The sequence below is a fragment of the Amblyomma maculatum genome, chromosome 9 (genome assembly GCF_055883805.1).
Source record: "Amblyomma maculatum isolate TAMU_Amacu chromosome 9, ASM5588380v1, whole genome shotgun sequence".
Lineage (NCBI taxonomy): Eukaryota > Metazoa > Arthropoda > Arachnida > Ixodida > Ixodidae > Amblyomma > Amblyomma maculatum.
In genome coordinates this window covers 14065525-14209703 of record NC_139352.1, presented here as the reverse complement: position 1 = coordinate 14209703, position 144179 = coordinate 14065525, and the positions used below count along the sequence as shown (strand labels likewise).

The window sequence follows — 144179 nt, the reverse complement described above, 5'->3', positions numbered from 1 at the left end:
TGTTCCTTGAGTACAAAGGTAGCGTTTTCCTCTCTGATTTTCAACCATCCATTGTTAGCACTGCTGCCATATTGTAAATCGTGCTGTGTGCGTTCTGACATAGATATACTATAATTAGGTGTCATTTTATATTTCCAGTTGCTGTGCTATGTTTCACCGTTGCAGAATAGAGTAACCGCGGTACCACTGTTATGCAGCAAACGCTCCTTATATATATTTCCATATATTATATTAGTATATTATATTTTCATTAGAATATAATAAAATATAAGACTATAAGATTTTCTTATAATACGTGACCCTTTTCCTTGAAAACTTTTCATTATTCCAAATTTTGCACTGTAAAAAATAAGGCAGCATTAGCGTTCGTGCCTTTTACCAAACGTAAAAAAATGCCAAGTGGTGCTCAGCACCAACCCTTATCGTGACCACCGAAAGGGTAAGTTCTCGAAGAATACTAATTTTGAATTGCTTCGCTAATTTTTCTCTTGTAATACAGCATCTACCGGATTGTCCGGAGGAAGTCTTAGGGTATGTACTAATGGAAAACAGCGCTGGCAGACGAAGTACAAAATGGAGGAGGACACACAACTGCGCTGACTAACAACTTTTATTTCGAAAACAGCTGAACCGCGCCTTATATGCAGCCGGAAAAACGCGGGATTGAGGTGCATGCGCCCATCTAAAAACAAAAACAAACAAAAAAAAAACTAACCTCCGCATTCGCCTAACAAATGCCATAACTAACTTATTAACACCAACCAAGAAGTGACGCTGCCAGGAAGCGAACAGATGGATAACAGAAGCAAAAACGCATGTAAATGATGTAGATGAAAGGGCAACAATTAACCCGGCTTAAAGGATGACAAAGAAAGAACAAAACGAGAAAACATTAAAAACTGCAGCAACGCGAAGGCAGAGCAAAAAAAAAAAAAACTGTCAAGAGGCACCGCGGCTAAAATACTGGCGGGGAAATAGGCGCTAAGAGCAGTCAAAGGTAAAAAAAAAATGAAAAGCCAACAATCCACGCGGCTAAGATAATGACAAAAAGCTCGACATAATGAAGACACTAAAATTAACACCATAGTGACAGCTGTGCGGCAAGTGAACAGAACACCGCAGCTAAAACCTTGATAGGAAAAAAAAAGGACGCTAAAATTAATTGAAGGTAAATAGACATCAGTGACCATCAGGAACACACAAAGCACGGGAGCAAAGCCTGAGACCTAAGACATATGTTGGCAGAAATTAAGGCGGACGAGAGCGAGAGAGGGGAGCGCACAAGGAGGCAGCAATTCATTATGGGCAAGTAAAATGATGTGTAGGATCAATGCAAGGCGGAGAGGAATGAAATCTCTTCTTCTAGCAGGACAGCTGACAGTGTGCTAGCACATTCATCGTTTTGCTTGTTGATAGCGACAGCTTCTATGATTTCTCGGTGAGTCGATTTTTGGGTTCGGTCAGAATTTCTGTTTGCACGAAGTTCGGTGAGAGTTCGGCTGGGGCTGCAGTCTCGACAATGAATAGCGAGATTCCCAGACCTTTTTTCATTAGCATTGCCTTTGTGCTATAATAGCCTCTTGTTTAATCATCTGCCTGTCTGATCAATAAACTTTTCGCCACAATGTAATGGGATTGAATAAACGACGCCCAAGAATATGCCACAAACGAATCCCGATGCTTTGCAGCGCATTTTGGAATTGTTTACCCGGAACCATTAACCTGCTTACAAAGTCTGGAGAGGCGTATACTTCTACTCTTTCCTTTTTTCATATTCATTTAAGAGTATGTTAAACTTGGTGAATGTAAAGTATAACAGCCAGATTTTGGTTTTAAACTCAGTCATTCCTGGGGGATTGGTATTTCCTTGCATAACTGTGCATTTTTTCAGCCACTGCAAGACAGCAGTATAGGGCCGGGTACCCTGAATTTAGTAATCTTGGTTGACGAAGCTCTGCTCTAGACAATGCTCACAGAATTTGCGTAAGTCGTTGTGGAAGGTGGCCTGGATTACATTTCTTTTCACTAATTTAGAATGTGCCGACTCGAAAAGTAAGAGTGGCATGCTGGCTCTATAGGCTCGAAGGTCCAGCGGACAGGCTTCGCCGAAAAAGACAGCTTCAGATCCGGGAAACGGATGCAGCAATTTTCTAGTTTTTCACTAGTTAAAAGAAGGGGGGAAAGGGATTCTGTGAAGATATCTAGCACCTGGGCTTCGGCTGTGAACGCGGTGTCAGGGCAATCGAGATCTGAAGTTGCCTTTTTGTGTGGTCTCCTTCTTGTCCTTCGTCTGCCAGAGCTGTTTCTCATTAAAGCTCTACCAACTCGTCCAGCAACAAACATTGCTTTGGTTAAGTGTATTTGAGGAGTAGTTATTTTTTATTTTGCGTTGGAATGAAGTACTAATTTGAGTCATTCAATGTTGATCTTGACTGCTTCAACTGTTGCTCCTCCCCACTTATTTGCATCCCACTATACCTATGTCATCTTGTTGAGGACACAGACGACTACCTGACAAGTGTTCATATGAATTATTCAAACGAACATAATAGCAAAAAAATGTTTCGTTTCAAAGCAAGTGTGTCTTTTCTTTCGTAAGGCCATGTTTTCCTTACCTGTACTCGCCCGAGAATCGAGCTAGTTCTTCCGCAGTCATTTCCCGGTATTCCGGGAAGGCGTCGGCGTACATAGGTTTCGGCTGCTGGGAAACACACGTACCAAATCGGTGACTGTTCGTAAAGACTGTCTTATTACGTTTGTCAATGCGTTCCTTTTTAAAATCGGAAACTTTTGGGCTAGTTGGTGATCAGTCTTAAAAGTAATCTTATTTAGCGCAAAAGGACAGCACAAACAGTAAGAAAACACGTATAACACAAGCGCTACTCCCAACTTTCTTCCTTTTACCTTTTTTAATAGGTATTACTGGACGTTATACAAGGTAGCGTCTTCATTACACATAATGCAGAGGCGGAGTGGTCCTGGCACCTCCACTATCTAGAGTCGTCATTCCGTTTCCACGATCATCTGTAAACGTCTTAACGTCGCTGGGATAAATATAGTATAGTAGGCTCTGGGATCAAATGAGCAGTGGGGATAGCGGTCCGTGGTGATCAGCTAGGCCGAGCTCCGAACACACACGAAGCGATAGCAATGCCGCTGAAGGGAACGTTCAGATGTACTTCTTAGTCTTTGCAATATATATATTTCACTGAGATCTCTATGTAGGTTTCAAATGCATTCCTTGCATTCCTCGCCACTCTTGCATCAAAGCTGCCCGGAACTTTGTCAGCGTATCGTATTTGTGCTTTGCACGCCTGCCAGTAGCTCTGGTGTTGATTAATCTTTTTTTTTTTGTTTTTATTCAGATAATCAGCTGCAGCACAGGAGCCAAAATTTGAACGCATATGCTCAAATAATACATGGTTTAGTTAGTGACTGTCGTCTCAGATGCAAGGATCGTCACTCAGGCAATAACTTAAATCGGGATAGGAGCTGCAATCAGGCACCAGCCAAATGGCGTTGAGACCAGCACATGCTCGAAAGAAAAAAATTAGAGGTTTCCCTAGGTCATACATTGCAAAACTACTTTCCAATAATAATTAGGTTGCATCGCCAATGAGTTAATAAAAGGTACGAAGGTATAGTTACACTATATATAACCAATGGCTTTTAACGAAAAGTACTGGCCTTACCAGTGCAATTCCAGGATGTAAATAAATTCTTAAACAGTCTGTTTACATTTCTTTTTTCTTTTTTCTGCGTAAAGAGCGCCTTTTACAAGGTAATGCAAGCATCAGTAGCGTACTCAGCAACATTTACTTCAGAATGACCATTGAAATTTTTGTATAACTTTTCCGGCCCAAAACCAAAGCTTTACGGATGAGAGGGCGTTGTGCCTTGTTAATGAAAGTATACACCAGTGTAGCTAACAATTTTCTTAGATTGTTCTAGAGGCGAATTAAAGAATTGGCATTTCGTAGTATGATACGATAAGGCAGGAGTCTAACGTCTTAAAACAGCACGGGCAATGAGGGACACTATGCCGTCGAGTTCCGGAAATTTGCACCTCCTGGGGTATTTTAATGCGTCCTACATCGCACAATACACGGGTGCCTTGTGTGTCGCCTCCATTGAAAAGGGGTCACCGCAGCCGCGATGCGATCCCGCGTCCATGACTTCAGCAGCTGAGCGCATTGGCATTGAAGCACGGCGGCGAAGCCCACTTTACACTTCATCGTACTAGATTACATAACCATTTGCATTTAGTACAGACAACATGCATAACGTTACAAAATTCTATAGGTAATTAGTCTGCTGTATTTTCTTCAGTACTTAGGTATTGTCATGCGTTCACAAGATTATTATTGTGCAGAAGGTTTCTGCTCTGCGCCGATTTGTTTCGGATTGCTGCAGTGCTTGCGGAGAGCACCAGGGCACGTAGGGGCTCACAGAAAACGGAAGGGACGGAGACTGCGTTACGTTACTCTTCTTTTTGCTCTGTCAGCCCATGTATCGGTACTCAGCAAGAACTTGCAGTTATTTCATCCTATCTTTTTCTTCCCCTTCCTTTGTCGACAACTTTGTCGACACGCAGACTCACGAAGGCGTTCTCTCCAAGCTTGTACGCCGGCGTGACGACGAGTCCCAGCGCGTCACTGCAGTACATCTCCTGCAGGTTCTGGTAGAAGTCGAACGTCTCCACACACCAGGTCCTGCAGGTGCGTAAATAATAAACGAGACGACCAAACATTTGGCTAACACTGGTACGCGGAAAGAACAGGGGCTCTTTGGCACCTGCCCTGTTCTGCATTAGTTCACACACTTCTTGGCGCTTTTGATTTCGAATGCTGAACTGCCCTTAGAAATCATATTGGTAGGCGAGTGTGACGCGTATTTTTTCAAATGTCGTACAAAAGTGAGGTGTATGCGCTAAGGGACAAGGCGGGCTATGGAATCTCTAATAGGGGCAAGATAGTCAAAGTTGGCGAAGTACTATAGGACAATTATGAGATTGACAGTAGTGAAGAGCAATCATACGTCCCACCATTAACGAAGGACGAAGTTAAGAAAGCTTTAGGAGCTATGAAAAAGGGTAATAAGCAGCTGGGGAAATTCAGATAACTACATATTTGTTGAATGAAGGGGGGTATCGTGCTAGAAAACCTGGCCACACTGTATGCACAGCGCCTATGTGACATCGACGGTACATGAATCATTAACACTATCTTAATTTATAAGAAGGGGGACGTGAAGGACTTAAAAAATTACATACCATTCAGCTTACTATTCGTTACGAACAAAGTACTGACTAAGGTACTCGCTAATGGAATCAGGCAACCTTAGACTTTAATCAGCCAATGGAACAAGTAGACTTTCGAAAAGGCTACTCTAACTGTCGATCATATCCATACCATCAACCAGGTGATAGAAAAATGTTTGGAATATAATCATCCCTTATATGTAGAATTCATTGATTACGAAAGAGCATTTGACTCAGTAGAAACCTCGGCAGTCATACAGGCATTCCGAAATCAGAGTGTAGACGAGCCGAGCCGTACGTGACAGTTCTGGAAGATATATCTATAGTGGCTGCACAACCAACCATAGTTCTGCATAAAGACAATAACAAAACTTCCATAAGGAACGGTATTAAGCAAGAATGCATGATTTACCCAATACTATTCACAGTTTGCTTAGAGGAAGTATTCATGAGGCTTGGAATGGGAGCAGTTAGGGACAAGGGTTGATGGAGAACACCCGAGTAATCTGCGATTCGCTGATATTGCCTTGTTATGTAAGTCAGGGGAAGAATTGAAAGAATATGTTCAACAGCCTTAAGAAGGAACAGTAGTTCACAATATGTAGCGAAGCACTGGAAGTGGTAGGCGAATATGTTTACTTAGGGCAGGTAGTAACCGCAGATCCGGACCATAAAAGTGAAATAAGAAGGAGAATAATTCTAAGATGGAGAGAACTTGGCAAGCACTCCCAGGTTATGACTAGCAGCTTACCGGTATCGCTCAAAAGGAAAGTATATGACAGTTGTCCTTTTCCCGTATACTCACCTAATCAGACTGAAACGTGGAGGCTAACGAAAATGGTTCTACCTAAGTTTAGGACAGAGCGGAGGGCTATGGAACGGAAAATGATAGGTGTAACGTTAAGAAATTCGAATTGTTTAGAGTGGTCAGAGAAATAACTCGAGTTTATGACTTTCTAGTGGAAATCAAGAAGAAGAAATGGCCATGGGCAGGACATGTAGTGCGAAGTGAGGATAACCGATGGTCGCTTAGGGTAACAAACTGGATTCCAAGGGAAGGAAAGCGTAGCAGGGGGCGGCAGAAAGTCAGATGGGCGGTTTAGGTTAAGAAGTTTGCAGGGGTCAAGTGGATGCAGCTAGCACAGAATCGGGTATAATATAAAGAATATGGGAGAGGTTTTCGCCCTGGAGGGGGTATAGTCCGGCTGATGGTGATGATGAGATGGGCTGACAAGTTCCCCTAATCAACTATTTACGCTGATCCGACGGTACGCTATCAAACAATTCGCTGCTGTAGGGCTTTCGATGACCGTGTTTCATTTGCCGTAGGATAAAGCGAGAAAAGAGTGCGATATGATGTAGGGCCTATTTAGGTGTCAACGTTTGCGGCGTTGAAATTTAGTAGTGGCGCAAGCCACTCATGCACTGTTTCTCTGCCGTGACCGTGAGTGCTGTGGCGTAAACGAAGGCGACCGGACCACTGATCAGTCTTCGCGGTGTGGTTCACCATGCCTTTCGCAGAAACTTTCGGTCGGTGAGCGAATAAAAAAGAATAAGGATCCCAAAAATGTTTTGTTTTGCTCGTGTTCTTATTTGTTTAGTTTTTACCAGAGATAACTGCCTTTTGACAAGCCAATGATCATTCCAGTTTCTGTCTACCTCAAGCGATGCACCTTTGTCGCAGGCATTGCGCCACTGGGACGACGGCAATTCTTAGCTTTGGCTGAAATACTTGAGCAGCACTGATATTGTGTCCTTCTACGTTTTACTACGGGGCGCATAAGAAAAGAGACGAGTATCGTTGGTATGCCTCACTGCCTATTCGAGGCCTATTAAAGGGCTGTTCCAAGGCATATTCAAAGAACGTAAGGCCATTTTATTATTTTAAATGTTCTCGAGACAGCAGCGCTATTTTGTTGATCGCGTTTGAAGTCAACGAACGTATTGTTTCGATTCAGTAGTCGTTCCCAGTCGACGAAACTTCAGAACCGTGTCGAGAATACCATAAAGTATTCTGTACAGCTCTGTCGCAACGTCAGACTTTTCTGTAGTACTTTTCTGTAGTTCTGTAGTTTTGCTCCGTAGTAATTTCCCGTAGATTGTAGTTCTTTGGTGTTTATATGTTCGAAAAAACACACCATTTATATGTTACTGAAGACATTTCTGTTGCCACAACAGGTTCACTGTCAAAAGCCGCGCAGAAATTTTGCTGCGACAACAGGAAATTTCCTGTATAGCTTTATCGACTTGGTTGGGCTGTAGCAGGAGTGACAGACAACAATGTCAGGAAAATCGTTGCTTCCTCCAGCTGCTTAATACTTGCTGCGATTCAGAATTGTGTGAAAAAAGATGATAAGCTGCATAAATACATCGTCAGTTGTATCTATAGGCTATGGAAACAAAGTAACGAGAGAAGAAAATATTAAAAACTGGCGCCCATGCTTCAAAATCAGCCGCACAAATGTGTGCATGATTAATAGCAGAGTGTCAGGCCCACCATGCAACACAGATGAAATCGTTCAACGCGTAAACCAAGAACTGCCATTTTATCTACGATTGACGATTGGTGCTCTGGCTATATTTCCCCGACGCAGTTACAAGGGACTAGAAGGGGATATCTTACATCACCGCGCAAACAGCAACCAACGCAGCGGTCTCATTCAGCTTCACTAAAAAATGCAAGTAATCTCGTTACTAGGGCTGAAAATGATGGGTACCCTTTGCCCGCATGGAAAGAGACCTTTTGTTGATTTTATAAAACAATAATTTCAGCTGATGCGAACTGTGAAACGCTCGCCAAACTGAGACGGGCACTAGAAAATCGACGGCGCTGGAAACAGCCGCCTGAAATATTTCTCCTCCATGACATGACGCATCCTCAAATCACTATACCCAAACCAAGGGGTTACACTTAAGGTTTTGTTTGGGAACGCTTTGATAACCCATGCTGTGGTTACACCTTTGCACTTAACAAATAATAGTCCGAAAAAGACGAGCAACTACTGCTCGAGCCGCTGCTGTCTATGACGGAATTCCTTGCCGGCGAATTTATACGGTGAGGGATTAGGGAAGCTGGCGTAGCATTCCGAAGATAGCTTAGAAGTGAACGGTGATTCTGCAGAAACGCTAGGTATGAAAGGAAACGGAAACTATGAATGAAATCTTTGGTTTAACGAGCATACTTTTTACCATCAAATGTCCCGTACTTTTCAAACTCGCCTCGATTTAAGAAACCACTGAAATAGCAAGCAGCTGCGCTATAACCTCTTCTTAAGGTGTTTCTTTGATAATGTAAAACTATTTATTTGGAGTCACGTAAGAGCTCTTCTTCCAGTAACCCTATGGCCATAAATGGAGTGACGCAACCTATAAGAACCGTTCGTTAAGAAGTAAGGATTTGATCACTGATAGGATGCGTATGGTGCTCACGATATATGTAGTACTCACCTGAGGGTCTCCTCACTCACACCATGGATGATGTACGGCTCGAAAAATCCGCCGGCCACGTCCCCCGTCGTGTGCGGCGTGAAGTTTTCTGCGACCACGGTGACGTCGACGTCTGACATTGTCTCCGTTATTCTTATGGCCGATGTCAGCCCTATGATGCCACCCCCAACCACGGCCACCCGGACGCCCATGACGTCACACCAGCTCTACGATGCTTCAGGAACACAGAGATGCACCTACGTTTGGGGTGTCGTAATGGGCAGGATGGTCCGATGTCTGTTCAATGTAATGGGAAATAAATAGAACGACTCACGAACTGCGCACCATACGGAAGCTCGTGGGCTGGGTGCCACTGATGGTTTCAGCCTGTAGCTAAAGATTGTCTCAAGGTGAAAGCCTTTAATGGATCATACTCACGGCGTCCGGCGTACTGTCCCACTAAAGCTGCAGGTCAATCAAATGACGCCATCAACCGAAAAGCACATCATAATCCTATTTGTCTACCGTTAGGAAGATAGTTGAAAACAACTAAATCCTATCTCCACCGGGAATCGAACCCCCATCCCTTGAATCCCGAGCCGAGCGCTTTAATCAACTGCGCCACAGACACGTTTCGGAAAACGTCCTTTAAATTCAAAGCGCAAGAAAAATCTGTTTTATTTGAGTGCTGAAATTCAATATCGGAAAGAAATTCACTTGTTGCGGTATAGCGGCGTACGGAAGTTACATTTTTGAGCTTTTTGTTGCCCATAAAAGCTTGATGGCTTCAAAGAACACGCAGCGCCTCTCCAGTTGGTACGGAAACTCTTGCGCTTACTTAATTTGGCCCCTGGCTTTTGTAGCAGTCTGTTTCAACTGCATTTTATTGATGAAGCGCCATTTGAACTCTATACCAACGTTAAAACGGTTCTCAACAGAGGCTACGCAATCAGCAGAGTGTAGACAACGGCATTAAGGCATTATTTTATTTTGCTTTATTGGGATCGGACATATAGTGGTAGCCTTGAAGCCGCCAGGCCAACAGAACATAGCGAAGAGCTGAACCGCGAAAACATTCTCTTCTACGGTGTGCTGAAGGCAAACATTTTGTAGCTCTCATCATTGTTGGCTTTGGAGGTTCTCTTGAATCATTGGGGTAATATACTCTTGTATACTATTAAAATCATTTTGGAAACGAACCCATGGCAATACGTGTCTATATGTCTAGTAGTGGTCTTCGGCATCCAGCGGATTCGGTCGTACTTACACGGTCGACTTCGGCATCCAGCGGATTCGGTAATACTTACACGGTCGCCCGTTTAGCATTGTAACCGACCATCACTCTCTCGGTTGGCTTGTCAACCTTCGTGGTCCCAATGGTCGTCTCGGGTGATCGGCCCTTCGCCTCCAGGATTATACCTTCGAGGTGATGCATAAGAGTGGTCAACGCCACGCCGGCGCAGACTGTTTATCACGTCTTCCTCTAGCCACCACTGAGTGAGACGCCGACAACTTCGACGACTACATTTCGGTTGTGGTTGCAGTTTCCGGATCTTCAAGTGCTTAGATCTGAACAGCAGAAAGATCCGGGCCTCACGACCCGTCGAGGTGCCGGCCGTTTTTGTGTACGCAATGCATATACTGAGAAAAAATAACTATTCTTCAGTGGGCCCACGTTTACTACTTGTAGCTCCCCAAAACCTCTGTTTGTCTTGTTTTGCGCGTACTGCACAACGACCCCACGTCTGGTCACCTCGCATCGGCTCGGACGCTCCGTCGTGCACAAGAACGCTTTTATTGGCCGAAGATGCGATCGAACATTGACAGATACGTGGTCAGTTGCACACAGTGTCAGCGCTACAAACATCATATAGTTGCTCCCGCTGGTCTGTTGCACCCTGTGCCACCTCCTAGCGTGCCCTTTGAGCTAATCGGCATCGACCTACTGCGTCCATTTCCAAAGTCTTGCTTTGGCAACCGCTGGATTGTCGTTTGCGCTTATTATCTTACTCGGTTCTGCGAAACGGCAGCTATCCCATCAGCTACAGCCCATCAAGTATCGCTCTTTCTGCTCCGCTAAGCGATCTTACGCCATGGACCACCGCGGGTTATAATAAGTGACCGGGCCGTCAGTTCACGGCGAATGTTGTCGAGGAGCTCCTGAATCTATGTGCAACGAATTTTCGCCACTCCACAAGCTATCAATCACAAATGAACGGCTTGACGGAGCGCATAAATATGACGTTTACAAATATGACTTCAATGTACATGGCTGTGGATCACAAGAACAGGGACATCATCCTGCCTTTTGTCACATATGCTTTCAATACAGCGACTCGTGAGACTGCGGGTTATAGCCCTTCATCACTTTTCCCAGCGTTGCAACAGGAGACAGGGACAAGAAGAGACGAAAGGAAAAGCGCTTCCTTTGGTGATGAAGATGAACGAATTCTACCTCAAATTTCCGTGTTACTGCGGGTTATAGCCCTTTCTTTCTTCTGTACGCCCGGCCACTACGATACACCCTGGACACCACATTGCCGTTTTCCCTAAGCGATGAACCCTGCATCGCTGAAACCCTGTGTCTCGCAGAAGAATTAAGCTTGGCGAATGGCGCGCCTGCAGACCATTGCTTTGCAGGACCGCTTTAAGGAACGCTACGATAAACGCCATCGGCACGTTACCTATACCCTCCGGGCAATGCTGTCTGGCTTTGGCGACCGCTACGAAGGCGTGGGCTTCAGCAGAAATTGTTAGCTAACTACGGTGGACCTTGCATGATCATTGACCGCTACGACAGGTCATCGTTCGAAAACGACTGCGCTATCACACGTTGCGGGCTTGAAGCCCTGCCACCCTCCCTCGTGAAACCTCTAACTTGCCCGGCGGGCTTCGGCTGCGCAGGGGGAAATGTAACTGGCCGCAAAGATGAAGTTGCGCTAGGGAAGAAGAGGAAGTGGTGCGCGCGCAGAGAGAGAGGACTGACTGCTGACACGGTGCCTCTGACGTCACCTACGTCCAGTTTTTTACCAAAGCCTTCAGCGTAACAATGTCTACATACACGCACATCACTAACAAGAAGGGTCTTCTAAGTTCTGAATACAGTTTGAGAGAAAAAGCCTTAGTCGAGGTGCAGAGCTTGCGGTACTTCGGGGTGACAATCACGCATAATCTAGACTGGCGTAGTCGTATTGAATATATTTCCCCAAACGATTATCAGAAGCTTTGCTTTTTCTTAGGGGAAAGCTGGCACACGCTACTAAAGAAATTAAAATGGTTGCCTTTAATGCACTTATACGGCCAGTTATAATATGCAAATGCTGTGTGGAGGCCACCACCACAAGGGATTAAAAAAATTTGGAGGACGCTTAAGCTTCGCCTTCAAGAGTGGAACGCGATAGCGTTATTGCACCTCGTTCGCACCGCCCACTCATTCGCTCGGTATGCTCTTGAGTCACACAAAGACATAGTTTTCATACTCAACACTTCTAAGTGCCCTGTACAACTTTTTTGTAATTATTTGTTCAAACAAGTGCTTCTCACAATCTACATTATCGCACTGTGTTGTGCACACTACAACGTTTCTTGCTCCCGTGTTCCTTTAGCGTTCACACGCACTGAGTATGTAATTCACTTATACGGCCAGTTAAAATATGCAAATGCTGTGTGGAGGCCACCACCACAAGGGATTAAAAAAGAAATGACAATGAATACAGTGGATTTGAGCACGTTATATAGGCTCTAAGTATCGCCGCACAGATTCGGTTTACAGGGATGCTGCAGCAGTGTGAACTGGAACCGCTAGATTTGAGAAGAATGAAGCACCGTCTGAAGGTTCTTTTCCAGATTATGCAAGGGGCGTTAAAATACAGAACAACATATTAAAGCTCCTGTTAAGTATGGTTCACGAAAAACCACAACAGTGATCTTCACCCTGTATATACGCATATTAATGTGCACCGCTATTCCTTTTATCCGGGCATCATTTAAATATAGATTAAACTACCAAATGATGATGTGGAGACTACGGACGTGCGGAAATTTCAGCTAGGTGTCGATGTTTTTTATAAATGACCTGCAAAACTCTGCGTCTGTTTAAGTATGGTACTTTGTTTTGTTGTGAAATGTGCTTATATTCTGTCCCTCTCTGTAACGACCTGCGATTGAGGGTTAACAGTACGGCCAAATAAACAAACAAATAAATAAATAAAACGTAGCACGATGCCGTGCATGACTTACGAAGTCAGGCTCAAACCAACGGTCGCACAGGACAACCGCAAGCCTTCTTAGTCCGCGCTAGCCACAAACCTCAGAACGACAGCCATCCACCTCAGACAAAATTCCGCTGCATACTTACTCATTTCAAGCACTGTGCGGCAGGAAGTGACGTAGCAAAGCGCATGTGCTCTTGGATCGCAAATGCATGCAGACTGTCGGCAGCTGCCATGTCCGTTATTCGGCCTTCGAGCTGGCGGACGTCCGCCTATGATTAGGCGGCAAATCTTGTGGCGTGGACAGGCAGCAGTTTAGCGTGCATATCGGAGTTGACTGCGGTTCCGTACGGCCGGCTCTGTTTTATCCATTTCTGATTGCTAAATTACGTTCGCGAAAAACATTGCTTTATTCATTGCTGTCTACGCGGAGCACGCCAATTCTACATATGCTGCACAGTATGAACTCTCCTCACTTCAAAATTAGAGCAAAGTATGCGAAGTCTCCAAGCGAATAGTTGAGCATGGAGAGATTCGAGGATTAAGTTTTCATTATTCCTTCTGCGATCATGCGTACTGATCATTATCGGCCATGCTGCTCATATCTTTAACAACTCTTGAAATTGGGCTATATGGTGCATTGCTTGACTAAAGATAAAGCGCACAGGAAACACACACAAGAGAAGAACAGGACACGCGCTAACTTTCATCTGCTGCTCATATCGGCTCCCGGAGATATGGCGAGGTTCAGAACTTCATTTCATCGTGTCCACTTCGACGTATGTTGTTCCCCTCTGCACATTGAAAGCCGCTTGTGCTTTGTCAACTGCGTCCTGTTACTGCGTGTAGCCTAACAGAGCGTGGTTGTAATCCAGTTGGTGGAACATCGGTCTTGCTCTTTAGGATGTGTGCAGCCATTGTATCCTAGCATTCTGATCAGAGGCTGCTGACTTGATTTAGCACGACGACTGATTAAACTGCGTTGTCCCACATTACTTCAGATCCGGGAAGCCAAGGCCCTATACTGTACGCGAAAGGCGCTGCCCGTGCACGACAGCTGACCACGCACACGTTCTTGGTGAGCCAATCGTGGTGGATCTGTGTCGCAGATAATACTTATGATGATGGGCGGCAGAATTTGGGACCGCTGAAAGCACAAAAAACAAGCTCTAGTATACCGCTAAACTCAGTGCTGGTAAGGGGAGACATTACTTTCGATATCCCAGTAGAGAAATTGTAATAACTTTGGCTTTGAAACTGGCTAGCAATCTTCTAAATATAGGCAGCTTGCACTAGAGCTTTAACATAGATAAAATACGTTTGGGATTGCTTATGTTTTTTTTTTTTTTAAATTTAACCTATCCACATTCTTGTTGAAGTCTGAAATGTCTTTTGGGAGTAAAAGTGTTTATATTTCACAGTCATTACTAGCATTATACGCTTTAAGAATATATATTTATAATATTTATCTCTCTTGGCCCTCTAAAGCTGCAGCCAACGTACTCTTTTATTTATTTGTAAAAGAAATTAGGTTATAGCATTGATTCTTGTCCAGATTTGGTAAAAGGCATTGTGCTAGCCTACTCTTTAGAGCTGTTGAACAAAAGAGAACAACCGCCTCCGAAAATGTCATTATGAGAAAAATGAAGATTAAAGGGCAACTGCTTCACTTTTCCACAGTCCTGCGATTTTCGTGGATTCAAATCGTTATAAGCTGTAGGTAATGCATGCAATGTGTTTTGCGCTACAATTAAATCTGATAATGTAAGCAATGGTTAAAACTCAAGTTTCTCCTCAAAGCAGCAGAAACTGCGGTGAGACTCAGTAATGGTGCCACGGATGGTAGAATGTATAATTGTTGTTGCCTGCTCACACATCTTGCGATGCGCATTCGGATGCCTCCAAACAACGCTCCTGTAGCTTAATTTCCTTTCGGTAGGGTTGTTCTTTCGGTAGGAGTCATGGGCCTCCGTCCTGGGCGTAACCCTTCATATAGCACAGACCACCTATACTTCACCGACCCTTCATAAGCGTTTCTTGAGATTGATTGATTTATAGGAAGGGAAAGACGCGGTAGCTGTCTCACTTGTTTTCTGTGGACATCTCAATCGCGCCGTAAGGGAAGGGAGGAAAGTGGGAGTGAAAGCAGAAAAAGAGAAAGAGGAGCCGTAGTGGAGGGCTACGGAGTAATTTCGACCACCTGGGGATCTTTAACGTGCACTGACATCGCACAACACACGGACGCCTCTACGTTTCGCCTCCATCGAAACGCAGCCGTTGGCGGTTGGGGTCGACCCCGGGTACTCCGGCACAGTAGTCGGGCGTCTTACCACTGCACCACCGCGGCTAGAAAACAATAATTTTTTGTAAATCGTTTTGGCAACACTATAGTGAACTAGAATACTGGCAACACCTAGCGTGTGTGCCGGCCCTGTGCGAGTGCTTCCCGAAAGCGGGGAATTCATCTCGTTAAATCTCGTCTGATGTCAGGGTGAACTCGTTTCGGCTCCCGGATGACGCGAAATTGATGCCCGGATTTTGGCCTTCGGGTTTCTCTCAGCGTCACCTTAAGGTGCCCGAAAACGATTTCTAAAAGCATTTCATGTTCAAAACAGCAGTGCTCTGGTCATGTAGTTTATTTTTATTTTTTTTTTTCTAATTAAAAGGTGTGCGGCAATACAGTCGACCCAAATCTCCAACCCATTTAATATGAGTGTGAGTGAGTGAGTGAAAAACTTTATTAGGCTCTAGATTGGCTTGTCTTCTGCGGTTTTCAGATGGCTTCGTCCATCTTCTAAGACAAAGGTCGGTTGCCCTTAGTCCAGGGCTCCGCTGGATGCTGCTATGAGAATAGAATGGTTTGAACATTAAGGCACCGGATTTACGGGTTGTCCTAAGCAATAATTGGTCGCAAAAGCTTCAAACACAATTATTCGTGAGACCGCGAAACCATATATGTCACCAGTATCAAATAAAACGCAAGCAAGAGAAGCGAAACGGTAACCAGAAATACTATTATCAGGAAAGAAAATTCAGGTGGAATCAATTAATGTTTTTTTTTTTTTTTTTTGAAATTTGATTAGCGCTTTCGAATTTGAAAGACGCTGGCCAACATATTCAGTGTCCAACAAAAATGGTTCTTTTTTCTGATCACCGTTCCTTCACGCTGAAGGAATGGCCCTATGCATTGATCTGCGGCATTATGACGATGCCATAAGGCTGGGTGCCTTTCCTAACACCGGGTCCAACGGCTAGTCACAGCCTCGCTCGTGTATGGCCACGACCGGACGGGCCTTCACTGATAGCGTCGCGTATGAACTGCACGACGTCGCCGGCACATCCCCAAGCGATGGTGATGCCTGAGCCTCCATGGCCGTAGTTGTGGATCACTGGAACCTGCAGCGGTGGAACGCATGATTAAAACGGCTGAAAAAGAAAAAACGAAATAGATATAACCTGTCTGCATGACCTTGAAATACTGCGAAAGAAATCTGCGAACCGGAGGCGCTTCAGTTACCTGGCGAGTCTGTTGAGAGGCGCGGCGCTCTGGAAATATACGAACGTCTGGGAACGCATAGGCGCGATTCGACAGCTTCGAACCGTTCATCGCTACTGGCGTTTAGGAGACGAACATCAACGGAACCCTTTATCATGCTTTGGCTGTAGGATATTTAACCGCATATATGACCTGATGGTTATGCCATTAGGCAACAAAGTCCCGTGCCAGCGAAGGCATCTATTGCTTTTGTGCCTTCTGCTCATCAGTTGGCACTTCACCGATTAATCCCTTCATCGGCATCTTCGTTAGTCACAATACCGATGCTTCTGCACACATATGAACCTATATGCTACGATGAAAGTCCCGAATAGCTAATAAAGCACAAACAAAATATATTCGTCCCAGCTCTCCTTTGACGCTTAGTATCGAGAGAAATGGGATCGTTTTCTCGAGTGGCCACTATGTGTTGATCTGATTTAAAGGCGTGTCGATCGCTGAGTGGAAAGCACTGATATTTACTCTCGTTACGACGTAGCATGAGTCTCGAGACTTGTTCCAGTGGCTATGAGGTACAGACACGTAGTAAGAAAAAATATAGAGATGTCTCTTAAGAGGAGAATGGCGAAAGCATATCCTTCGTCTCTTGTCAGTTATCTGTTATAAGCGTTCGTTGCAGTGCTGCATATAAATATAATTGGTTTACAGGAAAGGAAAGGCGCAGTATTTGCCATACTTTGTCCGGCAAGTGTTTGGACGGTATACCATAGCTCCTGTCACGTGGCGTTCCTTGCTGGGTATTCAAGTGTGGGATTGCAGATGGCAGGACCGCTAGGTAAAAACGAATCTCGTGGAATCTCGCGGTATATGACAGTATCTCGTGCACAACTCTCGACCCCGGGATTTCGTTCCGTGACCCTAGAAAGGCTTTCGCTTAATAAGAAAAAAGGGCAGAAATAGATCCTCGTTTTTCTACCTCGAACATTCGTACACATCCCCTCGCCTTTCTGAGTTGGTTGGTTGGTTCACAGGAAGGGAAAGGCGCAGTATCTGTCACACTTGCTCTGTGGACACCTCAACGGCGCCGTAAGGGAAGGGAGGAAGGTGGGAGTGAAAGTGGAAAGAGAGAAAGGGGAGCCGTAGTGGAGGGCTACGGATTAATTTCGACCACCTGGGGATCTTTAACGTGCGCTGACATCGCACAGCACACGGACGCCACTTCGTTTCGCCTCCATCGAAACGCAGCCGCCGAGGTCGGGTTCGAACCCGGGAACTCCGGCACAGTAGTCGGGCGTCTTACCACTGCGCCACCCCGGCGGGGCTCGCCTTTCTGAGTGGAATTGGGTTTCTGCGCATAAAGCAGGCGGGAGTCACCATAACATATGCAGAATTCCATAGCTTATTTCGCCATATTCATTCATATATATTTGCACTTGCTTAAGTTATACACTAGTCTTCAGCGCATGGTGGTCACATTACTTGCAATGTATTTATGGTCTAAAATCATCGACACAAAGTTCATTTTTCTTACGTATAAGAAATGTTATCAAAATCTTGGCTCCTTATTCGCATTTTTCTGCCAAGGATACTGCAACGCTCTTTGCTAATCCCTTCTCGAAGCTGATTTCTTAAAACTTAGTTACACAGCGGGAGCACTGCATTTGAACCGCTTAAGGTATACCCGCTTTCCTGTGCAAGCACTACTAAACACAGGGTAATAAAGATGAGATATAAGTGTTTTAAATGCATCCTTGCACAGCATCATCTCTTAGTACATTGCATCAAGTTATTAAATAACTCAAGTCCTTTGTGTTTTCATGCATGCTGCATGCTGTTGTAGGCAATATGCAAATAAGTAAATACTTCCTAGTTTCACCTTTGTTACCTACAGCCTCCGCACTTCGATTCGTATGATTCAACAGTCGCGCCAATCGCAGAAACGCTTTCCGCCACCCACAGTCCCCAGAGTTTTAACAATTTAAGGGCCGTACTTGTACGGCGATATCCAAGTGCAGCAGGTTAGACCCAAACAACAAGGTGTCTTGCAGGCAGTCACTTTTCGCGATCAGTGATTGTAGCAATGGGGAAATGCGGTCCAGGCTAGGCACTCGACACGCATTGATTCGGCGTTACTGCACATGTTTTAAAGTCTCGAAAGCCGTTCTGTGCGTTTTCAGATACGCTAAGCCAGCACTGAGCGTCGTGAATTTTCTGAGGCCGAATCTCTGAACAGTTATATCTCATTCTAATTAGTTTGTCTTTCACTATCACTGGGTGCTGCCGCCTGCGCCATTAGGTTTGGTAACCAACGAGCTATATCAGTCGCTGGCTCCGGTAACAAAGGCGGGGACGGCAATTCAGTGAAGCTACCTTGTGGCGCTTACCGTTCCAGTTTTCAGGGCATGATCCACTCGTTCGAGTCTCAGTGGTTCCCTCCCGGGGCGCAGTCCAACGTAGTGACCGGTGATCTTTGCATTCTGTGTGACAATCAGCGACAGACGTGTGCGTGAGACGAAGTGCAAAGTCACCAAGCACTTATAAGCGAGAAACGTGGAGCCTGAACAGGGAAACTAAAACGATGCTATGGTACGGTATGACATGGTGTTACATAGAGTCTGGAATGGCGGGGTGTGATGATGTGAAGGGGAGACTTTCGGCCACTGAGGAGCAAGACCGTACAAATTGGACACAATCGAGGTCGTTGACAGACATTGATTGACTCCGCAATGGAAAAGTACGACTGGGGTCTGTTCCTAACTCACGCTTCTGAAAGCTCTCTTTACGATTAATTTGTTGAAACTTTCACACGGTTATTAGAGCCTTGTAAAAAAACAAAAAACTATAATCATAAAGCAAAGGAAACACTGGTTGCCCGTGGATTAGCAAATTATATGGGTTATTGCAGAAAGGGAAATGGCTTGGGCCCGTTGTAGGCGTTCGCCTACGAACACTCAATTGAGGGCACTGTATATGCCTGCCTGCAAAAGGGCAAACGCATATTACTTCGATCAAAAAGACGTGAATGTTTCTAGGCAAGGTTTGTGGCATCGAAAGGGAAGCCAGCTAGATTCAGGGATGTTGGTAATCGCTTACGTGGCTGTGCACCTACCAACGTAGCTGATTTCATTCCGGCAACTTTAGGGTGTTATCTCTGGTACTTGCTGATGAGTTCAATGCTTTTTTCCTGCTGCTGGCCTGACTGCGCAGTCAAAATTACGCAGTCTACCATCTCGCAGCATGCAATCGGTGCTTGAATCAGCATTTCTGCCACCTTGCACTCAAGACGATCTACGTTGCATTCTTTCTGGCTTTAGCAAGCGAAAGTCTCCAGAGTGGGACGGTATCTCAGTCGATACACTTATCAGATATTTTGAATGAATAAAGCGCGTTCTTCTCGCGATTATCAATGGCAAAATTTCCACCCAAATAGTACCTGAGGGCTTGAAGAAGGCGATGGCTATTTCTAACTATAAGATTGGAGTAAAAAATAAAGTTAAAAATTATCGTGGTATTTCGATCGTATACCGTGCATTGGCGCTTGTTTTAGAAAAACACATTTCGATGGTGATGATCAGTTTTCTTGAAGCTCATGACGTGTTCTCGGATAATCAGTACAGGTTTATTAAGGGTCGTGGTGCGCAGAACGCGCTTGATTAACTATATGATCTTCTAAGCAGCTGCACTGATGAAAATGAATTCGCTTGTGGATGTGTCCAAGACGTTTGACTCTGTTAATCATGACGTGTTATCAGATAAACTCCAAAATTATCGGTTTAGAGGTCCTTTTCTGTCTCTTCTTGTTAATTATCTAATCGTTCATAGCTCGTTGTATTAGGTAAATATAAAAGTGACCTGTAGCAAATGAAATACTTGGACCTATTTTGCTTAACTTATATGTCAATGATTTGATCTCTGTCTGCAAATTGTGCCGTATTTTTCAATATGCTGATGATACGCTCTTAGTTGCTAGACACAGGGACTACAAGATAGCATTCATTTTTATTCAAAACGACGGCGAGTTAGTTATGGAATGGTTTAGTAAACTCATAAATAATGTTAACAATCATCATCATCATCGTCATTAGCCTGACAATAATCCACTGCAGGGCGAAGGCCTCTTCCATATTCCTGCAATTAATCCGGTCATGTGCTGGTTACATCCACTTGACCCCTGCGAACTTCTTAACCTTATCCGCCCACCTAACTTTCTGCCGCCCCCTACTACGCCTTCTTTCCCTTGAAATCCAGCTTGTTACCCTAAGCGACCATCAGTTATTCTCTCTTCGACTACATCTCCTGCCCATGCCCATTTCGTCTTCTTGATTTCCACTAGAATTTCATTAACTCGAGTTATTTCTCTGAACCACTCTGCGCGCTTCCTATCTCTTAAAGTTACCCCTACCATTTTTCATTCCATAGCCCTCTGCGTTGTCCTTTAAGTAGAACCCTTTCTGTTAGCCTCCACGTTTCAGCCTCATAGGTGGGTACAGGTAAGATGCAACAGTTGTATACTTTCCTCTTGAGCGATACCTGTAAGCTGCTAGTCATAATCTGCGAGTGCTTGCCAAATGCGCTCCATCCCAATCTTATCCTTCTTGTTATTTCCTTTTCATGGTCAGGATCTGCGGTTACTACCTGTCCTAAGTAGACATATTCGCCTACTACTTCCAGTGCCTCGCTACCTAACGTAAACTGCTGTTCCTTCCCGAGGCTGTTGAACATTACCTTAGTCTTCTGCGTACTAATTTTCAAGCCTACTTTTCTAGGTCATCAATCATTCTTTGCAGTTCATCCCCCGAGTTACTTAGCAAGGCAATGGCATCAGCAAATCGCAGATTACTGATCTATTCTCCATCTACCATTATCCCCAGCTGCTCTCATTCCACGTCTCTAAATACTTCTTTTAAGCAAGCTGTGAATAGTACTGGGGAAATCGGGTCTCCTTGCCTAACACCTTTCTTTATAGGAATTTTGTTACTTTCTTTATGCAGAACTATGGTTGCTGTGCAGCCCCTATATATATCTACCAGCACTTTCCCGTACGGCTTGTCTAGACCCTGATTTCGCAATGCCTGCATGATTGCAGAGGTTTCTACTGAGTCAAATACTTTTTCGTAATCAATGAATGCTATGTATAAGGGATGGTTATATTCCGAGCTAGTATCTATCACCTGGTTGATGGTATGAATATGATCGATAGAAGAGTGTACCCCTTTCCGAAAACCTGCTTGATCCTGTGCTTGGTTGCAGTCTAAGGTTGTCCTGATTCTATTAGCAATTGCCTTGTTATTATTATTATTAATAATAATAATAATAATAATAATAATAATAATAATAATTATTATTATTATTATTATTATTATTATTATTATTATTATTATTATTATTATTATTATTATTATTATTATTATTATTATTATTATTATGCTGATGATATAAAAATATTCAAGGTAATACATTCTTTTCAAGATTGCGTGTTGTTGCAATCGGACATATCTGCTTTTTCTGATTGGTGTGCGATGAATCGACTTACCCTCAATTCTTCCAAAACTAGGGTTGTGTCCTTTACTCGTAAAACACATAGCTTTCTCTACCATTATTCTGTCAATTCTGTGCTGTTGGATAGGGTTGATGAAATTAATGACCTTGGTGTACTTTTTGACCGCACCCTCAGCTTCTCCTCTCACACTAAACGCATTGCTCAGCGGGCTATGCGCACACTCGGATTCGTTTGCAGACTTTCGAGAGAGTTCCATACTCCACTTCCGTTCCTAAAACTGTACCTGTCCATATGCCTCCCGGTCTCGGAGTATGCGTCGGTTGTTTGGAATGGCACTTGCAAATCGAACTTGGACAAGGTTGACAGAGTACAAAAAAAAATTTTTACGGATATTTCATTATCGCTTTCCTTTTGTAACTTCCCCCTCTCGCTCCACCAGGAGCGCCCAACTGAATCTTCCTTCCCTTCACTGCCGTCGTATCAGACTTGATATCATATTTCTGTACAAACTCCTTCATGGCCACATTATGTGCCCTCAGCTCTTAGAGTACATCCTACTGCGCGTTCCGCAAAAGAGCATGAGGGAATTCAGACCATTTCAGGTTTCTCCTCTTCATTCCCACTCCCCTCTGGACAGGATGCAGTGGTTATTTAACTCTTTTTGTCCTCACCTTGACATCTTCCAAAACTCGCTCTGTTCATTTACATTGGATGTTCGTAGCGTTGTATTCTAAATAGTACTTTATCACATATAACTCCCACTTTTTAGCCTTAAATTGTATTTACTTCACTTTTTGCTTTTTCTCCTGTTCAATGCTGTCTGTATCTTGAACTACTTTTTATCCGTTTCTTGCTTATATTTCAACTTTAAACTTTATATTCGAATCTTACTGTCCCTTGTTCAATTTTACTTCTTTATTGTATTATTCTGTATTTCTAGCCTGTGTTTTAAGTACCATGCACTTGTTGCGCCTGGAATGGTTGTTTATTTTATGTATATTTCTATATTACTATAATCAATGTCAGTCATCTGGTTTTTTTTTTTTTTTTTTTTTTTTTCCCTCTTCTACCTACCGTTCTTTTTTTTTTCTTTATTTCCTGGTGTGCTAAAAAATTCTCTCACTGTGTATATAAGTGATGATACTCATTGTTTGCTTAATTTCCGTGATACTTTTCGTCTCAGTTTCATTTCATGTATTATTTATTTCTTTTTTTGTGTTCTCTCTGTGTGTGTAAACATGTTTGTGCTTTTTCATTTTTTTTTTTGTGCTGCAGCACAAAGACCACATGGTTGTTCCTGCGCACATTAAAGATTGATTGATTGATTGATTGATTATTATTATTATTATTATTATTATTATTATTATTATTATTATTATTATAGTAGAGGCTGGCAGGGTGGAGCAAAAACAATTGAACTCATGCCTGTACGAAAAGTAGGATATAAGGGTTAATTAGGAATGTACATGCCTATCTCGATGTGCCTTCAAAAATAAAAAAATCCGGCACATTTTCAATGCACATCATGAGGCTTCCCAGGAACATTGATATGCGGGTCAGAAACTGCTGCATACGAGTGCAAGGAGGAGGCAGTGGCTGATGGAGCTTCGGCACGAACTACAGTTATAGAAGACGCTTTATGGGCATTTCCAGGTTTTCGTTAAAAAATATTTCATTATACGCATATACAAGAAAAAGATTGCTAGAGCAGAGAAATAGATTAGTAATAACAGTATTATATGTCAGCGACGCTATCGGCAAGGATGCTCCCGATGGTTAAAGATGTGTCATAAATCCGGGGACTCGCGTTCTGCGCAAGATGGCACTGCCTATGCTATAGACGACGATGGAAAGCTGACGGTATCGTCAGTGGTTTGAACGAAAACTCACCAGCATATGCCTCTGGCAGCTGGTACTTGGCGGGTGGCATGGCCAGGCGCTGCTTGATCAGCAGTTATGTGACGTCACGAGAGCATGTGACATTGCGAAATTGGCAGGACCTGCCAACTCGGGTAGGTCATTTCAAATGAGAACCCATCGGCGCAATTTGATCCCGTGCCATGCACGCTACCACGTTTGTAATGCTTTATTAAAGCAGGGCCGCGTATCAGTCATATTCTTGCACATAATTTGGTGGCTTACGACTGTACACTGCTTAATGTATTTGAGACAGTAGAGACAGAAAATAAGGAATTTGTTGTTAGCTCCATAAAAGGGCGGTGGTACATGCAAAAACTTTTATTCTGAGTCTGGAGCTATATCTCGCATCTTTTCTTGAAGAGGCAAGAGTGCACAGTCTGAGCCGGAGGTTAGAAATCTCCTCGGTACTCCATAGTACCATCGAGCTGCAGGCTTGTCTAGTAGCGTTCACGTACCTTGAGGCTTGGCGCAAGCTCCAAGCATCCATTCCAGATTTTATTGGCAATATTTCGGTCCGGAATGAGACACGTGTTGCCGACGTCTTTGGTTCCACCCAACATGACATCGTCGATGCTGCGTTATAAGCAATCGATCTCATTTCACAATTAAAACATCGGAAGTGATCGTGCAGTGTGGCCTTTCTTTCAATTGGTTCGCAGAAAGGGAATGTCACACTTGTTTTCTGTGGACACAACCACGCCGTAATGGAAGGGAGGAAGGAGGGAGGGAGTTAAATTGGAAAGAGAGGAAGAGGAGCCATAGTGGGGGGGCTTTGGAGTAATTTCGACTACCTGGGAGTCATTGAAGTGCCCTGAAATCGCACAGCACACGGATGCCTCTTCGTTCCGCCTCCATCGAAACGCAGCCGCCGGTGGTGTAGTTCTATCCAACCCAGGTATAGTGCACTATATCCCAGGTACTCCAGCACAGTAGTCATCATAAACACTGCGCCACCGCGGCGAGGCTGGCCATTATTCGCTGATGCGACTTTTTAGTGAATATACACGTCGTGTGATTAAAAAAAAAAAAAATAAGGCTCAAGAATCCAGTGGTAAACATTTAAGGAAAAAGACTTACATGGCTCACGTGTAGCGCGTGTATAGAAAGTGCGACCAGCAAGTGGCAACAAATATATAACCTGATTTCTGATCAAAAATTTCGAGAGCACTGTGGAATCTACACTGCAGAAATGCGAGAGCCTAAGCGTTGCTGGTGCACACGGTGCATCACGTTTGCCCTCATTATCATTAACAACTAAATGCACCGTCATTATCATTGCCAATGTCATAACTGTCGTTATCACTAATTCAGCTCCATTGTCATCGCTGCGATCGTCTTCAAGGTAGATAAATGAGAATTATGACGAGCGTTTCACGATCCCGGGCATTGAGGATGATCATAGCGATTACAATGGAGCTGCTTGGCGTGCATTTAAAGGTGTGTAATAAATACTATGCTGAAAACTAATTATACTCACGGTATACAATTGTGATGTGCGTTATGGTTGATAACGGTTGTGATGTGCGTTATGGTTGGATTACAGCTATTACTAATAGGACAGGGCGCCGGACGCCGTGAGTATGAGGCATTAAATGCTTTCGCTTTAAACCTTTCGTTTTGCAGGTGGTTACATGCCATTTTGCTTCCCTTTAGCCTCCATCTACTAGTGAAGTTGGATGATAGTTCACGACAGGGATTAGAACCGACGAGATATGTGCCTCATACGTTTTTAAAATTTTAGGTGCAGGTGTCCACGACGAAGTGAACAGATACAGCGCTTTTCCTTTTCCTGAAAACCAAAGCCGGTGGCTGCGTTTCAAACGAGGAGTAAAGGAGAAGCGTCCGTGTGGTGCTCAGTGCACATTAAATATCCCCGGGTGGTCGCAATTATTCCGCAGCCCTCCACTACTGGCAAACCCTTTTCTCTTTCCGCTATCATTGCCACGTTCCTGCCTTCCCTCAGGATGTGATTCAGGTGTCCACAGTTAGTGTAACAGGTGCAGCGCCTTTCTTTTCCTATAATCCAATTTAAATTCAAGACATTTAACATTTTGCCGAACTATATAAGATAGTCTTTAGATGCTGAACCACCAATCACTGATTTCGCGTTTCTTAACCGGTATAAGCAAAGTTAAATCTCTGCTCTTTTTTGTTATTAGGCGCCATATATAATAATTATTTTGTGTTAGCTACGTACATACGTGAAAATGTGAGAATTCTAAATGCAGATATTTAATGAGGTATGCAGACTTCTGTTCTGTAAATTACATCAGAAATATCTATTCAGCTATCAACAAACTTCACCTCGAGGTCGATAACTGCACTCAGTGAAAAACATACACCGATATGAACGTTACAAAAACATCGGCTGCTCACTTTGGAATGACGTGAAAGTCTTCACCAGCGACGATGACGTGTTTGATCCATGGCGCGCGGACCTAGTGGAGGAAATTAAGGATAGGAGAATGTCGCCAGCATCACATGAGAGAAACAGTGCCTCGGAGAACTAAATGTTTGTCCCAAGTTTTACTATGTAATTTGGCTCCATATCACGAGTGCCAGCACTATTAGGTTGTACAACCACTATCTGGCTCCACCAAAGCCCTCAGGCGCGCGATATGAGCTGGTATAGCACTCATCTTGTCAGCACAGAGAGGCGGTTATGAAAATCATGCTGGATCATTGCAGTGGAGACAAGAATACTTACATAAAACCAAACGCCTCGGGAATCCTGGTTAATCACGATATTAATTATTTTCTCGCCTTTTAAGCACCCCGGACTTAACGAAACAGGCTTATTCTAGCGGCCACTATTTTACGAACCAGAACAGCTTATCTAACATCACTGCTAGATGTAAGGAGCCAGGTGTTACATAATGGCTCACACCACTCGAGGTTGGGTAGGGTGCATGGGAATGTCGTTTTCGCTAAAAATTACAGACGGTTTAACTCAGTTAATCACAGAGTAGCGTGCAGCAGCAGGAAGTTTTGACAGGAGTGTGTTTGATGTGTTTCTAATATTAAATGTTATTTTGCCTTGTTAATCAGACGCCATGCTTCCAGACCGCACATTGCATGTGCTTCACAGAGAATATCTTGTAACATAGTTTGACAAATACAATTTCGTGGCCAGGGAAGCAGTTTGACGCTGTCTTAACGTCCTCAACAAGAACATCATTTTGAAATACAAGATCTCTACAACTATTATAATGCCCTTATTATCGGTTCCCTGCTGATTTTTTTTAAGGAGAAAGCCTTTAATGCCTCATCGTTGTCGACAGAAGGTAGTCAGCAGAGGTGTGACACTTTCGAGAGCGAAAGTTAAAAATAAATGTGTAAACCTTGTCTCCACCGGTAATCGAACCTCTGTCCCTTGGATCCCCGGCCAGCTTGTAGTCCTTGTACTCTTGCGCGTGGCGACTGAATGCTGCACAGTCGAGCTAGCGGAGCCAAGGCAAGACAAGGAAGCATCTCATGGAGGGCTTTTATGAGCATTTCGATGGCGTCGGCTGCGTCGGGCGAGTTCTGCCTCTGGCGAGCCCATTTATGCTGAAACGCCAGTGGATGCCGAAGTAGAAAAACTCCTTAGCTGTATTGCTGCGAGTGTGCGACGCGGTAGATGCCAATGAAGTTGGAAGAAACATCACGTGATTCTATGCGCAGCGCAGTCGTTCAGCCACCGGCCTTGGCCGGTCACGTAAACTAATTCGAACTTTGACACTTGTGGATGTAGTTCTCTGAGTTCTTGCTTTCTATATACAGGTCTGAGGGAAGCTAAAGGTGGGCATCTAATATAAAGTTGATTGGCAAAAGCAAGAAAACCAATATGTATACAAGTGAACAAAACTGCAGATAAAAACTACAATGGGTCAATTAATAATGAGCATTGCCTGATTATGATGGCAGGAGAGGAGGGGAAGGGTTCCCTGACACATATTCATGGCTGCTGTGGTTCCTTTAGGTAAAAAGTATGAGAACTACTGGCGTAGAGGCAGTGTGCCCGGCTCGCGACCGGAGGATCAAAAGTTCGGTTCTGTCACTTGACCCAGACTTGCTTCTTTTTGTGCAGACATCGCTTACTGATGTTTGGCCCACGTTAAGGGCTTGTAATGACATCATAATCGCGCAGAAGCTTTATGTTGCTATTTTTGTCATTGTTGCTTCAGATTAAAGATCTAATTCCACTAAGGTTATTGATACACACTATTGTCCCTGGCACGCGCCTGTGCACTATATTATAAAGGGCATGCACAGTAGTCTTGGCGGTATCACGGCGCATGCACACCAGCTCAAAGTCCATACGGACTGAACTTCCGTTAAGCTCATGGAGGTGCAAGGCGGCCATATTCCACACACCCAGTCCTCTTACCAACCCTACAGACAGCCAAATTCATAGAGTGTCGAAGAATCAGGAATAACAGAGACGTAACTCTAATGCTATATCATTACTATAAGAATGCTTTCATACAGCTACCGCAGATTTATAGCCGTTAACTAAATAACTTGCGTAAGTAGAAAACTTAAGCCTTACCCTTATTGTCTGACCCCGGATGGCGTGGACCTTGGGATCAGGAACCAGCGCTCCGGCTCCGAAACCCGTGCAGTTGACAATGATGTCATAGTCGACTGCAAGCTGCGAAATGGTGATTGGCGTGAATTGCTATAGTTTAGCGCTAACATCGCCAGCGAAACTATTAAATCATTAAATCTGTTTCCTTTCGCAAAGCAAAAATTCCACATGGATAGAAAGCATTTGCTTTTTAATTCGTTTTCAACTCTTTGAATACTTGACGCGAAGGTTTACTATGAAATCCTCAAAAGTTTGCCTTTTATCCTTATAAAGATATGGAAGAAAACTTTCTGGGCCCGAAACCACGAAGAAAAAAAATACACATCGTGGAAGGTTGCATGTTGCTCTCTGTAGCTCTGTTGGTTGTACAAAAATCTACGGTAGTTCAGCCTTAGTACCTCAGGGGCGCACTGAACAAGTGGCGCAAATGTTCAAAAAGCTATAAAGTATCCGAAACCGAAACCACACGTTTGAAACTTATGTATAGCACTACTTATTTTTCTTCCCCCATTCATAATGCGTTTGACGTAAATGGCAGCGCTCGAATAGGACCCGTCAGCCAACGGGAACGCGTCGTTCAATTTACTCGACACACTCGTGCGATGTCGTTATCACCCATATTAGTCATGATCAAGCACTGTCATTAAGTACATTTGACGAATCTGAACTCCGCTTTGGATAGCGGGATTCAGATTGAGCGTAACAGGCGAGCGCTAATCAAGCAAGCGCCCAAAAGAGGTTCGGACTCTGACGGGGCGTATGAATTTCCGTCTAGCCTAGATGGTCTCGGGGAGAACAGAAACTCTGTTCCTAATACACAAACTGTCCCAGATGGTCTAGAGGTGAACGAAAACGATGTTTCAAATGCACAAACAGTCCCAAGTGACCCGATGCAGACACCGCCGAATACCTCTTCGCCTGCGGTTGGGGATGAATATGTCACACGCTTTGTTTGAAAAGTAAAAAAGCCAGAACGATACGGTATTTCTGAATGCCATTCAGGCCATTTGCTTTGAAGTTGTTGTATTTGTTGTGCATTTTAAAGTGCGTCTTTGTTTTGTAAATTGCTCCTTTTCCAAAAGGGAAGGGGATGATGTGGCATTATCGCTACTTGTGTGATAGTAGCTATCTTAACAAGTGCACGTGTACGTTTGCAATGCCGGGTGCATGCGTGAGATACTCGGCGTCTGTATATATACTTGTCATGTTGCAATAAAGAGGGGGCTTGTTCCCTGAGGCCTGGTCGAGGGGCGGCCACGCAGAAACCCTCTGTGAAGTGCCGTCCATCGAACACCACAGTATGTTGACAAATGTGCGCGACGTCAGACTCGCAAGTGTGCGATACCTCCCGTGCTATCAAAACACGTCTAGAAGGACTCAATATTACGTATTCCCTACATTTCGTCATTAATTTTGCACTTTCATAATCATGATCATAACCAGTCAAATTTCTCCCACACAAGGATGAAGACCTCTCGTACCTTCCCAGTTAAAGCGGCCCTCTGCCACCAGTGGTCACCTTATTCATGCAAAATGTGTAACCCCATCCAGCCACCAGGCTCGCTGACGCCTCCACTGCCCCCTTTTAGGCTTCCCTTGGAATCCTCTTCATTACCCTCATGACGACCATTTATGTTTCCTTCTGATTATTACATATTCAGTCCTTATGGTTATTTATTCTCATTTACGAACAGTCCTCACCTTCTCTTAGCCTCTTTTCCTCCTTGCATATTTATTACATTTGAAGCAATTGGGCCTCTTCGCCTGTGCAACTACAAGGCTGCAAATAGCCAAGGTATCTTAGAGCGCACACACCAGGCTTGGAGCTATATGGAGTGTGGCTCATCATACTCACTACTCCGCAAACTCGACACATACGTAAGTAGAAAAAAAAAATCTAACGTTTCTTTCTGATACTCACATCCTCGAGACTGGTAACTTTGGCCTGCTTCAGTTGTCCGCCATGCCTCTGGAGGCTGGAAAAGTTTAGCAAAGTTTTACGAAGCACTAACCAGATGCGGCTCTCATTCTGTATTACTTCCTTCATCGTGCCTATTAGCTTTGTGCTGCTCTTCTCGCGAGTGTTGCTTCAGATCAAGGATTTAATTTCAATATTGCTATGGATAAGTACTATAGATAATGCTTGCCATCTACGAGATCTTAATGTAAGTTCAATTCGTGCGATCTCGTAACTGGCATGCATTATCTATAGTCTGTATCCATAGAAATGTTGGAGTTCAGTTCTAAAAGGCGGCTATATTTCTATGCACACCCTACCCACTCCATTATGCATTTCAAATTCGCGGCGCGTACTAACATGGCAACATTCTCCCTTTCCGATGTTATGATGCTACTAGAATCATGTTGACTGTTTTGATGAATAAGAACCCCTTTCCTGTGCTATTATAAATCAGAGAGGTCAGTACGCATGAATGCTCTTGAACTGATTTCAACACTGACTAGTGCCTGACTAGAAGATAGCTTCACTACTCCTGGGAGTTAGCAACAAGTCTCGCCTAGTATATAGCGAACTGGTGCATGACCACATAACTTACTGACCATTTGACCATGACATTTGACCTTGACAAGCAAGAGAGCCCTCTAGTTAAGGAACGAAAAGACCGAAAAATGAACGTGCCATCACTTCACCAAAAGGACGCATAATGGAAAAAAAAAAAACCGGGATGTTATGCGAAGACTCCTCTACGCTGTAAGAAATGTGGCTTTTATTTGTGTTTAATCATGAGGCAGAAACTATTCTGCTTTGTTTTTGTACCACAAGCATAACTTTCCTCAAAATTGATACATCTTTGCTTTCTTCTCATTTAAATATTTCATTAATAAAACACCAACAAGTAGATTTGTTTGCGTCAATTCGTCAAAATAAAAATGCAGTTCTGTTGGGCTTTGTCGTATTTTTATAGTTCATGTCAGAAGAACTTCAATAGAAATAATTGAACGAAAAGATCAGCGCTTCCCAGGGGGTTAGGTTAGTGACCAGAAGTGATTATAAATACGTTAGAGAGTTGGTGCTGCTGTTTTTAGTAGCGAACACTGATGGTATCACAAGTAAACGGCTGTGCGCAGCTTTGGTTTCCCCTTTGTCCTGTAATTCTATCAGTAAGGAACAACCCTAGCGTCTTTAGAAAGCGCCGTGCGCATATCATCCTGCCTTTGAGCGACAATGAACTCACCGCTCCATGAGGTAGGGCAGGAACTTCTTACACTCGATCGTCAGAGAAATCACGTACGCACCATGCCTGCAGGAGAGACACAGAGGAAACACGGTTCATAAAACGAGTCCGGTCCGGTGATAAGATCACGAGATGGCACCAAATTCTAACACGAGCTTTATATCTTCAAAGACATGGGTATAGTGCAGCGGCCCGGTTTGCTCACGAAACAAATCATTTTTATTTAAGATTTCAGAGAGGAACTGCATGGACGTTTGTGATGTCAGCTTGCGGGCAGGGCGGCCAAGGCTATCCTGGACATGAAAGAGCTTAGATAAGGAAACTTCGCCACACAAGTGTGAATTGTGGAAAAGATATAGAAAAAAAAAATGGGAAAGAAAAAGAGAATAACAATGCAATATGAGCAAAATTTTGGGGTACAATCATTTTCCTCAGCTAAGGGCACGATGCTAGAGCCTTCTAGGGCCTTAAAGGCGGTTGAGCATTGCAACACGGAAACCGACAATTCTTTGTCTTACACAATTATAATCATCACCCTAAACATCACACGACAGACATGTCACCGCGACAGTGTACCGCCTATGCGCGAGTTACTGAGTGGGCGCTTTGAACAGCGCAGATCAGATGTCACGTCTCTACATGGCCGTCTCCTGCTGCTGTCGCCTCCCCCCGCAAACTAACTCATATCCGGAACCTCTCCCATTCTATATATGCTGACGACGTTACACTGCGGACAACTACGGGGAATGTAAGAAACATTGAGGACACTCTTCAACCAGGAGCGGATGTGGTGGCAACGCATGCGGCGTCCATCGGCCTAGCGTGCTCCCCAGCCAATTCCTAACTCCTGTTGTTCCACACCACGCCTTACCAAGATAAAACACCCCTCCTACACATCATCATCTATAGATTCCCAGTGCCCGAGATTAGCAAAATTCGAGTTCTGGAAATATTCCTGCAAACCAATAGACTCAGCACGGAAACTGTCCTGAAACTTTCACTACCCATCAAGCTATTAGACTCATCAAACAAATAGCCAACAAGCACAGAGGCATGCAAGAGCCCAACCACCGGCGCCTTATACAGGTATTCGTCATGAGACGAATGGTCTACTCGTCACATCTCTATCTCACAAATTCAGAAACGGAGAAAGTGGACGCGCTCTTCCGTCAAGCGTACAAAACAGCACTTCACCTCCCGAAAAACGGAAGTCCACAACACAATCCAAGAACTAGTGAAACTCATCGTACGGCTCAGATCAACAGACTTTCCTCCACAGAGACGGGCAGGTCCATCCTCACCCCACTCAAACTCCAACCAATCGGTCTTCGATCTGATAATGGCCACCTAGTCCCACAACACATCTGCGACATCACCATAAAATCACTACCTAAGAATATGCATCCTGCTCACCACAAGGCACAGTAAGAGGCTCGAGCCAAGGCGTTGAGCAAAGCCTACGCAAATGACAACGAAGTGACCTGTGTATACTGGGCTGAATACAGTCTCCCCGTAGTTTAAAGCACACAGTTTCGGCCTCTGCCAAAGCAAAACATCGAGAGAGTCCGAAGAAGCAGCCAAAGTGCTGGCCATCTCCTTTTCCAATGCCACACTAAACTTTAGCGATTCTGGACCGGCCATCCAGATTTCGTAAAAGGGCCAATGCAGCTCAATCGCCTATACAATCCTAACCTCGCGCTCCACAGCCCTCCGAGTGACACAAATCCTCCGGGTGCAGGCCATGCAGGCAAACCTGGTTACGAGGGAACTCGCTCAACTGCTTGAACGCACGTCAACCGAGCGGGGCATAGGGTGGGAGAGCACGCGGGAAAGATTATTCACTTATCATGAATAACTCTTCACTACTCAGAAGAACGATGTTTCTATACCCCCTCACTTCGCTCTCAAAACGCCATCAAAAATTCAGACGACAGCTAGAAGCAGAAATTTTCCCCTTCCCGGCTTGATTGGCCTTGGCTCAACCGGGCCGGTAAGACCCCACATCCTCTCTATGCAGCGCACCTAGAGCCAATTTCGATCACATAATGTTTATATGCAGATTTTCATCCACTGCCCACTGAAGCCTCACGTACCAAGAGGGTTGGGAGATCGCGGTCTCAAGCTCCTACTCGACCTCGCAGTAGAGGTTAGTCGACTGGTCTGAAGCGGTTGCTGTAAGGCATAGTCTGACGGACGTCGTCCGGGATCAGCAACCGTCTTAATTCTTTAATATATCCTGGTTCCCTCAATAAATGTTTTGTTTGTTCTGCCGTGGTGGCGCAGTGGTCAAAATATACTATGCAGGAGTACCCGGGTTCGAACCCGGGCGCCGGCTGCTGCACTTCGATGGAGGTGAAACAGAAAGAGCTTAAAGACTAATTCTTGCTGTGCTGCTGTATAGAAAGACGGAACAAAAGGGAGAGAAGGGAGCTCACCTGTATCGCCTCGGGAACGACCTGAGTTCGCTCTCGGTCAGGTCTCTATAGTGGAAGAAGGCATCGGCGTAAGACGGTCGCGGCTGCGAAAACAAAGATAAATGTCGCAGATGGCTGGCTGGGCAGTAGGTAGAACACCACAAACCCAAAATGGAAGCATGTAAACGGGCCGCTTGCCATTCAGTAATGAACCCAGTGCGTAGCGTAAATATATTTTAATGCATTTCTGTGAATATGCCCGATATGTCAGATCGCGTTACCCTTCCGAAGCGCCGAGCGTTGAAATAATATTCTTACTGAGCAGGTATACTTTTTACATTGTTTGTGCTGCTAAGCCAGCATGCTAAAAGGTGGCCCCCCGTCCCCGCCACTGCTCCTCGAAAGTAACGATTTTCAATATGGCACACTGAATCTGCAGCGCAAAGCACCAAGACTTGGAAGGCGCAAGAAGTGTGCCGATTGCCATCTGAAGTTCTAAAGCTTTTTGAAGCAAACAAAGGTTAAGTAGCCAAGACAATTCATCATCAACAGCCTGACTATATCCACTGCAAGCTGAAGGCATCTTCCATATTGCTCCAGTTAACCCGGTTTTGTGCTAACTGCATCCACTTCAGCCCTGCAAACTTTTAAATCTCATCCGACCAACTAATTTTCTGCCGCGAATCCAATCTATTACTATCTATACGTACCACCTGTTATCTTGCCTTCACTTTACATGTCACACCCATGCCCATCTCTTCTTGGTTTTGGTTGGAATGTCATCAGCAACATCACGAACCACATGCTCACCGGAAGGGTTTTGTCATGACCGCTCCAAATGTGTGCGTTGATCAAGAAGGATCATCTCACTGCTTGTTAACGTGAGCGATACACACTTACACATTCGACACCTAGTCGCAACGTATATATGTCTAGCCTGTGTGATTTTGCGCTCAATCTGCAAAAAATTCACCACCAAAACTGTCGTAGCCGAAAGACATAGGTAGCCACATTTACATATTTTGCAACAACGCGCAATCAGGTTGTCCATATCGGTGTACAGTACGGTTCACTGACAAAGGGAAGAAAAGGTCGCGTTACCTAAACAATTTGCAAATCGCTGCCTCCGACCACTGGCAAGAATGGACGACACTATGCACATAAGAGTACTTTGGTATCGGCTAGCTGATTCAACACGTTTGAAACAGAAACACGGCGCGAATGAGGCAAGGACAAGAAGGCACATAAACGAACAGGACTGGCGCCAACTATCAACTGAAATTTACTGCACCACACCCTGCATTTTATGCGCAGAACTCAACCATATCACCGAAACCAACCACAAGGAAATCAGTCAGCGACTAAAATTATCAATCGCAATCAGTATACAGCTGATAGATGATAGTTGGTGCCAGTCATGTTCGTTTATGTGCCTTCTGCCGTTTTTCTATTTCAACCAAGCGCATATTCGCGAAGAGCAGTCGGCCGTGCTTACTGCGCATGCGCCGTGTCGCTGGCTCTCTCTGGAGTGTTTTCTAAAGCGCAGCAGCGACGCGGCCTCATGTTCCCGTTAACAGTGGACCGTACTGTACATATTCAGTTCGACAACATACCAACTTGCACAACTGTTCATTTTTCAACTTTGTTTTCATAAGTATCTATTCTTCTCAGAAGATTCTGCGGTACAATTGTGCAATTGTAAAGAAACTGGGGACGTAATATTGAACTGGCAGTTTGTTTTCAGTGCAAAGGTTCGAAACGGAACATAACTAAATCAAAGTAGTTCGACTTTTTTTTGCATTAGCTTCTACGCTCGCTAGTATAGGTGAGTGCCAGTGAAATGCAGCCGCTACATATACGTTCCTCGGGCGAGTTGTTCATACATTGAGTCTTCGCTTGAGGGAATCTGCCAGATGTAATTTACTCCGTAGCTTTGTCCTGGTTTATTCAATTGCAATCGATATCTGCCGTCAATAATTATCCTGTGAAAATTTACTCCATTACAGCTCTAACTGCCCGCCACCTAAAGTGAACCGGTGTTTCTTCCTTAGACCCTTGAAGAGATGCTCAGGTCCTGTAAATTATTAAGGCGAAGGCATTTTGTGTCTCATGCAACTCAGAGCATATCACCGGAAGTAGCTGTGCCGAAAGTCACATGATGTGACGCCGTGAGTGAAAAATTACTTGTGGTAATTCGGTACAAACTAATTAAGGTGTAATATGATGTAACTATAGCTAATAAAAACCGAATATCCCGTCGTGCCTCGCTCCACATTCCTGGTGGACCGCTTGCGTCAGAGATGTCATCGCAACTGTGAGACAAGGGACGTTGAACGCAATGAAACAATAGCGCCACTTACACATGGCTCTTCAGCGAGGATGTAGGCAGGTATAATTGCCAGGCCAAGTTCATTGGAGTCTGAGCTTTCAGACAGGGGGCGGTAAAAGTCGAACCCGTCCACGCACCATGCCCTGCGCGTTAAGGACACCGTCGCGAATAAGCAAGCACACGGATTGAATAGTAAGTTAACGCCGAAACAGGTTGATCTGACATTATACCAGTGTGGTCTTCCACATTTCAACAAATACAGTCCTAGGCTATTAAACTGGTTTTTGTACTGCTACCGCACCACTACGTCAGAGCTGCGAATGCTTTAATGGGCAAATGAGGGTCTTGAAAACGCTTTCTTTATTTGTTAAACATATCTTGTGGAAACTTAGCCTGAAAGTGCAAAATAAAATGCTTATTTAAAATATGCATTTACATTTCAAATATTTCGTCAGGAAGACAAGATATGGCAATGTATAAAGCCATTTCTTACGAGTCATTGCGGTAATTTCTCATTTAAAGACCTCTTCTAGGAACATGGGGACGTTTCGAAAGGTTTATTGCGCATGCTTAGGTTAAGAAAATTTCTATATTTTCATATTCTTGATCGTAAATAAGTACCAAATTATAGACGGAAAAAAAATTTGCGCCAGTAATTAGACGAAGTTTAGCCCAATTTCTAATATATCACAATTAGGGAAAAAGGGAAAGCTATGAGAAGTGCGGTGGACCTTTAGAAATAAATGTATGTTCCTAAAAGAGGTATTTCCCAACGAGATATTATCATAAAGGCCCTAAGAAATTGCCTAATTAGGACAGTTATTTTGCGAAATTGTTTCCTCGAGATGAAATATATGAAATCTAAATGCAAATTTAAAATCAATTCTGCACTTGCATACTAAGCTATAACAAGATATTTTGAAAATATATAAAAGACGTTTCAAGACCATCATGCCCCCTTCAGCAGATTCATGTTCCCTTAAGGGAAATTGATGAGAGCCCTATCCAATACTCGTGCATAAAAATTGTTTCTGCGCTTCATTCCCGTTGTGTCGATGTTTATTCGGCAGCAAAAGACACATTCACCGATGAGAAAATTTAATCCGAGAATGCCACTCCATTAAAACTTGTGGAGTCAATTTCGAAACGGACTCCATGATTCCAGACGAAAATTGCATGATCGTTTAACCTTGACATAGAGATCCACGTGCAAGACTCTCATTTGCTTTTGTAAATGGCTAGTGGCGGCGATATCGGTATTTAATTTTCCTGTCATTCAGTTGGCATAGCAAAATTTTACTGATCGAAAAGATTGGAGAAAGGCTATTGATCGAAAATATTAATGGGATGGAATTAGTGACCTCCTAACGGAGGCCGCCCTCCCTCTCCCAGCTTGCCTTGTGCGTACTTGTCTGGCTATCTCGGGAGTGAGGCCCCCTATGAGGGCGCAGGTAGGAGGTCTTTTGAGCCATACTCTAAATAGGTAAGACATCCCTTTTTGGTCAAATTCGGACCCACTCAAATTTCGAGGGTCTTGGGAGGCCAAATTTTGGAGTGGCCCATCTAAATTTGTAAGCCATCACTGGGCTGACCGTACTCTATTTTTGTTAGACGCTGGTTGTGGTTAAATTCTGAGATCGCATTTGAGGAATCCGGGGGCAAAATTTTTGGGGTGACCCATCGAAATTTGGAGGCCGCCATCCAGTTGGTCAGGCTCAAATTAGATTTTTGTCAAATCACCTAGTTATCTCTCGCTATCACCGCTGTCTCATGTACACCTCTCATGGTCACACATCGAAGTCACGTCACCCATGAGCAAAGAAATGCTTCCGCATTGAAGTAAATTTGTCCTCAACGCATGAGTTTTATGTTTTCATCTCGCGCACCTGGCACCAAAAATTCAGGGGGCACTTAGACGATCTAAAGTGCGCAGAAGCGAAAGCCCATTACGCAATTGTGACGTCATTGCGCGTGCACAGTTATGGTGGCTACTAGGTATCGATTGATGTTTGCGCGCGAGGGCACAGCGCACGCACAGTGCGTGCGTTTAAGACGTCTCAATGTTTACTACTAAATAACTTGTTATCATTAATTATTAGCTAATTATACTTGACTTATTAACTAATTATCATTGACTAATTAGCTAATTATCGTTAAATAATGTTCATACACCTACTACTACATCATTGGTTAACTACCAGTACTGAAACCATCCTAATCCTTCTGAAGGTGATTGTTAGCTGCCACGGACGCACGGAAGCATGCGCGGACATGCCTGCGAGTCATGGGACATAAAAGGATTTCGCCTTAACAGAGCGATATTCTCGCGCAGGCAGGACGTACGCGCCTGGACGTACCTGAGCTTCTCTTCGGAGACCCCGTGTACGATGTACGGGTTGAAGAAGCCAGCCGCCACGTCACCAGTCGTGTATGGGCTGAAGTGTTCGGCCAGTACGGTCACGTGCACACCGCCAGGAGGCAGTTCCTCAGCGATGCGCACGGCGGCGCTCAGCCCCACGATGCCGCCGCCTACCACCGCTACTCGCCAGGGGGCAGCCATGACTCTGCAAATCTCATCGAGGAGATAATGTTTGTGTGTTCTGAGAGAAGAGTGCCACAATCAGCAGCATCATCACCATATCCGCTACCATAACTGAGTCAACTACAGAGCAAGGACCCCATCCATGTTTGTATTCTTAACCCTTTAGCTGTGACAGATGGGGCCACCCAATACTCGCACACTTCTTCGCCCATCTAGCTCTCATGGGCTGCGAATGCCCGTTACTTCTGCTTTATTTCAACTAGAGTATATCGCAAATGCAAGTAACCTTAAAAATGTTCCGATATAGTGCAAGTACGTTCATATTAGAAGGACACAGTCAGTCTTCGTGGGTGGTCTGGGTTGTAGGGACAATGTGTACAAAATGAACACATCAGCAACAAGAGCTAGTAGTGAAGGGAAAGTGAACACATCCGCAGAAAAGACGAGTAGAAGGCTAGTTATAGGGTACTAGTGGTGCGAAAGCGCAACACAGAAGTTGCACGAATCGTGACAAAAATCAACTTCATTTATTGTCCAAAATATAGCTTTGGTTACCAACGAAGAAGAAATGGACGAAAATATAGATATGGTAGGTTTTAAAGCGCGCAGCATTAATCTTTATTAGGTGGATTGCAGTACGAAGTCAGTGGCGTTCACTTGATGATCAAATTATAGGCATATAAAATTACCTTTTTGCTATTGATAACGGAAAAGAATAAACCATAGCAAAATAAAAAATAAAAAATCAGTAGCTAATTATGGACAGTGTTATGCGACGCGTGTATTACTCCGCCAAACAATAAACAACATCAGTTTTTAATATTTGACTTCCTTTTTTCCCTCTTCTTTTTAATTTCTTCTCTATCTTCTGTCCGCACGTGGCAGCGGAGGTGGCTGAGCTACTTAACCAGTAGCAGGCCCGTGCATCTACAGCCACAACAACAACATCAGAGCTGTTACGGTTACCACTGGCTAACGGTAGTTGGGTTCGGAAAAGTCCTTGTTCGTAGGCGCCTTGATATGCTTTCTTGGCTCTTATTTATTGTCCTATTTACCGGTGGGTATTCTGCCCTGTTTAGCCGATAGTGCTCAGTCATCTCTTTATAGCTTGCTAGCCTTTCCCTGCTCAGAGTGTGCTAGTGGTCAGGTAGAGAAATAACAAATACTGACCAACAGGTAAATTAAACCTAGCCTTCTTACGTCTAACTCGGTTTAACCTTGGTTGAAAGCCTGCTCATTTTTTCACACCCACCCACCTTCCTTTCTTCCTTCCTTTCTTCCCTTCAAGGTCCGCATTTTGGTTTTGTGTCTTTATATAAAGTGTCGCTATATCCGTCTCCTCTAATCATCTGATTGGTGGAAGCGCCGGAACCATATATAGTAGCCGCTTCTGGTTCCGGAATTTTCACCAATCATGACTCGAGGTCAGGGAGATGCGAAACTTTCGATAATGCAGACTCGGAACACGGAGGATGGCAGCTGTCCATCGAGGCGCGTGACAAATACAGCGCCCTTCCTTTCTTATAAGCCAATTTACAAGCAAAACAATAAATAATAGCGGAATGAAAAACCAGTGATAAAGGCACTGTCACTACTCTGCATAAAGATAGAGGAGGAACTACTCTAACCCTTAGCATGATATTCTAGAGCATTTGCATGACCTGATGAGGCGTCCACCGAGCGAGATGCACGGCTTTCTTTTCCTGACAACTGTTTTAAGAAAACCAAATATATCATGACATTTCTTGCTTTATGGTTAATATATATGTGCACAGTAAGAACTGCTATGAACTGCCGCAATTCCGTAATTTTGTCATTGTTGCTAAATAGCAATAAATGAACAAGTACCACACCCTATGCTATCGCCATGACGTCGTTTTCACATAGCAGGAAAGGGAAATGCGTATAGGGAGTGCTCGAAAGTTCGGGCGCTTCAAAGCGGCTATATTGTGATTAGAAAGTGACGGTGCTCTACAAGCACTATAACGGTGGTAACGAATGTTAAGCCGAAAGCCTCTAATGGCGCATATCGTTCGCAGGTGTCACACTTTCGCACGTATTTCAAATATGGGCATACGGAGCCTTAATGGTATACCTAACACGAAAAGAAAGGAGCTGTACCTGCCACAATTGTTCCGTGTACACCTAAACCGTGCCGTAGAGGGAGAAAGGAAGGTGCGAGGGAATGTGGAAAGAGAAAAAAAGAATCGTATGAACGAATTTGAAACTCATTGTGTGTTAAACCAAAACAGAATGTCAGCGTGGGACTGCTGCTGTGCGGTTCGGTTCAGGTGTCCACAGAAAATGCGGTTGCTATAGGCAACGGCGTAAGCTGTGCGACCATGGCCACGGCGACTTTGCGGCCAATGTAGCTCTTGTTGTTGTGGCTGTAGAAAGAAGGAAAAGAAACTGCACGCGTCCGTGGTCAGCGACAACACGGCGACTATCCAGACTTCGTGCAAACTCCCTCTAGGGCGCACTATAGCCGAGTCGACGAGGCATCAGCATGTCATGAGCGCGGCGACGACAATCTACCGGAAATGGAGAGAGCCGCTGAAAAAATAAGTAACACAAACTTCCGGCCGGCTCCGGCGCTTTCGGCGGCGCAGTCTTGACAGCTCCACGGAGCAACCTTGGCTCGGCGATTGCTACCGATCTGCGTTTCGAAGATACGGTCCGTGTTCCGGATCTGCGTTTGGAATACAGTTGCTCCGAAAAGAGCTGAAAACGTTGCTTTGGAAGTGCCCCAGTTCTGCGCTTGGAATTCTTCACCAATCGTGTGACATACATACTCCAACTGCGTGATGACCTTACATATTATAAGTGAGGTGGTCACGTGGCTACAACGGCAGTACTCCCCCTTCCCCTGATAAGCTTTCCTTCCCTTGGAATCCAGTTTGTTAAGACTAAAATGCCGCGGTAATTTGATCACGGGATGTATCGGACATACCGACGGATGCGAAATGTGACAACGAAAGAAGTAAGAGCTTACGCTCTTAAAAAAGAATTAGGTTGGATAGTGAAGGGCTTGGGAATACTTTCGATCACCTTGGGATATTTAACGTGCACTGACATCGCACAGCATACGTACACACTTGTGTTTCGCATCCATCTAAGCGGAACGCAAATGTGTATGTGTGCTGTGCGATGTCAGTGCATGCTAAAGATCCATCCTGACTCGAAATTATTCCGAAGCACCCCACTGCGGTGCCTATTTCTCTCCTTCGTTCAATCCCAGCTTCCTCACTTCCCTTACAGCTACGTCAGGTGTGCGCGGTGATGTGTGATTTTTTATTAACGCGATAGCTTTTAATGTTTCATCGTTGTCTACAGAATGTTGTCTACAGAATGTACCAGCAGAAGATTGTCAGCAGAGGTGTCATGCTTACCTTGTCTCCACCGGGAATCAAACCTCCATCCCTTGGATCCCCAGCCCAGCTCTTTACCAACTGCGCCAAGCCCCGGAGATTTTTTTCCAAGAACAAAACACCTTTATTTACATATGTATGTAAAGACTGCAACTCAGCCAATAGCCCAGATCATTACAATAGAGAATTATATAGAGGGGTCTGGTAAAGAAGGGGACAAAGTTAGACCTGTTAGTTAGATGTTAGACGGTTAGAAGCTAGACGGTCCACCAAGCAAACACAAGGCTACTCGGGCACTGCCTACGTGCGTGCGAGATGTCGGCAGATTCCTGAGCAATGTATGTGTCGACACTGTTCCCGAATGATCGGACGCACAATGAAGAAAAGGCAAGCAGTGCCGCATGGACCTGTTCAAGCTACGCGTGGACGTCAGCACTATGAGTCGCCCATCGATAACGCTGGTGTTCGCGATTTCTAGTTCTGGCCACGATAGTTTGCTACTTGCCAAGATTGGTGTAGATCTCGCGTCTGTTGGTCCGTGCGAGCCATTCATGTCGTGGTCACTCTGAGAACTCATTTGCCTTCTCGTACTCGTGTAGGCGCATTACTGAATCGTGAAGAGCTCCCAGTCGGCCTGCCCGATCGCGCCATCATCGTCTGCGCGCCTTTCACGCGACCATGTAAACATTGATGTGCTCTAGTGCAGTGCCGCGTTGTGGATGTTGCATTACAGGGAATAGCTGCGTCGTCTGCTGACACGACAACAGCATGGCGGAATACCCAGCATGCGTCGCTTCATGCAAGCTCCCTGATGCATGATGGGCAATCCGCCATGTTGTTTTCGTTGGCAGCAGACGACGCAGCACGCCACTGTCACATTAGCCTCGTCTGCATAGTCGCGTATTGAGCGCAGACGATGCTGGCAAGACCGGACAAGCCGACTGCATGTTCTTCACAATTCCAAAAATACGTCTACATGAGTGCGGTGGTGCAGTGATAAGACGCCCGACTACTGTGCCGGAGTACCCGGGGCCGATCCCGACCGCCCGTGGCTGCGTTTCGATGGAGGCGAAACGGAGGCTCCTCTTGCGTCCGTGTGCTGTGCGATGTTAGCGTAAGTTAAAGAACCTCAGGTGGTCGAAATTTCCGGAGTCCTCCACTACGGCGTCTCTGATACAGACTGAGTCGCTTTGGGGCGTTAAACCCCACAAATCAAACAAAACAGAACAATAACTTTGTTCAGTGAGCAAGCACCACCGGCTGAGGCAGGAGGGTCTCGTGAATGGATTGTATAAACCCGAAGAAAAATTATTTTAGTGGTCATGTATTTAACCCTGTTGTGTTATATTAGCTCAGCCCTTTCGGCCTGTAGTGTTCCTGTATCATGCGCGGTTTCCCGTGACTCATTTGCCAAAACAAAAACGTAACCTTGCTCATTTGCGCAATGATTCCTAATAGACAACTGGAACCAATTCGACATTTCAGTTGATGTCACCCGTACACAGCTAAAACCAGTTATAGCAAGATCATACACTTTTAGCAAATTGGAAAGTCAAATACTTTCAACTGTGTATTTGGAGCAGCTGGAACGTTCAGATTGATGGCAAGTCCAATTGAAACATTCGATTGTAATGCTCTTCGTATTCCTATTGGTTCCATTTGGAGCTTCCATTTGGTTCCAAAAATCTACATTTGACAATTTCTCATTATTTTTCATCCAAGACCAACTGTGTCTGAAAGAATACCTCAATTAAATAAATAAACGCCAGTTGGACTCAATATTCTTTTCGCCTGGGGCCTGCTTCCACGCGTATGCTCGTCCCATCCTTCGCATTGTTTTTATTACCTTTTTAACGTGATGCACTTTCGTGCTAATTGCTTGCGCACTGAGATTAAAATCAGGGCAGATTACATGCAGACCAGACACAGCTGTCCAAACATGGCTTTACCATCATACGATATGGAGAGAAAAAGAAAACTTTTCGGCGATTACGATCTGCCTGAGCTTTCAGTGACTGTGTTTTTATAATATAACCAAGTGTGGGAAGCAATAGCGAGGGCTAAACAGCATATTCATCAAAACACCTCGATGAATGCCGGCATCACGTACGCGCTATGGATAACGCAGCACGGGCTGCAGTTAAAAGAATGTCCGTTTCTGCGCAGTTTCAGGGTGCAAATCGTAACCACGTACCTGACTCGAAAGAGCTGTAAATGCACTCCTCGTTTTCCGGGTCGGTCTCCGGGAAAGCGCGGCTTCGCCGCGCGCGTATGCAAACGAGAAACAGAAATTGGCGCGAAGCCAGTGTTATGTCTCACCCTCCAGCGCGGACCGAGACAGGCTTCGGAGCTGCCTTGTTCCCACAGGCTTGATACTCGGGAGAGGGTAAGAAGAGGGCGTAGAGGCGATGAAGAGAGGTGAGAAAGAAGGATTCGAGAGAGAGAGGGCCCATCACCTCTTCAGAGGCTCCTCTTGGCAGAAAGAGCGATACGATGAAGGCAGTAAACAAGACCCTCCCCGTTATCAACTTGATGCTTGTCTTTCTTCTCTATCTTCTCGCCTTCCTTCTAAGCGCTCTTCACCAGCTTTGGCTTGGCCCGTTCCTCTTTTCACTATCTCCCGCGCCATTATTTTTGCTCCTGTCATCTCTTACGTCTCTCTCGCACGTACTTGGCAGATATCACGTTCGCCTATCGTACACTTCGGATACTCCTGCACTGTTGTCGGGCTCATGGGCTTATGGTTGTAGCTTTCGTCGAAAAATAAAAGGCAAACCAATAGAAAAACGATCGACCAGGTTGCTGGATGTATACTGAGGAATCCCAAACAGAGCGACTGAAATAAAACAAAAATGGTTAAAATTAAAACGACAGCATCCTCAGCGCAGAAACAGCTGCGTCGTGTCAAACAGTTGTCATAGTACAATGGACATTGCGTTTGTTTGTCGCGACAGTAATAAAATAAGTAGTAAAGATGACTGCTTTAGTTAACAGGAGGGGGAAACAATTCGGTAGAATGAAAAAAAAAAATAAAGAAGAGAAATAGTAAATGCACGAGCACAGAACATTTTATTTGACGGTTTGGCTTCGCAATTGAGAAATCATGAGTCTCTGTTTCGCACAGGATTTTAGTTGGGTTTGTTTTCTATGTGGCAAAAACTAGTTACTTTTGCCGAAGTTGTCAGATTTAATCACATAGGTAGTTCACATAAAAACAGTTCTTTTTCTTGGGTTTGGTAATTAAGACTTTTTATTATGGATAATGACATGAAACATGAGGAGGGGCAACCCGTCGCAAAGAATTACCTTTGAACTTCGGGCTCTTCAATAATCATACATTGTGTGGTGCCTGCGGAGTGGTGTATCGAGAAATAATAATTTATAAATTATTCGGGAAAAAAAAACGGGGAAGTCGGCCGGCGGTAATGTCACCTTTCCTGCTACTTAACACAGGGGAAAGGGGTAGAAACTATATTATCCTACGTACTATAGTCGAATGCAACTCAAGTGTGCAGATAACCGCCACACAAAATTCCTCCGTCGCCGAAATTAGACTGCCCTTAAGGCTTTCCTTGCTACCTGGATAAAAACCCCATGAGACTAAATTAAAAGCTCAAGACTCTCGATGCTTCTGGCTTCTTTGGCAGAGTCATATATATATAAAGCTGATTTCGTTTACATCTCGGTGGAGGAACACATGTGTGCTGTGCAGAATGTCGGGGACATGCAAGACCTGCGCGAGTTTCGAATTACCACACGAAAGCTTGAAAGCACACATTCTCCGTGGAATGACAGCTCCTTCTTCCTTGCTACGAAAGAGAGAAAATCCTCTGGTACATTCTTTAAAACTCCAGGATGAACTAGTGAGAAAATGGGGTCAGTCCGTGTCAAAGCTGCTGCCTTGATTGAATCGAGTGAAACTTCTGGCGCTGCTTCGATTAGCAAGATATCTTCCAGTGGTGGCTCGCACTTCTTGGCAGGAAGCGGTAGACGACTGAAAACGTCGGTATGTGACATCATGGAGCCAGGTACAAGTTTGTAGTTGTAATCCGAGAGCAAACTTCAGCGCAGCATTCGAGGCAGCAACACTGCATGCAGGCAGCGGTTTGGCACGGTGCAAACTTTTCAGTAGAGATTTATGATCCGTTATGAGTTGAAACTTCCAACCAAAACCATACTGATCAAACTTCTTGGCGCAAAATAGTAAGGCTAGAGCTTCGCGGTCTATCTGTTCATAGTTGCATTCTGCCCGAAATAAACGTTAGAGATGCCTTTGCCGCTTTCCCCCACTTGGCTCAGCACATTTCTAACCCATACGGAGAGGAATAACAGGAAAGTGTATGGGACGTGACACATTATATTGTGCTAAAATGGCGCACGATTCCAGAAGGCATTAGCAGTTGGTATGGCTCTGTTTCCACATTCGTAAAGGCCGACTTTTCGCCCTCATCCAAGACACGACCAAGTGACTCTAATATATGGGCAGCTTCTTTCAGAAATTAGCCATAAAAGTTTAAAGCACCTAAAAACGACTACACCTCTTTCTTGTTCGTCGGTTCCGCGCAGCTTGCTTGGCACGTGGCTTCTACCTTTTCTGCTGGAGGAAGCTTACTCCATCCTTGTTGATGTGGTACCCCCCAGGTACATCACTTCGTCGACTCTGAACACACTCTTGTCAGTATTCGGGCGAACTCCATTCTTTTTTATGCGTTGAAGCACGTTCTGGGGCCTTTCATCGTGATCTGTGACTGTCTTGCTTTACAATGCACCCTGGCTAATCCCCCGCCGTAGGTATGTGCCATTTTGTCTGAGGTCATCATCATTATCATCATTTAACATCCGTCGTCCGCCACCGAAGCTATACCGAAGCGGTGGCGGGTGCAATGATGGCTTACAGCAGCCTCAGGTACAACCGCCGATGGCAGGCGAGCCTCGGCCGCAAACAGCGGAGGCCTACCACTCCCAGCCCCGTAGGGTCAGGAGCAGCCATCCCTCCTTCGCCCCATCTCTGCGACTGTCTTCCCGTCGATGAGAATATATCGCCCAGAAAACATCGGATTTTCTCTAGGCAGTACAAAAGTGCTTCCATGTAACGTTGATACAGCCGGCCACAGCCACACAAAACTGCAATCAGGTCACATTGGAAAGTTCCTTACGCGTATTATGGTCAACATCATGACGGGGCCTTCATCCATATATAGCCCGCTGCTGATAGGTCGGCTCCAAATCAAGGCGAGAAAATACTGCGCAACCGGCTATTCTTGATAGCAGTCGCTCGGGTGTAGCCAACGGGTAAGTCTCCAACTTGGCAAATGGGTTGAGGCTTGTAATATGTGATCTCCACAAATTCTTATATTTCCATTCTTCTTTCTAATTGGAACAATGAGCGTCGACATTGTTATCGACGATGACTTCCTCGCCGCGATGTGAAGAGGCCGGCAACCTGCAATGAAGAGTGCTGTGTCGATCGGCGCGCCGTAACACATATCCTATCGAGAAGAGCAAACACTTCTGAGGCGTCTTTTTAGGGCGTTTTCAAGTCCACATGTATATGAGCTTGCAGGGATAAGATTGCACGCTCTGTTGAAGCTTTGCATGGCATGTGTCAGATAACTGGCTTACATCGAGAGCGCCTGCTGAAGGACGTTATCTGTCACACGCGTATCTATAATGATGCTGAATGTGCTCCGTCGTTTATCGCGAACCAAGCGGCTATACAGCAGCATTTTGGAGTCACGCTGCGGGACGATTGCAGCGCCACCTATGCAGTGCAGGTTCCCCTAGGTGATAGATGAATTTATTGAAAGGAAAACGCAGAGAGGTTGGCCGTAATAATTCAAGGTGTAAGGTTTTTCCTTCCTCCATGAAGGTGAGATTGCCTTACGGATTCTCATTTTGTAATCGTTATCAGATTCACAATGAAGCACACCAATTTGACTGGGGTTACTTTGAAGAGAAAGGGGGAAAAATGCATCCTTGCGGTAAAATCCCTAGAAGCAATATTTCTAGGGACCCTACTTGCGGCGTGCTCCTGTCTATCCCAACTCAAAATGTCGGATTTGATCCTGTCTCCTAACTTAAAACGAAGTGTCTAAAGGTACGTCCGACGGATCCATTCGATTCTCGTAAAGATACGGCGGACGTCGATATACAGGCTCATGGCTATATGCACGTCTAACGCGGCCCTATTCCGCTTGCTACGCGTGAATGGATCTCATCCTCTATGATATCAGCTAGCCGCGACTCTCGATGAGGTGCTACGAAGAGTGCATCCGTTCTAACATAGATCACGGTCTTCACTTAGGGTTGACTACGGCAAACATCGCTGTCAAGCACATAGCTGCAGGCGATATGCTACGTACTGCACCAGCTCCACCAGCTGGCATCGAGATACGCACATTCACGAGCAGCTTTCGCTTCGCACTAAACTATCACCTCGATCTGCCCGTAATGCGAGCGAGCTATTCCTAGCATTTACGCTGTCTTAGGTCCTGCATGGACCTCTGAAGATCTAGCGCCGGCACAACACACATACACCTCGTCGTGCAGCTGAACATTCGGCAGTCCAAAGTATGTATGTGAAATGGCATTATGCTCGTTCCTCACATGCAGACCGAGGAAACAGGATGTTTTTAGCTAAATTCTTCGTTTAAATTCTACCTCAGAGCCGTGGCAGAAGACATGCCGAATCTACTAGAGGCCTGCACATCGACTCGTCGAGGCGAAGACCTACTGCACCGCACCGCAAGAGTGCACAACCGGAAAGCCGGAAGCGTGAATGATCCGAATTCCCTGTGAACAGCAATGTTCTTTGGTATATAGGGGATTACTAGACTAAAGTGCTTAGGCTGCATCTTTTTCTTGTCGTTGAAGTTTGCGTACATGTAGCTTAAACCCCCGCATGCTCGAGGTTAGCGTGACCCGACTGAACGGCCGCGCAGCTTTGAAACGATCGGGATCGATATGCATGCATCGCCGGGCTTAGGTACGCGGTAGAAAATGTGCGCTGCACATTTCGTTGAAGAAGCTGACTCTTGGAATTTTGCAGAGTGTGCCATGCAAGCGATCGTTGCTACAACCACGCATCCATGTTCCCACGGCTGGCCTACCCCGAGGCGCATAAATGTTCAACCGTGGACGTATCAATGATCGAAGAGAGGACAGATTTTCACAATATTGGGCGCGAAATCGATAGCTACCAGTGCTCAGTGTTAGAGAAATTCTGCCTTGATCATGCGCAATTCAGTGTTTCAGGTGTGGTCAGTAGCTATATAAGTTTGAACAGTTCGCCTTTCAAGTCAGCGGCGCCAGCGATGGATCGGCGGAGCGATTTTCCACGCTACACCGCTGTCATGCTAGAAAGCCTATCTAGGCGGCGTTTGACATTCACCTGCTTTTTGTTGGCCCCGTAATTGAAAGCAACGCCTTCAGAAACGCGTTAAATGTTCAAAAATGTATTCTCTTCAACAGTTTCACTCCAGGCTGTCAAAGCAGGCGGACGTTGATAAAACAGTTGAGCACTCCAGTCTTTAGAAATCTGTACAATCACCTTCAGTTTGTAAAATTATTGGAATAGGTCACTTTCCGATCGCTGGGACATAGACCCTCATGACAGCGCTGTCACGTGAATAAGGACCACACCAGGCCGAAAGCTTGTCTCATATAACATAGCTAACCAAGGTATACCTTACAGCATTGTGTTGATTTTTATGGTGCCTAAGCGACTAATGCTGCCATGCACCAAGAACAAGGTTTAATGTATTTATTTTGTGTGTAATGACTAAAATGTTCTTTAGGATGTAGCTTGTTTAGGAACATTTTAGGAAAACAAAAATGCAGGAAATTTGCACGTCTCTCCTAGGATCATGCTGGGATGGAAATGGATCTGTTGGAAATTGTACAGAATGTTTCCTCTTTTCTCGACTCTGGCGCATGTGTAAGATATGGTTTATTGTTAGTTCATCTCCACACTCCTTGCATATTGGTTTGTCCTCTTTCATAAGTATGAAGCTGTGTGTGAGGTTTGGGTATGTGTTTTGTGAAGATGACCTAAAATGTCCTCCATGTTGTGTTTTTGATTACTGCATGATTTCCATTCCTTAATGACAGGTTTGACAAGTATAGTTTGTAGTTTATTTCAATGTTTCAAAAATCCTGCCATTTCACTCTCACTTTTCTTTGTACAAGCTTCTTGGTATCTTCATGCAGCATATTCACCCTCTGTAATTTAGCATTGCGTCAAGGTAACCTGGTTATTTCTTTTCATCACCTTTCAAGACTACTGTCCCGATTTCATAAAGTTTCTGACGACAGGAACTCCTTGGAAGTCATAGAAATAAATGAGATCCACAATCATGAGCTATCTAGGGTATGCATATACATGTCCATCGCTCAGTGGAATGGCGTCAGTACGCTGTTAGAACAGGTCTTGAGATAACAACAACCATTGTCTGAGGTGGTCCTTTAATGGGCATTGAAATGCTATGTAACTACAGGTACTGATAGAACTCTTGATCATGTTATGTGATGATGCAATCCTTGCATGAATATAGGTATACATTTCAGAATCTGCAGTGCACCACTTGACCATTTGCCACCAGTTTGTGTGAAAATGTATTTTTCATGCATGTTAACCAGTGTTTAACAGATGACCCCTGTGCACAAGCCAAAAGTGCCACGAGCCAAATGTCACGAGGCCACACGACATGGCAGGAGCTGTTAAGCCAAGCTTACAAAGTTATATTTGAAATATTTCAGCTTCAACGTTTCAGCTCCAATTAAGAAAGGTTGAGGCTTACAGAGGTCTATGCCAGGTTGTCTATCACCTAACAGGGCAGCCTACGACCGTATGCTAATGAGTATATCTGAGATAACAGAGACATGAATTAAGGAATTAGTAGTAATGTTTGTAGCAAAGGGCATGTAAATTAACGAGAATCCACAGTGGGATCTGCAGACAAGAACCATTAACGCTGGCACACCATACCCTTACAGGTGGAGATTAGGAGTCTCCCTAATTTTTTGTCTGCTCAAAGCTTGTCATTTCCTTCGTTCTTCCAGATGAGGAAGATGTGAAAATGATAGCATCTAAAATGCCAGAGACCATCGTTAACAAGGATGCTGATCCCAACAGCGTAAAAAGGAATTTCAGAAAAGATGGGTGACTAGTAATGCTGGCAACAGTTGAAACTAAGTGGAAAGGCATGAAATTGAAATGCAACATATGCAGAGATATGTTGCGAGACGACCAGTCTGTGGTGTGCGACATCTGTCTCCGTTAGTTCCATCAAGTGATTGGCCAAAGCAGATGGGGCTTGTGGTTTTGTGATAAGCGCAGTGTAGTAGCATAGATGCAACCTTGCCCATTAATAATTCGAGTGGAGTAAGTGCATTGTTTTGTTTTGTTCATGGTTTCCATGAAAACATTATGAGAAATTTTTTCCTAGAGAATGTTTGCTGAAATGTGAATATAATGTGCAATAAAACTAGTGTTTTCTTGCTGTTTACTTTTCCTTGTATACATTAGTTCTGTGAAGAAAACCACAGGCTAGAAACAAATGTAATGGCATGCATTTTGATACTTGGCCCTGTTGTGCTGGCTCAGTAGTTAGAGTGCTTGGCTGCTGAACCCAAAGATGCAGATTTGGTTCCAGCCACAGCAGGGACATTTTAATAGAGGCGAAACAATAGGCCGTCATGCACCGTGCGGTGTCAGTGCATGTAAAAGAACCCCAGATGGTCGAAATTATGTTAGTTATTTTGGGATGCTAAACCAGATATATATCACATCATACTCTGAGTAAGATGCTATTCATGGTCAGTTAAACATACACTAAATGATCAATTTTTTTTCTGCATGGTACAGCAGCTGTTGTACAATTTTACTTTAGCCTTCATGAAGAATATCACACTGGCTCCACATGGCCTTCTGTTGACCCTTGATATGCGTCACAATCACACACCCGAGTATGTATTTGTCTAAAGGCACCTATGCATGCAAGGAGGGGACCGTTACTTTCCACTTGTCAGAACTGAAATGCATGATCCACATCATTTCTGTAATTCAACTGCCTGCTATTTGAACTGTCCAGCATTGATGCAAGTTTCAAAGAACTGCAATTAGCAAATTAATCTAAGCAGCAAACCATGCCAAGAACTGCTTCGGTTTCATCTTTAGCAACTGTTTGGGAACTAAAATTAGCCAAATGTTGCAAAACATAGATGAGAGGTTACAAAATCTAAAAAACAATGCAGCCTACCTGTGGCATGTAGGGTTTCACATCCTAAAGTGACATATGTAGCTATGAAGAATACCGTAGTGGAGAGCTCCAGACTAATTTGACTGCCTGGGCTTTGTACTTTGAATTGACATCTTGCAGAAAACAGAAGCATTTGCATTTCACCTGAACCAAAGTGCGACTGCCATCACTGGTATTAAACATCACGACCTTGGGTCAAGTAGCCTAACGTGCCACTAAGATGTCGCAGCGTGTACGTACATGCTATACATGTCAACCTTTCTAGCATTAAAGCTGTCACATGCATGGCAGATATTCATGTTCAGCTTTGGACTGACAAGTTTAAAAGTGTACTATTTGTGTTTGTCTAGCATGAAAAACAAAGGAAACTAAGGAAAAACGAAAAAAAAAAATGAACATAATATGTTGAAAAAGCATTAGTCATTAACACATAAAGCATATTCGTTCCTTTATTAATGATAAAGTGGCCTTCAACAATAGTACAAAGCCTGAACATTTAGAAAGGTGCTGTGCCAGGCAGCTATTTTTACAGAAACCTGAACCATTTCACCTGTAGTAATACGCATCCCGGCGGTGTGGGCTGGGCACTTATTTTTCGGTCCACTCCAACATGCGAAAACTGCATCGTGCATTCCCATTTTCCGAGTTTTGAGCTCTGTAGTACAGGCTAACAAATTGTCGATGACTTATTTTCGTCTGATTGTTGCACAGCGCGTGTAAATAAATTACCACTGCACCTAATAAACACTGACATGCACGTGCAACATCGCCGATCATAAACGGACACACTGATGTCCGTCCGGACATCGGCGCACTCAGCACTCTAGTAGGACGTAATCCGTAATCACAGCATCTCACGGTAAGCACAAACCACACCTCCAGTTGTACAACAAACACGAATGACGCGATGCTTGGGCTAGAGACACGCCGGCGGTGCCCAGCTTTTTCAGCGCCGCTTGTACTACGTAGAACTTGCAGCACCAAACCTCAATGCGAGCAGAAAGCGATGCGTTACGTGACGCATCTCATCACAGATGGAAGTGAGGAAACTTTGAAGAATCAAAACTACATAATTACATAACGACCGTCGTAGACGTTAATCCACATAACAACGAGGACCAAATGAGCGGGCGTGCGGGCCGCGGGCTGGCCATCAACACCGCGATTACATGCGCTTGCGCTCTGGTCGTGCTTGCCACCCTGCCGCGGTCCAACTCACGTAAACCTATCATCATGCCATCACGTAGTATATCACCCATTCTAGGCACTATTCTTGCCACTGTACTATTCTTTGTAATTTCACATTTCACGCATGCAGTATGTAGTACATACTTCTTACACCTCGCACGTACACCTCATACCAACTTCGATTTGGCTACATATGGCTACCATGTTGTTGCTACAACCACATCTGAATCCGGCTTTCCCGACGGATCCCAAGGCCCATATCGGAGAAAAATGCGTTGGGTCCGTCGGAAGAACCCTACCGATCGGGTCCGTCCGCCGTACCTCTGAAAAATATTTCCGGGATCCGTCGGACGGATCCCGAAGAAAAACGCACCGGGTCCGTCGGACGTACCTTTAAGACCATTGATCGGGTCCGTCCGACGTACCTTTAGCCACAGCCAACTTAAAATGTCGGATTTGATTGAGCCAATTTGAATTTTTGCCATTTAGTTCGAGAGGATTGCTTTGATATAGCCGTGCATTCTTTGTATTATGGGGCTCACGTTCAAATCAGACAGTGCTGCACAGTGCGTCTGGAAGCGGTGGAAGCGGCCACTGCACCGGAGACAGAATCTGCAAGGAGAGATTTCAGCGTCCAACACAGAAGAAAGCAACGGATTTCGAATCGACACCAATTCAAAGACATCGCTCAAGGTCAAAGTCGAGGAACAAAAACGAACAGGATCCAAGAAGCGGCAATTCATGTTCGTCCCAATCTTATACGACACAGCGAAGACGCAATGGTTTCAAAAACGGCGCCAAAGACGTCGGAGACGTCAAAATAACATTGTGCCCTCCGTCACAATAGTTCCCCCGAACCTTTTGTTTACATGCCGTTATCGCGGTAGACGCTCGTCTCCGCTAGCACCTGTTCAGGCAAGTTATCGATTCGTTATCCAGTTAGTGAAGATGCAGTGCCGTATGCGAAAATGTGCGCGCTGTTGCTCCGTCTCTGATAGACGCCCTGTCATTTTTACAGCAGAACAGCCCTTTATGTTGGAGTAGGTTCGCCGGGAGGGAGCCATGGCGAAACATCGGCAGCCCGAGCCGAGTAAGCATTCGACGTCATTTGCTCCTGAGCTATTGCACATTGGCATGAATGAAGAAACGAGAAAGGGAGCATGAATGATGCCGTTGTTAAATGATAAGTCCACAGCGCAGGCCGCCGAACTCTCCTGAACGGCGAGTGCCTAACTTGTTGGACGTTGACAGCTGACTACACTTACAGAAACCACGAAACTTCCGAAGTCACGCAGCTGACCTAGACAGTTCTTGTAAGAGCGGCTTCGTAGCCACCTGCATTTTCGGAGCTTGTCGCTTCACTGCGAAATTTTTCTGCACAAGTTTTGCACCTGCAAACTTGCTACCATATGAATTATTTGACGCACGGATACAGCAGAAATCGTAGCTAGTATTTTAGGCATATGACCACATACATATCCGACAGGGCGAAAGTTGATTTGGCAAATACTTAGGCGTGTTGCGATTTCCACCAGCAATCATTTGCCTTGTCAGTTCAATTTTTCAAGAGATCGGTGCGAGTTTGACCTTGTAGCTTCAAGCTCAACTCGACGGAATTGTTTTTCTTTTTTTTTTTTCTTTTTTTTTGCGTGCATTGACTTTTCTTTTATTCATGGAGCACGATAGCTCTGCGTCTGAATCATTCCGGTCGCTTCCACTAATTTTTCGTGGGCGACATTGATAGAACAGCCTGACTGACTCAACAGCTTCTAGCATCTTCAGCTGGGGCTTATGGTAGTGGTGTTTTTGTATTTTGCAGCTAAGTGGCTAGTAAAACCAAGAAACTTTTGTTGACAGTTGAAGGCACAGCTTGTCTGTGTCTTCTAAAACGACAAGTTAGCCAGTTGAGCTAGTAGATGCATCAGTTCAAGATTTATACGCCTCTAAAATGTGTTTTATGCTTCAGTTCGAAGAAGGCTTGCAGACACTGAGGGAAGTTCTGCCATCATTTGAGGCAAATCTACCTTGTGGTTTGCTATTTTCTAATAGCTATTTCATGGCATGTGAAAAAAAGGGGAAATAAATTTTTTTTTGTTTTCTCTCTCTTTTGCAGGACAATTAACCAGAACATCAGAATATTATTTGAGCATCACATACACAATGCTGCAAGTGCAGGCAGTAAGCCTTCTAAAGGCTTTACGTTACCTGCTTCCTACTGAGATACATTTGGCAGAACCAGCAGTGATCACAGTGTTAGGGAAGAGCTCAAAACATTGAGAAAACTTGAGGAAAAAAATAAAAAGAAACCGTGAATAAATTACACAATATGCTTTTGCAATAAGGAAGTACATTCTAAGTTGAGAGTGAGGTATGCCTTGGGTTGAGAGTAGTTGGTAAACAGTATTTTAACATTTGTTGTGCATAATTTGTTTGAGTGTGAGGTACAACCAGTTACAGCTACGTGTTGTATACTTTTGTTCGTAATTTTAATGAGGCAAGGTCTTTGAGATATGTCATTTCTTTCTATATGCTATAGCAGTGGCATGAAGAAAAGAATTGTGCAAGGTGCTAACTGGTATTAATACATTAATACAAGCGCCTTTGTCCCATCTTCTTTCTTGTGGTGTGTTTATTTCGGCGCAGTTTTTCGCAGTACTAACTGGTAGAAGCTTTAATTGATCGAAGAGTGGTTTTGTGTGGGTGTCAAATTTATCATTGGTGGTGAAACATGTTGCTTTTCTTTTTTTTCTTGGTCATTTGAAAACAATTAGTTTGAGTGCTGTACCCCAAGTAAGGAAACAATAATGAAGAAAAGAAGGATAAATGTTAGAGTAGTAGTAGTAAGTGGTTATTTATTATAAATAAAAAAAATGTGAAGGAAAAGATGTTTGCTAGCCCTGGTATCTGCTATCTAATATCTTAATGGCAGAAATGCAGGGATAGTGAGAACCTGTAGAGGAAATCAGAGGTCAGCAAAAGGAAGAAAGACCAGAGTAGGTTGAATAAGATGAAGTGAGATATGTACGCCACAGTACAATAATTGTAGAGTAGCATTTTAAGATTTTGAATCAAAGCAAACCTTACCAAAACTAACTACTTCAACTGTTTGCACTCTACAGAGATGCTCAGCTTTGATCGTAAGGTTGATTGCTTCTTTTTGTTTTAGCAGGGATGAATTACTTTATGTTCAAGCTTAGCCTGTACCAAAGGGAAGGCAATCAGTGCGATCATATTTTAGGATCGTCTAGTTCTCGCCATTTTGTCTCAAGTGTATATTACGGCATTATAGACTACCTTCGCTGGCTTTTAGCATAAAAATTTTTATGCTGCCCTGATGAAGTCTGTACATAAAAGCAGAAAATCTGAGCCTAAGCAAGTGTTGTATTAGAGCAAATTATTTTCACTTCAAAGGCACGAAGATGTCATTTAAAAATGCTAATTGACCTCGCATGTATTTCCTCTCTAGATGCTAATATATTTACATTTCTGTGTGTTTACTTCACCTTTCTTTTTTATGTTTAATATGTTCCTGATATTTCATTTCAATGAATTGTCATTTTATCTTGTTCAGTTTGCACTTACTTCTCCCTCTTTAGCCAACACTGCTTAACAGTTGAGGTGATATGTTTTTGTGATATGTGAAGCAGATTCTTCCTTTCAGTAGAGGTACATTCGCATACACACTAAAATTTCATCAAGGAGGTACGTATAGGGGCTTATGTTTGGCCTTGCATAGGCACTTTCTACAGAGTAATTACAGTGAACATGGTTTTCAGTTCAAAAGCTGTGCTGGCAGATCATGCTGCAGTGGGTATCGAATGAAGGAATAGTTTCCGAGTTCTGTGTGTAAAAATGTGTCTACACAGCATGCATATTCACTACCTTAAGTTTAATAAGAGGAAGCTGGACTGGTCAATCATTAAACCTAACTGTACCTCACCACCAATGTCATCACCAGGCTGCCTTGGTTCCCGAGGAGCTGATAAAATTTATTTCAATATTGAAACTAGGCACAGTACGTGCTGATGCATTCACTTTTCAAGCTTCAGTGCAGCGGTTTGAAAGTTCTTCCATCCTTAATGGGTAAATAACTGCTCATTAGAACAAAGCCAGTTCTCAGAATTTTCGAGTCACTGCTTTTTTTGTAATGCCTGCAGTCCTGACATACCGTGCCAAGAATTCATGCGCACTTGTTGGGGAGACTTCAGTGTGCGTTGTGTGTTGTTGCCGTCGACCTGATTTTTCGAACTTCTCTTCAGCGGCGCCACCCTCGCCGGCGACAGCTGAGAAGGAGAAGGAGGCCCAGCGGAAGCGAGCTCGGCCCCTGCCTGTCTTTTTTTGGGAGACTGTACATGTCATGAAGTGGATGAAGCGGTGTTGCATTAATCACTACACTTCATACTCAACGCTCTTCCTTGACCATGAGATAACAGGTGCGTCTCACATCACTGCCGTTGAAGGCAAAATTGAAGGAATCAAGACCCCAGACCCTGTTACAATGTCAGCAAGGCCACTGTCCAGGCATGCATTTGCCAGACGCATCTCACTGCCATCTTAGTTGTAGTCCTTTGTGAAATCGCCTGCACAGCAGCCTGCTTTACCTTTCACGTTGACTGGCATTGGATTTCCATGCAATAGGTTTCTGCCGTGGGTCATGCAGCAGCAAAAGGAATCAGAAGTGCAACTGTTAAATTTCTGGGAGTGGCAGCGGAAACTGTGCTCTATGGAGTGTTAAGAGAGAGTTGCAGTGCCTGTTTGGAGGCATGGCCGCAGTGCTTGTTCATCAAACTTTGTATTTTGAATATTGGAAAGAAAGATGAAAGCACACCTGAGCACCAATTTTGTCCATTTGTCCTCTCCTTTGACGAACTCACTGTTTTATCGTTTTTCCAGTAGTAGCCTGAATGTATTGAATGATGGTTAGCTAACACTTTTTGTGCCTGTTTCTTTTTGTTGTGCGAACTAGGGCTGACAAACTCATGTCATATATTCCAGTGTAAATAAGACATTGCTAAAATGTTTGTGTCACATATGGTCAAGAACGAGAGTGCAACAAAACATTCAGTATTCTCCCATATTTCCACGCCTTCGTCAAGACACCTACCTTCCATGCAGTAGTGAAAGCTCGTTCGCCACTGTGGCAGCATGGGGTATGAAGACAGAATGTGTGCACCATGAACTCATGCACTGTGGACACATCAGCGTAACAAACATCACATACTTCTTCACCTAAAACCTTACATTGGGTATGAATAGCTGTGAAGAGCCTCTGTATGAAATGGCATGAAGGTGAATTCTGCTGCATTATTGGAAGCAATTTAAAATCCTTCCGCACTGCCTAATGGTGCATAAAAGGCACTAGGGAGCCTTGGAAATCTGCAATTTGCAAGTGTACACTGATCAGCAAGGCCAACAGGGCTAAATACTTTGAATAGAACTTGTTGATGTGCCTCTCTGACCAGCTCACTACTCTCTTTTTTAGGGAATGCTTGGTACTATAGCTGTCAGAGTCCGTAGCACCAGTGAGATGAAGCCATCTGACCTATATAGCCAGCTTCATGTGAGGAGCGAAACACTCAATGGGGGATGCAAAGAGAGCTGTCTCTCGTGCTCATGCATCATGCTGTTGGGCGCATTGATTGAAGTACCACAACTCTCGAAGCACATCTTAATGGTTGTGGTGTAGTGCTTCAGTGATAGGCCAGTTATCTGCTTTGGAAGGTGCAATTGACGCAAATGACCGTAGGCATGGTGACTGTGCCTGTGCAGGGGCAGTGCTAGTAGGGTTATTGCCTCCCATATGTGTCGAGGTGCTCCTAACAGCTATACTTCAACAAATGCTGAAAAGACAGTGTTTTGTGCATGGGTTTCTTGCTATACTGTCATAGCCCTTTTGCGGTGTAAAAAAAAAATGTTGCATATTAATCATTTCGAGACCTCGTGTATTGGAGGGATGGGATGTGAAAGGAGGAAAGGGGAGGTGGAAACGAAGGATCTGCTAATGTGCAGGCAGTCTAAGCTGTCAATCAAGGCAAGACCAATATAACAGCTGAAGCTGTCAGATGTCTGGGATTTTTCCACACGATAGTGCTAAAGGCCGTGTTCTGCAGAAATTCGCGGCCATGGCTCTGGCAGGTGTCAGTTAGCAGGTGACATGGCTGGGTACGGATTGGTCAGCTCATTGTGTGACATCACGAGACCACGACTCGGGTTTTTTATTTGAGATGGGAGGATGAGATAGGAAATGAACCTTCCTGAACCCTTGTGCGAGGAGTAAGACGCGCTACTTCAAGACCACGCAGGCCCATTCATACTGGTTGGCTAAAGTGAGGCTTTGTATGTGTTGCTGTGCCAGGATGTTGGACCCATGGCTCTCGTCGCCCGTTTCGTGATCGAGAGCTGCCTGCTCCCTTGGCAGTAGCGATGAATCTCAGTCAGCATCAAAGGGATGATCAAAAGGCGTCTTTATACGGTATTTAGAGGGTAATATTTACAGTACAAGATTGGGGCAGGGGCCGAAGACTACCAGCCGTATACAACTGTATTCACGTAGTGGCGGCCGGGGAGACTCTGACGTGTCCCTTCCTTGCGAGCGGCATTCTGATGGATGCTCGGGAAGGTTTGGTCTCCAGTGGTAGCGTTCCCGTTTTATAACCTAGGAAGACGTTGATGCTCAAATTGTCCAATCCAGAGGCAGCACTTGACAATGGCTCAAGAGGTTCAATCAGCAAGTGCGCTGATTGCCACTTTAAATCTGCCGCAGCACGAAGGTGTTCTGTCGCCAGGGGACCTCCGCCATGCTGTCTGGGAATTCGCGGGCATGTTTCAACACAAAACTTGCCAATGCTCCCTTGCAATATGCTGCTGCCTTGCGGCACAACACTGGGACATGCAAAGGGGCATTAGCAGGAGAAGGTTCATGTTCAGCTCAACTGGAATCTGGGTAGCTTGCCTGGGTGCAACGGTGTCTATGTCAGGTGGTCTTTCACTTAATTGGGTAGCTTACGACTGTCTGTTAATGTTTATGTGCGATATCACAGAGGTGTAAAAGTAAGGAATTAGTGTTTGAGTCGCAAGGGGCATTTTATAGTCATTTTTTGAGCCCCCTTTCTGTGACCCATTGAAGAGTAGCTGTTCGAGGAGGTTGCGGGATGTTATAGGGCAGATTAGAGAGGAAAGCAGTGTTATTGACTGCCAAAGAAGTAATTTTAAGAAAAGATATGAAAACTTGTTGTAGCTAGTGGTGGGGTTTGCGGGAGCTGAGAGCCGTCAAATAACATGACAGCTTTCTTGCCTGGCTATTTGTGGTCAGATTTACTAGTTTTCTGAGCTTAACAGTGTTGTTTACTTGCTTTCCTTTAATGCCATTGCATGTAGTGGTTTTTACTTTGCATGATATATTCTTGATGTTTAACTTTTTGAATTTTTTTAATGGTGGTTGTCAAGCATTTGCACTGTTATGGCTATGGCCTCAACTGCAGTTATTTTTCTCGCATGTCATGTGGAGTGCAAAAAGAACACGAGAGCTGCGAAGTCGCATTGCATTAGAACCTCCGTCATACGAACCCGAGAAATACTCCTGTCTGTCAAAATGCTTGTGGCCAAAAAAGATGAGCAAAGTCCGTATGCTGAAGCCTGGGAATCGCATTGATGGTATAATATTTACGAATAATGGGATTTGTTTACATACTGTGCGATTGATGAAGCATGGCGATGCTGGCAGATGCTGGCAGTTTATGGGCTGCACTTAGTGCATGCGAACGCATTCACAGGTCTTATATTTGTGTCACCTGTATTGGCATTTTCAAAAGGGTGTTCATAACAGGCAAAGCCCTGTACATAGTACACATTGCACTTCACCTGGGGGAATTGGATGAGTCTGTCTTGTAATGAAAGTGGTGTAGCCATGAGCAAATCATCAAGATTTTACTGTACTATGCCGGCATCTGCAGCTTGAACCAAAAGAATGGTGGAAGTGGTAAGAGTTTGTCGCTCGGTAGTAGGGATTTGCAAGCAGGAAGTTATCACACTCTGTCTGAGTGACCTGTGGTTGTATGATGTGTCGCAGGATTTAAATATTCTTCACTTTTCCAGGTCGATCACTGGTAAGGCTAAATGATGTCAGTCTGGAAAAGATGGGAATCAAGGATCCCATTCACCGGCGAGTATTTTTCTCTTGCATTCTTGTACTCAACAAGAAACGCATGCTTATTATTTTTTCTGTATCTTATGTTTGTTGCACATATTGTTCCACATTGTGCAGAGAAGTTCTGGCAGTGTTGGTAATCTCCAGATCTCAGCTGCATGCAGAAGCAGTAACACATTTCATTGCTTTTTGGCGGAGAACGAAATTTTTCATTTTGGCCGTTGAACTTGAAATGTGCAACTTGGAACAGGGAGAATTGCCAGTGTTTACCTTACAATTTGTGCTGATGACACTGAAAGAAAAGCAGCCAGTTTAGCCTTTTTGTGGTATCTGTGCTGAGGCATGCTGTACAACTTAGACTTAACACACAGCCACTCGGGTCCCATACGTGTTGGTAGGAAAAGAGAACAGACAGGGCTCACTGTTAAGATGGATTCTGGGGACATTCAGCCCTCTTTTTTTTGGGAGGGGGGCCCCTTACTCTGGTCATATGTGTTAAACAGGGGCCATATGTTATAAGCTTCCATTTTTCATTTCATTTGGCCGGTCCTCACCATGACAGTAGCATCAGACAAAAGCAGCAGGCAGCCAGTCAAAGAAATCCCAAGGTAGCAAGTCCCACCATCGGGGATAGTCTGGCTAACCACTGGCTGCATCATAGATTCAGTACTGAGATGTGGTTGCTAATGAGCCAGTAGCCCAGTCACTTTTCACAAACGGATAAAATCATTGCCAAAGGAGACAGGGCCAAATGGATCCGAAGTAAAAACTTATGGAATTTAGTTTTCATGCATTACCGAGTTAACCCCCTTACTTTCTTTTCTTCTCTCTTTCTTTCTCTCTCTAGCTTTCAAATTTCTTCCCCTTTTCATATCTCTGCCTCTAGGCACTTGCTTCCAATACTCTTCTTAACTGAGCACATTAAAGTCGTGCTGCATGATAGCAGCCACAAACATACATGGAAAAAATTTATGCCAAGGGGTCACTATGCAATTGGTAAACAGCACAAAGCACTTCTGCAACAGAATTATATTTGGTGTACAGTCCGCTAGGGTAACTCACTGGTTATGAAGGTCTGCCAAAGGTTGCTTGATCGAATTTAAACTATGGCAGCCACATCGGGGTGCAGACAAAATGCAAAAGCTGTCCTCATGCTGTGTGATGTTATTGCACGTTATAGCATTCCAGGAAGTTGAAATTATTCCAGGGCTCTCTACTGCACTGCCTCTCCCAGCCCACATTCATTTTCGGAATGTTAACGTCACACACCTTCTCAAGTGAACTGTCAGTTACACTGTGCAGCATCATTTTAATCATGCAAAGCTAAGTTTTTGTGAAATTGCCACGAAATGGCCTTTCCATATGAAAATTGATTGGGACTGCTTTGGTACTTTGTTTGTCATAGTGCATTAGAATTTTTCAGTGCTATGGGCCCTGGTCATTCATGCATATTCTTGTATGCAGACAGTTTTATGGCTTTGGCTGTCTTGATTGACTATTCTGAGGTGTCATACAGGGCTCCACAACCTTTGCGAATCTGAACAAGTTTCGAAAGGCGCTAGAGAAGTGTGTGTTATTACTTCCTTTCATCTCTAGCTGGCATGCATGCACAAAATAGCATGCAGGCACACATTTCCTCAAAGGGCAGGAAGAAACTTGTTCATTTGACTCTTGTTATTTTGGAAACTCATCTGATTCGAAAAGCAGGCACAGTCCTGGCAAGCATCCATGTAAGTTTGTGGCGCCTGACGCCTGCTGATTAGGACTCTATGGGTCTTGCAGTGGTTAATTATAATGGGCTATCGAAGCAAGCCGATGTACAGGTATGACTGGCAAGGAAGGAGTTTGTCAAAAAATCTGCACTCTGTCATGAATCCACCTCTGACGTGAACGACAGCAGGCAAAACAGATTTCCTCATCTCTGAGAAACTCAAGGCATCTGGTTTTGCATTTGCTTTTGTAAGCCGCATGATAGCCCAGGGTGGCAGCACTTGATGTCTGCACGCCTGCTAAGAAGCTGACCGTAGCAGTGCGCTGTTTCATATTGCTGAGTGTTGCTACTGTGTGTTTCCCTCACTTTTATCCATGTAGTTCTTCCATTTCACCGAAGCAGCGCAGCTACCTCTTCATAGTGAGGGGCTGACTCCATTGCTGTTCAGTGTCACTATGAATGTGCCATGTAGACATTTAAACTTAAAATCCTCAGTGCCCATTTGAAGAGCAAGAGTTTCCGCTTTTTCTTTCAAGATGCAGCCTGAGACAGGCAACCACTTTGCAGTCATAGAATTAAGCCACACAATGAGGGCTTTCTCAAGCTTTGAATGAACACCTTGGCTTGCATTATTTGTTTTGGCACCAGATGGTTTGTTGGCTGCTTCCAAGATGTGCCCTTGTTCTTGAGGAAATCTGAAACTGCTTGCTTAGAAATGCCGAACTCCTTGCCCACGTCAGCCTGCGATCGGCCGCTCATGACTTGCTTAAAAATGGCAGCTTTGTTCTTCATTATTAGCCACTGATACTGTTTTCCGTGCTTCGATGCTATCAGCGAGGGCGACGAGGACGGAGTGGATTCCATCGCAAGAAAGCGAAATCCTCGCGTTGCGAACAGTGGAGCTTGCTGATGAGCGTCGAAAAGTTGGACCTAGCCAAGGCCTAGCGTCGCAGAGCAAAACCATGCACTAGGCTTTGGCGGGTTTGCGCAACAAAATGACGAAATGGCACCGCGGTGCCGACGGCATTTCCTGAAACTCCGGAGGAGGCGCTGATAAACATAGCCAATGTGGCCAGACCAGATCGGTGTGTGACGGCTAGATACAGCTAGTTGTGGTTCAAAGTGGTGATATGCAAACTGGGAGATAGCCAAATTGGCGGCTTCATATGGTGCAGTTGTGGTTTGTGACCTTCCATCACATCAAAAAGTCCAGAAAATTGGACAGTGGAGGGTACGATCGTCCGAAATTTCAGATGTCCTTATACATTATTTCTATGGGGCTCATGGCACTACCGTGAAGGCGTCCGGAATATCGGGCATGTCTGAAATTTGGGCATCCGGAAATTCACTCGTTGACTGTGTATAGGGGACCCGAGCATTGTAGGGTGGTGCCATGGGTGCCAGTGAACAGCGCCCTCTTCGAGCAACGCCACATACTTGGCCACACAAAGCGAATATTTAGTAAACAAATCATTTAAGACTGATGTTTTTCGGCATTAATTTTTTCTTTGGAATTCGCCAGTGGGATGAGTTATCGCATGAAATTGTTTCACTCTCATTGAGCGAAGCATTTTACCGCACGCTGAGTGCCTTAGTTTGCTATGTCTCTATGTATGTTTTTTGGTGTATCATGTTCATTGTACTTTCAAATGTTTTAGTGTTTATCCCCCTGCTGTGATGCCACAAAGATGATGCAGGTATTCAATAAACAGGAATGACTGCAAACTTACACTTATCTGTGAAATCTTTTGCGTAAGTTAGAAGGGTTACAATTGCATGGTTAGTTTAGTTAGTGCAGCTGTTTGTTATGAAAGCTTATGCAATGCATAATGCTAACCTCACTTTATCCAGCTGTGGTCAGTGTGGAAATGCTATAGTACTGAAGTGGTGTCTTTTTCAGCAAATAATGACATTTTGTGGCTGTATTCTTGACTGCAGGGATGAACTGTACCGGGAAATTCTCAAGCTCAAGCTGAAAAGCAACATTCTGGAAATGAGGGATCTCGAAAGCAAGGGTGAGCAAGAATATCTTTTTTGACTGCTGGTCCTTCACTGTCTTTCTTTGGGGTAGATTCATTTTACATTTCTGAGCTTGGGTTACAGTGATGAGGGTGGGAGTGGAAAGTTGAATCACATGTTTGAATGTATTGGAGTGGAAATAGGTGCTGCTAGGAATCGCATTTTACAGCAGTCAACCTCAGCAGTTTTTGTGTACGTGGGAGGGGGGGGGGGGGAGGCGGCAATGAAGGCATTTCTAAATTGATAAACTTTTTTATACAGACATCTCATAGGCACACATCTCAGCATGGCGGCTTCTTTCTTGTTGAGGTATTGTAGCTGTACTGAAGAAGATGAAGAAGATAGCAGAAGAAAAAGAGAAAGAAGTTGGGAAAGGCTCTCGTGCCAGACACGCTGCCATTGACTAGCTGAGCTCCCTGCCTTCTTGACCTGTTCAGTGCTCCGTTGTCAAACCCCCGTCGTAACAGTATTGTGCTTCAACTGGAGCGGTGAATAGTAATTATTACATTTACTATCATATGAGTCAATATTTGGTATTTGCCTGCATCATAATTTTGCGAACGGTCAAACAGAAATAAAAGTACAGTTGAACCCACGATATCGGTTTTAACAATATATCGGTTACAACAATGAAAAGCTGCTGCACCGTTCACTTTTGTACGTTTTCTATGGTAAAATAATCCACTTATTACAATGCCCCCATGCCGCATTATCGGTTATGACAATGAAGTCTGGCTCCTGAGTGCTCATGCCAAAAGGTAATGGTATGCGAAATCCTTGAAAAGAAAACAAAAAAGAAAGAAGTTGCAGCCGCTGCACGCTCATACAATAGAACCTGTTTTCTGGCCTTCTCTGCATCGCCACCCTCGTGCGCCTGTCTCCCGCCACCCTTCCACCCCTCCGAACACAAACAGGCTGCGCCCATAGCTCTACGCCGTGCCAGCCTCTGAAACACAAATGGACCTTGCCAACACACCGACAGTGCTGATCTGCTCGCTCGCCCCTCATTCTGCGCAGTTCTGCCAATGGATTTGGTTGTTGTTAGTTGAGTGCGTTGAAGTCGTTCCTGGCCATGTGGTTTCTCCATCTCGTTTGAACCGCCGCCGAAACAGAAGATGGCTGATCAGCCCGTTGATTACCGGACGACGTTGGTGGTGAAAAGAAAAGCTGGTGAAAATAAAATTAAGCCAAATTCAGTTTTCATATTCAGTTTTGCATAGTTACTTGACTGTTTAGTGCCTGTTAACGCTCGGTGAAAGTTGACAGTTCACAAAAGAAGCCCAATCAAGTACGTTTATCAGCTAAGCCACAGACATGAAATTGTGGATGGGCGTCGCAGAAAACATGTCCTGACTATCGTGATGATTGACAAGTTCCATAGCTGCTATAAAAAAGCAAACCACGCAATGCCCATCCTCTGGCTCAATACAGCGTGGAAATCAACAAAACCGAATCTAATGACGCCAGAAATTTCTTCTGGAAGCACAGCTTTACAATCTGTCATGTGCACCTTAATTACAGGTATATGTGAGCAGCTTGCGCTAAAAATGCCAAGATAACCATTGAATCACAGAGGACTGCCACATTCATCCGCCAAAAAAAGCCAGTCACACATTCATCGAAAATATTTATTCGCTGAAAAAAAAACACATTGAAAATCTAACCCTTGTTAGCCCGGTTAGTCCATGAAGGTTTGGCAGAAAGCATTTCCTCCAAACCTTTTTGGTACCAATAATTTATGTCAAGGGTTCTGAAGGGTTCTGTCTGGTGGGCGTTTTTAGCGGGCGTTTGATGAAGTATATTCACCCCGCCGCATAAGGAATACATTACATTAAATCTGGACTGCTAAGGTCAGCATCGAAGCAGTTGTGAAAACCAATTAGCAGTTTACCCTAACAAAAGCATAAATCAGTAAACGCCGCGAAGGACTTCCTGCCCAAAGCCCTTCCTTCAAAGCATTCGCAGGAACCCGCGTTGGCTATTAAATAAAATCATGACTACAAAGGCCGACCTTCCCTCTTAGCTTCCAAAGAAATAACTGCTTCGGTCGTCAGATTTGACTGCCAGGCTATAAATCTCATCCTCGCTGCCGTCAGCACACACAGAAAAAACTCTAAAACATGCTGGCACAAATTAAAACATTCCTGACGATTTTTACTGACTCTGCGGGCACATCATTACGGCTCCTTTTCCTCTATTTGTCTCCTTTCCTTGTAATCGAACGGAAGGGTGGGACTTTACTGCAGCTTAAAATAAGTCATTTTGTATGTCGAAAAAGCATTCCTAATTTCTAGTGGAGAGGTCAAGGAATCGCCAAGTTATTCGCTGCTTTCGTTGCTCGAACAACTGTTCAGAAGGGACAGAGTTTTCTGGAAGATGAGCTATGAAGCATTATATACTTTAATATAACTAACTCCAATTCATTTCGGCCATATTCTATGGCATCATCCTGTCTTGGTAGACCACAAGCTTGACGGAATCGTCCACAACAGCGGCAGTTTAATCATCAAAACCATCCGCCACTGCGTTGCGCTCAATGCAGCCGAACAGGGGAGTGGAACTCAACATGCTGCCGTGGAGAGCAGCGTCTCCACCCTGAAAGCGGCGCTGGCCATCGAGGCACCTTAGCCACGTGTGCCTGCGTGTGATCGCCTCACCAACTGCTTCACTTGGAAGACTGTGTGCTTCATTTATTTATTTTTATTATAGAGATGGCTGCTGTGAAACGGCAGAATGATTTTCTGATCAATGTCAAAGTAAATATATGCTAATTTGCCATCACTGATGTCAGTTTTGTTTTCTCATTTTGCGTTTCGCAGGCACAGAGTTTTCAACTGTTGGGATGAGCTGAAGAAAACACTGGATGTGCCATCTATAGACCTTGACAAACTTACTCAGGTTCTTTATAAACATTTGCTCACATTCCTGGGTTTGTTCATTGTGCGCCCATGACCTTGCTTGTTTGCAAGTAGGCCATGACCAGTGGTTCACACAGTTGTACTGAAGTAATTCTGGCATACCATGTTTATAGTATTAAAATTGCTGGTGTTTGTGTTGGCCACTTTCAGGCTTTACAAAATACTTTTTGTTAGAATGCATGAAAGTGTTAATTTCATGACAGCAGACGCTGAATGCAGGGCCATTGAGTACGGGTGTCTGAGCAGTGATAGGCAATATTCATAGATTGGTAAAATACAAGCATATGCAGGGTTTAATTAATATGCAACCATTTCATATTTGTACTCAGTGCCCTTTGCTGCTTATACAAAGATCATGGCTTCAATGCACTCATGGCGACCATACTTCATTGAAGGCAAGATGCAAAAACTTCCGTGCTCTCTGCGATGCCAGTATGTATTGAAGGATCCTGACTGGTCCACATTGATCTGGAAACCTCCACTGGGGAATCTCATGTACCTGTGACTTCGCTTTATTTTTGGAGCCCATTCTATGTCCTGACTTTACTTAGTCACAATGCATTTATTATAACTTGCATTGCCACATGGTGTAAATTTTGAGTGAAACACAACTGGGCTGGGTTTATGGTAACATTGTAACCTGTTTTAATATTACAGTTTTTGGATGGGAGGCGCCTAAGGTGTACACATACTTCGTGCGCATACCTTCTGTGCACACATTTGGAAAAAGATACACAAAAAACTTTGACCCAGCTTTTGGCATGGCAGTGCACTGGCAGTGATGTATTTATTGAACTATAACTGCGGGAAACGTGTACAGTGCATAGAATGGCCAGTAACCGGAGCGTAAACAATGCAGTCACTATAAAACACCACTTATCAACACAGGCTAGTGAACAGTAATGTTTGTGACAACTTGCAAATGAATGAAGAGGTGATGACAAAGAAAAAAAAAATGTGCCTTTCAAGGCTTGAATCTTAGCATCACGGGGAAGCAACCGTTGTCCTCTATACATCTTTAATTACACACAGTATATAGGCACACACATTCTACTTTTTCTAATTTAGCAATGCTTTGTACTGACGACGTGAACATATGTAAATGTTAGGAGTCGAAAGTGAACGTTAAGTCAAACGTTGAGAATAGGGAATAACAAAATGCAAGTATAATGGCACAGTTACACATCTTGATTTTACAGTACATTGCTCTGTATGTGCTATTATGAGGTGTATTGCATGAAATGCTAACTGGATTAGACAGGTAAGTAATTTCACGTGTGCTTGTCACAGCGGAACGCTAGTATGATGGCACAAGCTTTTGAGTCAACAGAGTCAGACAAGCTTAAGTTATTCTGTATTGTGGAACACATCTTTCCGTTCCTGGGAAAAAATTATTATTATTAAAAAAAAGAAAAGAAATATGCAAAGCAAGATGCTAATATTTATGGTGCAAAACATTGCCGTAGTTAGGTAAGGCTATTGAGGATGAATCACAGTTAGCAGGAGTTAGATCACTGTTAAGCTGTGCTATAATGTAGTATGGCACAGGCTGTAGCAAAAACTACTTTCATCTTTTAACATTATTACACCCTTGGAGTTATTTGTTTTTTGTATGGCAGCAGCTGTTTGCATTGGCTGTTTTTATTCTCTTCAGAAATGCATGCCTTGCAAGGCCACCCAAGCTAGCGCTTGCTCAGTATCATTAAGAAAAGCATTATAGTCCATTCATTTCATTTATTAATACTGTCAGCCACCATAAGGGACTGTAACAGGAGTGGAAAATACAAACCATAGAAACCTGAGGGATGTAATGCAGTCTCAAACAGTCTGCACTGAGCAGCTTGTCTGCTTGTGGATTTCAATTGGCTTTTGTTTTGCTCTCAAAATGCCCTGGAGCAAAAAAGTATGTACATCTAAATTTTAATAGTCCCTTACAAGACAGGGCCGCACAGAAGTTATAGTCCTGTACAAGACGGGATCACTCAGAAGGCTGTAATGTCATGTCATACTCGTTCATCGCAAAGAAAGGTGCAGGCTAGAACTGTGACAAAAAAAACAAAACATGAAGGTTTTCGCTAGTAGGTTTGATGAAATATTAATGCACGCTGTGTCCTTTGCAGGACCTCCTTGGAGAGACTGAACGAGTGTGCCGTCACTTCAGGAACACATGTTTAGCTGAGCTCATTGTAGCCAGGGTAGCCCTCATATTCACGTTCTCCGTACTCTGGCTGGGGCGCATGCTGGCGGTAGTAGGAAGCGTAGCTGCGGCCCCAGACGGCTAGCACGAAGGACTCTATCTTGCTCTCGTCTTCGCCCCGAACGATACGGAAGTAGCCGTTCTCACCCCAGCCGTGGCCCCATGAGTTGGCACACAGCTGCACAGGAAGAAAATAAGCAGCTGTTTTAGTCTGCATGCCTCTTGCTTTCTGTGCTTGGACTCTGCAGGGCGCCAGCAGAAAGCCCGATGAGGAGCAATATGGAGGTGACCTGCCTGGATGAAAGGCTCAACGCAGTTCATGTTTGTAAAAAGACTGAATGAAATATGCATGGGAACAGCTGACTAGAATAGCTGACTAGAATAGCAGTCATCATGGCTTCTTGCGTGGAGCAGAGCCCGAGTTTCTGTCCTGAATGTTGGGGAACTTTCTATCATCGTCATGCCTATCATAGTGCACACGAAGTGCGCGAGCTTCACTGTTTCATGCAGTTCAGGTTCAGGAAGGTCTATTTCAGTGATCGCTGGCTGCACGTGTCGTACTTCGACACGATAGCCCGTCCGAATCAACCGGTGCAAGGCTACCCGTGTTCAAATCATTGAGTGTCCGATGCCATAGACTTACTTGAGAGTTGGCAGGGGTAGTTCAAATTTCCAAATTTAACGGGGCTGAATTAGCAAGATCTCAGTACTGCAGCACGAGACACGTTGCTGAACTTGTTTTAAAAATTCCAGCAGCCACGTAGAGTAAAGATTGTTATTTGCATTCCTTATGTTGAAGCAAGGGCTGTGCACATGTGATCGCTTCGCTTTCGGAGTGGCAGATCTACTCACCCAGTATTTGACCGGCTGGTACTGTGACCTGTCGACGCCCCATCTGAAACGTGGAAGTAAATGCATGGCGTGATTCCTAATAATGCATTCCATCGATTTTTGCTGCCAAGACCACTTGAATAACTGCTGACAACACCACAGTAGTACCAAAGGTGTGCAATCAAAAAGGAGTCTGCGAACAAAGAATAAAGCAGTTGGTACGATGCTGCCGGCTGCATTCTTTACTATCTCTGCTCTTCGCGCGAGTGCCACCACTCGTTCAAGTCAATCACCAGCCGTGTCCTTTGGCACCATGATTGATAATGTAGTGTAAGTTTGGTTTACTTTGCATAGGACACATCGCAGTGTAACAATGAACCATCAGTGACTCCATTAGGAAAATATGCAATTTTTGCCATGCTTTTACTCCACCAACTTAATAGCCATCGTAACTTTGGTTCAAGAGAGCATAGAATGTTTGAGTATGTCTTTATTTTAATTTTTTGCACAAAATATCTTGCCAGAAAAACATAAGTCATGCTACATGATGGTAAATAACTCTTTTGCTGTAGAATTTCAATGCAAATCTAGAGCACTGCTCTTAGAAGCTACTTTCTGCCATAGTGTAAATGCGGCACCGTCAGTCGTATTTTTAAATAATTCTCTTATGAGGCCAGGACTGGCATTGACATGTTGCTTCCAAGTGTCACTGCTGTGGAATTTAACAACAATGTTTCAGTGGCCATTTTTTATTCATTGTACTTGCTGCCATGTCGTAATGGGATGCAGATCAGCAGCCTGTCCTGTGTACATGGCATTCGTGTATACCTATTCATAAATAGTAGTCATTGCAGCACTATATGTGTGTTCATGCATACGTACCCAAGTATGCGGACCGAGTGCCATCCACTCTTGCGGAACTCTGGGGGCAGGGATTCCGAGATGCGGGTGTGCCTGTAGACACCGGAGCGGTACAGGAACAAGTCCTCCTTCACGAGGATCAGAGCTGCAAGCAGGCATGCACAACAGTTTGTTATTCATTACGCTTTTGCTGGAAGAATCCTTGTGAGGCATGGTCTTGAACAGGTTTTATAAGCCGTCTCTAGGGGAGGAAAACCAAACAGTGCACTAAGTTAAGACAGCGTCATTTCTTCTCAAATGCCTGGTTTGCAGAAAACGCAGTTTACAGCGGCTTGTACTAATGGGACGATATGAGGTGAGGGCATGAAGTTAGTGCCCTCCCAAGCAAGGCTTTTTTGTTTTTGTGTTTGTTGTTGTTGTTGTAGCCACAGTCTATTTGTTGTCATCTGTAGGCACTAAAAGAGAGATTTCATGTTACTGCAGACTTTCTGCTTGAACCTTCTAGTTGATTGTTTTTGTACTATCCGATATACTTGCAATGGTGGAAACTATTCCCTCCTTTCATCGGATATTGTTTGTGCTTAGTTCACTTAGACATCTCACCAACTAGACCATCAGACTCTTACCCATCGCATCTGTTATTTTACTTGGTGGGTATTTGTAGTTGCTTTGCCTGAATACATGTTACTTTTTTTTTTTTCAATACAAAGCATGGGCTGGCACAACAGTCGTGGGACAGGTCCCTTGCTAGCTACTCACCTTGAACGGGGCCATTGGCGTAGATCTCCTGCATGATGTCTTCCTCCTGGAAACGTTAAAGGCGCAGAGGGGAGCATTGATTGCAAAAAACGAAAACTTTGCAAGTTTGCTGAAATGTACTGACATGCATTTGCTGAGCTTTCTTCTTTTTTTTTTCTCTCAATATTAGTCACTGATTTTGTTTGCCCGTGATCTACAAGATTAGCCCTTTCTAAAGACTTGGTGGCCTGATGATCTCAGAAAATATTCTGGGCTGTTAATTTGGCACAAAGATTCTTACATACTGACCAGTATTTTTTGAGAAAAAATAAACGCCAGCCATTCTGGTCTATGGCACACATAGTGGGAACTGTTGACCACGCTATCTTGCCATGTCGGTTGACAGCAGTATAGATCCAGCTCATGACTACATCCATGAACCAACAGCGTCTCAACCAGCAAGTGCAGTGACACCAGATAAACCAGAATGTGATGCGTGGTTGAGTGCAGTGAAGAGAATGGAGGCGAATCCTCAATATGTAAACTGTAGCAGGAAGAATAAGTGGCAGTCACCCCTTGATGGCGCTCGACTGATGTGTCAACCTACTACTACGTCACAGTTTACCACTGTGCAGCCGCTAGTGTGACATGGCAGGATGCTAATGGATGCAAGGCGATTAACTGCAATGCCATCATAGCAGTAGGTCAATGCCATTGTCTAGAGGGCCTCCTTTGAGCAGCATCTGTCACATCATTCTTGAGCAGTATTTGGCTGTATATGTGATGCCATTCGAGTCATTTGGCTGGATATTGTCCAGAGTGTGCACTTTGCACAAGCATAACTGCAGAGGCAAATGAAAGCTGATCTCGTAGAGTGCAGAAGACGTAGCCGTGTTCACTCACATTGGCGGGCACCCTATATGGGGGCGTCGAGAAGTACTTCTGGTCGGTCCTCCCATTGGGGCACAGTGGGTCCTCGGTCGGCACGCGGCGGCGGGGGATGCGGCAGCTGGCGCTAGCATTGTTGTACGCACCTTCGTACGGGTAGCAGTCCTCGGAAACGCCGCTGTGACAAGTAGATGGTGGTAGCAGTTACGCGAGTGGCACATATATACATTATGTCCGCTCTGCCCGGTATGCGACAGTTTTAAAGTTTTGAAATGAACGTGAATACGCTCTGAATGGCCACCCGCTGAGAGGACGAGAAGTGTGCGAGATCGTATAATGTAGATAAACCTCTCTGTAACGGGCCTCCATGTAGCGAATTCCTCGATAATACGAAGTTTTAAATATCTCCAACGCCGTCCCCATTGAACTGCTTTTATATAAAACTCTGTAACGAACATGCTGCGGTGGTTGATTTTGATATAATGAACTCGCAGCGCAGACTACCTCTTAGCTAGTGCTAAAATACAGGAAGAACCCCGCAAGTTTCTTGGTGATAAAAGACAAAGTTACGAGAGAATATTGACGTCTACGATCGAAACGAGCGGCAACGGTCATTACAGCGCGGCGTGTTTCAGAGCCGACAGCGCATCTACATGGCAAGCGCATTTACAGTACCTACATAGTTTCTGCTCAAAAACAGAAAACGGCAAAGAAAAAGTACACTGGGCGAGCAGCATATGCCCATGACCGCCATGCGGTTGGTGGGGAGATTCCGGCGCCAGTAGCTCGAGAAGCGAAGAGCGCTGGCGAGGCCAAGATTTGGTTTCCTGGGAGGCAATGGTGGCGACCGAGTGGGAACATATGCGTGAAGACGCTGGCACCTCATCGTCCGGCGGTGGCGGTGGCGTGATCGCGCGCGCTCTCCCCAAGCCTGTGCATGGTGCCTCCGGCAAACTGTCCCCGCCACCTTCCTTTCCTTGTCCGTCGTAGGTGCGTGCGAACACCGAATGAGGAGGATTTACTATAAACCCTTCCAAAGTGGTTTCCCTTACATTCCATTCTTAATCTGGCTTCCGTTCTGCACTGTCCTTTAGACAGTCTTCACACGAAAACTGCATATAACAAAAACGTCGATGTAACAAATTATCGCGGACATTCCACAATTTCGTTGTAACCAGGTTTAATATATAAGAGAAATGCGCAACAACTTAGACAGGACACAGGAAGAATCACATACAACAGTTCACGAGTTGCGCTCGTGATTTGTTGTATGTGTTTCTTCCTCTGTCCTGTCTAAGTTGTTGCGCATTTCTCTTATATACTATGCAGAACCAACTAGCCCGACAACACGCTCTTCTGAACCAGGTTTAACTATGCCAGAATTTCTTAGCGAATCTGTAGTGTACGTTTCTCATATTTTAATTGCAGCACATTTTTAGCGCAAAGAAATATGAAAAAACGGCGTCAGCGTGCTCTTCTGCAGCACGTTCATCTCCGCTTTTAGAAAAATTTTCACTTGGACAGTGTCCTGTTAACAAGACCCGCTGCTAGGAATTGTTTCCTATAATGCCAATAACACGTGCAAAGTAGCCAACAGTGGTGCAGAGCTTCGTCACGTTTTTGGCGTGGCTGTCAGGTGTGCAAGGGGAGGATACTGGGTTGTTATATAACATGACTTTAATCAAATATTCATTCCGGGCAGGGGCCACCAGCCACTTTCTGTCTGCCCTTTTTGCTGGGACAGCTTCAGAAATTATCATAGAAAAAATAATGCTCGCGCATTTGGCGCCGCTTTTGCATACACACTAAAGCTCAGTGGTTGCTGCTATAGACTGGGGTTATTGCGTTCTACGCTATCCTCCACGCAGTGCTCCACGATAGAGCGTTTATCAACAGCGAATAACCTTAATGTCTCAACCGCTTCCTCGCCATGGAACGAATGGTTCGCCTGTCGAAACACCCGACCACGGCATTCCCCAGTGTTCCACTTCGCCCACATCTTGGAGATGTCCTAGTCGCGTGTTCTGCCACACACTGTGACGCCATGTGCTTCATGCTCAATGCCTGTTGCATGGTATACGCCTTTCCTCTATACGTACCCATAGTTGACGAGGAACCTCCAGCCGCGGTCCACGTGTCCCCCTTGGCAGACGACACGGCGTCCCCCGTTTAGGCAGGACATAAGGTCCTGCGGGGACACCTCCACCTTGTCCACGCCCCGGGACTGGATCGACAGCCGGTCAGAGGCCACCGCTGCGGACATTGTGTGCACACCTGATTGCAAGACCACCTGCCGAGACTACGTTTCACGAATCATGTGATGGTGTTTTCTGATGAAACTGCACTACTCTGTTTTTAAAGGGCAACTCCGCCGTTTTGTTTCGACCTCCTCAAATTTTACCGAGACTTTGGCAGTACGCCTCAGTTTGCAATTCATTTAGACCATATGTCGCATCGATTCGATGTTTTGTTGCAGCGAAAATTAGTTTAAAATTTCCAATTCGTGTCCTCCGTCGGGGAGATTTCTACCGGCAAAGTAGTGTGAGTGCCGTCACTGGATGCAGGGCCATATATATTCGCTCTGCATTTGCTGCAGCACAGATCCCCTGAGCTTGCTTTGATCATTTCGCACAGTGATTCCAGCTGTTGCTTACATTCGCCAGTATAGGCTTTGTGTCCGCATCCGGCACGTTATAGGTTGGTCAGTCATGACGTGATCGAAACCTACTTTGTTTCGGTTGCCTGGTTTTTGCTTTTTGCTTCTACTTGTAATTTTGAAAAACAGTATTTTGTACCGAAAAGAGGGGACTCTAACGAATGCGATGCGATTGTAAATTCAAAATGCATAAGAAACCTCCGGCCCTTCCGAGGCTTTTAGAAAAACGCTGGAGAAGCTGCACGGCAGTCATTTAACACACCTGAATACCTCTTCAGGGCGTTCCTTCAATGTGACTGTGCTAAGAAAACACACTGAAACAGATAATGGGGATACCTGCGGTGGAGAATGCCCAGGAGGCGGCGCAGTCTCCTTGGTCTCGCACCCCGTGCACCAGTCCCACCCAGCGGATGCGCGCGTCGAACTCGTCGGGAAGCTGCTCGCGCTTCTTCAGGTGCAACTCGCTCATCTCCACCGTCTGCACGCGGAGAGGGGGGTGGAAAGATTAATTGAAAAGAACAGACGAGACGGAAAATGTGGACTACCTCTTTTCCGTCAAACCTACAAGACAGCATTAAGACTAGGAACACCTCCACCGATAGGCTCTTATGGGCTCGGAATGCACAACACGATGAACTCACCTGGCAGCGCTCAAGTATAGCGCGCATCAAAGCCTGGAGGTTTAAGGCTCGGCATCAATGCCGAACCCATGGCGGACGGTCTGAGACAAATACGCAAAGCAGACAGGAATGACTTCGTCGCCAAGCTCCGCCCTTAGAATATGTACCCCATCAATTATAAAGTCAGGCGACAAGCACGCGCGCCAGCACTACACCCCAACTACAAGAGAAACCTGTCAGTCGAATATATACGTAGATAGGTCGAACACGAAGAGACGGACCGAGGCTTCGCAATCTTTGTGGCGACGGGCCCGTGAATCCATGCTTAAGACCCATTCTGACCTGTGACTCGCTAAGATTGGGCGACTGTCGCGCATTAGAAGTTACATCCAACTTCTCTTTGCTGGTGAGCAGTCAATATCGAGAACGCTCGGTCCTAACGAAAGCGATTCGGGAAAGCGACCCGTTGGTCGCCGAGCCGAGCAGCTCGATGCCTGGTCGCATGCTACTGACGGTCGCGCGCCCTTCGCGACTCGCAAGTGACATTGGGTCCTTAGCTGCTGCTGTTAATTGCACGCACCAGAACCTCCGAGACACCGAGGAGACACCACGGTGGTGCAAGGGTTAAGGCGTGCTCAACGCTTATGCCCAAGGATGCGGGATCGAATCCCGAACCGCGGCTGCTGCTTTTCGATGGAGGCGAAAAGCCAAGCGTCCGTGTTCTGTGTGATGTCAGATCACGTTAAAAACCCCATGTGGTCTAAATTTCCGGATCCCTCCACTACGACGTCTCGCCTGATCCGCTTTGGTACGTTAAAACCAATCATTATATGGCCGCAGACATTGCGGGTGAAGCACTGATTTTTGAAGAGTGCCTTACAAGGACATATTTGGGTAATGGCTGTTGTTACTACTCTCACCCGCCAGCACCGTGCGCAGCTGCGCATTATGATCATGTTCACTGTGACCATCGCTTGTGGTACTCACTGGCCTCTCGGGTTGGTGGGTGCCTAGTCTGTACCGGATGCCTTCGTCCAGAAGCTTCCCTTGGAAGAAGGAGTAGTTAGTTGCTTTCCACCTGCACCATAACAGTAACGTGTGCGACACTTGACGCAGTCCGAAAGCATATGCACTGTAGTATCCGTAGAGCGACACGCTGTTGATGCGGAGCTTGACAATCTGATGCTGGAATATCCCAGCCGCCTGGATAATGGTTTTAAAGTACCTCCTGTCGTGAAACATGCATGACATTGCACTCATGGCCGAAAGGCGCTCATTCATTCGCGTGACTTCGCGGGCAGCAGCTGTAAACCTCATCAACATCTCTATGACTAAAATACGGATCAACTGACCCTGACGTAGAACTAACCATATGAGCGGTCATCGTCGACGCGGTTAGCTAAAACCGTATACGACCGCCCGCTTAGTGCGGAATACAGCGCATGCCTTTTGTAGGCTTGCAATGGTTGGTAAAGATGCGGGCATAAGTACTGGAGCTCGGTCACTGCTGCAGAAACACTCTCCACATGTTGCTCTTAATATATGGTAATTCGAATTTCAGTTATAGAGCTACGCAGGTCAAATTCTGAAGCCTGGACGATGCCGAGCAAGCTGCGTCGTTGCCGGCCTCGATGCTGACAGCAGGTACTCTTGGATCTTATGATGTAAAAACTTAATCTTATCGCACAGTGTGTTTACGGACAGTGTGTCGAGCGTGTTTATTCTGCATTTTACTCATCCTAAGTTCCCTGGCACAGGCACATGTAGCGTCAACACACAACAGGACGCTCCCACTACCATCCACTGGTTTCCTTCGCTGCGACCTGTGACCATCACGCTGGCGGTTCTGGTAACGTGATTTTGCCGAACGTGCCGGCTGTATATGGCACAAATGGCCTCTGTATGAGAGAACGCAGCAGCGATCACTATCACGTCTTTCTAATTAGGAGCGCGGTAGTCGGGTTAGAAGCCCGTAGCGTGCTGTCTTGTTTCTGTTTGCGTCCCTATATGAATCTCAGCAGAGCTGGATACCGTTCTTGTGGCCTTTTATTTGTTTATAATCACTTTTCTTGAAGTCATTTTCTTTAGCTTTTTTTTTAACCTTTACAGCTGAAGAAGGCTTGGCGCTACAAAGCGATGGAGTCCATATTACTCGCACCTAACTTAAATTACCACGCAGCTACACTGCTTTGTCCTTATGGCAGTTAACTGCTGCCCTAAGCGTGTCGCCTTAAGCAGCTGCAGTAATCATGTGTGCTTCTAGGTAGGAAATTATCTTTAAAGGCTGGAAAACAAGGAAATAACGAAGGGTAACTTGACTCTCTTAGCAGGCGTGTAATTTTAAGGAGTCGGAACCTCTTGTAGTATTCCTGCTAATAGATAATGCGACTATACAATACGCAGGGTACCCCGCGTAACTCGAACACAATTATTTAAAATTTTTGTGGAATATTGCAGGCCTTGCCCACACTGGAAAGCCGTACATAACAAAGTAAAAAAGAAAGTGGAGAGCTCATGAAGCGTAAGGTAGCCAAAAGTCGTCTGCAAACAATGCAGCTATGAATGAGTAATTTCCTCCTGTCAGCTTGACACCCCATTTAGGTTTCGACTGAATTCACATGTTGGCACACAGCGAAACATGTTATTGCTGGCGGGGTGCAAGTGGCAGAGCAACGGGAGGGACTCACCCGAAGTTGCCGTCATTGATCTGCCGGATCAGCTCTGGCCTGTTGATGCACACTCGGTCCTCGCACTGTAGCTGGGCGTAGTTGTCCGTTACCTTGCGGCAGGTGCTGGTGAAAACAAAGGGGCATCGGCACAGATTTACATAATCGTTAAGGGAACTAGCATAGAAGTACAGCAAAATGAATGCATGCCCGGGGCACTACTCGGCGTCGTTGGATGTCCATCAGAACGTTACAGGCATTCCTTTAAGCTCCTATCTCCTGCTGTCGTCTGCGACGATGGGACATTAACGTAAGCAAGTCATATAGATTAATTTATTTATTTACTTTCAAGGACAGTGCTGAGTTAAAGAAGCAAAGGCAATGGTGGAAAACACAATATACAATTCAAATAATAGCGATGATCGCCGTGAAGAGGTTAGTAAGCGACACAGACAGATAGATGATTTTCCTCCTGAGCAGACGGCAAAGGAAGGGAATAAGGGGCTGTGAGTGTGTAAAGGTCAAAAGGCTTTCCGGCGCTTAGCGTACCACAACAAAAAATCCAAAGCAACGCTGCGATGAGCGAAATGAACTAGATTGGTCTTATCTTGATTGCTTAAACAGAGCGCGCCAGCTTCGGCAAAAGCAACGGAGTCATCACTTACCAACGATTACAGTCGACGTTAATTGTCGCGCCTTCGGGGTACCGCCTTCCATCGACGTTGCACTCTGTGCAGTAATACGACACAACCGTTGGAAAGGGCGAGACATACAATGACCCCGCAACTGACAAAGACACATTGAGAGAGGTTAAGATGTATTTATCGGTATCTGGCCTCCTGTAGGCAGCCTCTAGACCAAGAACAGATGGGATAATATCCTCTGACAAAAGGCGAAGTACAGGTCAATAGGGGGAAAAAGTGGTATCAAGTTTCCCCGCACTCTTATGTGGAGTGAGAAACGGTGATGAGTGTCGTCCGAGCAGTCTCAAACGGGTAGATGAGGTGAGATAGCGAAACAAAACGTACGGAGGGATGGATAGTTTAATCGTCATTGTATTGGCTTAGTGGTAATTGTAATCATCATCGGACTAACTAACTACGTCACCTGCAAGAAAAAACTTTCTGTTGGCCCTTGTCCTACGGCGGCTACCATATTCCAAGTTCAACTTAACCCGCAAGTTTCCAAATTTCGCCCGCCCACCTGACTCGGTCGCTGCACCCTGCTTGGCTTATAGCTATACACTTTGAATTCAGTCCATCACTTGCCTCGCCTTAGTATTACAAGCCCCACACATGCCGATTTCTTCTTGGTTTCGACAAGGATGTCATTAACTTGTGCTTTTTTCCTTCACCTACTCTTCTCTCTGCTTCTCTATTGATGTTGCACCTATCAGTCTATTTTATTGCAAAAGCAATACTACGCCAGGTTTCGGCCCGTCGCGTAGTTCGTGGCCGCAGTCACGAATGACCTTTAACAGCCGCGAAGAAGACGAAGAAGAAGAAAAAGGAAAAGAAAAAGAAGGATAAGAAGAAGAAGAAGACAGAGAAGAAGGAGGGAAAGAAGAAGAAGCAGAGAATAAGAAGCAGAAAAAGAAGAAGCAGCAGGAGAATAAGAAGCAGAAAAAGAAGAAAAAGCAGAATGAAAAGAAGAAGAAAAAGAAAAAGAGTGCTCGGTCGCCCGCAGCTAATGCTTTCGCTCCATATTCAGTTCAGCAGCGTTGAACCATTCTCATTTTTTTTTCATCAGTTCAGTTCAGTTCACTCGTTCAGTCGTGTCCGACTCTTCGTGACCCTATTGACCATGTCACGCCACGCTTTCCGGTCTCTCACTATCTTCCTAACATCACATAACTTCATCTGCAGTGCCTCGAGGATGCCATCTAACCATCGCGTTCGCTGCCTACCCCTTCTCCGGCGACCCTCAACCTTTCCCAACATCAAATCTTTCTCCAGCGACTCCTCTCTTCTCATCAGATGACCAAAGTAGCTGAGCTTTAACTTCAGAATTTGACCCTCCAATGGGCAGTCAGGGTTTATGGTCGACAATATTGACTGATTTGATCTTCTGGCAGTCCAAGGAACTCTCAAGAGTCTTCGCCAGCACCACAATTCAAACGCGTCAATTCTTCGGCGGTCAGCCTTTTTCACAGTCCAACTCTCGCATCCATACATCACAACTGGAAAGACCATAGCACGAGTTATACGGATCATGGTTGGCAGACTAATGTCTCTGCTCTTTACTAGGCGGTCAAGGCCAACCATTGCTCTCTTTCCCAGAAGCAGGCGTCTCCTAATTTCACGGCTGCAGTCTCCTTCCGAGGTAATCTTGGAGCCCAAGAAGAGAAAATTTGTCACAGCTTCCACTTCTTGTCCCTTGATGCTCCAGGACTTGATAGGGCAAGACGCCATGATCTTTGTCTTTTTAATGTTCAGTTTAAGCCCAAACTTCTCACTCTCTTCTTGTACGCGCATCAGAAGTCTCTTGAGTTCCGCTTCACTTTCTGCCTTTAAAGTGGTATCATCCGCATATCTAAGGTTGTTGATACGTTTTCCAGCAATCTTCACTCCAGCTGAAGACTCGTCCAGACCGGCCTTCCTCATGATGCACTCTGCATATAGGTTAAATAGGCAGGGCGACAGTATGCAGCCTTGCCTCACTCCTTTCTCAATCGGAAACCAATCAGTAAGACCATGCCCAGTTCTGACTGTGGCCTCATGTCCTTCATACAGGTTCCTGAGGAGACAGATGAGGTGAATTGGAACTCCCATCTCTTGGAGAGCTTGCCACAATCTGCTGTGATCTACGCAGTCAAACGCTTTCGCATAATCAATAAAGCAGAAGTAGATGGGTTTCTGGAACTCCCTTGCTTTTTCCAAGATCCAGCGAAGGTTGGCAACTTGGTCTCTAGTTCCTCTGCCCTTGCGAAACCCAGCTTGCACGTCCGGAAGCTCCCGATCCACATACTGCTGCAGCCTACCTTGGAGGATTTTCAACATCACCTTGCTAGCATGCGAAATAAGCGCGATCGTGCGGTAGTTGGAACAATCTTTGGCACTGCCTTTCTTTGGAATGGGGATGTAAACTGACCTCCTCCAATCCTGTGGCCACTTTTTCACCACATAGCTGGCTGCATTCCCCTCACTTCAAGTTCAACGCTTTTCGTTCGTCTTCACGCTTCTGTCCCATGGTGCACGCTGGCAAGATTCTGCTTTATCTGTTTATATCCTGTCATGAGTTTAGATTATTTCTGTTTTTTTTTAATAGAATATGTTATAGCTATAACCGAAGATTGATAAAGTATTCTGCACTTATGTTTTGTGAGCTTCTCCCCATAAAACCCTCCCAACACCTGTTTTAAACTAATAGCAGACGAATTGTACCAGTTTGCGCGGAAGCTTTCTTAGTTTCCATTCGACCTTTCTAACGAAGAACTGGGGACGCAGTTCAGTTGGTATATATAAATTCAACAGTCAATTATACCTGCGTTTAATGGCATGTGAACATATTTCGTTTTCTCGTGTTAAACACGCGTTTATACGCCACAGTGCTATGCCGATCAACTTGTGGCTAGCGCGAAATTATATGCCCTTATTATGTCACACTTTGGATGAAATAAGCAGAAATTGATACTTTACTAAATGTCTTTCATCTGACAGATGAAAAAGCTAGTGCAGTTAATGTATTATGCTGCGTCTTATCCAGTCAGGCTACTTCTGAAAGGAGTGATCGATTTTTGCTGAACCGCCTTTTGAACCTGGATGTTGCCATGAAATGAAATCATAAAAAGACAGCTCCGCCATTTTAATTTCACCATACACTAGTAGACATAACTTATCATTTAGCATTGCGTGTAATTTTTTAGTGAGCAAGCAGTAAACTCATCCTAGGCTGCATTTATCGGTCTCCATGCTTCCGAGTCTAATATTGTTGATTCACTGCATGTAATTCTTCGCAAGATATCCGTCCATAATAAACAGGTCTCAGTTCTTGGGAGTCATAACTGTCAGTTTTCTCGATACTAGCACTTCGATGTACAAATCATATACCGACTTTCCTTTTCTTTTTCTGTGGGGCTACGGTCGCACATAGTCTCGATTATGCCCTTTCATATAAGGAGCTTGCATGAAGTGATGCATGCCGGGTAATCCGCCATGATGTTGTCGCTGGCAGCAGACGCGGGCAGCGCCGCCAGGGTGAATTGAGCAAGTGCCTTGTATTTTCGATGGTCGACACCGAACAAATACGCGGCTTTTCATGCGCTGCCCTTTCGTGCGTGCAATTGTCAGCAGATTTCTGAGGAACGTACACGTCGAGCTGTGCCCGGAAAATCGGGCGCACTATGAAGAAATGCAATTTCAGTGCGACGCGTTCCTGTTCAAGCTACGCGACGACTGACTGCCCTATGCGTCTGGACCTGGCCGCCCGTCGACATCGCCGGCATTCATGATTTCTAGTTCTAGCAAGTAGTTATTTACTTTGCCCGGATTGGTGTCGTTCTCGCTTACGTGTGTTGACCCGGCCGTGCGAGCCAAGCCATTCGCGTCGGCGTCCTAGAGGAATCACTTGTATTCTCTCCCTCATGCAGACGTATTGTTAGAATCGTGAAGAACCCGAAGTCGGCCTGTCCGACGCGCCAGCATCGTCTGCGCGCACTACGTGACCATGCAGTGGTAGAGCCGCGCTTTATCGTCTGCTGCCAACGACATCATCATGGCGAATTACCCAGCATGCATCGCTTCATGCAAGCTCCCTATATTTCGCTTCCTCTCACATTTGAGTCGTAAACGCCAATATCGCTGACCATTTTGCTATTTTAGCACCCATTAGCCTGTCGCAACAAATTACACTTCACATATGCATTTAACGAGAAAAGTTTATCGATTTTTCTGCTGCTGCAGACTGGTCAGCGATTCATAACTTTCGCGACCAGGCGCCCACTTCTGTGCTTTCGCACATCGTTCCTAAAGGAAGCTTCCTCTGCAGCATTTAATCCTTAATTATATTCTGAAAATTTCGCTTTTCGTTATGTGGTTTGACGGTTGTACCCTTGCGTTCTTCCGTCAGTTGTTATTCTCTTTATGTGCCTTTGAATAAATGCTTAGACTGTTCTCAATGCGCCGTAATTTTTATTTGTTTTGTAAATTGTGCAGTGCCATTTATAACTATTTGTATTTTATTCTGCGTATTTGTGTATTTCTTTTTTTTTCTCTCTGATAATCTCTCACTTTATTCAGAATATAACGCTTCTGTATGCCTTGATTATTATAGTTCGTATATTTTTCTTTGTTGCGGTTTGTTCGTTATTTAACTGAGTTTGAAACTACCGAGCATGTCGTGAGAGTCGCTTGCAAAGCATCGTGGTACCCCACGGTGCTTTGGGACCCTCGCCTTTATACCGACGTCTGTGTTTTACCCAATATGCACTCAATAACTTCATATCTCAGAAGTGCAATTGGATTAAAGCTGACAAGTCGGGCCTTTGCTTTGACTATGCAAAACCAATATGAAAAATCGTCTCCACACCAACACGCCACCTGGAAGTTTTCAATGAACAGGTGATCGACGTATGTGCACTGAATAATGCCACGACCAGGAAGATCTTCAGGCATCGAGGTCACAAACAAGCACGCTTCTTTTTTGGCGTAGCCGTTCCTTACAACGTTTCATACTTCCCGTGACGGCGACCGGCGCCCTATTTCGAATTTTTATTCCTCATTGCCAGTGCACTCGCGATATGATAACTCAATGTCCACCATTTCCGTGGGCGTCGGAAGCAGACTCCATTTGTAGTTCCTTCGTCTGCTAATTGTCGTCTGCTATATCGCGATAAAAGAGCGCCCGACTGCGTGCCACTAGCCTTTTGGCGACAAAAGCGATTCGGCGCGCGAAGAGGCACGCCAGGAAAGCGATAAGGTCCGGGGCGAACACCCACGCGAAGTTTTCATTCATTACAGGCTTCCGTTCTCTCCTCCTTCCTGAAGACAGTTACGAAACTGCGGCTGTAGACACGGAGCTGGTCGAACGTAGGAACAGCTTTGTGGGGCTTCATGCAGCGGCTCCAAACGTGTATCCACTTCTCTAGACAGTGAAGAACTTGAAAAGACAGTTGTACTTCGCTCATGAGCCGAATTCGCGAAAAGAGTGGACAAGTTGCGTTACGCGAGCACCCAGTACAAAATCTGTCGATTAAAGTCATGATCATAATAATTGCCATCATAATTTTAACCCATCTGCTTCCACGGCCAGACGGGGGCCTCTCCCTCTTCCATTTAACTTGATCAGCTGCGACCGTCTTATCCCCGCAAGCTTCCTAGTACCACCCGCTCACCTCACTTTGTTGCTTTAGAAGACGCTTTGTGTTGTATGCCCTGCCCATGACCTATCTTCATTTCAGCTAGAATATGCGAGCCTTTGTTGCCTGAAATTTCGCGCGCTCTCCGTGTTTCTTTATGTTACATCGATAACATTTTCCTTTCTCGCTGGGCAGCCTGGACTTCAAGCCGTTTCATTAGCCTCCGACTGTCTGCCTCGTACATGTGAGCACTGGTGAAATGCAACATTTATGCCCTTTCGGTTTGAGGCATCGTGGTGAGCTGCCATATATTGCCTGGCGAATGCTCTCCATTTCATTGTACAAATTCCGTTTCGTGGTCCGGTCAACGTTCATTACTGGCACTACATGGACAGGCTCCCGTACGACTTCGATTACCTCTCTACCTGTCGTAACTTAGTTCCTTCTGAGAAAACAGCATATTTAGTCTCACAGTCCTATTTTTAGTGTTTAGGCCAGCTCTCAATCTTTAGCGCATGGTTCCTCCTCATGAAGTACTTATAAAGTCGGGCACTGCCACATGCAATTGCTGGTTAGCAACGTATTCTTCAATCATTTATATATCTGGCAGATTCAGCTCTTGTAAGCTTGCACTGGAAAACAACGTCGAGATTTTATGTTATGTGAAGCTTAATATCCCGAGGGTGCATTACTGTCTATGAGAGATGCAGCTAATTTCTTCATCTAAATGGCCTTCTTTATAGTTCAGTGGCCCTATGCAGCACACTGGCAGGTTTTTCATTTCGTTTACATCGAAAGTTGGCCGCAACGGCTGTTATCCAACACCCCATCCATTTGTACAGCATCATAAACTGACAGGTTAAATGGACGTCTCTCTTCTCCTTCGGTATGTTTTGCATTGAATCTTAGAGCGCAATGAGAACTCTCGCAAACATCTATTGCCATTTTGAACACTGTCGCATATCATACGTATTGCGTCAATGCGTGGGCAACGGCTAGCTGGAGGTTATTTGCAAGACACAATTTGTTGTGAGTGAGCTATGTATCGCGTCACATGCACGAAGTGGCTGACTGAATCAGATATACGGCTACATGTTCCTAATACAGCTTTTTCACTCAGCTAGCAGTATGCTGAATAATCTTTATCAGCGAGAAAGCCGGCAGCTCCCGTACTGTCATAACAAACGTCCACATTCGACGCGAAGTTTAACAACACATCGTGACCTGTGAGGCATCGCCATTGCTGATGTTGAAAGTAATCGAACACAGGCTTGGCCGCTGCAACGCGCTCTCATGCGCCACGACTTCCCGACGCCTAGCGACATTGCTGCCATCCAAACGATGCTGTCTCAATGTCATCGTTTGTATTGTCTGCAGTTCCATGGCCCCTCCACCCGCACAAAGGGCATCGCGTTACGCTCTCATATAGTTTCGTCCAGCAGTTTGCATTTAGTGCTGGCGAACACGAAACCTAAACGTCCTTTTGACCGCTCTCCCTTTGTTGCGACCACGTTCCCTCTATCTGCGGATGTGTGCTTGTGAACACGGAACAAAGTCAAGTGGAAATGAATGGCAATGTGGATTCGACTTTGTGATTATAACTGAAAAAAGAAAATACATTTGTGCACAAATTCATGTGTATGCATGGTGCAGCTTCTTGTATGGGTTCACCGGCGAAGGGACCGAAAATATTACCCAACCAGCTAAAAACAAGTCTGCCGTTATCAAGCCCTCGTGGAATATACTTAGGCTGTATGGGCATTTACAGTGAACCTTGTTACCTGCATTATGGCCAGTAGCTATGTTACCCAAAGCTCGAGCCTAAATCGCCCTGCCTGTTCCTGGAAATCGGACTTAGGACGACTTATAAAGCTTTCCCTCTTTTTTTTCCCCCTGAACATTTGCCCAGCCTTGCAGTGCGCACAGCCTGGTTAAAACTTCCATTCGTATTGCAATCGAGGCCAGCGTTGAAATCCTTTTGTCTGTAATAATTGAAAAAAGGCCGCAGATTTCTGTTCCCTTAAATTATCTATGTTCTTCACCTGACATACATATGTCGGATGAAGAGGAAAAGAGCGGTAAAGTGTTCGGTTTCTATATAGCAGCTGCCGCCTTCCTTTCAGCTACAACCACGCACGAGGACCCTTCAAGGGTTGTTGACCTCCGCTTTCTGGTGTCTTTTTGCGCATTCTTCTATCATCCCTAGTCCTATAGGCGACAGATATATCGGCCACTGGCTTCTTATTCTTCTTCTTGCTCAGCGGCATTACTCAATCTTTCTTTTATACGCCCTGAAATACGACAACCGACCTACTTTATCGAACCGTTTATAGGCACTTTACCGAATCGTTAGTGTTCTTGCAAGAACGAAGGAAAATTGATATATTTTTGCAGCTATTCGTACCCTACTTCTCTTTGTACAGCTTTCATTTCCTCAGCGCGTGCGCCTTATTCCTCTACAATCACCACCGCCTTTATGCGTACGAATTTGTTACAGTTGAAGCCCTGACTCCCAGGGCAGTCTTGTGGTTATCTTTTTTATATTCTCCAAGGGCTCCCCCGTCGCGCCGCTCTCGGCCTGACACAATGAACGAATATCTGCGGTCCCCACACAGAGGACGTCGCGGGGCGAATGTTTTCTTTTTTCCGCATGTACGGGAAGCCTCGGGAGCTTCAGCTGACGAATTATGGTATCCTGTTTTATTGCGAAAGGCTCGCAGTTTGAGCCTTCAGCGTGGAACGGCGGTGACCACCATTGACATTTGACCTTTAGACGACCCCCGTAGACGACCCCCGTAGACGACCCCAAGCTGGCAGGAGCTGCCAACTTGGGTCTCTCGTTTCACATGGGACGGTTATGTCAGAATCAGCCTGCCAGGACCCTGGCATTCACGTTACTCCTAGAGCCCAATAAGGCACGTTCATACGGCTTGGTTAAAGAGGGGCTTTATATGTGGGCTGGCAGAAGCTGCCAACTTGGGTCTCTCGTTTTACATGGGACGCTTATGCTAGAATCAGCCTGCCAGGGCCTTGGCATTTCGTTAACACTCTAGGCCACTAAGGCACATTAATACGGCTTGGTTAAAGCGGGGCTTTATGTGTGGGCTGGGGAAGAAGAATTAGAAGAATGCTCGGTCACCCGCAGCTATTGCTTTCGCTCAATATTCGGTTCAGCAGCGTTGAACTCTTCTAGTTTGTTTAGGCGGCGGATACGTAGGCAAGATGGATCATGCTGTGCCGGCAGCAAATCATGTGAACCAGGGCTCCGGACATGTGAATTGGTGATGTCCGCTTTGATGCATTTTGTACACTGCACACACCTGAAGTTCGTGTGAGCACTCAATAGTATAGATTTGGTTGGCTCGCTGGTTAAATGAGCAGAATAGTGAATCAATTCCAACGATGAATTTGCCCTGCACGTGGTCTCGCACAGATTTTGAGGTGTGAATACCCCAACGTTTGACTCCAGGAAACATTACGTTATGCCAGCCACGGCTAAATATTGGCAATCAAGAATACACAGTTTGTACCAGATAGTTGAACTTTGCTTATGACAAACAATGTACTCGAATAATGGCCACGGATTTAGCCTAGGAAGAAGTTTACATTGTCATTGCATTGATTTACGTGTCACATCGAGTCTGCACTACACACGTATTCTCAGCTATGTGACTGCGTGAAATGTGGTGACGCTTTTACTCACAATGATCGTCTTTTGTGTGAGCTGTGAATGTCTCTGAAAGTAACCTAATGCCCGTGGCTCTACCTCTCGAAGCCTTGTCAAGAACAGAGAGAGATAGTTATTTAAAAAGAGAGGCAGAGGGGTCGCTCCATATGGCAAGATAGCGAACAAAGTGTTGCACGCCTTTAATGAATACTTTTTAAAGAACGCCTTAAAGAAAATTTGATGTCAAGTATAAATTATCTGGTAAGTCTTACATCAGCCGATGAGAAAAACAAAGTATCTCGGCACATAATCTCAGAGACCCACTACAAATCAAAACCTTCGCTTTGTATTAAAACGGTAAGACATCTGGGTATTTACAAATAGGAGCTGTCTTGAGATGGTCCGGTGTTGATTGATTGATTGATTGATTGATTGATTGATTGATTTATAGGAAGGGAAAGGCGCGGTAACTGTCTCACTTGGTTTCTGTGGACACCTCAACCGCGCCGTAAGGGAAGAAAGGAAGGTGGGAGTGAAAGTGGAAAGAGAAAAAAGAGGAGCCGTAGTGGAGAGCTGCGGAGTAATTTCGACCACGATCTTTTAACATGCGCTGACATCGCACAGCACGTCCGGTGTTCACCGACCGATAAAGGGAGGGGAATGACAACTGGCGCTACGTACTCGAGCACGTGCACCCGCCGAGATGCGCATCGAGCTCTTGAAACCTTTATTTTGTTGAGTCTTATCCAAGCCGATGGCGCAAGCTCGGCGCAGTGTTGAGCGCGTTCGTCACCCTCGTAGTGCGCGTTCGTTTTCGGCCTCTTTGATCTGGAGCCTACGGGTTCTCCGTGCTTCTGCTGAGAGTTCGATAAACATCAAGTGTTTTGGCATACTGACCCAGTAGAGCTGATATTGCTCTCAAGCTGAATATAGGAAGGGGAAGTCTGTCTTGTTCCTGTCGGGGGGTACGTCACTATTCTCGAGTGAAGGTTGGCGCCCCGAGAACTGTGTATCGCAGGCGTGCAGTATTGTGGTTATCATCTTTTCACGGCGCAAACGTATAGGGACAATAAATTGATAAAATGGCGAGAATTGGGCCTAGTTGGTTATTCATATTGGTTTCACCGCGCTAACACATTGAACGACAGAAAAGACATCGCGCTCCGTGGTGTTTGTCTTTTCTGTCGTTCAATGTGTTAGGGCGGTGAAACCAATATGAAAAATAAATTGATATAGCGATGTTTGGGTAGTTGCCACGAACATATAAGGTAGTCGTTTCACCGGACGACGGTCTCCTATCGAACACTTTGAGTACGTTTTAAACCTGCCAAAAAGACAAGACAAAGAGAATACACAAGGAAGCAGTGAGCTTTCTTTCGCGCTAGAACACAGCGAGAACAGTTATATCAATATTGTGTAAACCTTCATTTCTTGCACAGTATTACCCGCGATGCTTACAAACCTGTCTTAGAGCTGGTAAGTTTAAGATGGTCTACAGTGGCTGGTGTTGTGTTTGTAAGGGGCCCTATTTGCGGTTCCTGCGCGGTGTATTACTTTAGATATTACGAACATTTGGTGACACCTTCGGTCGATTATATCTAAAATCATCAGTGATATCTAAAATCATCAGTGAGTATGTGTTTCAAGCCGCGAAAGCTATGGGAATTGTGTTCTTTTTCTTTTCCTTTGGACGCGCACGGGTCACAAATACAGAATAAGAGCGTTTTGCGAAGCAATTCAAGATCCTGTTATGATTCTCCTCCCTGCGAAGAGAGTCGCTCGAACTAACACGAAAGTAATAACGCAAATGTCCTTACGCCACGGGCACACAGACCATTTTTACTGGCTTCTTGTCGACATCCGCTATGCTTTCAATCGCATTCGGGCTGTTCCTCAAACATTTCCCGCTGTGAGTAATTTGGACCTGGAGCTAGACAACTATTGCCAGCTTATGGTTCAGAAGTTTACCGGGATTGTCTCTAAACGGGCAAGCTCTCGGCCAGGTCTGCCAAACTCCCGTGTGCCATTTCAATGCATGATATCGTCCCCGGTTGTTCTTGACAAACACGGCTATCGCGTCCTGATGCCTGCCAAGTGCTATCGTGATCTGCTGGTTCTTCACCGCTTTCTTCGGCAAGCTCTTGTCAGACGTCTTCCGCGTCGGCAAAGTGCTTGCTTACGTCGCTCTCGAGGGCTGGTAGCAACCTATGCGTACTGTCGAAGAACTCTTGGACCGCGAATGAGAGTTTATGGTTTGCTCTGCTTGTGCCAATTTGGCTCGCTGTTCCATTTGTTGATCTGTTGGCAAAGCGACCTCCCGAAGCGAGTGCTTGTTCTGAGTTTGAACCCGGAACCAAAGAAATATACTTACATTTAACCGCAAAGTTTTCAGCTGCAGACCTATAGCTTTTTTTCTGCAGTCATACGGCCAATAATAATTCTAGAGGGCACTTTGGACCACCAAAGTGCCATCAGGCGAAAGCCATTATAACGCGGTTGATCGTAGCCCTCCACTACCGCACCTCTATCTCCCTCTCTTCTTTCACTCCCGCCTTCCTCCCTTCCTTTATGGCGTGGTACATGTGTCTGTAGAGAATCGTGACAGATACTGCGCCTTTTCTATCCTGTAAATCAATTTCAAATGCCGCTGATGCCTGCTGTACTAACTCCTCCTAGACATCTGGGTCTGCTTCTGTCTGCTCTGTGGTGCGGCGTTCGAGAAAGAGGCAAATGAAAGGCGCCGCACGGACGCCTGGATCGGACTCCCGGTTGGGTCAGCTTCGTCTGTGCATGAATCGTCTGATGACGTCATGACCAGTCGTGAAGGTACATGGCGCGCCCCTTGTCGAACACAACCAGCATTCCATTGAACGCATCAAAGTTCACCGGCGTTCTATAATTCGTTAACAGGAAATAAAAGGCGCAGTATCTGTCACTCGCGGAATACTGCTATCCTCACGGTATAGACAAGGGGAAGAATGATGAACGTTTCACGATCTAGGGCGTGGCGCAGTTGGTGAAGCACTCGGCTGGAGATCCAAGTGATGGAGGTTCGATTCTCGGTGGGTTTATTTATTTATTTATTTATTTATTTATTTATTTATTTATTTATTTATTTATTTATTTATTTTAACTATTTTCCTCGAAAGCGTGACACTTTCTGCCGACAGCCTCTGCCGACTGCTTCTGCTGACAACGATTAGGCATTAAAGGCTTCAGCCTTAAAATGGACTGGCGCATACATTCTCTGATTTCCGCGTGTTTATTCCACCAGACACGCCATTTGTCCTCGATGTTTAAGCCCTATAGTGAATACGATAGGCATATAAATGGAAAATTACTGAAATCGGTCTACTACTAGAATACTACTGCTAGAGAGAGAGAGAGAATGTGGAGAAGCGACAGGCGACCGACAAGACATCTGTTCTGCTGTCTAAACTAACAAAAAACACCTCGTTGTAGAATGCTGGTCACCGCAGTGTAGGCTAAAGCGGTGTCTGAGGGTCGCTGTTGTCCAGATGTCAGGTACTCAACAACCATCATTCTGTAGAAAATAATGGCTTGTTTTCAACTAACCGCAGCTCTACGGAAGACAGCACTTTGACTTCAGATTACTATTTCTACTTAAAAGGCAAGGACTCGTCATCCGAGGACAGGTGCTTTGTAGAAGGAAGGGGTTCGTTGTTGCCTCCTGTCTGTACATCTGTATACTTTGCTAAAGCAGCTGCACTTTGATGACAATGGACCACTAGAGTGCGCTTCTTTCAGTTATGGCGGGGTCACTCACCGAGTTGAGTTAGCGCCGGCGGAGGCTCAACGATGCCCTTGCAGACCCTCGGGTAGTCGGGACAACAATCTCCGTTGCCCGGTCTCTCGCAGAAACGGTCGCAGTAGCACAGAGTTCCTAGGATGGGCACCGAACAGTCGTCCATGCGGCCTTGGCAGCAGGGGTCCCTCCTTGCGGCGCAGTAGTCGCCGACCAAGTCTGGGTCTATAGCCAGCGCAGCGGCCACGAAGCCAACCATAAAGGCCCACGAACTGAGCGGAGGCATCCACGTCGACCGTCTCGAAGACATGTCTAGGATCTGCCCGGAAAATGGTACGGTGTGTTTGCGGAGGAAGATGGCCGCACAGTACGCTCAGACACAAGCGCTGGGATCATGCAGATAGGACGCGTGTCTAGCCAAAAGGGTTCACGATTATGCGCTGGGCTTGTCCTGGATCGCCGTGTGCTACCCAAACCTGAACCTAGAGATAATCAGTTCATTGGCAGCAGCACTGCGCATGGCGCTCAAGGATGACTTTCGGTTAAAACACACTGCCATGACGAACGATGGCAATCGCTTAACCCTTTCCTCGGAGTGAATGCAGTTGATACAAAGCATCCTGGACCACATGACGAAAGGATGAGCACATTTCCGAGAGTGCCAACTATCCGACCCACTTACCCCGAAGGGATAAAGTACACCTTGGTAAAGTATCCTCATTAGTGAACTGGTGAGCACAGCAGCTGTTGGTAACGACGCCTTATGACGTTAATACTGTTTAGTTCGGAGATCGATCGGCACATTAAACAAGAAGGGGCGGACAATTTTCCTGGTATGTCTATCGCTGTGAAATGAAACTGCCACATGGACAAAACGGTAATGTATGGCGCCTCCGAATCTTTTGCTGCAGCTGTGGCAATGCTGTTTGCCTCACTGCTGCACTTAGAAGAACTCAGCATCGTAGTTTTGTCGAAGCTGTTGATTATTTATCACCGGTAAGACGGTGAAAATGGCGCTTTTGTTAAGGTGAAGACCAAAAATTGTTAGCAAGAAGTAAGGAGAAATATGCTGTTAGAACGACGAAGGTCCTGCTTCACGCACTACGGAATGTTTTTGAGTGGGTAGTGGCTTGAGATTGGGCAGCTGTCACCAATGAACTGTTTCGACTGCCGCACGTATGCGGGATCGTAAGCCTTTCAAGCACAGCTCTGCTGTGTAGTGCCCTTTTTTGTTGGTTTTAAACAATTGGTCATTATGTATAAAGACAAGCGAGAAGGTCTATCGCAGCATTACTTATCCGTATTTCTTCTCCTCATACACTGATGGCGTCATCTTATCCCTGTAGCAGATAATTCCGCGCAAAATTAGCAGTTATTAACCCATAAAACCTTCTGGTTAAATCGTCATTTTGTGAAGTACTAGCACACCTGATAGTTGCTAGTTTCCTGATAAAACCTTTTAAACCAGAGTTTCCCTCATCTGAGCTAGTTTGAAGAGTTGCTGCCCTTTAGCATATGCAGATGTCGGACATGTCTTATGGTAGTATGCCCTAAGGATGCAGTTGTTAAACGCCCTAAAGGTAACCAAAGGTAAATACTTTGATAATGTTATCTTGACAAGCAATTTTTTATCTGCCCCACTCACACACGATTCGCTTCGATTAATAAGTTGGTGCGAGCTAGTCGGTGATTCACCGTAGAAAGGAGTACCGGGGAGGAAACGGAGACACAAGAGAAGACCATCGACAGCAGGACGACAGGATAAGCGCTGATCGCACTTATCCTGTCGTCGATGTGTTTTCTCTTGCGTCCCCGTTTCTTTTTCGGTGGCCACTTTTATGAAGATTCGCTTCGTTTTTGGCCATGATCCGGTGGCTGACCTTATGCACTTGGGGAAGGTATTTCGAGCGGTGTTAATTTAACTAAGGAAACAGTTTAGTATACGTTTCGATGTCAGCCTCTGTTTTAAAGCCGAGCTGTACATATCGAACAGCGCCAGTTCTGACCTAGGGAGCCAAGACCCCACTCCTTATTTTGTTATGGTGCGAGTCCCTGATGTCTCCACAAGGCATGCTAACCTGAGAATGCGGTACAAACATCAGAGTTCGTCAAGGTTAACTCAGCAACAGCAGCGTCGAAATGGCCCCCACCTGTTCCTTTATATTTCACTTCAAGAACCTATTGGAGTGTGAAAGTAGTTTCATTACAGTACAGACTAGAGGCATTGTTTGGTGTGTATACTTAGAGGATGTGAATGTTGGGTTGTCCTCTTAAGCGGCACATCCACGGTTTCTGTGGAGGTTGGATCCTGAAACACTTCGATCTGAAGCCCGATGCTTACCTAGTCAGTAAGGTTTCCTCCTCAGTTTGATAAACTAAACGACAAAAGCCAGCACTTGACGCAGGCCATCAGCATAAGAGCAACACAAGGGCGCAGATCCAGAAAGTGGCGTAACTTAATCACAGGTTCCTACATAAGAGTCATCTTAACCACTCCTTTAAGAATCGTCGCATCTAAGCCGGCCTACTATATACCACAAAAAGCATTCCCTGTACTCTGGAGGACCGAACTGCATTTTAAATAATTTCGCACTAACTGATATTTATTTTGATACGCCTCGTGACGCAAGACGATTTACGACGCATCAATTGGTTTTTAAAGTAGTGAGCTCATGGCTGTCAGGAAAAAAAAAAGCTAAAGAAAAGAGATTGAACTAATGCAGTCCTTAGGCAAACTAAGAAGTTCGAGCAAATCAATATTAGCGTTGTAGAGGAGACACTTGCCTAGGGTGATATCTCTGGTCCAGAAGTGCTGCTCCTTTGCTTGCGTGCTCCTTTCCCGTGTGCGTCTTGCGCGAACAGCAGCAGCCTTTGCTTCCCCCGAAGGGCTCGGCTCTCTTGTGGGCTGCTCCGCTCGACGCGCAAGGTGTCCGTTTGCCGAGAGTCGCGCTGATTCGCGCTGACGGGACACGCGCGCGAGAAAAGGGAGAGAGAGAAAGAAGAAAAGAAACGATGCGAAAAGAATGGGAGAGAGACAGAGAGAGCAACGCGAACAGCGAGGAGGAAATACGTTTTGACGGCATTGTTGTTTTCGGCTCTTCGGCGCTTTGCACGAGTGGGGGATGCCGCATCTCTCCGAGTTGAACGCTCCCCTGCGGCATCGTTTTGTTCTGTCTTATTATTATTTTTTTTTTATTGGATTAACCCCTCCGCCGTTTTTCGAAGTCTATCATTCCGTTATTTCTCTCTCATGCCATGCTTCCTCTTTGTTCATTCTTCAGGCGGGAAATTTCTCCTCCTCCTCTGTTTCCTTCTCACTCGAAGAAGTTGGGAACACATAGCTCGCTGCGTGCAGCTTTGAAAAGAGCCAATGGTCGCTTCCGCTGGCTCGCGACTTCTCGGCGTCGCGCCGCAACCGCGACAGTGCACGCTCAGTACTTGACCCGCTGAGAGCTTTTTATTTTTTACTTGAAAACTTTTTTGGATAACTATAAGTACTACTGACCGCGTTCGATCTCTGAAAATGAATGGGGCGATGGCACGTACTCAAGGAAAGAAAAATGTACCAGTTGCAATCATGCTCTTGAAGCTCGCTTGTGGAAAGGCTGTCGCTGGAGCAAACAAATGGAGAGAGGTCTCCGTTAGCTAGCTGCGAAGCTTCGCCTTTGCTATCAGGAACTTAGTGTCTGTTTTGCAGTGAAGTTACCGGCCACCATCATTATTCATCGTTATCGCCTTAGTTTGGCTCATTATAGTGAGAGTTACTGCTGCGTCATAAAATACCGAACTACTACTACTACTACTACTACTACTACTACTACTACTACTACTACTACTACTACTACTACTACTACTACTACTACTACTACTACTACTGCTACTGCTACTACCACCACCTTTGCGGCCTCTACTTGATTTCTCCGACTGCTCCTTTAACCAGTACAAGGACCCTGTTAGTTCTATAATATTTTATACTGCTACTACACGTTTATCCTATTAATAGTACTGTTACTGATACTTATGTTACCACTGCTACTGATAATATTGCTGCTATAGCTACTGCAAGTACTGCTGCTAATACTACTGCTGCTGCCCCTACTTCGTCACTATTGCTATTACAAGCTTCCACTATTTCTACCTATACTATTTACTTAATTCCACGTGTGCATTTATAACCAACTACCAATTATACTCTTATTCCACCATGTGCGGTACCCTCCCCCGCGGTCTCACCTGAGCAGAGGAGGTTGCAGTTCGGAGGATCTGGGTCGGGGTTGCCCTCCTCTCCTGCTATCACTCGGACGTGGCCTTATCTCCGGCATTTATATTCCCGTCTATGATGTTCGATACGCAAATTCGAAAACATTGAAGCCGACATTCACCACTTGCAGAAGAAGAAGAAGAAGACTCGGTCACCATCAGCTAATGCTGTAGTTATACATCTCAAAATCTAATCTCTGCACCCTAATTCTTGGCCGATCCCCCTGTGTGGGTATGTGCCATCACATTAGAGGAGAACAACAACAATAATGCTGTCGCTCCGTATTCGGTTCAGCAGCGTTGAACCCCGTGAGCTTCTGAGAAACGCAGAAGAGATAGTTGTCACGCTCCAAAGAGAACCTGGCTTAGTGTACGTGACCGAGGTATTCAGCGCGCGCCTCGCTATATGCAAGAAAAATGGCTGGTAAAGTGTCAAATGAATATTTGAAATGGGGCTAGAGTCCAGTACACCTCTCACCTCAAGAAAGGTCGTATTGTTATCCACATCTACCCATACCGCTGCGTCGATGAAGGATTTGCAAAGAACCAACAAACCTGACCCACATTCTATGTCCACAAGTGTCAACCCAAACGCTTTGTTATCCACACCATGGAGGAGGCACTGATGCTCAGCTGTAGCCCTACCGTTTAAGCTGCGCTAGTGGCAGCGGAGGCCACCGAGGTCCAGTCCCCCGTCTCATTCCCCATCCTCCCTACTTCAATTAATGAAAATAGTCATCATCGTCATCATCTTCATGCTCACGGAATTCCGGCGATGAACAACCGACCACAGCTTTTATTCAGCCCCCTTGGCTAATTTTCACAAAATTCAAGCAAGGTAACCAGTTATCATCCGCCTTCCCCCCCCCCCCCTTTTTTTTATATATATATATGAAATTAGACAACTTCGGGTTCCGCTTAGACCTTAGGCGACACCTATAGTTTACAATATTGAGCATGGGAGAACCAGGAGCTTTGTACGTGTGCACTTCCGAAAGGAAAGCCTAGGCAACATCGAAGGAGCATCATTTAGTTGTTGTTTTTTTGGAGAAAGAGAGAGAGAGAGGGGGGGGGGGGGGGAGTGAAGCGCAGCAAAGAGCCGACGCTGTCCATATAAAAGTAAATATTTTTCTTTTCACAATTTTTGACCGTGAATAGCCGCGCTGTGCGAAGGTACTAGTGCGTTGTGCGCCGGCAAATTTTACACGAATTAAAGGAACAAAAGAGAAGGAACTGGAGAAGGAGGAGGCGTAGAAAAGATATTAGGGAAATGAGGGTAATAACAACGGCAAAAAAAAACTGAGCTTCTGATGAAGGGAACGCGCTAGAACTGTCACCGAATGCAATGATTTTCTTCTCTTTATATTTTCTATCGTCAATTTGCAGAATAGCAAACAGCGGTGTGCCAATGAGCCAAGCAAGTGTGCTTTACATGTATATATTGCTCCACGAAGTGAGCAGCGCTCCGCGGGTTCTCTGAATGTTGGAATTCCTTGCCCCGCATTCCATGCCCGCGCTTGGCCGAAGAGACTTCTGGAGGAATTCTAAACGCAACCGCAGGGATGGAAAATAACGGAGGGAGAAGCATTCAGAACAGAAAAAAAAGCAGCTGTTGCGGGCGAGGAACTTTTGGATGCGCGCATACCCGAGAGCAGGGAGTGAATTCCTTGCCCGTGGGACGCGTTATCGCGCAGGAGGCAGGATGTAACGCGCAATATGGTGATGTCTACGACAACCCCGCGTGATTTTCGAAGGCAGTTTTTCATTCTAGTAGCAGTAGAGAATATTTATTCAACCTTTTTCAACTCCGTGCCAATTCTCAAAGAAGCCCTTTTTTGTAGCTGTTTAGCTCTAACCGAAGTATATGTTCATAGCCTTTTATTTTGTTCAATGTGATCGCTGTATTAAAAACGTCTAATTTGAAATATTGGTCGCAGCAAATGGGGTTAACTTTTAGCGTATGCCTATTTAAATTGTCTATTAGACGCTTTCGAAGAGGATATGGTCTTACCATTTGCCCACAAATAGTGTCAACGAGTTATGTCTTCTGTGCAATTGGTCGATACTGCACGCGTGCAGCCGGTGCCAGTTATACCAGTGTGAGTCTGTGGTAAGTGTGTCTCCGCTATTTTTAAAACCTCTAATGCTTTTTACCATTGTCTCTACTGCCATTCTACTGCTGCGCAGGAGAACGCTATAGCCAGTGAGACCACATTATACGGCGCGTCTTTCAAATACTTCAGCATCATTTTAAAGGTTTTATGAAGAGCTATATACTTGTCAAAACTAGAAAACGCGAACGATCATTAGCTATCCCATCAGTCCACACCGCAATGCAAAAAAAAAACATAATTAAGCTAGCTTCATTAGCAATGAACATATGGGCGATCGAAAATGATAATCCTCCACTACCGCCCCAACTCAGCGCCCGTCGGCGCGCAAGAAAAAAACAATTTGAGGGGCACTTTAACAATCTAAAGTGAGCAAAGGACTTCAACCACCACTGTCGCTGCTCTCTTTTTAACCACAGCTTGGTTTCGTTTGATGACTCTTGCGGCTGACTGTCAGTTGTGAGGTCACAGCGCGTGTGCATTGAAGTGCATGCGCAGTTGTGCTGGCTACTAGATGTCAATTGAGGTTTCCGCACAAGAACACTCCCCATTCGCAGTGCGGGTGTTTAATATGTCTCAAAGCTTAATAATTGACAAGTTATTATAATTAATTAGCTAATTATAATTGACTACTTAACTAATTAGTCTTTACTAATGAGCTAATAATGATTGACTAAGATTCGTACACCTATTACTACATCACTGATTAACTATCAGTACTGAAGCTATCCTAACCCTTCTACAAGTGATTGACAGCTGCTGCGGACGCACGCACGGACACGCCGGTGAGTCAGAGCCTTAAAAGGCTTTCTCCTTAAAAATGGAGAAAAGTCGCTCCCCACCATGCACCGTCCGCGCCACTTGTTGGGAGCTTCCATTGAGTGGGCGCGCCCATGTAAGCCCCGATGACGTCAACGGGGATGGAGCGCGCAGGGATGTGCCGCCGTAATTAGTGGCAAGTGGCTACCGAGAGGGCTTTTTAAATATTGTTTGTAAATTATAGGTTCCATGCAAAGCTTGTACACTTGACTCGCATAGTCACAAAGACCGCCTCTGTGGGTTTATTGGACTACTAATATTACCGCAAGCACCGTTTCAGGGGCCCCTTAAGTCTGTTGTGTCTAGGGGTTTCAAACGTTAACTAAACTGGATAGTTAAGCGGGCGAGTTGGTGATACATCATCCAAAAAACAGCGCGAACAAACGGGGACGACAGGAAGAAACAACAGGAACAAGCGCTTGTTCCTGTTGTTTCTTGTTCGCGCTGTTTTTTGGATGAGTTAACTAAACCTTTCACACGATTTTGTCACAAGTAGTTCTTTTTGCCCAAACGTGCAAAAACTAGAGCAATTGAGTAAGAAAAAGTCTTTTTCATCATAATTCGTCATTATCAGCGTGACTGTACCCACTGCAGGACTAGCGCCTCCCCTATATCTCCCTGTTAATCATGTCCCGTGCCAGCTGTATCATACCATCCCTGCAAAGTTCTTGGTCTCATTCGCCCACTTAACTTTCTGCTGCCCCTTATGCTTGTCTTGGAATCCAGTTTTTCGCCCATAGCGAACATCGGTCATCCAAGCATTTGCATTAAGTGCCCTAATTTCTTCTTGATTTTGACCATAGACGTCAGTAACTATCCTTTTTTCTCTGGCTCAGTCTGCACGCTTCCTGTATCTTACGTTCCACCTGCCAGATTCGTTCTATAGCTATTTGCGGCGTCCTCAATTTAAAATGCTACCGTATTCGTTAGCCTGCACGTTTCAGTCCCATATGTGAGTGCAGGTAAGATATTGCTGTTACATGCTTTCCTCTTTAGGGGTATTGGAAAGCTCCCAGTCATGACCTAATATACTTACCAAAATCGCTCCACCCCAATCTGATTCTTCTATTTATTTCCCTTTTGTGAACCGTATCTGCGGCTACTGCCTGTCCGAAGTATAGACATGTATATTGGCCGACCATTTCCAGTGCCTGTTCCTTTCCGAGGCTGCTGAACATAATACTTAAGTCTTCCACATATTAATCTTTAGACTTGCCGCTCTGCTTTGCCTGTCTATATCATAAATCATATTTTGCAATTCGTCGCCAGATTACTGAAATATTTTCGGTCGAACCTTATCCCCAACTTTTTCCAATTCAGATCTGTGGAGTCCTCGAAGCAAGCTGTGATAGTACTCGAGAAATCTTGGTATGATTGCCTGACACCCTCAGTTATGGTGATGTTATGACTTTCTTAATGGAGTACAATGGTTCCTATGCAGCCATTGTAAATATCGTCCAGTACTTTCACATATTACACATGAATAGGTGTTGCTTATACTTCAGGCACTTTTCTGTCGCCTGATTGATAGTGTGAATAGAGTACGAATTACGAATTTCGCCTGATTCTGCTGAGCATAATTAATTTTATACAATCTTGAAGGTTATTGAAAACCGTATTTACGCATGTAATACCCGCATCGTATGGCACACACTGGAGCGCAGAATTTGGGGGAAACAAAGAGAAGTAAAACTGTTTCGACCAAGCCCCTTAATGTGCTACTGGGTGGAGCCACCTTCGTTCATACTCTCCTCAGAACTAGACACACAATTGAGTATGCTGCAGCTGCTCGACGTGCGTATGCCCGGAACCGAGCAAAATTGCAAAAAAAAAAAAAAAAAAAAAAAAAAAAAGAAGTGCGGGTATTACACGAACATATATGCAATGTCAGGACAACACAACCTGTTGCAAATATGTCGACGCGTGTAGCAACTCTTGTAACGTTAACTTCTCGTTATCAGTCGCACTGCCGCAAATGCTGCATTACGACCGCTGAAGCCTTGAGATGTATTCGCACCTAGATAGCTTTCGCGTCAATATATTATTCATCTGGCCTCCCGCACTTGTGCCAGCTGACAAATTCTGACCTTGCTGTGGTAATGTGCTGATAAAAACTGTTTCATTTTTTTTCCCCAACTGTATTAGGAGTCCGTGCAGTCTAGAAAGCAATTATGAAAGATGCACATTTTACACCCGGCAACACGGGAGATGCAATGGGTATTTAACAAGGTTAGCGAGAGAAAAATGCTAAGGACGTAAATGTCGCCCACCTAAACTTAAAGGCTCCGAAGCGAAAAATAATTTTGTTTTGCTATCTCTCTCTCTCCGCCATTCACGCCGTTCCGTCTAAAGGACGGTACACAACACTGAAGACGGGCGTACACACTACGTTGTATCTCTCACAGCTTCTCCCATGCCTTATCCCACATCGTCACCCATCACGATCTTCTTTCTTCCCTCCTTCCCCTTTCCCAGTGCAGAGTAGCAGGCCAGATTTGAATTATTCCGGCCAACCTCTCTGCCTTTTCTTTTCAATAAATCCATCTATCTATCTATCTCACGGCTTCTTGCGACCACCGTGGCACTGAAGCGGACCTTTCTGAAATGAACGCCGCTGATCGCTTTTTGGCAGTGAGATGAAGCTCTCTTTCTCGCACTGCGGGAAGCTGTGCAGCGGAGTAGAGCGATTCACTCACTCCCTTTGGCGCCTTGGATCCGTTCCCTCACGGCCACCTACGCTCACATGACGTGAGAAAAGAACGAAGTCTGGGTTTTAGACACAGCTGTCCGCGTTCACAGTCGTTTCTGAGTTGCATAACAACGAGCCTCTCCTGTGCTTCTATGCTTTGTATGCCACTAACATTAAGGTGCCGCAAAGCAGTTCAGGGTGCCGCAGTTCAAGTCGGCCCGGTATCGTAATCTCAATTAGAGGAAACGTGAGGCTATACCGTTACTAAGCGGCTGCTTGGAGTTTGTCCCTAACTATCCTCATTTGAGAGACCTTCGGGGCAGGAAACAATAAAATTGGAGAAGGCTTAGCAATATGAGGAAACCAGTGCGGAGATAAAGCACTTAGATTTGACGGCGCGGAAGCAGAAATAATGGTGAAGGCATAAACGTGAGGAATGGCTAATAAAAGATAGCAAGCTTTTGATTCAGCTGGAAATTCGTGGACGGTAAATATTATACTCTTGCTACCGTAAATTTTTTGTTATATTGTGACGCCACTGTGCCCGACTGCACAATTCCCCAACTCTGTCTAACGTAAAAGGGAGAATAGCCTTTGGCGGACTATTATCAGTGCCACCAAGGATTATCTATACATGAGGCTTATGTTCAGCATAGTGTCCCTCTTTGAACGCTCACTCCACTATGACTCTCAACAAAGAGATGTCACGACAACACCAGTGTACACGCACGGATCTTGAGCGTTGTCGGAGTCTCTGATCCGGTTACCCTTGAGGACACCAACAATTTGACCTTCAGCATCAGCAGTACGAAGTCTACTCCCATATTCCCACAGGTAACGCTGTCCTGTGTCAAGTGTGGTAACCATATGCTCAGAAACTTGACAAGCATACCTGCCCACCTGACTTTGTGGCGCTTCCTTCGACGCTTGCCTTATCTGTAAATCCATTCCGCTACCACAGAGGGGCCATCCGTTCTCTATTTTCCTCGTTACATTACCTGTTCATATCCACGTATTCTTTGGGTTTACGATAAGACATAAGTATTTCTTTCCCCGTCCACCTCGTGTTATTATGAGTCATATAACGTTACCCATGCAGTTTTCATTCCTCGCTTTTTCGATAGCCCCTATGTTCCGGCCCACCAGTGAGTGCTTCTAGAGAGCATCTGTTTACAAGGTGTTTCGCATGACTAACTGTAAATAAAAAATAGTTGTGGTTTAACTGTGGTTAACCCTAGTTGAATTGCGATAACAACTGCGGAGGCTTCTTTTACCTGCTACATTAATCCCCTATCACGCCCTATCAGTGTAAGGTGCTACATTATTGGGGACACTTTTAATATTATGACGCAAGAGCGTAAGCTACCAGCCCACTTATTAAATGAGAAGGGTTCAATGCTGCTGAACCGAATGCGGAGCGAAAGCATTACCTGCCGGTGACCGAGCGTTGTTGTTGTTGTTCTTCTCTTAGGAGCCATCCTTTTCTTTTTTCTTTTTTGAAATTGCGCGGCAGCTTGTGGAGCTTCTTTTGTTTTGGCGGCATCTAAAGTGTGAAAGGAGCGCCGGGAATTATGAGTCAGGTGCTTGGTGCTCTCATTTGACCTCTGCATCAGACGTGAAAGTGAAGGCACTGCGTTTAATTTTCAAGGCGAAAGCCTTTATTGCCTCATCGTTTTCGTCAGCAAAAAGTGTCACGCTTTTGCACCGGCTCTGATTGGTCGAGGCGGAATGACGCCATGGAGGTCTTGACCAATCACAGAGCACCACCACAGTATGCGCGAATGAGTGCCTTATATGGCCATATTCCAATCAATGAGCAATTACTAATCAATTATTAATTAATTAATATCAAAATAAGTAGTAACGAATGACTAAATATGTAATCAGCAATTGCTAACTGCCGCTAGTTGCGTAATTAATTATTACTGATTACTTTTGCGCACCCGGTAAAATGAACAACTGCGAAGATACAAGCGCATAAATGCACTCGCAGAATGTGAAAGAGAAGTCGCTCGCTTTGATCGTAGCAGCATTCATTGCTACATGCGCAACAGTCGCGTAACAGAATGCAGCGCTCAGTCTTTCGCCTTTCATCACTTTAGTCGGCAAAGTGTCCTCGAATTTTTTCTTTGTTGTCCGTCTTCGACACAATACACACAACACAAGATAGCATTTACAATGATCTTTTTGCTCGTGGGCATCATTGCATTTACATGCAAGTTTCGCGATGCCTCGTTTGAAAGGGGAGCTCGTCCTTTACGATGCGATGTCGTTGCTCTGCCGTAGGTGGCGCCCGTTTTGGCTCGTTAACAAGAACTTGCTCCAGAAACTAACAATGCGTTTGTCTGGGTGAGAGGAAGAAACGTCGGACGTTCAGTCGCAAGCTGCCCTTGATGTTCTTGTTCTGTTCGGCTTTACTTTTCCTTTTGTCGCAGCTGCTTTTTGGCCAGCCGTCATTTTTCTGTGGGTTTTCGGCCTCGTTAAGTTTAGTTTCGTGAACTTGTTATCCTCGGGCAAAAAGTCTACGTTCCAAATACCGGAAAAAAGAAATTCATCCTCAGTCAACACATAACTCTTTTGAAGTAAGAAAAGTGCTCCCCTTCTGGCTTTCATGATGTCGTTTTCAACCTTTTGCGCTCTCAACATCAGCCAACGTTTCTTTTAATTTGGGTGAGTTCTAATTCATGTCATGACGCAGCTGTAGACCCGAGCATTACATCGCTCACTAGTCGGAGCGTCCAGCAAGCCAAAAGCCATAAAAAGTGAAAAAATAATAAAAACAATCATTAAAAGAATCTTTAACAGTGTCAATGGTCGTGTGGAAGAAGGGCCCGCTTTGCCCAGATTGTCTTTGCCTCCATCTTTGCAGATTGACTTTGCCTCCGTGGATAACCTGTGAAATGTGAAAAATATTTCCGAACGTTTTGCTTACATCTGTTATGTGGGTCGTGATTCTGCCTCGTGCCCCCCAAACGCACGTTTCGTGGTACTTTAATGTACAACGCCTTTAGAAAAGACGTATTGTGTCTTCAAAATTTAATCTATAGGATGTACTACGATGCTAACTCTTTACGAAGGGGCGGCATCATAGGCGCACTGTGAGATCAGGAAACTGCTTTCAGATATTTTGTGACTTGTTTGCCAGTGGCGCTAAGCCTACGTACAACCCCTAGTTGGCCCAACCGGCTACAGCAGCGCCATCGTGTTGTTGCACCGGGTGCACAGGGCGCAGGGGACCCTAGTGAGGCCACTTATTTAATGCATAGTCTATTTCCCATCAACCAAGATGCTACCCAGTCATTCATACGCTGCTAAAGATGTTTATGATCCTCCTTGGGCAGTGGTGATCATGCGTGGCGTAATAACTGTGTTAATCATTTCACACTCCATCTAGCATTCAGTTGCCCTACACAGGGTAATAGCGGTCGGAATTCCTTTACATCGCAAACCTCTTGCGCTATTTTCAGTATCGACAAGCTGGATCATTGCCGCGCCTGCCCAGTTAGTTTTTTTTCTTGGTCCTGCATTATCGTACACCTGACAAGAAAGGTCTGTGCGCTGTAAAGTGGGTCACGTAGTCTCCAGACGGTCTATGCCTAGAAAGACAGCCCGCCACAAATTCCGTATCTCAAGATGAAGGAGGCTGTATCGTTGCCCCAGGTCAATTGCACAGCCTTCGCTCGGTCAAAATACGATATGCGAGCATGTATTTCATGTCTCCCCATATTTGTGTGCAACGAACGCTCTGCAGGCTTGACCCTGCGGTGGCCTGACCGAAATGTGGTACCAAGTTCAGAAAGTATTTTAAAGCAAGGAAAATAACCTGAGGTGAATACCACATGCTGGCTGATGCCAACTGAAATACGTTAATTGTATTGTCAGAAAGTTAGGCGAACACTTTAGCATTGCCGTTAATGGCGTGACGCCATAACGTTTTCACGCTTTTTATTTTTTATTTTTAAAGCAAATTTTTATACTCATTGACAAACATTGGTTTTTCATTCTGAGCATTTTGACACTTTTTAACCCGTTTCCCCTTATTTCCCATATTTTTTCAATTGACAATTGATCAATGAAACGCACTATATTTTCTTAATTAGCATCATCAAGCAGCGTCTTTTTATTCTATTCTCAGCGTTTTAATACCTTTGATCTGAATTTTACAATTTCTTATCTATTTTTTTTTTCATTTCTTTATGTCATCAAATTTTCAATCAATTACAGTTATTTCATTAAAACGTCATCGCATGTCACACACCAATCAGTCACTAGAACGACGAATTACCATTGTACGATTTTTTACGTGGTCCCCGATTATTACCGACACGCGGTACCGACAAGTACTACTACGACGCCGTCGGCTTTTCGTCCAAACAACTCAAAATATTTAGAGGAAGGAGGGGGGCGGGGGGGGAGGGGGGGGTTGACACGACTGCGTTATTAATTGGCTCCCACCTGCGACTAATCTTACGAATACTCTTTCTCGTAAATGTACCTTACCGCTCATATGATAATTAATCCCTTAATTTTGTGGCTGTATTATTTCACAAATACTCTATGCCGATGCCCGGTTAAAAAAGAAACTTTCTGGTGATAAGATACCATTTAAAGCTATCTCACGAAACCTAAGTAAATAACAATGACAGACCTCGCATTTTAGTCCAGTGTTCCCTTGAATGCTTTTCTGGTTGGCTTGCAGAGTATTCCGATCGGAGTGAGTTGGTGGGGACCGCAGCGGTGCTCCAGAACAGCGAAGCTAAGAACAAGGAAAGCTTAAGAACGGGGCTGCTAGCTTCGTGTGCGCGCATACAACACGCGCAGTCCAACTTTATTCTTCTTTTGTTTCAGCCCGCAATAAGGCGCCACCTATGAGTGTCGAGGAGGAGGAAGAGGGGGAAATAACTTTTATTGTCCAACCGAAATGGTAACCCTCCTCTCCTTCGACACTGGCCCGGGGAGGCAATGCTTTAGATGCTGAGGTCTTGTGTCCAGGCGGGCCAGTCGGACGAGGCAGAGAGTCCGAACTACGTAGCAGGATTCTTTAGAATCGTTAGTTTGCGCCCTGCCAGGACAATGTGGCCATTCTCAGATTGTATGGTCGAGGGATCCTCTCAACCTGCAGTGGGTAAACTCATCTGACCTTGCAACTTTATTCTTCTTTTATTTCAGCCCGCAATAAGGCGCCACCTATGACGGGAACATATGGTTCGCTAGGATAGGGGGCGGGTACGTGTATGTTCCACACGACTGCCTCCGTATTTCTTAACTACGTGTCTGGCGGGGGTACCAGATATGTTACAATATGTAATGTTGAATGACTTCCCCATCATCCAACGCTCACTTTCCCGAAGGGGTCATCAGCCCGGTAGCATAGACCTCGAACTAGCTCGTGAGCCGCCTCGTTGGACGGCGGCATGCGGTGGTGCCCAGATCAACGTAATCTTCCACGCAATCTGTCGCTGGTCCAGAATTTTCGCCACCGCGGCGTTATTCCAGTACAAACATTTTGGATGGTAGTTTTAATGTTACTTATGATGAAATTTGCTTCCGTGCCGGCACTAGCCAATCCTACCGCAACCTCCTCCGCCACTGCAGCAGAGCACGTCTTTGGAGGTAGCTAGGATTTCCGCAGCCATGCTGCCGCGACTACCACTCGTCCGTCGTTGCCAACCGTGGCGTCCACATACACTACCTGCTCCAAGGGCGTCTTACTATATAACTCGTTCTTAAAACGTGCGACACCCTCAGACTTACGTGACTGTTTTATGTTGGCTGTTAGGTGACTGGGCCAGGTTTCGAGCCGTCGCGTATCCCCGGCGGACGCCGTGTTTGACCTTGAACAGCAACCGCTTCGGCTCCGCCAGATGGCGGCACAGTCGGCGCGCCGCGCGCTGCTGCCGCGCCGCTGCCGCGCCGAACAGATGGTTCGCCACTGCTTCGGCCTCGCTGTGTTTGCTTTGCTATGCAGACTGCTAAAGAGAGGTGTCAGCGACAAGCCGCGGCAAGGAAGCGACAACGTGCACAAGAGACAGTGTACAGTGCACAAGAGACAAGAGACACAAGAGAAGAACGTCGTGCTAAGCGTCGTGCATAAGATGAAGCTCGGCGACTGCGTTCTAGCTCTCCGAGTGCTTCCACCTCGTCGGCCACTGATGAACACATGACTGCTCAGGAACGCCGCAATGCCGCCAAGCGAAGGCAGCGCGCTGAAGAATCGCCGGAGGAACAGTCGCAACCATTGTGTGTCATGTGTTACTCTATAGCCAAATTATCGAACCACACAAGCTACGCCACAAGCGAACACACAAGCGTAGCCATGCGGCCATTGCTGACGCAGACTTAACCAAAGCTAAGTCACTGCAATTGTTTTTGGTGTTCCGTAGTTTAAGCAAAATTCCATCAATTCCGCATCCGCTTTTTCACGGACGCAGAGACAAAATAAAGGCGAGGCTGTGCGTATACCTATTTAGGAAAGCCATTCACAGTTGCAACTCTCAGACGTGCAACCGTTTTGATTTTAAGGTACCTGCCTCTAATGGCCGCGTTGATGGAAAAATAACAGTCGTGGGCCATCTTGCTACATATACTGCCTTTGTGACTGCTGGTTGTAAACAGGTATTCAATCAGCGGAACAACTGCAGGGAAGGAAGTTTCTGGCTTTTGGACAGCAGTGAAGATTGACGAATCCAGTTTTGAATGAGACCGATTCGGGAAAACGTCGCCCTTACAAGTGCGGACATCGGTCGAGCTAAGAGTCTCCCTGGTCGCAGGTCAGCTTCACGCCCTTCGTGATTCCCAAATTTGAGTGGGCTTTTAGTCGCCACCGAACCCCAAATATTTGCTCCTTCAGACGCGGTCAAGGACGATGTCCCATATTGGTGTCTTCGCTGTTCCTTCCTTGACACGAATGCATGCGTAGTCTACATGCAGTGAAGCTGGGAACTAAAAATCGCAGTTCGTAAGACTGATGCGCTGGTGTTTTATTGTTCCGTCTATTCTTACGTTGTGATAAGTGCATGTACGGTCTTTGCCAAAAGTAACCAGGCTGCATGGTTTGCTTTTCTCTTGTCTTCTAAAGCCAACTTGGATTCCCAGGAGATCACAACTTGTTAAGAAGTGAGGACAGGAGCTCGCCTTTACTTTGCAAAGATGCTTCAGAAGTGGTACGAATGCTCTGCTACTCGACTGAGAATCGGAACATGCAGCCTGGTTACTTTTGGCAAAGATGGTACGTTTCGTTATCACTTTTCGATTTCGTGCACGTGTGATTTTTCCCAATGGTGTTAGAGTATGTACTCGGACCGATGAGTCGTGGGAATGAAGAATGAACAGACATACTTAGAAAAACCAGAACTTCTAAATGTTATTCTTGCGTAGGAAGCTGAAGATGACAAGCTTTCGGAATGCCTTGAGATGGTTAAAGAGAGGGAGATGGCAAAAAGACAAGCGGAACTTGAACTTAAACAAAGAAGAACGGGAACATAGATGGTTTGGTTTGTGGGGTTTAACGTCCCAAAATGACTTGGGCTATGAAGGACGCCGTAATGGAGGATTCCGGAAATTCCGACCACCTGGGGTTCTTTAACGTGCACTCATCACACAGCACACGGGTGCCTTGCTTTTCGCCTCCATAGAAAAGCGGCCGCCGTGACCGGGATTCGAACCCGCATCCTTAAGAACAGTAGTTGAGCGCCGTAACCACTGCGCCACCCCAGCACGGGGAACGTAAAGAGGAATCCTATGATCGTGAATGACAGGTTATTATTTTCTTTAGCCTTGGGCACCAGCTACCTGCCGTCTAGCTGTCCTGGGACGCCGCCGGCCAATAACATCTGCCAGCCTGTGTCTGAGGCGAGGCCCCCCGCCATACGTCCCAAGTGACGGCGGGCCGAGCTCGTTTATCTATTGGTGTAAATAAAAAGTTCTACTCTCTCTCTCTCATGAAAAGGAAATAAGAAGATTGGGATGGAGCGCATTTGGCAAGCACTGGCAGATTGTGACCTAGCAGCTTACCGGTATCGCTCAAGAGGAAAGTATACAACAGTTGCACCCTACCTGTACTCACCTATGAAGCTGAAACGTGGCGGCTAACCAAGAGGGTCCTACTTAAGGTGAGGACAACCCAGAGGGCTATGGAACGAAAAATGGTAGGGGTAACATTAAGAGATAGGAAGCGTGCAGAGTGGGTCAGATAAAATAACTGAAGTTACTGACGTTCTAGTGGAAATCAAGAAGAAAAAATGGGCATGGGCAGAACATGTAGTGCGAAGAGAGAATGACCGATGGTCGCTGAGGGTAACAAACTGGATTCCAAGGGAAGGAAATCGTAGCAGGGGGCGGCAGAAAATTAGGTGAGCGGATAAGGTTAAGAAGTTCGCAAAGATCGAGTGGATGCAGTTAGCACAGAACCCGGTTAATTAGAGAAATATGGGAGAAGCCTTCGCCCTGCAGTGGGTATAGTCAGACTGATGGTGACTCTCTTTCTCTCCACCCCCCGGTATAACAGTGTATCTCTATGGCGCAAGATGGGTAAAATGCCTTTTGTGACGATGCTGACGAGCAGGTACGGTTTGCCTTGACCTTGCTATTCTTAGCGTACTTCTCTGTTCGTAAAGCTTCACTGCGCATAGAGAGAGAGAGAGAGAGAGAGAGAGAGAGAGAGAGAGAGAGAGAGAGAGAGAGAGAGAGAGAGAGAGAGAGAGACTATATTGTCGCAAGAAGAGCTGCTGGGTTTTCTTAGTGAAATGGGCAAGCGGCCGTCAGTTTGTGGCTTGCGGTTACATTTTCAGCGTGGCGTACAATACTGCTCTCCAGTGAGAGAGATCAGTGCGGAATTTTCTGCATATATGCTCTGGACGCCCTGTGTCAAAGAAAGTTCTCAAAGCAAGACCGCATTTTCAGTTCATGCCACTGGCGGGAAAATGCCTGGCTTCAAGGCATGCAAGCAAAACTACCATTCCCAGCGTTGTAAATTTAGTACTACAGAGAAACCTGAGAGCTTCTCGTACAAATTCAAAGTTTGCCGAATCACAGCACGAAGCCTCGCTTTTTGCTCAACGTGAAATTTATCGTATCATATGAGAACCAAATAAGAGCCAATCCGATTAATATCATTGCTTAATAAAAGCTTTAACGAGAAGCTCGCAGCCGCTAAGAAAATCAGCTGTTTACACATACAAATCATTGGACGTCTAATAAAGCAAAATAATAGCTGGAAGGGCATTAATAATATAACAACCATTGAATAGCATAAAGCCACCTTTACGTCATCGTAGTGCTCGTCACGCAGTAATTAACATTTATTTTCGCGTCAAGCACGCTAAAAGGCAGAATCTGGTTACCAGTGCCGTAAGGCGGCAACGGTAACCATGGTAACAAACAAAACGCGTAGACTTCAAGAAGAGTTAGTAACAGATGGTTACCGTTGCCGTAAGGCGGCAACGGTAACCATGGTAACAAACAAAACGCGTAGACTTCAAGAAGAGCTTGTAACAGATTTTTTGAGCAACATCTCAAAAAAACAAGAAAACGGCGCGTCAGCTGTTCCTGCTAACTGGTCAACCTGCTTCATTTTGAAATGGCATAAAACGAAATCAAACCTTCGCACAACACGGTGCTCCACATTTAACTAATACATCTGAGATGTCTTGAAACAAACAACAAAAAAACTCCTGGAACAATAATGACCTTTAAACTGTCGCTGCTGACTTGTAAACCATATAATTTGTCAAAACTTATAAAGCGATATGAAAACTATCACAGGGAGCCGTGTATGTCCTTTTCTTCCGTAAGAACACGAACGTCTTCGGCGCACAAACTGCCTAGGTGCCCCAGAGCGTCATTTTGACGCACAGCCGGTGGTCGCGCACGTCCGCCCATCCGCCGCTGACCTTGGGCAAGTTGACAACGCGCGGTTTAATCATGCGCAGTGCGCTGATCTTCTCGGAACCGAAGCCGTCCTTGGGGATCACCTGCCGAGCCTTGCGCAGCAGCATTTCCCGGCACTCTTTGCGACGCCGGTGTACGCCACTGCGATAGAAATTGAGATAGGATTTGAGAGAGTATTCTACCGAAACGATCGGAAACGACCGTCATCATTTCCACTCTCCATATATTCAAGCCTGCCAAGCCGCCGAAAATACACGCTCGAGCATTGAAAACAGCTGTTCAGCGAAGACATAGGTGCACTATAACACAGTACATTTTCTTTGTGGAGATTTACTTGCAAGTAAATCCAGATGCAGCACTTTTCACGAAGACAAAGTGGCGTAAATCAATACGTGCAGGGTTGCTCACGAGTTCGAAAATCAGGAATTCTCGTTTCGAGTGACACAGGACTTCGCAATTTAGAAATTCTGCCTAAGAGCGGCGTGAGTGGGGGAAAGGGGGGGGGGGGGGTACACTACTCAGGTCTTCAGGATCAAGTACTGAACTTAAGAGAGTTAACTGCTGAGCTAGTTGGTCAGTTCAGTTCAGTCGTTCAGTCGTGTCCGACTCTTCGTGACCCTATTGACCATGTCACGCCACGCTTTCCGGTCTCTCACTATCTTCCTAACATCACATAACTTCATCTGCAGTGCCTCGAGGATGCCATCTAACCATCGCGTTCGCTGCCTACCCCTTCTTCGGCGACCCTCAACCTTTCCCAACATCAAATCTTTCTCCAGCGACTCCTCTCTTCTCATCAGATGACCAAAGTAGCTGAGCTTTAACTTTAGAATTTGACCCTCCAATGAGCATTCAGGGTTTATGGTCGACAATATAAGACTGATTTGATCTTCTGGCAGTCCAAGGAACTCTCAAGAGTCTTCGCCAGCACCACAATTCAAACGCGTCAATTCTTCGGCGGTCAGCCTTTTTCACAGTCCAACTCTCGCATCCATACATCACAACTGGAAAGACCATAGCACGAGTTATACGGATCTTGGTTGGCAGACTAATGTCTCTGCTCTTTACTAGGCGGTCAAGGCTAACCATTGCTCTCTTTCCCAGAAGCAGGCGTCTCCTAATTTCATGGCTGCAGTCTCCTTCCGAGGTAATCTTGGAGCCCAAGAAGAGAAAATCTGTCACAGCTTCCACTTCTTGTCCCTTGATGCTCCAGGACTTGATAGGGCAAGACGCCATGATCTTTCTCTTTTTAATGTTCAGTTTAAGCCCAAACTTCTCACTCTCTTCTTGTACGCGCATCAGAAGTCTCTTGTGTTCCGCTTCACTTTCTGCCATTAAAGTGATATCATCCGCATATCTAAGGTTGTTGATACGTTATCCAGCAATCTTCACTCCAGCTGAAGACTCGTCCAGACCGGCCTTCCTCATGATGCACTCTGCATATAGGTTAAATAGGCAGGGCGACAGTATGCAGCCTTGCCTCACGCCTTTCTCAATCGGAAACCAATCAGTAAGACCATGCCCAGTTCTGACTGTGGCCTCTTGCCCTTCATACAGGTTCCTGAAGAGACAGATGAGGTGAATTGGAACTTCCATCTCTTGGAGAGCTTGCCACAATCTGCTGTGATCTACGCAGTCAAACGCTTTCGCATAGTCAATAAAGCAGAAGTAGATGGGTTTCTGGAACTCTCTTGCTTTTTCCATGATCCAGCGAAGGTTGGCAACTTGGTCTCTAGTTCCTCTGCCCTTGCGAAACCCAGCTTGCACGTCCGGAAGCTCCCGATCCACATACTGCTGCAGCCTACCTTGGAGGATTTTCAACATCACCTTGCTAGCATGCGAAATAAGCGCGATCGTGCGGTAGTTGGAACAATCTTTGGCACTGCCTTTCTTTGGAATGGGGATGTAAACTGACCTCCTCCAATCCTGTGGCCACTGCAGGGTTGTCCAAATCTTCTGACATAATGTATGCAGAATGTTAACAGCGTCATGGTTGAGGTTTTGGAGCAACTCAGCTGGAATGCTATCAATTCCGCTAGCTTTGTTCTTAGCAAGGCTGGCTAAGGCCCATTCAACCTCACTCTTCAGGATGCCCGGCTCGAGATCAGTGATCACAACCGTCTTATGTTGGATTTGCGCATTCGGGTCCTTCTTGTACAGTTCTTCTGTGTATTCCTGCCACCTCTTCTTTATCTCTGCGGCTTCAGTGAGGTCCTTGCCTCGTTTGTCCTTTATCACGCCCATCTTAGCACAGAAGCTTCCTTTGATATCTTTGATTGTCTTATACAGAGCTCTTGTGTTCCTTAATTGGCTGTTGTCCTCAACTGCTTGGCACTGTATGTTCAGGAAGGCATTCTTATCTCTCCTTGCTATTTTCTGAAAATCCGCATTGAGAACCTTGTATCTTTCTCTTTCCCCCATAACTTTTGCCATCCTCCTTTCCTCAGCTATTTGCAAAGCCTCTTCAGATAACCATTTTGCTTTCTTGCATTTCTTTTGCTTTGGAACTACCTTAGTAGCAACTTCTTGTATTATATCACGAACATCAGTCCACATCTCTTCGGGCTCTTTGTCTTCTAGATCTAATTCTTGAAATCGATTCCTCACTTCCACAGCATATTCTAATGGAACTTGATCCAGATTATACCTGAAAGGCCTTCTAGTTTTCTGCGTTTTCCTCAATCGAAGCTTAATCTTGGCAACAAGAAGCTGATGATCGGTGCCACAATCGGCCCCAGGCCTTGTTTTTACTGCTTGTATAGCGCTTCTCCATCTCTGTCGGCAAATAATATAATCGATCTGATTCCTGTACAGACCGTCCGGCGAAGTCCATGTGTATAGGCGCCTCTTGTGCTGTTGAAAATGAGTATTCGCTATGGTCAGGTTGTTTTCTTGACAAAACTCTACTAGCCTCTGCCCAGCTTCATTTGGCTCACCAAGACCGAACTTGCCTGTAATTCCGGATATTTCTTCACTCCCTACCTTAGCATTCCAGTCTCCTATGAGAAAAACGACGTCTGATGATGGGGTGCGGTCTAAAAGGCATTGTAGGTCCGCATAAAATATCTCAACGTCAGCTTCTTCAGCAGTAGTGGTCGGTGCATAGACTTGGATAACTGTTATGTTGAAAGGGTGACCTTGGATCCGAAGTGAAATCATTCGGTCGTTTTTGGGGTTGTACCCTAGCACTGCTTTGCCCATTCTTCTGTTTACTATGAGAGCGACCCCATTCCTTCTCTTGGATTCGTGCCCACAATAAAAGACATAATGGTCGCCGGAGTTAAATTCTCCCATTCCGGTCCACTTGAGCTCGCTGATACTCAAGATATCAATGTTCAATCTGTCCATTTCTCGCTTGACGATATCCAGTTTACCTTGCGTCATAGATCTTACATTCCATGTTGCTATGTGATACATCTCCTTGCAACATCGGACTTTCCGGTCGCTTCCCGACACATCCACAACTGAGCGTCCTTTGGTTGTCACACATAATTAGAGGAAATTCGGCGCAACGCAAACACACACAAGAAAGGGGACACCACGGACGCTTGGTGGTGTCCGCCGTGGGGTCCCCTTTCTTGTGGGTGTTTCTGTTGCGCTGAATTCCCTGTAATTAAGTACTGATCTCCTCTGCAATGTCGTGAATTATCCGCAGCACACGAGGTTTTGTTTTCTTTTTTAATGTGGGTTCATTAGGTGGAAACCTTTTCACCAACACTGTGTTGTCGAAAAAAAAATTTTTGAATGGTGGAACAACTTGCGAAGCCAACGGCGCATGTTGTCTGGACTTTCAACAGGAGTTGAAGATATAACTAGAAATACTAGTCAAAGAGGCTTTTCAACGGAAATTGTTTATGAACGCATGTTTTTGCATATTGAAGCTTGCATCATAACAATAAATATACCCGCAGATAATCCTTAGGATGCTTTCAGTTTTATATTATTTATGGTAAAAAATGCACCCTATTCATTTTTTGCGCAGTACAAAAATTTGAAAGCAAGATTTTCCGACGCATAGAAAGGATAGACCATTCCCATTAGAGTGGTCTTAAGTGTGTTCTGCAGTATGCCAAAGTGATCCTAACAAATAAAAGTGATTCAAGAACGCTGGTCTCGAAGTTTCTTAGCATGTTTGACGCAGTAGCCAGCTCTCGATTCAGGATAGTCGCAAGCGCAGCGTCACGTGTCGCATAAGCTTATTTTCCTCGAGTAATAAATAGACTATGCTATTTATTTGCGCTTACTCGTGCTCAAGCATACACTGATTCAACTCGATGAGCAAGCAACAGCAAAACTAGCCCACATGCCGTGAGTGTACGTTGAAGAGTTTATACTTCGCCATTAAGCGAGCCATGGGTTGGTAACACTGTTGTATCGCACAGCAAGTGCTTTCGAAAGGAGAGGCCGCCTAGCTCACCACTCTCCGATGTGAAAGATTCTGCTGACGCGCATGCTGACGGTGAGGCTGCCGGCAGGGAAGCACTTCTTGGCCACGGCTGTCAGCGTCAGGTCCCAGTTGTAGTCGTCGTGTATGCAGAACTCCTGAGAACATCAAGCAACACCGCACATAGTTTAAGATCCTGCGCCAGTGGAGTGTATAGTCGAAAGGAAAAGAAAACCAACTTAGTATGGGCGGAGGGGTGAGGACGCTAGACACCGTCTCCTTCAAGTGGTCGACAGTTCGCATTCAAAGATCACACGGGCCATGTATTCCAGAACCATGTACAGGACATACACAGAGCTCATTCTCAAGGACGCCCCACTCCACCCGTCGGGATAATTTCAATGCTCCATACGTGGTCGAAATGGTTGAAAGGTCAAAGTACCCAGCCCTCTTCTGTCTATGAACTGTGTACAGAAATTGTTGCGATGATCGACTCGCCCATTGTCGCTCAATGTCGATTTGGATGGTATTCCCGTCGGTCTGTGCGTGGGAATCTCTGTTTAGAGGAAAAATAATAAGGCCTGTAGCATAATGGGACTCCGATTCCGACATGCAGGCTGGTCTCGGAATAAAGCATCGACTCGCTCTTACAAATAGTCGCTGTCACAATAACAAATATTTTCTTGGGGCAAGTAATCAGCTCCATCGCAAATATTATGGTTCTCAAGGCTGACGTATCGTATACCTCCCACTGTCACATACCGCTACTTGGTACTACCGCCTACTATCTATATTTCTGCCTGTTGCAGACACCCGAATCTAAAATCTTGAGCACTGTCTCTACACATGGCTATCCAACCCATCATATTCCACTCGATTCTAAAGACGACTTCGTCCGTGCAACGCTGATAGCCTAAGAGCCTAGAACTTCACTTTCCGCCAGCGCTTGTATACGTAGTGTAGTCAATGATATTGCATGTTTTATAGCACACCATGGTGATTCCTGTCAATAACTTACTTGCTTTCTTTCTCTACCGTTGTCTTTTATAAGGCGCTGTATCAGTGTGTTCACCTGTTTGGCCTTGTATCCCGTTCCTTTAATGTGCTGGGACAAGATTCGAGCTCCTTTAAAGTTTTCGCAGTATATTGCTCTGGATTGAAATTGTATGAACGCTGTTGTGGCTGGGAAACCGCTGGACAGCAAACAGGTCTTCTTCAGTGTCTGTAACGTATTTCCCTCCCCTACCCTTTAAAAGCAATAATCCGTAAAATAGTTCAGATCATTCATGTGCGCCAAGAATTCAATATGTCGCCCTACGAAGACTACTGACGTGATCGAGAGCCGGAGTATGAATTGTTTAAACGGCCCGCCGACTCTTAAACCGCTAGAAGATCTTGTTTCGCTTCTGCGTTAAATACTCTACAAGTGGCTTCAAAATGACTCTATAGTCCTCGCGCCTTACGACAGTTTAAAAGTGCTAAAGATATCATGCTTCCTGACCTGAACGCAGCTTCTCGTGCAGTATATCAGTGTACAACATTCAGCATCGGCTTTGCCTGTTTTATACACCTATCAAAGCCCAATGCGTTTTACGCGGCAGCTGCGAGCTAGCTTTTTCGAAACAAGTCGTTGGGGGAAGCATATAGCAATGAATCTTATGGGTTAGCACGACTAAAGTCGTAGACTAAGTGGCAGGACGGCCGCCTTCGGAATACCGAATACACATCAAGGCCCCGGCAGCAAACTGAAATCAAATTCGCCAAAGAATGAACCTTTACTCCAAGGTAAAATCGACGGTGACAGCTTACTCAAGCGCACGGAAGGCAGTACTTTTCCTCCATGTGGCTATATTCAGAGGAAAGTCGGAATGATGACGCTTATGCCTGTGGTTTCATCACTAAATGTTCAGCAAGTGACGTGTACGATTATGAACTGTCTTCCATTTTGCACGTCTAAGAAAACAGTCCGTGTCATGCCCATATGTAGCCTTGTTTCTCCAGTATACGACAAGTTTCGATAGCTTGGTAATTTATACACAGCACCGATATATTTGTAGATTTCCTTCAAATAATGGTTTATATGGACACCCGTTTCATTCTTTGGCGAAATTTTTATTTGACGATAAATGATCTGGCCGCTGCGTAGCATGATTACGAGTATGGATCGGAAGCTATACGTATACAGTCGACAAAAGACGGAAAAGACTAAACACTGACGCTGAAGCATCCCCGGATGGCCTTCCACACATCCCGGGTCATGATGATGCCCATGTTGTTGGTGCTCTTGGCCCAGGGGCGAACTTCGACCTGCACACGGGCAACAATCTTCTGTATACCGATTTGATTTCCCGATTGGTTATCACAACGTCGCGTGATTTGATTCGAGGCTATGTTCGGCAGTGCGCCAGTGATTCAACGAAGCCACCGGAAGTTCATTTATTTATTGTACCCTCAGGGTACAGAGTGCGTTACAGATTAAAAGGACATTTCACAAAAATAATAAAGAACATAAACCATAATTTACACAAGAATGCAAAACATTAGAGGAAAAAAATATTGTAGTTAACCATTTTCTTACAACATAAAAGCATGCATGAACAATAATATGAAGTTATGCACCAAAATAACATAATAAACCAGGCAGTAAGCACAAACACAGTATTTAGCCTAATGGGGGTCACTGATACTAATGATGCGACTAAGAAATTTCAAAGTTGTACCGCTGTTCCCTGAAATCGAGTGTCAGTACTTAATGTCATCATGGATATATAAAAGGAACAAGCAAACTAAACCCGAGAAATGTCAGCGTCATTTAGAAAACCGAGTAATTAGGGCGATACCGAGTAATATGGGCACCCAGGTTCATCCAGATACTGTAGAGCAGTACATAAAATATTACACTAATTTCTCGTCTCGTTCTTTGCATGCATAAAATACCCCATTGAAATTGCAAAGAGGCTAAGCTCATCTTAACATCGAATTCATGCGTATCAAACGAACGACGAGCAAAGGCGGAAATCCTTCGAACGGCCCCAGCGGTTTCAGGCAGCCGATGTCTCGCCAGTGGTTGGTGGCGATGCTTAATGTTTTATTACATCCTTTACCAGCCAGACTCGCTTTTAGCCCAAGTCTGTTCGCACAGTCATGTTCGTGCAGTTCCTACAGAAGCGTGCAAAATTGTCATCTCAGGAGCGTGAGACTAGCATCAAAAAACCTTAGGAGAGCCCTGCACAAACTGCATTTAGCGTTGTGCGACGTTAGTGGCTCCTGTAGTCGATTATTTGTACAACACGGATACTACTGGCCGAGACTGCCGGCGACAGTGGAGCACACTATGTACGAACGTGCGTCGACTGCCAGCGCCGTAAATCACCCCCTGGGAAACCAGCCGGACTACTCCACCCTTTTCAAGTGCCAACGACACCTTTCAAGCAAACTGGCATGGACCTCTTGGGACCATTTCCGACACCTACAGCCAGGAATAAATGAATAATTGTCGCCTCCGATTATCTAACCCGATACGCGAAGACAAAGGCCCTGCCCAGGGGTACCTCCGCCGAAGCAGCTCGGTTATTCGTTGAGAACGTTGTCCCCAGGCGTGGCACTTCGATACTCATTATAACTGACAGAGGAACTGCATTTACGGTCGAACTTTTGGAGACCGTTCTCCGCCTCAGTGGTACCAGTCACCGTAAAACAATGGCCTATCACACTGAACTAATTGATTGACGGAATAGCTCAATAAGACCATCGCAGACATGATTTGCATGTACGTCGACGTGGACCAAAAAAATTAGGACGAGATTCTTTCCTACGTCACATTCGCACCACTCGCATGACACCATTCAGCCTCCTTCATGGGCGACCCATGACAACTATGCTGAATGCAATGTTGCTCCCGAATGCCGCCGCCGATGATGTCGACCAGGGCGCCGAGGAATTCGCTCACCGCTCAGACTAATGTCGACAACTAGCGCGTGTGTGGATCAAAAATCAGCAGCAACATGATGCACGATGCTACAATCTTCGACACAGACATGCAATTTGCGAACCTGGCGACAAAGTGTGGGTGTGGACGCCTATTCGCCGCCGTGGACTCCTTGAAAAACTACTGCGGCGATACTTCGGGCCCTATGTTGTTCTGCGACGTTTAACCGACGTAACGCATGGACATCCAAGCGGAGCCAGCAACAAGCCGTAGTCGTCCATGTTTTACGAATGAAGCCGTATCACTCAGACTTATCTTGACCTCCTACTTCCTTTTGTTCTCATCTGGACGATGCTTCCTGAGGAGGAGGGCAAATGCCGCATAGAAGAAGACGTCTGGGGCTACGAGCGCAAGGCTGGAAGAGAAGGAAGCTTGAACACCAGACTCGTTCCAGTTGACCATTCAGCCGTCTTATCTCTAGGTCATCCTTGGGATTCTATCAAGGCACGACAATATTATATGAAATACCTCCTGAAATATGAGTTCACACTTAAACGAGCCTTACGAATGGGCCTGCGTGGTATAAGGGCACTGTGTATCTCGGGGTAAGGGTCCTGGAAAGCTGGATTCCGACCTCAACAATCTGCCGCAAAGGCGAAGCCTCAGCTGGAAGTGGCAGCCACATCGGGCATGTAACGCGGTCTCGCAACGTCCCACAATCTGACCACCATCAACGCCTGCCGACTACAACCTGCCAGAGCCATGCCTATAATTTCGTCGTTTTTTTTTTTAAGTTGTATCCTATACAATCCTCTCATTTCAACATAGATAAGAATGCGGGTGAGAAAGAACAACGTTAGGTTGCACACATCTCTTTCCCGGGAAACGGCAGCGCACAAGAGACTGCACAAGAAAGGCGACAACACATGAATACAGCTTCCACACGGGCTCTTCAACTATGCGCTTTACTGTTCTCATCCCGCGAACAAGGCACGGAAAAACAAAAGAAGACACTCACGGCATCGAATAGAAGCCTATTGAGGGAGTAATCATTCTTCACGTTCCCGACCATGCTAAGGCATATGTTGGTACCGCAAAACCTGTGGATGAAACCAACGCCACTCAGTCGGTATGTGCGGACATCTCTATCGCCGGGCTACTCTCCACCCCCCCCCCCCACCGCACGCACACACACACACGCACACACCAAGCAATTAATGAAATCATTGATGACGTAATCACACTGTATTTGCTTTCTAATTTTATCTTTTCTCGGTGTCGATTTGCAAGCCAAGGCCACATTAACGCCGGCCAACCTACCCACGTTTCCTCTTAAAATTTCTCTCCCTTTCTCTTTACCTCTGAATAAGGAGTAAATACGAAATTAATACGAATGGCGAAAGTCATGGTGTCCTGGACTGGGGGCGCCAACCGCTCATCAGCCTCGGCTGAAGAGGCGAAGAAAAAGATCCCCGAGCAGTTAATAAAGTTCACTCACTCACTCACTTAGCTTCTTACTGGTTTTTAGTTGAAACCACTTCAGGATTTTGTGCGGATTATGAAGAATATTTTGTTTAGCGTGTACTATAGACTTAAAGCGAAACCATGCACTGAAGACGGCACTCTCTTCTCATCACGATGTCTACACTAGTGGTCAAAATTTATTGAATAATTTTCTTTATTCCATTCAGGATGTCTATGTAACCTAGTCGTTGGGAGAGCTGCATTAGGGCAAAAAAGGTCACATGCGGCGGTCAAAATATTCGCCGTATTTCATGATTAACTAGAGCATTTTCCTAAGTTCTGTAAGTATATAGCATTATTTGTATTGTAAAAACCGAGATAGCGTGATAATCCCGGATGAACTATATGTTTTATATATCTCGGAATTCCGGAATAGCTGCAGCGGTCTATCAGCGAAGCCAAAAAAGCGCAGCGTGTGCTTAAACTGAAAAAAAAAAAAAAATGTGCAAAGCCCTGTACATACAACATTTAAACGCCACCTTCAGTTGTGTATGGATGGGACATCTATAGCATCTTCTCTCTATAGGTGAGGATTGTTACTGACGTTCGTGCATTCAAACATACATGTTTGGCAAGAAGAGTAAGCGAAATCTACGCGACTACGCACAACGAATAAGGCGGAAAGCTTGATAAGAAATCGATTTCTGCCGGCGGCCATACGGGTTTCTCGCCACTAGTCAGTATGAACGCAAGCAACAGGTAGTGCACTCTCGCACTAGCTTGTGCCCATGCAGGCAGAGGAGCACAAAGTGTGAACGCCGAAGAATTTCGACAACGAGAGGCCAATTTTGTTCACAGTTGACGCCAGAGTGTTGACATCGTCCGACTCACTTGGGTTTGCTAGCGAGGAGTAGCCGAACGGCTGCGAGGTAGTCGGGGGCCACGTAATAATCCTCCTCGAGCAGCAGGATGGGGCCTTCGTGTTTACAGGTGGCGTTCAGCTTCTCCATCACGACGTTCAGCTGGGTGTACGTATCACGAGTATTAGATCCGATCCAACTCCTAGGGTAATAGTAAAACTTTTGTGGCGCGAAAAGTAAGTTGTGAAATGATGAAGTAAAATGTGCTTTTATGAGGGCGTCCCAAGACTAGCTGTACTGGAAGAGGCAGTATACTTTCGGTTACTGAGAGCTGAATTCCTGGAGTTGTTTTTGTTTCTAGCTACAATATAAGCAAGTAGTGGCTATCAGAACAGGGGACCTGTAAAAGAAGAGCATGATACACCACGTGCCCGCTATTCTGTTCCAACGCTGAGAAAACGCCTGTATCTCCCCTCCCCCTGAAAAGAAAAAAACAAACTGAACGCAGACCAAACGCGTCATATAAAATAAAAGTGGAAATGAAAAGATATAAATTAGTATAGTAAAAAAATAATTAAGCACTTCAGTATCCTTGAAACGACGAGTTATCATTTTATTTGGCTCATAAAATCGCGTGCATGCATGCATGGACGGACGGATGGATGATCCACCATCTATAATTGCTAATCTCTCCACAACTGATTTATTTCTAACTGCGGTTAACCTTCTTCCCTCAAGCAGATAACCGCGTTCCCGAAATTAAGCCCTGGCACGAGTATTGCTTTCCGATACATTTAGTACTTCATACCTGTTGTACCCCCTCAATGCTCTGTGGTTCATTATCACGGCATATCTTTGTCCCTTCGCCCTGGTGGTTCATTCGCATGCTTTTCAAGTATACGTGCCCTTCGCTTATGCACACTGCTAGATAGTTATAGTCCGCCAGTCTTGGTATGTGACTCCCTTGCATGGTAAGCACTTAATCAGTGGAACTGTTGGTTACAATCAGACCCGTCTTATTGCGCTCATTGCCACCAGCGTGCCCGCAGGTATTGACCATTGTTTGTAAATCTTCCTGGATGCCAGATAATAGAAAAATGTCGTTCGCTTAAAATTCTATTTGATTTTACGCAAAGTTTACTGGGCACGTTGTGCCGTTGTCATACCCGAGATTCAGGGGTGCTTTCAAGGACAAGTCAAAATCCTGCCGGCGAAAACATTCGGGTGGCGCCGACACCTCCATAGCGGCGGCCACCGGATCTCACCCGATAGTAAATAAGCAAGTAGGCGGGAGGTCCTGATCTCTTTTGACTCAGGTCAGGCGTTTGTCAACGCCACAGAAAAAAAAATGGATAGTTAAGGGGAAAAGAGAAATAAATCACAACACTGCACTGTGTCAGTCTTTTGTGGCACCGTCGGTCGAGCGGCCTGTTGAAGCCGCATGAATCGAATCCGGTAGCCACGTTTAGGCCAAGAACCAAGTCACAGTAGTGACAGTAGTCGCAGTGTCTTTCACTGTCAGTCGCCAAATCATCCAGCCCCAGCCGTTGTTAGCATGTTGGCTTTTGCAGCATGGTTGCAGGGGTCGTTGTCCCCTGCGTTGTCCGTGGTGGCACAAAACCTTGGCACTGCACTGTAACCGCTGTTACCGCTATTGCCACGCTGTTCCCACGTGGTTCAGAGCTGCTCTGGCTGTGCGGGACCCGTTTCAGGTTCTCTACTGGTATTGTGGAGCAGCTGCAGTTATTCCCATTGCTGAAGCCGTGAATTGGTGGCCTCGGCGTGTGCCGCACGGTCCTCTTCGGTCTCACCTGTCAGCGCTCGGCTTTCGACCAGGGTGCATGATTGTGGGTCCGCAGGAAGAGCCGGACACTGCTGTAGGACGTGTAGGAGGGTCTCTTGCGATTCACCCCACAGTATACACCTCGGGTCCACGTCAAACAGCTCGTGACGGCGTTGGTTTCTGAGGAGAGCGCCCATGCGGGCCTCGAACAGAAGGGCGCAGCCTCTACATCTCCTCGGTATTATGGTGGTGGGGAAGGTTCCAGTTTATGTTGGCAGTATAGTGGCAAGCTTTCTTTTTTTTTTTTTTTTGCTGCTTCCGTGCGCCATACAGTTGTTTCAGCGTTATTAATTTCGTTCGACCACCTTGCACCATTTTGCCTCTGACTTGGTATCGTGCTTTGAGTTCCGGTTATATTTCGTGTTTAGGGACGCGTATTTTCGAATCCAATCTGTCTTGATGTTTTTGTATCTTAGATGTAGGTACATTCTGCGAAGTTTGAGATGAATTCGAGTCGACCGGCGTACTGTAATTTGGACCTCGCCTCCCTTGCCTCGTATGAGGACCAGTTCATGTCCCCGCTCACTGTAGCGTTTGCAGTTGCCCTGTTGCCCCCAAGCAGTCAGCGACCGAGTTCATTTTGATGACGCTCCAGGTATTTTGTGGTTTACCTGGAGTAGGGCAGCACAACGTCTGCGTATGTTGTAGCTGGCACTGCGATTGCCTTCTACAGCTTGCGTTCAACGGTGTGTGGATTGTATGAGTGTCTGGACAGATGTGGTCTTTGAGGCGACTGGATTTTTTTACTAGATCGTTTTGGTGTTGGTCTAGGAAGTTTGGTCGGCCGCTGAGGGTGATGCCGAGGTATTTGTATCCGATGTTTTTTTGATAGGGTTCCCTTGGAGGGCGAATTCGTTACTGGTATCGTCCTTGTTTTCAGTGTTGAACCTGAACTGGTCGCAGATGTCTAGTAGTTAAGATCCGCCGCTGATTCTGCTAGTAGCACGATATCATCGGCGAAAGCTAGACAAGAAATTTTGGTATACTGTACTCGCTTTTCCGTCGTTATCGTGCGGATTCGCAGTATGGTCCTTCGTTGTCCAGTGTTTGGAGAAGCTGTGTTTAAACAGTGTTGGAGACAGTGGGCACCCTTGTTTTAATCTTATCTTTTGCTGGACCCCGTTTGATCTGAGCTCCAGGAGTGTGTACACCGCACTGTGCACCGTGAGTATAGGTTCTTGAGCAGGTCGATGCTTTTATCTTTTTTTCCTATATCCCGCAGTTTCTGCCAGAGGTTCGAGTGAAGGACGACGTCATATGCTTTTTCCGAATCGAGGAAGGCTAGATGTGATGAATATTTTGCTTTGTTTTTAATTTCTAGAGCCTGGGTGAGCGTGAATATATGATCGCTCGTCCTACGGTTTCGTCTGAATCCGTTTTGAGATTCTGTGAATATATGTTATATGTTTCACAGAAGTTTTGTAGCCGATAGTTGAGGATTGAGCTGAACAGTTTCTGGACATCGCTCAACACCGATATCGGCCGGTAGGCATCTATCTTCTCGACAGGTTTTTCTTTACCTTTGTGTATAAGGGTTACTTTTGCCTCTTTCCAGGCAGGCTGAATTTGATTCGATTCTAGGATGTTATTGAAGGGGTATTGTAGTCCTTCTCTTGCGTTTGCCTTTAGTGCGTTTAGGAATTCGTTGGGGATGCCATCGATACCTGCTGCCTTTTGGTTTTTAAGGTTGCTGATGCATTTTTCAGCTCTCTTGTGGATATTGGGCTCAGTAGAGTATGTTCCCTTTGTGTCGTCTTCGTAACGTACCGTCTTTCACAGTATATATGGCGCTAGTACAAACTGCGTCTATTTCAAGTGCACCCTCCTTAAAGGGGCCGCAAAATGATGGACGCTCGGTGTGGAATGCATATATGTCTAGTGTTGGTTCATTGATTGGACGGTGGTTGATAGCATGATTGGTTGACTGATTGATTAGTGATTGGTGTTGATCGAATATTTAGGGGAATCCCTCGAAGTGGAGTGATTTGTAACAAGGAAGTAATTACTCATAGACATCCATCGAAGCGCAGCCCTGCGGCTACAAATGAATGTTACTCCACCATGGGGGATTCCCCTAAATATTCGATCAACACCGTTCCCACTTCAAATTATACACAAATTCGCTTTCGCCGTACCATCTGATCTACGTTGGTAGAAGGACTGCCCCGGAAAGGCCGTGGTCCCGGATTCGAACGCCGGACCAGGACGAAATTTTCTTTAACTGAGGAGTTTCTGAGAAAGCTGTTTTCTTTGTAGCCGTACGGCTGCGCATGGGTGGATGTCAAGGAGTAATTAATCACTTATGACTGGTGATTAGTAAATGAAGCCAGCGTGGCGTCGACAAACCATTTTGTGCTAGTGTCGCTGAGTTTGAACACGCGTGATGGAACCTGTGAGTGCATGTACTAGCGCGGAATGGTGGTCATACATCGTAACAGAGGCGTGTAAGAGTGTGGGGTTTGTTTGAGGGTGCGCCTTGTCGTGATGATGCTCGACTACCAGTAAGACTTCGTAAGACGGATTCCGAGAATTGTGCCGTAGAAGAACACTTGGTGTGAGGCAGCTAGACCCGGTTGAAGCGAAGGCGGGATGCCGAGGTACGAGCATTAGAAGTGGGGCACTGAGTGCGCTTGCTATCGCGTCTATTTTTAAGGCGAAACTTAAGTGCTCTCCGAACTTAGTTTCTTTCTGAGAAAATTCAGTAAGCCGCTGTTCTACGTTTGTTTCGCCTACAGTTGGTACAAGATATTAAAACCAAGATCGCTTTCTTCAAGCCTTCTGAATTAACAACTATAGGGGAGAAGCCCCGTCATTATCGGTGCGGCCCACCACGGGACCATATCTCGGCAAAATATAGGTAATTTTCTAAAATATGTTGTATTGCGTTTTATTTTAGCAGAAAAGAAGCAACGCAAGGTAGATGTACTGAAGAATATTGAGGCATTGTGACAAAACTTAGAGGTCTACTTGTGGCATTCTGGGCAGCTCCAGGAGCGCTAGATTTTCATTCGTTTTTGCCAGTTCTATAGCTGTCCTCACATGTCAATCTGGAGTCAGGTCGTGCGCATAGAGTTCTTTGGCAGCGCGGCACTTATGGTGCTGCTGTTTCAAAGCCGTGCTCATTGCGTGCGTCATTTTGTGTGAGAGGGCGCTGCAATAAACGTTCAAAGTTTAGAGGATATGCCCACCTTCCACCACCAGTGATGCTTGATCTGGGTGAACTTGCTTTCCCTATAGTGGCCATATTGGTCGGGATAATCAGCGTTGTTACATTTGATCTTACGGGCCCTGCACAATAAAAGAAAGAAAAGAACGAAAGGCGGGCATATTTCTCGCCTTTCAAACGTCTCACTGTCAGGCAGATTACTGCCTTGAATACAGCACAGTTATGCCTTTTGCTGTGTTCGCACACGTCACGAGGGATATTAGGCAGCCCTTAGTGGACGCTCAGGATTTAGTTTTCTTTTTCTCTTCCACCTTAAATTTTTAAAAAGACATTTAGCATAGAGTGCGCTACAACTGTTACCGAGCACCGTGCATTGACAATACGCGTGCGCAGACTTAAGTAGACTAGAGTCACGAGTGACTCTGAAGTAGAAAAGGGGCTTTAAAGTAGACCGCCCTGAGGCGCCACCTTTCGACAGATGGCGTCAACGCACGGAACCGCGCACTAGCACCATTGCGGCTAGGACTTGTCCTGGTGGTGTGTAGTGTATGGTAAGCGGCGGCTATATACACGCCTTGCTTTTAACGCCTGTGATACATTTAAGGATATAGAAATAAGGAAACTACACTTATCAATAATACTTGGAGAAGTGACGTTGTCTGAGTGGTAATATGTGCTCGCTTTAATGCTTCTCGGACTTATGCGCAGTTATTCACGTCTGGGCTGCATGTAGCCAACAGGGCTCCAAATCGTGTAAGTCCTAATCACCATCACGTACAGATGTGACTTTTACAGATGTGTACACCTAGTGGTTCATGCACGTTAAAGCAGACATCTTACTGTTCGTAGTGGATATTCCTCGGGCAGTCGTTCGGGTCGACGCCAGGAAATTCTCGGGGGTATAGCTGAGTGGAATAGGTGAAGAATATCTGCATCACCTGCAATGACGAAATGAATATGGCTTCTGCACCATGACTTATCCAGTACAAAGCATCGAATTGTACACTGCATATAATGTGCGCCAACTAGCCGCCAGTGCAAAAAAAAAAATGGCAGTGGCTTAGCTAAGCTATGCCAGGATATACGTAGCGAGAGGTCCAGGTGTAACTTGGTTACACCGTGTCGTTTAGTTTTGGTTTCTCCCCCCCCCCCTCCCTGTTACGTCTAATTGTAGCTACATTAAAGATGAGACATTTTGTTATGCAGCAAAGTGTGAAGCATTGATTATTTACAGCTGCTCTTGTTGCTCATCTTGCTCCTCAATTGCCACAAAGATTGCCCGATGATCGGTGCAGTAGCAGGCAGGCGCATCGATGGCTCCAACGCAGTACTTTTATTGGAAGTTTTGTCTCTCGTAGACCAGGTCGATCGTGCAAGGGTCTCTGGCCAGGTCCAGATTGAACTTTTCTTTCAGGGGAACGCTAGGTGAGTCTGGAGTCCGGTTAAAATCCCCTGCCAGGACGCGCAGTTCCTCTGCCATTTCCCGTCTGGGAATGCAGGTGTCTCCGCCTCCCGCTTGGCCTTGCGGCGTTCGTTCTTCCTGTTCTCGGCGGCCAGCCGCCAGACCCCAACCAATGCCACCGCATTTTTATCTGTTGTAGGCCGTCATTGCACCCGCCACCGTTTCGGTGGTGGACGACGGCTGTTGCGATGCGCGTCTTTATCTCCCTCTTTTTTATTTATTCTCTATTTTCTCTTTGTAGGCCGTCATTGCACCTGCCACCGTTTCGGTGGTGGACGACGGCTGTTGCGACGTGCGTCTTTCTCTCCCTCTTCTTTTTATTTATTCTCTATCTTCTCTTCTGTCCGCGCGAGGCAGCAGAGGTGGCTGGAAGGGTGGCTGTTCCTGGCCCTAAGGGGCTGGCACAGGTCACCGCCGCTTGCGGCGGGGGCTTGCCTGCCACCGCATTTAGGCCGTCATTGCACCCGCCACCGCTTAGGTGGTGGGCAACGGCTGTTGCGGCGCGCGTTTTTCTCTCCCTCTTCTTTTTCTTTCTTCTGTACTTTCTCTCTCCTGTCCGCACGAGGCAGCGGAGGTGGTTGATTGCCCCGCCGGGGTGGTGCAGTGGTAAGACGCCCGACTACTGTGCCGGAGTACCCGGGTTCGAACCCGACATCGGCGGCTGCGTTTCGATGGAGGCGAAACGAAGAGGCGTCGTGTGCTGTGCGATGTCAGCGCACGTTAAATATTCCCCAGGTGGTCGAAATTATTCCATTGCCCTCCACTACGGCTCCTCTTTCTCTCTTACCACTTTCACTCCCATCTTCCTCCTTTCCCTTAGGGCGCGGTTGCGGTGTCCACAGAAATCAAGTGAGACAGTTACCGTGCCTTTCCCTTCCTATAAATAAATCAGTTTAAATCAGTGGTTGATTGATTGATTTATAGGAAGGGAAAGGCCCGGTAAGTGTCTCACTTGTTGTCTGTGGACACCTCAACCGCACCGTAAGGGAAGGGAGGAAGGTGGAAGTGAAAGGGTAAAGAGAGAAAGAGGAGCCGTAGTGGAGGGCTACGGAGTAATTTCGACAGTGGCTCAGCTACAGAGCCCGTAGCAGGCCCGTGCATTTTCTTTTCCTATAGTCGCGACAACTACCGCGCGCTGACACAGCACTGTAGATGGGTTCATTCGAGGCGCGAAAAGACGAACACGGCAGAAAAGACAACACGGCATCAAGCGTCAGTCATGCATGCGTCTCGGCGCCAGCGAAAGGCGGCCGCCACGGCTGAGATCCAGCCCGGGTACCCCTGATCAGTAGTGGAGGGCTCTGACCGCAGAACCAGAAATAATTGAGTGGTGGTTAAGCGTGCATAGGTCGGAAGTTGTATGGATGGCTGCTGTCGGCCATATGGGGCTGGGAATAAGTGGCCCCAGTCGTTTGCAGCAGGGGCTAGCTTGATGACGATGATGAAAACATTTTCTTGTTTACAGGATTGGTACGGCAGCGGTCCTCAAGGCTCCTTACAATTACTAGGTGGGCTCCCTTTTACGGGAGCCCATTGGCGTCCGCCGCGGTCCGGGCCCGCTCGACCAAGGCTCTCTGCGCCGCCAGGTCAGAGCTGCCGACCAGGGCCACCTCTCAGTCCTCTCGGGAAAGGTGGGGGGTATATTGTTTCTCTTTTTTTACATGAGAGGACTTTTTCTCGCAGTGCGGGCATTTCCCCGTGCAAGCGGGGTCAAATTATTCTACCACTTCCGGGCACAGCAAAGTTTTGGTGTAAAGGCGAAGGAATGCGCTCTTCCGCCTTTGTGAGGCTATTGCAGGGCTTAGGATAGATTGAATGGCGAATTGATAGAATTGAACTATTTCTTTGAAAGTATAGGCGGGATTGGGTTCGGAGTCCGGATCTGTGGGAGATGAGGTTGGTGTCCGGAGAGTGAGCGCGCGGGCGGCGGCATTGGCCGTTTAGTTCCCTCGAGGCCAGTGTGAGCCGTAGTCCAGATAATCGTTCGATGCGCGGGGGTACATAAATATTCGCTGTTTTGCAAAATTTTGCTGGCGAAGTGCGATATGTACCCCTGCTTGGTATTGTGGCAGGCACCCCTCGAGCTCGAGCCGGTCATGATGACCCGAGAGTCTTGATCTGCGGTGGCTAGCGTGATATGGCAACCTCTTCCGCTTGTGTTATGTCATACGCCCCGAAAAAGAGTCCGTTTATTAGTCATTTTAGTGGATGACTGCGGCCGTGTACCAATCCCCATGGTGCGGGCCGCAGGCCTCCCCATAGAAGACTCCATATTTGGGTCCGTAGTGGCGAGCCAAGGCTTCCACTCGCGCGAGACGTCTGCCGCTATGATCCTCTCATGCCATGTTGGCCGGAAGGGGGCGTAGGTGCAACGCATATCTCCCCTGTGTTGGGATAAATATGCGCTCTTCCGAATGTATTGAGTGGTGGATATGTAGTCGGGCAAGGCGGCAGCGACCCGACAGCGGTTCAGAGTCTTGTGTATTGGTTCATCAAGTGTGCCTCTAGCAGTTCATTAAAGGTGTTCACCATCCTGAGGCCAAGTACGCGCTGGTTGGAGGTATTGATCGGGAATTCAGGGGTACGCTTGTATATTTTACGGAGAATGACCTCTAGTACATTCTCGTCAAATTTGCGCAGGTGGAGGTATGTAGCCGAGTATAGAACCCGACTGATTACAAATGCATGCGCCAGCCGCAAGGCGCCTTTGCAGTGCAACCCGCCGCGCTTGTTCGAAACGCGGCCCACCTGGTCCCCGTCCTCACGCAATTTGGCCTGTGTTGTGTCAGCTCTGCGATTTACCTGCGACGTGACCTCGCGTAGTTAACTTAAACTAAATTAGGAATAGCAGCTCCAGCGCGCGGGTCTCCCTGACCAGCCTTTCAAATTCGCCAGCCAATATGGTGGAGCCAATTACTGACCATGACTTCTTGAAATACTTTTACACTAAAACAAAATCGCAGCGAATTCGAGCCAGTCGGTTCCGAACCCAGGTACTTGCATTCAGTGTCTTAACCGCTGAGTCACCGCGGCGGACGCTTTCACTCGTTATAATAGAGAGATTTAGCTTACCATGATCCGCGATCCACCACCGTGACCCGCTACCGTGCGTGGGCGGGGCGCACGAGCTGATTGGTCCCGACGCGTCAGGTCTATGTACCGACATCCAGTATGTGGCGCCATCTATCGGCGTCAAGGGATCTGGGCATGCGCTGTGGCGGATCATGGTAGCGGATCGCGGATCACGGTAAGCTAAAACTCTCTTATATGGTTGAAGTAGGGTTAAAGCTCCTCCACTTGACGATGCAGCTCCCACACGGCGCCACAACCTGGCCTCCATTGTCAAGTTTGCCGTTGCATCGGTGCTATTTGTGGAGGCCACGGTTATATCCGTGCCATTTGACGTGGCAGCTCAAAGATGGCGCAATATTTCTAGCTGAGACTGCAGTGCACCATGTCAACAGCCACAGAAGTATTGTATTGGTTAAGCATTGTGCAAACGACAACAGCGACGCCGAGTTACAAGACGAAAAAAGTCTGTGCTTTAGCACTATAAACGGCTTAACAAAGAAAAACACCAAACATTTAAGGAACTCCAAAAGCTAGCTGTCGTAGCATGGTGCAAAGGAAAACTAGTAGCTGACCTTAATCGACCATTACGTGGTCCTTTGTGTCGTCTTTTGCATTTACTCGTCCGTGTTCCTTCACTTACATCAAGCAGCGCAAGTTAACGAATCTCGAACTGCTTGGTTTTCGGCTGTTGAGTAATGCCTTAAATAAAAAGTACAAAAACCATACAAATATTCAGCGATACTCCCGAAAGGGCAACTCGCAGTGTACCTTTTTTAATAGCCCTTCTTCCTCTTCACAGCCTAAAGTTTGGTTGCTAGCGGATTATCCCGGCACCCCATGGATTTTGAGACATTGAAAACGTAGAACAGCAATGAAAGAAAAGTTGCAGAGCACCTCGAATAGATGACTACTAAGTTCCCAGCCTGCACTATCTTTTAACCTCCAGAAACTTAGCCACAATTCGCAGTTGCAATTTGATAGCAGTATCGTAAGTGGTAGGATTTAACGATAATGAGGACTGCTAAATGAGATTAACGGGGCAGGTGGCGCGCATGTACCTTGCAGAATGTGACGACCCTGGGCAGTTGCAGGATGTGCGCCTCGTAGTGGTCGTGGCTAAACACGAGCAGAGAGCGTTCGATGCCGCGCACCTGAGACAAGCTGTGCAGCAGGTAGGTCAGGTATTGCCACCTGTCATGCACCTGCACCACTATCACCGGGTCAGAAGGAGCCAGGGCACCAAACTTGTCCTCGTGGTGAACCTCCTACATGTTGCAGCAGGGCACCCATCGATTAGTTTTCTGACCCAAATTCCTCGAAACAGAAGGTTATTGATAGGGACGAAAGCCCTTTGTGAACTATGCTGTCGGTGACACTGCCATAGTCAAAAGCAAGGGACAGAAACATCGCCTGAATAATCCTTCATAATAATAGCCTTTTCCGCCATTCCAATATATAGCATGAACAAACTAGCCCTGCAGCAAGTACTTCTAAAGGCAATGGGTTCAAAGTGCTTTCTTCTAAGCCAAACTGGGTGGCTCATTACGCACTTCCGACGTTCCGAGTAACTCCAAGGTGAAAGGAACCCTTTTTATCCCCTCTCACAACATTGCGACTTCCGTGAACGAAAAAAGAACCTCACTAAAAAGCAACAAGGCAAGACCTTTGAAAGGTCATTACTTTTGACAAAGGTGGTACCTCTATGTACAGCTATAGACCGGTTTCACTGGTGTCAAAGTGGCCGCCATGTTGGAGCCCATGAACACGACGAGAAGCTGAATATATCTGGTACCCGATTATTGCGCACGAGCAGTGCAGAAGATATGCGTGGACCTGAAGTATCGGGCTCGTGACGACATGCACGTACAATGCATCTGTTGAGTGACTAACAGATTGATATATTGAGCGATTATTTTGTAGAACAATCGACCGACAAATCAAATAAATCAACCATCATTCAGTCCGTCAGTCGATACCAGTTTATCGTGTAGAAGAGATAAAGAATTTCGCCTAGCTTAATGCACCTATCGAAAAAGTTCAGACTTCTAGAAACTCTGGGCAAAAAAGTACAAACATGTCTACAAATTTAACCTTCTGGCCATGCTGAATCGGTCAAAGTGCTAGTATTGCTTCATAACTGAAGCAAGAAATTGCCTTCCATCTCCTTAAGCTGACGTTTTTGTACTACTAGAGCCAGTTTAGTCCCTACTACTGTTTGCGCTAGCACCTTATTCATCTGCAAGCAGTACTAGCACAAAGGCCCCATACAAAATATTAAAGCCAAAGGTTCATACCCACAATGTGCGGAGCAACTCGCTACTTTCGTCTCAGCTTATCGGGTTCATATTCATGAAAACTTGCCTGCTTCTTGTTGAGGGTGTACGCAAACATCCTCAAGTCTTCGACGCTCATACGAGTGGTTGACAGTGTACCAGGTGGTTGAGACGAAACCTGAGTAGAAAGATGGAGAATGACTTCCAAAACACCGGAAAACATCTATATGTGGTAGAGCTTTTCATCATACAAGATGCTTTTTTTTGTTGTTTTTTTGCATTTACAGCGATGAGAATACCATGCAGCGTTAGTGCGATTGCTATTGTTTCAAGCAATGAGGTCAGCACAGAGTGTGTGGAAAAATACTGTGAATCGCTACTCCAACCAGAGCCGTTTCCCCCTGCACAAGTCATAGGAAAATGAAGACCAACATTCTGCTTTGCGATATCAGTGCATGTTAAAGAACCCCAGGTGGTCGAAGTTTCCGGAGTCCTCCACTACGGCGTCTCTCTTAGCCTGAGCCGCTTTGGGACGTTAAACCTCACAAACCAAACCAAACCAAACCATTCTGCATTTACGGAGTATCATCGTAATCATCATCAGTCAGGCTGGGCGAATAGCAGAAGAGATTGTGACTGTCCATATTTCCTTCATTGTCCCTATTCAGCGCCAGCCAGGGCACCGTTATCACGACAAATATCTTAACTCGGCCTCTCCGTCTGATTCTGCGCCTGCAGAAATCCCGCAGCATGCACTACCACCTACAAAATAGGTGGAGTCATAAGGGAATGAAGAAAGTAAATCCGCCTTAAGTGAAATAAAGACGTGCCTAGCATAAATGAAGCAATGCTTGTTCTAAAGATTCCATGGTAGTGATCACCGCCTAAACGCAGGTTCCATGCCTGTAATAATTTCAACTGCACTGAAGGGGTAAAATTAGCAGAAAACTTCCTGCTTTTGTGCGCGCCTGTATGTTTCCTGCTGCTTTATTTCCGCTAAAATGCAACAGTAGCAGATGCGGTGCGTACGGCTTAGCTTGGTCTGCAGAACAGCGCAAGTGTTATTTCAGCATCTGCGTCGTCCGGCTAATCAGTGTGTGGTCTAACAGTTATGTAAACGAGGTGAGAACTTCGCAGCCATGGCCTATAGAAACCGATACCCATACGCCCGCTACCCACCGACCTTCTCCCTCAACTCATGGCAACCTCTAAACCTTAAAGCAACTCATCTTAAACTTTCAGGAGCTTCGACTACCTCCAGCCTCCAGAACTTCACACCCAATACCCCTCCCCCCCCCCCCCCCTACCCCTTTTCATTCATCGTTCAAAAGCCACCTTCTACCAACAGCCGATCCGTCTAAACCCTACAGAGGACCCTACGTATCTGTCATTAATCTTCACTATTCGCTCAAACCTGCAATAAATGTGGCCATAGTAGCCACCTTCACGACAGGCCCCGCATTTATTAGTATTCATACAGAACTACTACTGCGAATACACGGATGTAGGTCCGCCTTTACCTCTGCAGCCAGCACTGGTCTGCGGCGTGAACACCAGCTGTCGGACGCAAAGAGCAGCATCAGCCCAAAGCAGAGAAAGCTGATGACCAAGAAAGGGCGCTGGTGCAGGGTGGCCCGCGGCAGGATGTTCCTGAACCACCACATCCCTTTTTCCGCCAATGCTAGGACGTCGTGCGAATTCGTGGTGCGCGCAGCGTTCTTCACCTTCTTCTTCTTGGCCTCTTGATGTTATTTTTGTGCCCTCAGATAATGGTACATACCCACGAAAAGAATTGGCCACACATGAATCCAGTAGAAATGTGTATTGTGCTATTTGATGTGAGATTAAAAAAAAAAAAGCACTAATACACATAATAATTCAATACGATAGCAAAAAAAGCCCTACTGACCAGAAAACAAAAATAATTAATTTTAACTCAATAAGAAGCTGAAGAGGAGAAACAGCGGAATCGGCACACCTAGCAGGGAATCCCATCGTTTATAGATCCTTGGGAATTCTACCAGAGACGCTAACAAATTTGTGTACCGCGGAGCGAACTGCCCTGCTGCTGAAACCCAGCTGAGTAGCGCCAAACTAAAGTAAATTTTGAATAGATAAATTTTGAAAGGACAAGGAATAGTTTTTGGAGGTAGGCGAAACGGCGACAGGACAGGAAAAAAATGATCCAACGTCTCAGGTTCATTGCAGTATGAACACATGGCAGAAGGAGGACAACCAAATCTATGAAGATAGATCCTACACCTACACCTACATTTACACCTACACATGAAATTTGTCAGACACACCTCGTACTGACGGAAAAGGCACTGAACAGGATTCCATTTATACTTCAAATGGCGGAAGTCGTCAAAAGATAGTGTAGCGCACAGCGACGCTGTAAAGCGGGGGCGCCAAGATCGGCCTTCCCAGTTGGCGAAAGAAGACAATAAAGTTGAACGGCGCGTACTCGGTGCTAAAGCATGGCACGGGCTGTTCGGTGGAGAAGTCTGCCACGCTGGTCCTCTTGTTCTGGTGCTCCGCTGTGACGCCGTAAATTCCCTACAATAGAAAGGCCGAATAACAGCTTGTGGGGCGAGTTGGTGCATAATACCGAGAACTTCGGCGCAACGTAGACAAACACGTAGAGAGAAACACAACACAGGCGCACACTACCATCTGTAATACAAAACGGAACCAGAACCTCCTCTTTCACACGCAGCCAAAACTTCCTCCTTTACCATCCGCACACCTCCTTTCATAAGCAGATATATCTAGCCAACAATAAATCTTAGCAACCCCCATATCCAAGGTCCAAGTAACGAATGCAAGACCAAGTATTGGGAGTGAACGTGAAGGTGATTCGCGGCAGCTCAGATGTGTGTGGTGGTTTTTCTAGCTTGTCTATGTGGCGGACGTTGTGACTGTCTTGTTGGACGATGTGAGTGATGGACTTGATCTTGTATTCGTTGCTTGGATGCTAATTTGGATGCTTGGATGTGAGGGTCGCTAACATTTATTATTGTCCACGTATATCTGCTTGGGAAAGAAGAGTCGTGCGAGTGTGATGTATACTTGGGAGTAGAGGAGGAAGTTGGGGCAGAGTGTGAAAGAGAGAGAGAGAAAACTTTTAATGTGCATAATAATGAGCATAATAATTCGCAGGAGCTGGGTGGTCGGTGCCCCTAGTCCAGGGCTCCGCTGGCAGCAGCTGACTTGCGGACTAGCTGGATAATCCAGGCTTGCTGGTCCAGGTTGTCGCTGGTCAGGGCCGCCTCCCACTGCTCGTGTGTCGGGCATGGCACTATTAACGTTGGGTCAGGTTTGTCCTGGCATTCCCAAGAGATGTGATAGAGTGTGGGGCTTGCACCGCACCAAGGACAGTAACTCGTGTATTTTGTTGGGCTTATCTTATTTAAAATGTGAAGATTAAGGAATGTGTTTGTTCGCATTTTTCTCCAGTCTATAGCGTCCGAGGAAGGAAGTTGTTTGTGTGGTGGTGAGAAAATTCTTTCTAACCGTATAGGTGTTCCAGCCTGTCGCCGTAGGGTCCTAGGAGAGGGGTGGGGTAGGGATGGGGATCCGCCCGGTTTGTGAGAGCTCGGGCTAGATCATTCGCTACCTCATTTCCTTCTAGGCCTTCGTGTCAAGGTGTTCATGTAATTGTGTGCGTCTGGGAGATGGAACGTAATATTGCACACGCTCTTCTTTCGTGTTCGTTGTGTGTATTACAGTTAGTAGCGTGCGCCTGTGTTGTGTTTCTTTCTACGTGTTTGTCTACGCTGCGCAGCAGTTCTGGAAAAGGCCGAATTTGAGGACTTGATCCGAAGAAATTGTTTTAATCACGCCGCCACCCATAAAGAGAAGTTGAAATTGATGAAAGGATAGGCCATCTAAGGAAGCTGATGCAAAAAAGTCCGCGGATTCGCTCATTGAAATTCCACAATGGCCGGGAACCCACACAAGTCTAATTTTACGGATATGAGACGGCGCGAGGTCATAAAACTGCCTGTCCTGTCCTCCTCTTTGCTGTGTCTCGTCTTTTGGCTGGTTAAGTATGAACCCATACCAACGTGCCCAGTCGTCAACCTTGCCGACGCAGAGAAGATGGCGTAGAAGAAGCCAAGGCAGTACAAACTGAAAGAACGTCCGTCACTGCAATAACGTTGCAGTGATTTAAACAAACACTGTGAGTGCCTGAAATAATAGCAAGAAATCCCGCAACAAATACGGGGATGTAATCAGGAAGGCGGAGTGAAAAAGCCCAATCAAGTTGAGAATAAAAAAACCCAACCCCCCTTTTTCCTCACGCTGGGCAGCATCAGTGGCAATTACAACATATGGATGAAAATTTTGCAAGTGGGAGAATAAAAAAACCCAACCCCCCTTTTTCCTCACGCTGGGCAGCATCAGTGGCAATTACAACATATGGATGAAAATTTTGCAAGTGGTTATTGAAGCCATGGTAGACCCTGGCAAAGAAGTGACATGATTGGGATAAATATCATCATAGATCAAATTAACCTGAGAAAGACGAGAACTGGCTTGTGAGGAAAGCACACATCTACTGGAGGAATAAGAATCAACATTTATTAGGCCCGAAATAATTCGGTGGTGCATGCAGGCACCAGACGGGGTGGTTCCCAAGTTACGGGACCCATGTGTTCCCAGCAACTTCTGGCCCCTGCCCGTCAGTGCGAGCTGAATCGATAGGGCGGGGCTGGATAACAAGATCTCCTATCGCTCAGGGGTTTGGGGATGGGGGGTATTTGCGGGAAGGGGAGGAGGGGGGGGGCGGGGTCTTGAGTTTTGTGCATTCTACCAAAACGTGCGACAGGGTGCCCTTTTCTTTTTTGCAAAAAGGACAGAGCATATCGTGTTCCGCAGGGTACATGTGGTTCATCAGTACAGGATGCTCTTCCTTAACGAAGATAGAAGCGACTGTACATATACGACGTGCGGCCATTGATAACAAGTCCCATGAGTACGAAAAAATAAATTGAGTGAAGTAATGAAAATTGTTTGTGAACACGATAGAGAAGAATCATACAATCTTAAAATGGACTGTACCCTAAGTTGCCGGAAACGGGAATCCAAAGGAAGTACTCGAGTCTCAGAGTACAAGACATTTATTGCCACAAAAGTAGGAAGACCCAGGCAAAGCCGCAATGCTTGCCGTTCAGTCAAGAGAAGCGGTCGAAGCTTGTAAGCAACGCAGCCTGTAACAAGACTTCATTATAAGCCAATTAGGATCTTGGTCTGGGCTAGTTGGTTCATAGCTTTAAAAAAATAAACACAGCGCGAAGAAACCGGACACAGGAAGGAGACAACACACAAGACGGGATGGGCGCTGACTACCAACTTTATTGCAAGTACAGCCGAAGCACGTTTTGTAGCTACTACAATGGACCACGTGGGTACAATCACGTAGACATAAACACGATGACGGGTACACTCAAATCGTGGAAGATACAATCAAAACATCAATCTGAAAAAAAAAACCTTTTGCAAGAGAAGCTGCAATCATACGTACTCACCGAGGGAGTGCGCTGTGTCCGTGTGTTGTTGTTATTGCGACAGAAGGAAGAAGGAAAAGAAAATACACGGGCCTGCTACTGGCTCTGTAGCTGAGCCACCTCCGCTGCCTTAACTGATTCGTGCGGACAGAAAGTAGAGAAGAAAGAAAAAGAAGAGGGAGAGAAAGACGCGCGCCGCAACAGCCATCGTCCATCACCTAAGCGGTGACGGGTGCAATGACGGCCTACAACAGATAATTCGGTGGCAGACTAGCCCCCGCCGCAAGAAGGGCCTACCAATCCCAGCCCCATAGGGCCAGCTAGAACATGCCTCATGCGGACAGAAGAGAAAATAGAGCAGAAAGAAAAAGAAAATGTGGAGAAAGACGCGCGTCGCAACAGCCATCGTCCACCACCGGAACGGTAGCGGATGCAATGACGGCCTACAACAGATAAAAAAAATGACTGGGGGTTAGCTAAGGTTAAGCCTGGATATCTCGAAGCGAAAAGCTTGGATGATGCTTAAGGTTTAACTGATGGTTATGCTTTGTGATTTAGCCTATAGATATGCTTACGGCTTAGCTTATGGTTGTGCTTTATGATTTAGGCTATGGATATATGCTTACGGTTTAACTTATGGATGTGATTATGGTTTAACTTATGGATATGCTTACGGTTTAACTTATGGATGTGCTTATGGTTTAACTTACGGTAGTGCTTTAGGCGTTTCAGACTCGGCTTTGCTGCGTCGTTTAGCGAGCTAGATGTTCTCGTTTTTCGGGTGTCACGGACGATCGTTGAGCTTTCAGCCTTTCATCACTCCTTTTCAGCCAACTCCCGTGGTAGCACTTAGTATCGGTAGTATGTATCGGCGGCATGTTAAAGACGCTTCGTGTCTACTCTTATTGCAATGTCATGTTTACGGCTAACATGGCGCTATGCTTTCTTGCCTAAAAACTGTGGATACTTGGGAGTGAAAGTGGAAAAAGAGAAAAGGGAGTCGGTAGTGGAGAGCTGCGGAGTAATTTCAACCACCGGGGGCCTTTAACGTGCGCTGACATCGCACAGCACACGTTAAAGGTCCCCAGGTGGTCGAAATTACTCCGTAGCGCTCCACTACGACTCTCCATTCTCTCTTTCGACTTTCACTCCCACCTTATCACTTCCCCTGCGGCGCGGGTCAGGTGTCCACAGAGCAAGTGTGACAGATACTGCGCCTTTCCCTTGTGACGGAGTCGGCGGCGGCCATCTGCGCCTTGTGTGACATCATTCGTGCTCCGACATACGCCCGCTCATGCGAAGCGACGTGTTGACTAGCGTAGTGAAGCTTTTCGCTTTAAAAATATGGTCGCAGGCTAGCCCCCACCGCCAGCGACAGTGACCTACCAGTCTCAGCCCCGTAGGGCCAGGAGCGACCACCAACCATCCCGCTAGGGCTCCTTCCTGTGTCCGTGTGCTGTGCGATCCAGCCAAGACACACTGGCTGCGGAAGAAGTGGCGATTGCCCTAGCTGCAACACACACAGCCCTCCACTACGGCTCCTCTTTCTCTCTTTCCACTTTCACTCCCACCTTCCTCCCTTCCCCAACGGCGCGGTTGCGGTGTCCACAGAAAACAAGTGAGACAGTTACCGCGCCTTTCCCTTCCTATAAATAAATCAGAAATCAGATGTCCACAGAAATGTGTGTGACAGATACTGCGCCTTTCCCTTCCTGTGAACCAATTATTATTATTTATTATTAACCACGGCAGTTTACTACAGTGATCTCAAGGCTCTGTTCGTAATTGTTTTAGCGTGAAAGAAATCCAATGAATAAATATCGAAACCAGCTTTGCGCCTTATACCAACAAAGCTATGGCTAGCCGTTCGGTGTAGCGGCGTTAAAACTCTAGAATTTTAAGGTGATAGCCTTTCAATTCATTTATTAACCTTAGAGGTCCCTTTCGGGGTATTGCATAAGGGGCGTGGTAGGTAATTGTCAAATTTAAGCGCTCATACTCACGGTGACCATGTGTCCATTACATCGAAAGCTGTGGCCCTCTCCCGCACAGGCGCACACCCTCCTCGCTCCTCGGCGACAGGTGGCGGCGCAGGCAGAGAGAGTACGTGCTCCGACGGCACTCCTGCGCTAGACGTGTCGTTGCAGTCAAGTGAGTGACTCGGATGGATTCCGCCTTAAGCGGTTCGAATAAGCGCAGGAAGGCTGATTCCCCAACCCCAAACGAATGAGAGGGGTGGCTGCTCCTGGCCCTACGGGGCTGGGACTGGTAGGTCATCGCCGCTTAATTGGGATGGGGCCTGCCTGCCACTGGATTTGTATCTGTTACTGTGCCGGAGTACTCGGGTTCGATCCCGACCGCCGCCGGCTGCGTTTCGATGGAGGCGAAACGCAGACATGCTGTGCGATGTCAGAGTGCGTTAAAGATCCCCTGGTGGTCGAAATTACTCCGCAGCCCTCCAATACGGCTCCCCTTCTCTCTTTCCACTTTCACTCCCACCATCCTTCCTTCCCTTACGGCGCGGGTCAGCTGTCCACAGAGCAAGTGTGACAGATACGGCGCCTTTCCTTTCCTGTCAACCAATTAATATTATTATAGCCGCGTGCATTCCATATTTTCTGCAGCAGTCATACGGCAAGAAGAAAGTGTCAGATCTATGTTCAATAGCGTAACAGTAGCTGGCTAATGATTAACGCCTAGCTCTCTGGGGAATCATGTTATGTTTAGTTTATTATGCATATGCAACCTGTAGTGTTTTGTATAGTGCTTTGTTTTGTGAGTAATGTGCGTT

The 144179-nt window shown here is 45.6% G+C and overlaps 5 protein-coding genes across 7 annotated transcripts in view; 1 reads left to right on the top strand and 4 right to left on the bottom strand.

Annotated features, from left to right (window-relative positions):
- The window catches only part of LOC146178381 (D-amino-acid oxidase-like), a 23906-nt gene extending 14969 nt beyond the window's left edge, over positions 1-8937 (bottom strand). Inside the window, exons 1-3 of the mRNA XM_084579685.1 lie at positions 8708-8937; positions 4601-4712; positions 2616-2701 (exon numbers count right to left, since the gene is read on the bottom strand). Coding sequence (XP_084435811.1) covers positions 2616-2701; positions 4601-4712; positions 8708-8898 — 389 coding nt within the window. The 5' untranslated portion in view covers positions 8899-8937. The remainder of the gene's footprint in view (positions 1-2615; positions 2702-4600; positions 4713-8707) is intronic.
- A 6586-nt stretch (positions 8938-15523) lies between these two features.
- LOC146178380 (D-amino-acid oxidase-like) lies at positions 15524-44548 on the bottom strand. Of its 2 annotated transcripts, none has more exons than XM_084578215.1 (11): positions 44425-44548; positions 38678-38884; positions 36352-36463; positions 34013-34095; positions 31578-31643; positions 30305-30359; positions 28345-28446; positions 26190-26251; positions 24269-24386; positions 18778-18870; positions 15524-16293 (listed from the first exon to the last, which is right to left on the bottom strand). In XM_084578215.1, the coding sequence occupies exons 2-11, from the start codon at positions 38878-38880 to the stop codon at positions 16153-16155; spliced, it is 1035 nt and encodes a 344-aa protein (XP_084434341.1). In that variant the 5' UTR covers positions 38881-38884; positions 44425-44548; the 3' UTR covers positions 15524-16152. The 2 variants fall into 2 exon arrangements, with proteins under 2 accessions (XP_084434341.1, XP_084434342.1); XM_084578216.1 differs by having other exon boundaries at positions 38678-38920; positions 44425-44531.
- Positions 44549-54510: 9962 nt separating this feature from the next.
- ave (sterile alpha motif domain-containing protein aveugle) lies at positions 54511-68477 on the top strand. 2 transcript variants are annotated; one of them, XM_084578214.1, is made up of 6 exons: positions 54511-54592; positions 54696-54767; positions 57937-58110; positions 61772-61838; positions 65473-65549; positions 68373-68477. In XM_084578214.1, exons 2-6 carry the CDS (start codon positions 54740-54742, stop codon positions 68402-68404), a joined length of 378 nt encoding a protein of 125 aa, XP_084434340.1. In that variant the 5' UTR covers positions 54511-54592; positions 54696-54739; the 3' UTR covers positions 68405-68477. The 2 variants fall into 2 exon arrangements, with proteins under 2 accessions (XP_084434340.1, XP_084434339.1); XM_084578213.1 differs by having other exon boundaries at positions 54523-54592; positions 54699-54767.
- A 748-nt stretch (positions 68478-69225) lies between these two features.
- Positions 69226-96608, bottom strand: Swim (Secreted Wg-interacting molecule). Its single transcript, XM_084578212.1, has 12 exons — positions 96441-96608; positions 93678-93975; positions 80594-80657; positions 79950-80054; positions 78250-78340; positions 76979-77120; positions 76086-76239; positions 74002-74164; positions 73120-73165; positions 72382-72505; positions 71521-71563; positions 69226-70846 (listed from the first exon to the last, which is right to left on the bottom strand). The coding sequence occupies exons 2-12, from the start codon at positions 93964-93966 to the stop codon at positions 70643-70645; spliced, it is 1425 nt and encodes a 474-aa protein (XP_084434338.1). The 5' UTR covers positions 93967-93975; positions 96441-96608; the 3' UTR covers positions 69226-70642.
- A 16425-nt stretch (positions 96609-113033) lies between these two features.
- LOC146178377 (alpha-1,6-mannosyl-glycoprotein 2-beta-N-acetylglucosaminyltransferase-like) lies at positions 113034-143400 on the bottom strand. The gene is made up of 11 exons (XM_084579684.1): positions 143392-143400; positions 138264-138434; positions 135964-136053; positions 134661-134867; positions 129909-130006; positions 129091-129190; positions 124091-124221; positions 122754-122835; positions 120025-120114; positions 117841-117965; positions 113034-113564 (listed from the first exon to the last, which is right to left on the bottom strand). Exons 1-11 carry the CDS (start codon positions 143398-143400, stop codon positions 113357-113359), a joined length of 1311 nt encoding a protein of 436 aa, XP_084435810.1. The 3' UTR covers positions 113034-113356.
- Positions 143401-144179: the final 779 nt, after the last annotated feature.

What these genes read in the sequence shown, in the direction of transcription:
- ave (XM_084578214.1), top strand. Translation starts at nt 54,740, where the DNA reads ATGGCGAAACATCGGCAGCCCGAGCCGA. An exon ending in CCTTGACCATGAGATAACAG is followed by an intron (nt 58,111 to 61,771) that starts GTGCGTCTCACA and finishes TCACTTTTCCAG; the next exon opens with GTCGATCACTGGTAAGGCTA. An exon ending in GAGGGATCTCGAAAGCAAGG is followed by an intron (nt 65,550 to 68,372) that starts GTGAGCAAGAAT and finishes TGCGTTTCGCAG; the next exon opens with GCACAGAGTTTTCAACTGTT.
- Swim (XM_084578212.1), bottom strand. Translation starts at nt 93,966, where the DNA reads ATGTCTTCGAGACGGTCGACGTGGATGCCTCCGCTCAGTTCGTGGGCC. An exon ending in CATATAGGGTGCCCGCCAAT is followed by an intron (nt 73,166 to 74,001) that starts GTGAGTGAACAC and finishes TAACGTTTCCAG; the next exon opens with GAGGAAGACATCATGCAGGA. An exon ending in CACTCGGTCCGCATACTTGG is followed by an intron (nt 71,564 to 72,381) that starts GTACGTATGCAT and finishes TCCACGTTTCAG; the next exon opens with ATGGGGCGTCGACAGGTCAC.
- LOC146178377 (XM_084579684.1), bottom strand. An exon ending in CCCCGCTTTACAGCGTCGCT is followed by an intron (nt 136,054 to 138,263) that starts GTGCGCTACACT and finishes CTTTCTACTCAG; the next exon opens with GTTTCGTCTCAACCACCTGG. An exon ending in CCATCCGGGGATGCTTCAGC is followed by an intron (nt 117,966 to 120,024) that starts GTCAGTGTTTAG and finishes TGATGTTCTCAG; the next exon opens with GAGTTCTGCATACACGACGA.
- LOC146178380 (XM_084578215.1), bottom strand. Translation starts at nt 38,880, where the DNA reads ATGGCTGCCCCCTGGCGAGTAGCGGTGGTAGGCGGCGGCATCGTGGGG. An exon ending in TCGTTCCCGAGGCGATACAG is followed by an intron (nt 31,644 to 34,012) that starts GTGAGCTCCCTT and finishes TCTCTCCTGCAG; the next exon opens with GCATGGTGCGTACGTGATTT. An exon ending in AAGTTACCAGTCTCGAGGAT is followed by an intron (nt 28,447 to 30,304) that starts GTGAGTATCAGA and finishes ACCATTTCGCAG; the next exon opens with CTTGCAGTCGACTATGACAT.